At 44.8% G+C, this 125,000-nt stretch overlaps 4 protein-coding genes across 10 annotated transcripts in view; 3 read left to right on the top strand and 1 right to left on the bottom strand.

Moving 5' to 3' along the window:
* Positions 1–17,423: 17,423 nt before the first annotated feature.
* On the bottom strand, positions 17,424–49,197 carry shisa9a (shisa family member 9a). Of its 2 annotated transcripts, none has more exons than XM_042082603.1 (4): positions 48,217–49,197; positions 46,586–46,692; positions 25,735–25,860; positions 17,424–22,048 (listed from the first exon to the last, which is right to left on the bottom strand). In XM_042082603.1, exons 1-4 carry the CDS (start codon positions 48,735–48,737, stop codon positions 21,072–21,074), a joined length of 1,731 nt encoding a protein of 576 aa, XP_041938537.1. In that variant the 5' UTR covers positions 48,738–49,197; the 3' UTR covers positions 17,424–21,071. The 2 variants fall into 2 exon arrangements, with proteins under 2 accessions (XP_041938537.1, XP_041938536.1); XM_042082602.1 differs by having other exon boundaries at positions 25,735–25,863.
* A 1,751-nt stretch (positions 49,198–50,948) lies between these two features.
* Positions 50,949–80,019, top strand: cpped1 (calcineurin-like phosphoesterase domain containing 1). 2 transcript variants are annotated; one of them, XM_042082605.1, is made up of 4 exons: positions 50,949–51,080; positions 53,586–53,804; positions 68,043–68,465; positions 78,854–80,019. In XM_042082605.1, exons 2-4 carry the CDS (start codon positions 53,651–53,653, stop codon positions 79,084–79,086), a joined length of 810 nt encoding a protein of 269 aa, XP_041938539.1. In that variant the 5' UTR covers positions 50,949–51,080; positions 53,586–53,650; the 3' UTR covers positions 79,087–80,019. The 2 variants fall into 2 exon arrangements, with proteins under 2 accessions (XP_041938539.1, XP_041938538.1); XM_042082604.1 differs by lacking the exon at positions 50,949–51,080 and adding an exon at positions 51,218–51,444.
* Positions 80,020–93,115: 13,096 nt separating this feature from the next.
* On the top strand, positions 93,116–103,552 carry ercc4 (excision repair cross-complementation group 4). Of its 2 annotated transcripts, XM_042082601.1 has the most exons (12): positions 93,116–93,610; positions 93,822–94,002; positions 95,820–96,015; positions 96,331–96,538; positions 97,974–98,154; positions 99,449–99,574; positions 100,012–100,119; positions 100,393–100,978; positions 101,450–101,542; positions 101,761–101,873; positions 102,460–102,623; positions 103,161–103,552. In XM_042082601.1, exons 1-12 carry the CDS (start codon positions 93,434–93,436, stop codon positions 103,191–103,193), a joined length of 2,166 nt encoding a protein of 721 aa, XP_041938535.1. In that variant the 5' UTR covers positions 93,116–93,433; the 3' UTR covers positions 103,194–103,552. The 2 variants fall into 2 exon arrangements, with proteins under 2 accessions (XP_041938535.1, XP_041938533.1); XM_042082599.1 differs by having other exon boundaries at positions 102,460–103,552.
* A 163-nt stretch (positions 103,553–103,715) lies between these two features.
* Positions 103,716–125,000, top strand: part of mrtfba (myocardin related transcription factor Ba) — a 41,381-nt gene continuing 20,096 nt past the window's right edge. For 2 of the 4 annotated variants that reach the window (XM_042082508.1, XM_042082509.1), the window contains exons 1-5: positions 103,719–103,914; positions 110,783–110,858; positions 115,345–115,552; positions 123,555–123,620; positions 124,762–124,817. In XM_042082508.1, coding sequence (XP_041938442.1) covers positions 115,417–115,552; positions 123,555–123,620; positions 124,762–124,817 — 258 coding nt within the window. In that variant the 5' untranslated portion in view covers positions 103,719–103,914; positions 110,783–110,858; positions 115,345–115,416. Of the gene's footprint in view, positions 103,915–110,782; positions 110,859–115,344; positions 115,553–120,728; positions 121,143–123,554; positions 123,621–124,761; positions 124,818–125,000 lie in introns of those variants that run through there. The other 2 variants (XM_042082511.1, XM_042082510.1) reach the window with 2 other exon arrangements.

Genomic DNA, 125,000 nt, shown 5'->3' on the forward strand with positions numbered 1-125,000 from the left:
ATGTCACTTGATAGCTGGCTATCGCATGTGTGCCATTGTGCTGCCAGAGAACAGAGACCGAATCCAAAAAAGCCTGCAATGCAAAAAGCTGAGTACATCTTCACCCTCTATCCCCACTCCACCACTGGAGCGCCAAACTGTTTTTTTTATTATGTTGGATGCATTTGTTGTCCTGGCAACCAAAACCTCTCAAACAGTAACATGAATCCTCATTTCTTTATTCCTTTGTGTGGTTGTTTTTTCTCTCTCTCCGTTTCTCTCTCCAAATGCATCTCTGAACTGCTGATTGCCGTCACAACATGCAGTTACTACAGAATAGAAGAGCGAATGAGAAGAATTTTGATCAAGGATCTCATCCTTGTGGATATAAGAACAACAAACTGCTCTGTTGCTGTAACTGTTTGTGTAATGGTAAAGTGGTGGTGGTGGTGGGGGGGGGCTGAACTCCCCTATGGGAAAGAATTTCAAACCACTGCACCTCTTCCAGAGCAGAAAACATATTGACAAAAGGGAGGGATTTGCAGTTAAGCTGAACTATCAAAGATGGCACACTCCTGTTCAGGGACGAGGCGCCTTCAAACGATCCATTTCACTGAGTGTGTTTGTGCAAAATGTATTATTTTCACACCAGCAGCCTCAGCACAACAACAACCTCTCTTAGAACAAACAAGAGAGAGAGAGAAAAGAAGTTTATAATGGATGTATTAGCAAGCCCATGGTCTGACAGGGTGCTAGTTGTTTTATTATGGGGATTTGTACCCCATCATTTGCTTGACTTTAATGATAACATATGATGTCAATAACAAGTAGAGAGTCGATCGGGTTCGTGCCAGTAGCTTCCCTGTGTGAGTAAATATCAGGAGGGCGAACAATGGGCTCTGTGCCTTAAATGTCAGCTGAATCGAATCCAACTGGGTAAACACACTCACGCTCCATGAATCATCAGGAGACCGTTAGCTGGAATCCGTCGAAATGACTACACGGGAACCCGGGTGACTAATATGGACATGACGCTGATTAAAGGACACTGCGCAACACTTCGCCAGTCACATGGTTCTGTTGACACTGCTTCACCTCCAGCCAGGTCATGGAACGTTCCTGAATCTTCACGTCATCTCTGAAGGTCTTGGTGCTGTATGCTGCCGCATGCCTTTCTAATGTAGAGGGGTCATTTAAAAGTTGTTGGATGGCTTCAATAAAAACATGGGAGCCTCTTTATTAAGCATGTGAATATGCTGCTGGTGTAACATTGATTTCATGAGGAGGAAAATCTAATCTTCTCATTAATGCAGGGCGCTTCAATAAGACACATTAGATTCATCGATTATCTCGACTGTCTCAGACTAAGCACAGAGCAATTTCATTTACAAGTCGGGCGAAGCTCCTGACTACTCCTGTCCCTCGTACACTCCCTCCTCCAGCCGCAGATTTGTTTTTATTCATGTCCAATTCGCCGCCTTCTCCCGAGAGCCTGGCTTTGTGTTCTATCGGCACCTATCTATGTGTTCTTCCCCTGTCAATGACTTATGCTCCAGATCAAAGCCCAGCACATGTCAGCCCCTGTAGAGACCGCGTCCCATCTGTCTCTGTCACCCATAACTCTGCCGGCTGAGGGCTGTCAACAGACCCTGCTCCTCCGCATGGCTCTGAGCGCGCTCCATCCACCCCCATGGTACCACCGCAGCCAGATACTCTTTGGAACCTTCCATTTCCTCGGCGCCCCCCTTCCACCCCCCCCTTTCTGCTGGTTCAACCTGCCGGAGGACAGAGTACCATCTGCATCGCCACAGCCCCCAAAATCTGATATCAGCCACAATCCTGCGTCTTCATTAGCACGTATCATATTAGTCAGACGATGCACATTAAAAATGCAACAGAGGGCAGATAATTAGTAGTCGCGCTAGGTTTATTTGTGACATCATTTAAAGACATAACAACAATATATTTGGGTCTAAAAGGGAGAGTGTTCTGATAGAGCATGTTCAGCATAAGCTTCCCAGTAATTGGTACTTGGATTGGGGGCAGAGAGAAGGAGATGTGGGGAGACGTTCGGAGGATGCCAGACGTGGCAAATATGCCCAATGGAGCAGAAGGAGTGACCTGGCATCGCCGCGAAGGCCATGCCCGTGAGGGGAGATGGGCCCTCAGCCTCAGGCAGATGCCTCACATTGCCAGGGCTCTCTGGGTCTGCCTGTTGGGGCCCCTCCGTGCGATATTTCCAATTGGCCTGTCTTCTCCTTGGAGACCAGCAGATCACGTTGGTGCAATTGGATGAGTCTTTCTAAGAAAGAATTTTCTTGGTTTTTTTTTAGGAAATATTGTTCATTCCATGAACGCTTGCTCAAGAGTTCTTTCAGCATAATATGCTCGCCACATGTCAAGTGCATATGGTTGGTTCTAGTAATGGGCTGTGTTGTTCACACCTGGTTGTTGATGTTGCTTTCTCTTAGGCTTTGCTTGTTGTGTATTTTACACCCTTAGATGTCTTGGGTGGTTTTAAGGTGGTTTATGTGGATACCTGTGCATTGTGTAGAACTGATAGTCCTTCAAGAACATTTGTATTTCATGCATTTATTCATAAAAACCAGAGACAGACTACAGGGAATAGTATATGGAAAAAGAATATGTAGCCAGCCAAACACTGGGTCCAGTAAGAGAAAGCTGTTCGATTCTCATATTGAAAAGCTTTCACTACTTGTCTTTCATGTCAGTTAACCACACAAAGTACTCTTTGAAAAGTTTTCTATAGAAAAAAAAAAAGTAATTTCTCGACCCATACAAGTTAGGGGGTTTATTACGATCAGTGGTGTTGAAATGGCTCATGCACAAAGACATAATTTCTCAAACTTTTCCAGTGTCCCTCTTTTTTGCTCTCTCTCGCCCTCTCTCTCCCTTTCTATCCCTTTCTCTCTCTCTCTCTCTCCTCTCTCTCTCTCTCTCTCTCTCTCTCTCTTTGGCCCTCCCTCTGCCGTCCTGAGTTGTTCTATTCTGGCTGGGGTTCCATTGTCCTCATCTTGATGCGGGTAGAATGAACCAGCAGGGGAGAGAGTGAGAGAGAGAGAGAGTGAGCGTGAGAGAGAGAGAGAGAGAGAGAGAGAGAGCTGTGATTCGCATAGACCTCCAGCCGCCAACCTTCTCCACAATCCATGGAGGCATTTCCCCCGAACAATATCCAGCTTCCTGCTTTCCCCCATCTAACAGCGGCCTCACAATGGCAGAGCCCCGCCAGCCAATCAGTGCCAGCTGCAGCTGGGAAGGGAAAATCTATTCTCCCTGTTAAACTCGTCTCCGGCTTCCCAGCGACCGCCTGAAAGCGTCCCAACCCACCCCCCTCCCTCCCTCCCTCCCCCCTGTCCACTCCATTCAGACATGCGGCCTTAATTCAATCATTTCTGTCCTGCTGGCTCCGTACATGTTGTTCTTGTGCGGCGTGCGGCCAGGGGAGGGACTGCGAGTCGTCACTTGTGAAATAACGCTCACTTCCACGGCAATGTGTGGCGAGTCAAAAGTTAATGACCGCTGTCATTTATGTACGGTTCAAGTGGCTGCCGGGGGAGTGCGCAAGGAGTTTGGTTTCTATTTTTCGATTGTGATATTTTCGATTTCCTCTGCTCTGAAAGATGCATTAGGTACACATACAGTACAGCAGGAGTAACATAATTTAATTCCACAGTTCTATTTATGTATTACATATTCCTATTTTCCATAAGGTAGCCTACAAAATAAGGAAATTGAATTTACTTGAGTGCCCTTGATTGTGTATGTTAATTAACGACTAAATTCTCCATTGTTTCTGGCAATGTTTGCAGGGACAGGAAATGCTCGAGAGTGAAAAGGCACTAGCGGAGGACAGGGGAAATATCTTGCAAATAGGAAATCACTTCTGTTGTTATCTGCATCCACAAACTAGGCTAGTCTAATGAATTCCATTAGCATTCAGGTTCATTAATGAGCAAGAGCAAGCCATTAGGAGCATAAAGGCGATAACTTCATTCATTAGACCAGGGGGCAGTTACTGTAAAGATAATTGTTTTTGCAAGCGACAAGAGCCAAAACATAATGGCTGCAATAACAACCGATCACTTGTTTATCCGTCATTTACAAATAGTGCTTGATAAGAAGTTAAGAGTTCATCTGTCTCTCTTGACTGATAACATACTCAATGCAATAGAGTCAATATGTTAGGCCTTACATTTACTTAATATTTGCATAACCTATATCATGGGTTTGGTAACAGGTCCCTTTAATAAAAGGTTATAATAGGTTAAAAATGAATTAAGGTCTACATTACTTGGACAGAAATTATTTAAGATGTTGAATATCCTTTTTATGGTATTTTCCTTGACACATTTTTAGTTAATAGTTCTGATACATTTGACCTTTTTTTTTTACCTTTGTGGCTTTGTGTTGGCTTGACGATATTATTTAGTAAAAGTCATCACTGACCAAATGTTTTCATATAACAGATTATTTTTTATTAGACATTTGGCAGCTACCCCATATCATGGCCTCGATAAAAGAAGCCCCATAAGGTTATAAATCCCGCCTGATGTAATGCTTTATTGCATGCTGGGTGTCGTGAAATTCTTGGCCTCTAAATCAAATCTATAATTTCATAATAAGGCATCCATTATGTAGTTCAATATTACATGTAGGGGTATATTATATTCAGTGTCATTTGAAGCAGCTCATTGGAAACCATGTCTTCCTAGGAAACAGTAATCGGTAATATCTTCCCTGTGCGTTTGTCTGTGTAATTTCAGTGGAGTGTCAATGTTATTATCAGTGCTTTTGCCACTGCAGTCAGCGGCCAGTAGGGCTGTCTTGTCATGACATCATCTGAGGAGAGAAACAGAGAGATTCGAAGAGTGGGTTGAGAATTCAAAATTCCTGTCTTGTCTAAATCTCTTACATGAACACCTAATGTGGCGCGATAAAGAAGCCTCTTAGATCTCCGGGATTATTGTGAATGTGTGAAGCGCACACTGTCTGACACCTCTCGTGAAGTCTTTTTAAACCTCTTTCTCTTTCATGGGCCTTGTGGAGAGACTGATCAAAGTTAAAGAGAGCGAATGTCAATCTAAAGATAAATATGAAAAGCAAGCATTGATGGGACTAATGAGGAGCACACGTTTCAGCACCATGGACAGCGCTGGCCTATGTGAGCTCTGTTTCTGTTGATAGTTCTTGAATGGAGTGCCTATGCAAACATTTACATACTGTGTATGCAATTTTGTGTAGGCCTATTGTACAATTTCCCTTTAGGGATGAATACAGCATATCTATCTATCTATATCTATTTAAACATATAGATCCAGAGCGAGAGAGAGAGAATTACATTAGGAATGGATTTTTGTTTTTAAATTTGGATGCCACAGAAGAACCGGATACTCAGTGACGTTTACATCATTTGACTCTCAGCGAATCTCCAAGACATTATGGGGTTTGACAGGGATTTCATTATATGATCACCTGAGGCGACGTTCCAACCCATTAAGTACAGCTGAAGTAGGCTACAACAGTGGTCTAGTACCAGTTCTTTGCTGTACGCCAACTGATAGGTCCATGTGGAATATTTGCGCCCATACTATTTATGAATACTATTTAAGTAAACTGTCGAATATTGTTGACAGGAAAGAGCCTTTGTGTGTGATGAGTTTGAGAAATGTTGTATTGACATATGTTTGTAGTGTAGGCTACACTTTAAAATCGACACTTCAAAGCAAATTCTTACACACACTAACACAGTAGAGAATGATCAAAGATCAAAATAACAAAGAAATAAGTAGCAGAGAATTATACATAGACAGCTTTCATAATGTACAGATTTTACTTTACAGATTGTACTAATGCTTTACTCTCTGTCATTAGTGGGTCTTCCATGCAGAAAGAACACTTTAGTTCAGCCCCTTGGTCACTTAGCACGACATCTCTTGGTGTTTATGAATGGAAAATGAACAAAAACAAATCAGATCTAAGCAATGGCACCGCAATACTCTTGAGTATTCTACAAATCTAGGCTTATTAAAAATCAACACGGGTCTACAATTCAGTCAAGCAAATTCATTGACTTTTAATGCCAATTTAATTGCTTAGCCTATTGAACGTCTACTTTGTAGATAACTCAAATGCGTTTTCAATTTGTGTCGAGTATTACCTTGCCTGAGCCCAATTAGAAACACCCCACGAGGCTTTGCGTAAACAATGCCCCTCAGTATATGCAACACAGATAAACACACCTCCTTACTCCACTACTATGCGACTGAAACAACCTTAGAACATATTGAAGCCAATTCAATCACATGTTTTCCAAGGCCGCGGAAGAGTCGAGACGAAATGTAACGCAATATGCCCCGGCAGGTGCATAAACCTCAGTTAAATTAAGAGGAACTCCGTTTACCAGCAGAATGGTGGCTGCAGACTGTTTACACAAGCTCAATGTGCAGGCAACACCCAAACCTCCTGATGCTAACACATATCAGTTCCAGCTGTTTTCCTTTGGCACCAGATGTGCAGAGGCGGCACCCCATAAACACATCTGCAGTTGGCTGTTTCCGAGACAAACATTTTGGCTGTTTATGGACTTGGTATGCTCTCAGTACACATTACCATACCACTCTGATATCTCCTTCTTACACCGAAAGGGTCGATGTCATTTTGCAACTAATAATATTTTTTTAATTTTTCAACTAATTAAACAACTAAAATTAAGCAACTAAAAATACCTCTTGTATAAAGACTTGGCCTTAATAGGCTTTGTACACTTAACATCACACTTAAGATGAATTGTCATCAGGACTAATGGGGCACTGGCACCCCAGGCTCTGGACAACACATGATGTTTACAGATTATGCTTTATTTCACTTGATCTGGGGAAAGTATACAATCTAAAGTAAATGTAGTTTGAAAGTAAACAAAGTATGTACACTAGTAGAATTAGTTGTCTGGTTTTGTTTTGGTCTGTTTCCATCCACAACATGTTCTGCCAGGCTATATGGCAGTAATTCACAGCTAGAGCTACACAGACTTCTCGAAAGGAACTTATTACAGATAATTGCATCATGCAGACTATGCTGACTTCACCGAGAGACAATATGGCGAACATGCTAAAACATGTGAGAAGGGACTGGTTTGAACAGGAAATAATCAATAATGCGATACATACTTTGCTCTTGATGTTTTTCTCAACTAGAAATACTTTTTGCCTTTGCTACGACATGCTGTGCGGCGTTAACAACCCACTCTGAGGCTGCTCCGTTTCAGTCTTCTGCAACATTTATCAGCTGATGGTGTGTGACTGTGCAACTGACAGCTGCATGCAAAAGGAGTGACTTCATGCATTTTGCCACAACAGTGCTCTGCTCACTCGGGAATAATTTTCATCTGCTTGACATGACAAGCACTGCCTGGTCAATTCACACATATTGTAGGAGGTATGTGCAACTCCTCATCCTGCCAGATTGACATGAGGGGGCCGTACCATATGAGCAGACCCTTAGACAATTGGTTGACAAAAGGTGGGTAATTGGCAGTTGGAAACTCAGGGAAGAAAGGGGGAAAGAAATAAAATAAGATGAAATGTCACCCTTTGTCATTTCTCACCCACTGATTGATGCACCCTTTCATTTCCCACCCGGTGCGATTTCACTTTGGGCGAGCACAATAAATAAGATAAACCCTCAAGTATCAGCGTGTGTCGTCTGAAATGAGAGATAAAATGGTCAGTTATCTCTGTCGGCTATCTGTCTCCGCTCGCGTTATGGCCACTGATCTCACGGAGAGATGAAATCCCTCTGTTCCCATCCGCTGCGTCTTTAGAGGGGCCCAGCCTGAGTGGACACGACCTGGACTGGTAAATGCAGATAAGGTGTTCGGGAGAGAGGTGACACCTGTGCCACCTGGACACTCCATTTTCAGTGTCCTCCACGTGTTAAAGTGTATCCGCTAGAAATCAGCGCACCTGTTCATGGGAGGCCTGGGCCTGCTCATCACAAGTCCCCCTCTGGCAAGGTTTAGCTTGTTTCAACTGGAGTGGAGTTTGGTTAGAATTAATTGGATTTCATGTAATTTAATACAGCCTTAATGAAAGCTTCCATCCATCAGATAGAGCCTGCTGCAACCCTGGCTATTACTATTACCGTCTTCATTTACAGTCTTCTTCATTCTACATTTATACATGGCTTTCTTGTAAACTACATGTCAGTATAGTGTTGGCAGAACGTGAAAACTTGTAATGGTGATTCATTGTTTGTTTTTTCCTAGCTGGTTTCGATTAGCCTATTTTGTATTCTGTACACAGTAATTTAACAGTGTTAGTTGGCATTGTATATCATTTTGAATTCTTATCCTCATGGTCAGATAACCCCTATCCTACAAGGAATGTTATGGAAACAGTATAGTCTCCCAAGAGGCCAAGGCATGTTAAGGATCCTCTACATCTGAGTAATAGTATGAGCTCATTGTTTATTCTGCTGGCTCCTAAAAACTTTCCCTAAAAACTTTCCCTTATCGAAGAGAAGAATTGAGCCCTTATTCAAGGAACCCCTTTGGGATGTGATGTGTATAATGCTAGAGGATGAACCATGGCTGAATTTCTTCCCCTGCCTAAATATTATAATAAACTGTCCAAAGGTTTTCCTATTAGTCTGCATGATGCATTCTAATGATTTTACATTATGGAATGGAGATGCATATTAATGGAAAATGGATCCATAGCCCAATGTCTTCTGAAATTGTGGGCTTTTATGAACACAGGCTTTCCCCTTCTACTCTTTCACACACACACAAAGCTTTTTCAAAGAAATCACATTATACAGTCGGCCACACATCTACATCTGGCAACACATCGTGTCTTTATCATTCTGATGCCAGCTCGCCGCGCTCGCTAATAAACGAGTTAATACAAAAATCAGTAAGGATGCTGAGGCTTCGCCAACTCCATTTAATACATGACACAAATTAGAAAATAAAGTGGCACAAAAGCATTAGCATTTATTCGCTAATGTTGTTTCTACCCTCCGCTTGTAATTCATTTGTAACTGTGGTCTGAAAATAATCACTGTTGATTTGAATAGCAGACCTGCCAAATTTACATTTTTAATGTTTTTAAAGATTTGTTGCCATATTTAGTGTTACATGGGGAAAGATGGAGCGCTGACTTCAATTATGCTCCGAAATCCCCCCTTTATTAAAAAGCATCTACAGAAATCGTTTTTGAAAGGGTCTGATAATCCGATGTTTTGAGATTTTGTTTCTCTCAAGTCTTATAAGATTCTGAAGACTGACTCAATTTGGTTGTTTCTGTGAGCTACACAAATACTCACGCGCTCACTGCTGGGCTCATGGTGGGATCACATCCAACGCAGCCTCGTTTCCTTTCTCTTATTAGGCTTCATATCTCCGTCCTAGTTCTTGAAAAGGCGGAAACGGAGGAAACCATGGACACCTTGGGAAACATGAAACAACCTAATACTCCATTTCCCCACCACAAAGTGTGCTTAAAGCTGATCTGATTTTTTTTGTAGGGGTGGGGGAGGATTATAAAGGATTTGGTATAGTTATTGTATAAACCCATGGGGGGTGTAATGACGAGAAGCTTTGTAAATCTTCATAGACACAGTTTACCTGTGACAAGACATAATGAAACAAGACCTATGGAAGAGGAAAACCTATGCACACATACACACACACACACACACACACACAATACATGCACATTTTCACGCAGGCATACTGTCATGCACACACACATACACACACATACACACACACACACACACACACACACTAAGAGCCCTTGGGTGTAAACTGCATCTGCAGTGCTGTAGCCAGTCTGTTGGTGTGTCGTCATGTCACTGTGACATGTGGAATTGTGACAGTGCAGTTTCAGATCAGGACCACTGAAATCAACCACCACATCAATTAAAGTGATAACTGGACATCATTAACATCAATCATTTGCATGGAGAACCTTCACAATGTTAAATGCAAATGTGTAACTGTTCCATTGGTCATTTTTGCCATAGTAAAGACCATCCGCTTCTGGTCTCAGAAAAATGGTCATATAGATCCCGGGCATTTTTATGAGACATTGGGAATCCATAAGCACAATACACTCGGAGAATTCTTTTCAGCAGAGGGAATCATAATTAGTGTCTCGAGGCATACACACATACAAGCCAGTGCAAAGTTATTTGGACTTCACCGATATCAGCAAACAGCCCTCCTGCACTAGTCAATACCTCATCATTCTGAATCACTCACAACAAAATGCACAACAAACAATCAGCAGCGAGCAGATAGGTGTAATCAAGGAGCCGATCACTTCAGCAAACACTTTATAGAACAAACTCTGCCTCACCCTTGCACAGTCTCCTTCATACCTGTCTGTCATATCTCACTGTGTACTGTAGACTACTCACTATACTAGCACAAAAAACCTGGCCGTAAGTTTTCCCCAGTGGAACAGAAAGAGACATACATTGACAGGTGCACAGGTAAAGCGAGAGAGAGAGAGAGCACGATGACCTAGTTCAATGTTAATATGACCTAAATCACATTCCCATTGCATTGAACATGGTGACAGCGGCTTTGTCACCCAGTCAGCCATCTGCTTCCACTGGCCCCAGGCCCGGCATTAGGGGTTAGTGCTGCCCCGCACAGGTTGGCCGGGGATGGAAGTGCGAACGAACGCCACAGTGGAGAGACTGGGACCTCGGCACACAGCACCAAACGGCTAGCCTCGCTTGTGTACTGTGCACCCTTATGTAATGGCCGCCATATGGATTTCAGCTCATTAACGGCTCTCAATAAGACAAAAAATACTGAAAAAAAACAACTTCCTCGCCACACCTGTTCTTGGAGATACTGTTTCTAGGGAAAATGTTTTTCAAAAGTTTGTCTGTAGAGCAGAGGTACAGTAGCACTCCTGTTGTTGTTGTTGTTTTGTAACACCCAAGCATTTTAAAATTTATAATTAGCCAGCCTTCCTCTTATTCAATTTCCTACATGTTTTTGTCAGCATACTGCAGCAGTGATTTGAATAACAATTTCACAGCCACATCAATGCCTTGGCATGAATAATACCTCTAATGTGATTTCCACATAGTCTTATAGTCATTTCACATACTTTAACAAAATGGATTTCTCTTAACACAGGTGTATAGCTTGAGTCTTAATGGCCACAATCGAGTCTTGTTATCTCAGGTAATATTAGAGGTACGCTGAGGCAATGGAGGAGACTGAGCTCTTCTCTTATGAAGCAATGATACGCTTGCATGACTTCACTGGCATTGACTGATGCATGCGTGCTGTGGTTAAGACCAGTGCTGAACACACATTGAGCAATTAATGTGTGAAAAAGTGTGAAATAGAGGGAGTGAGTTGTGTGAGAGAGAGAGAGAGAGTGCTGGAAAGGATTCCCCAGTTTAATTATGCAACTGTAGTGTTTAGTGACCGGTAACAGTTATTAAGCACAAAGAAATGATTCAAGAAGACATTAGAGTAAGTGCGATGGCTGTGCAGTGACTAATTGTTGTGAGTGGAGGAACAACGGCTGATCTTTGCGTTTGGGGCGAGGCGGCCTTTATTGCCTGTGTGTTTCCTAAGACTGATTCAAATTAATCTCTAAAATTAGCTTCGTAAATGCCAGTAAAGTGCAGCGGCGTGCCACTCTTGAGTCCCAGCTGAACTCTGCGGTGCCCTACTGCTTGGAGAACCCGACAGTGAAAAATACAGAGTGTATGGGGTAAAATGTGCATGTTTGGCACCCCGCGCACGTAACACATTCATATTCCATTTTACCACACACATTACACCCCAAATGCAGAGCTGCATCAAGGTTGAACACATGCTATTCCACCACTGCGTCACAGCAAGCATTCCACTCCGTAAAAATGACAGATGCAGTTTAGTTGCAAATGGTCTCTGGTTCTTCCAAGGCAAAGGAGAAATCAGAAGGAAAACATATGCGGGTTTAATGTAACAAAAGTATTTCCATTTATATGGCATGTGTATGATAACAGCTGGGTTTATCACCCGTGGAGTTTTTTCCTAATTATTCGCCTGGGGACAGAAGTCTGCGACTCCCATTTTATGATACAGGCCGCAGAATGGGATTGGAAAGTGAGGAGGATGCTTTGACTGTCACAAGCACTGAAAGAAGCCGTCAAGTCATGGCTTTCCACCCACCACTGTGCCTCTGTAAATGAATTCATTATACTTCCGCTTGCATATACAGCGTTGCCATGAAATTCCATTAACACTCAATGGCAAAGTTTATCAGGGAAATTAATTAAGGGAATTCTGATTGCAGAGTGTGTATGGATGAGCAACATCCACTCTGGAAGGAGAAGCAGGCATGCCTCTCTAATGGATTCCCAAACAACGCACAGCGTTTCTATGGGATTAAGAGCTGTAATTGTTGGTCATCACTGTTGAGTGGCACTTAGCAAGCCTCTACATGGGCTTGTATATGTGCTCAAAACTTCACAGGTCAATGTGCAGTTCCTGGCTGCATTGATTCCACACATTTCTTCCCTCCATTTCCTTCTCACAAAGAAGAAAGCTTTTGGTAAACAATAAACAAAGAAAAACACATTTGGTAAAACTAAATAAATGACTGGAATTCATGCTAAACAATGAAGGTGATTGACTGAGTGAAAAGTGGGTCCCACTGTGCAGAAGTGACTCTGATTAAAATAAAATAAAAAATAAATAAAAGTTTGTTTGTTCATGAACCTGATCCCAGAAGGATTGTGTGTTGGAATTTTTATTTTGGTCTCGAGGCAGACGGATCTGGGGAATCTCACAAAATCTCCTTGGCAGGGAGTTTTTTTTACCTGACATTTGCATCTCACAGGCACCGCGCTTGGAGCAGGAGTTTATATCGTGACACAGCTTTAGCAGGATTTCACTGAAGATACGGAGACAGTCCTGTTCTGGAGGCCACCGGAGAATTACTGGGAACGGAGGAAGAATTCCTTATCGGAGAGAGAATAAAAAGAGAGGATAGAGAGAATTGGGGGGGGGGGGGGGTGGAAGAGATTTATGCTCAAATGGGACTCAAAACAACACATTCTCCTCAGACCATCACTACAATACCACAGAAAACTGCCTCAAAGAGATCAAAATATCGAAAGTTGGAAAGTTTGCTCAGTCTGTGTTGAGTGATGCACTAATAATGGCTGTCAGCGTGGAGTATTTAAATAAGGCTGAAAAAGGAGCTCGCTGCTGAGTAACCGCCGCGGCGTTTGGATTGATTTCAGATGACTGTGCCTACACAGTGGATTCCGGCGCATCAACAATGCAGACATGGAAGAGAGGGATAGCATGTAGCACTTCCCACACCACCCCCCAAGCCTCCCCCTCGCCATCTAACTACAGTGGTTGCCGTGGAAACATACAAAGAGATTGCTAAGCATGCGGCATAAGTTCTGTCACCGTGGCAACAGCTGGCTCTCATTCAGGCTGGCTTCTTGGGGGGGGGGGGTTCTACCACAATTCTCTTTGTTTTGTTGTTGTTTTTTTGTTTTTTTCCCTTTCTTGTTTCATTTTCTCCCCCTTGTGGACAGTGAAGCACACTTAAAGAGATGGAAGAAGTATGTGTCCAGTGTTGCGTGAAACTGCGCTTGGGCGACACGGCACCAGTTAGCCATGGAAGACAGCCATCATGTAGAGTTTGTGTTGGTCTATCAGTCTTGCTTCCTGATCTTAATTAGCCACCGAGCTCAAACAGCTCGCGGAGCCAGAGTCGAGTTCTCACAGGTTGTTAACCTGGGGCAGAGATAACGCAGAGTGCTGTTTAACTGGTACAGCTATTATCAACACTGAATGGCTCCGTGATCCGGTGGGGAAACACATAAAAAAGTGCTACATAGCGTGCCTTTTCATGCTCTACATAATCAGAATTATCTTTCACATTGTGTAGCTCAAATAGAATACTGAAATGACTAAGGCTATGCTGAGAATTTTTGTACAGCGGTGGTAGGTGGTTCTCAAAAAATCATCACAGTGATATGCGAGACATGTTGCACAGCTTACAAATAATCTGAATCTTGTTGGTTAGAAAATGTGTTTCTGATCCTGTGTGGGTTTCATTTTGTAGGAAGCTGTTCCTCCAGGGAGTGATTTTTGAACCTCGAGGCCCTTGTCTACTGCCTTACCACCCTTATTCCTAACCTCAACGTACTATTCCTCTCTTGTCAACATTTGTCAAGGAGAAAATTTCTCTTGTGTAAAAGCAAACATTTGTCCTTTGATGTGAATGCACTGTATGGTGTTATTCCGTGCCACGGATGACAAAAAAGATGAATGAGTTGAGTTGAAATTTATTTATTTGTAGTATAGTTAATGTGCAGTATGGCAGAGCAGGTTGACAGGTGACATATCTCTCATCTCAAAGATTTCTCCATGCTGGCAGAAAGGTTTTCAGACAAATCTCAAGTAAGCTCACAAACAAACAGATAAATAAACAAGCAAAACCATAAAAGTGAAACACTCCCTTTGATTAAAGTCCCTCATAGCTGGCACCACAAACAAAGTTTGAAAGACACTTTAACAAATCCAAATGGCTTCCCACACACTAATTACTGATTGTGACTGGTTGTCTTTTTTTTTATAAGTTCGGTCCTCTTGTGAATATGGGTGTTCACAGAGAATCTCCAACCCACCGAGTCTGGTGCGCACACTAGGAATCTGGCCAAAAGCAGTTTATATGCTCTTTCTTGGGCACGCAGGCCTACTTATGGACTTATGTGGACAGACTGATGCATGCCGCGGATGGACTGCTCCTCTCAGCACCAGAGTGAGTGGCCAAAGAATCGAGATGGAGCACAAACAGACAGCAGGTGGCCCTGTCGCTGGGCTGCTCTCCCACAGGACCTGAGCTGCCCATAGGCTGGATGGACCCATCGTCGCCCACGGCCTCTTGTTCTCTCTCTCTCTCTCTCTCGTTCTCTCTCTTTCTCTGTCTTGACGAGGAACGGTTAGTAGTCACGAATTCTCAACTACCGCTTCTGACATTTTGGACCATTGCAAATGGACCTCATGAATCCCAAATTAATCATCAGACGATTGCAGTTTGCCTCCCAACACACACATACAGTACACACATAACCACACACAAACACACACACACACACACAGACACACACAAACACACACACTCTTTTGTTCCTCAGTCTGTTCCCCTTCTTTCCCTCTATCTGTACTCTGTGTGTACTCTATGTGTACTCTGTATCATACTCAGGCTGTATTTCAGTTTATTCAGAGCTGGTGCAGTAATCCTGGTCTAGACTACTCTATCCCTGGGATGTGACACTCCATGAACTGAGGATGGTTTCTCATTCCCCTCAGCTCACGCTGAAAAAGCATGCAGGGTGAAGCGCAAAGTGTGTGTGATGATCAGTGATGCAGAGTAGGTCTGGTGGTGGTGGTGTGTGTGTGTGTGGGGGTGGGGGTGGGGGTGGGGGGGGGGGGGGATCAGAGTGTGTAGTGCGTTGGACATTGTTTTTGTGTGGTTAATAAGCTTCTTTGAAGAAGGGCAAACTGGGAGGCATGGCTTTAATTACACCCAGGGAAACCTCTCCTCCGTTGCATTTGTGATTCATCGTGGTAGCCCTCTCGTCGCCGCCATATCATTTGAAGCAGAAACACAATAATGGTTCCTTCTCTCTCGTGCTCACAGAGGTGCTGGATGTGGTGTGGGTTTTTTTTTCATGATGTGCCCATGGCTCTTGAGTTAACAATGACAACACAACACAACAGATAGTTTGATCATGATTGTCACCTTTGAATAGGTTTAATTCCAAGGACATACCTACTCACCAAGACAGTAACAAAGAGACGTGGGAAAGGAATGACAAAAAGCATGAATAAGCCATGGAAGGACACTGTTTTACAGAAGATGTGCATTGCTTTTATTGCCACGTAAGAAAATGGATTATAGAACAATGACCATAGATATAGATTAAAAATATTCAATAAACAACAGCAAAAACAGAAAAGGTAAATAAAACCGGAACAAACAAAACAAAAGAAAAACAATCAAAAATAACAAAAAATAAGAAGGTCAAAGGATAGACAGTTATATCAACACAATGGTATCATATTAATGGACAAAAACATTGATTTCTCTTTGCTATCCATACTTAAATTAGTTCCCAAATATACAGCTATTCTATTACTGAATCTCACAAATCATAAGTGAGTCTACCGCAGGGCTAGCAACAGTGACTTTCCACTGTGTGTGTGTCAATTCATGTGCAAACATAGGAAATAGAGATTACAATTAATATTCTTATCACTTGCTCAGATGCAGTGTTAAGTCATATATATGTATATAAATACCACATATTATGTATATATAAATACCACAAACTGCATGAAAAGTCCAACATCAACTTGTGTTATAGTAGTCAAATATGTATGGTTCTCCTGTACTGTATGGCTAACATTCAGAGAGTATACGCTGATGTGTAGGGGTATGGTGGAACTGCATTGATTATATGTTTGTAACGTTATCTGCCTTGGCCTTTGAGAGAAATTAATAAATCAATAAAGATACATATTTGAAAACGCCAAGTGAAAAGAGCGTGCTTGGCAGAAAAATGAAGGAGTGTCATTTTGACATATTATGCTGCTAATGCACAATATTAAAAAATCTCCAAACTTGTCTACAGCATAATGTTCTCTCTTGTCAGATCATCTGTCATAGTTGTGTGGGTGGCAGGACTTCCTTGTTTTTTTTTTTATGAATTGACTAACTTATAGCCTACTTACAGTCCATGACATAGAATAAGCGATAACATATTCAAAAATATATTTTGGTCAACGTCATATTTACTTCAGTGTTGTATCTTTACATTCTGGACAACAAATATGCGGTCAGGCCATGTTGGTGACATATGCGAGATACAAATTAGAAAATGACTTAATAGAATTACGACTTTGTTGTGGAGAAAAAAAAACAGTAGCAAATATTAATATATGCTGTAGGTAAGCCCTTATTTCACACAGATTTAATTGTCCAGCTGAGCGTTATTCCTAGCCTTCACAATATCATGCACCGTAAATAAAGTCCTTTAACCTATAGTTTGATTGCTACCAACACAGTTTTTTTTTAAAATCCTGGACAAATTGCTGTCCAGTCAAGGACATAACAGCACTTAATTATCCTTAAGATGTATAACTGTACATTTAACTATATATCAGCAATGAAGTCTGCCAAGCTGATGACTTACGGGAGGCCATCATCTCAGTTGACTGTGGATCCTGTCTGAATGGCTGTCTGCAGTCTAAGCTGTACTGGCAGTACAGTTCTCTGTGGTCATTAGTGTTTTTGTACTACAGTTGTGTTACTTCAGACATAACCTCGTTCAATCCATCGCATACTACAGTTGTGTTACTTCAGACATAACCTCGTTCAATCCATCGCATACTACAGTTGTGTTACTTCAGACATAACCTCGTTCAATCCATCGCATACTACAGTTGTGTTACTTCAGACATAATCTCGTTCAATCCATCCATTGCATGTTGTGATGGAAACAAAAAAAATCACCGGAGTGATCACCTATATGCGTCACAGGCAAGCAGGACTTTAAAAGCTGATGGTTTGACATGACATTTACCTGACAGAAAAGAGATGGTGATATAGACTCACTACATTCAACTTCAGAAGGACCAGAGATGCCATGAGGTATAGTTTTATCTAAACACCCACAAAATTCACTGCTGTGGGATTTGGGATGTGCTGTACGGAACCCTAAAAGGGACAGATTGTGTTTTTGCTTTCTCTGCTGTGAGTCAAATTATGATTTTTGTCTGTGGGCTTCGCCCCACTCTGAGGATCAGAACAAGGGAGCTTGATTTCGCCCCGGTGGAGATCTCTTGCCATCAGTGGACCATTTGTCCTGCTTCTCTGTGCCATGTCTTGGCGAGGGGGAGCTGAATGACTAACGAGCACCTCATCTGATCACTCATTGCTCTCTGTATTCACTTTCAGCTGAGTGACCAAATGCCGAGATACTTCACGATACAATAACATAATCGAAACGATGGATTTAGACACATTAAATGTATTCTGCAGCCTTTCAGTATATAAAAGAATAATCAACCCATCAGAGTCTCTAACATTTGCACTCATACCACAACCCTGCATCACTGTGTTCCATGTCACTAGAAAAATGTCACCATGCCCAGGGTGAGTCCACAAGGTGCTAAACTGTTGCCCTTAACATGTTCTTTTGTAAAAAAAAATTTCTTTAGTTTTAATTATTTTATTATTATGTTAGACACATTTTCTTCAATGTACAGTGCCTCAAAGTCTCATGCCTATCCATACAGAGTAACAATTCAATACAATAATAATTTGGGGTTTTGTGTTTTTAGGCCAGAGAGATTTGATACAGGCTAAAACAAAGAAAATACCAAAAGCAGATACCATAAGCCACTACTCTCAACACATGTTTAGTCAGTAAGACTTGAGACTTGAGTAAGGTTGAGCTGAACAACCCCAGTTGGAAATGAGCCCACTCTTTAACAGAGCACACGACAGAGGGAGCGAGAGCAAAAAAGAATGAGCCTGATTCAGCTAATTAGGTCACTTGCACCTTCACTTGCACCATTTGCCTGCCTCTAGCTGAGAAGAAACTTTGATTTCTGGCGCCGCTCGAAGGCCTCTCCAGAAGTGGGGCCCACTCAAGCACCACCCATGCCTGGCACCTGGGCTGAGGTGAATGGGAGCCAGATGGGGGGCTGGCGTAGCCAACTTCCATTTGCTTCTGAAAAAGCCTGGGCCTTAATCAGTCAACCGCTCGTTCCTTACTCGCCTTTTTTCAGCCAGAACTTCTGCACAGTGTGAAATAATGGAGCTTCCATTTTCATTTTTTTTTCTTCTCAGCAAAAACTCTAAATCAGATCCAAATTGGAAGGCTTAATTTGATTGGCACAATGCCGTTCTAAACAAAACAATTAAACTAAACCCAGGATTAATTATTTTAATCAATGAATTCTGTGATTATGACTAAAAAAAATTAACACTAACCCTTAATTATGTTTGGGAGGGTAAAATCAGAATCTCTTTGGCAATTTCCATCCAGGTGTACTCCATTTAAGTATTTCATTTTCTACTGGCGCCTCTCAGCTACATGCGGCAGCAATCTAACAAACAAACAAACAAAAAAAAAACATGCCACAGTAGACAGGTATGACAAGTATAGAGTTGTGCTATGCTGTGCTAGAATTCAATCAGAGCTGAATTTGACAAAGTGACAAAATGGCAAATGGCAGTTACAGCGTTAAAATGGCACCTCCTCTGCGCTTTTTGAAGGCTGCCCGTTTTGGAATGCACCACAGACTGGGGATTGTGGTCAGTCACAGCCCTGTCAGAAGGGTGGGGGTTTCTGGGAGCACACCATGAATTCTCATCCCAGACGCATGTAATTCCACACTTCCCTCTAGTCTCAGGGCGGCACAGACAGGTCAAGCATCCCAGATATGCACATTGTTGGGTCTAGATTGGCCATCATTGAACTTAATTACGCAGTCTGTGGATTAAGCCTATTGGTGAAGATCACAGACACCGTGACCTGTGTGTGAGTGTTTTTTTTAGCTATCACAGTGAGAATTAGCATGTGGGACAGCACTGAATGCTATTCAAAACAACCACACACATTATGCAGACAGAAGTTCAACGCTTAATTGTGACTGGTCAACTTCTAGAATGTACACTTATAGACAGTCACTTGCATCTTAGCAGCCTCAAAGACAGCGTCAGAGAGGCAGCGTCATCACATTCTCTCTCTCATTTGAATGAGGCTAACAGGCTAAACAGTATTAAAAGGATATCAAAACAAAACACACTACTATAACACAACTCTTCGCCAGACATTTTTCTGTGTTGTGTGCAATTCATGGACCTGCTTGATGTAAATTGAAAAATATCTGGGCATGGGAGCTGCAAGTTTTTCTGGGAAAGAAGATAATTTTCTGGCTTCACTCTCTCGCTTCACCTCAGTGTCTCCGGAATAGCGGGTTCCTCTTTGCCTAAATGAGGTTTTTCACAACCCGGGTTGAAAATGCTAAACCGAATGAAAAATATCCTCTTGCACTGACATTAATCAGCTCTCTGTTGGGTGGGTCTAACAAAATGAATCAGAAAGAGGTCTGTCAGGGCAAGCAGTAGGAGATGGGGGGGGTTCGGAGAGAGAGAGAGATAGAAAGAGAGAGAGAAAACAATGAATGGCAAGGCATGTTTGTAAGCAAGCCCACAGTTTGGCCATAGATAACCATTGATTGACCAAGCTTCTGCAGTCTTGGTCTGTGATCGTCTGTTGGACAGCAACACGGTAGCTACGAGAAGACGGACAGCCCAAACGTCCAGGGAGTGGAGCCCACTGTCGAGTTGTTTTTACGCAGACCAGGGGTCACTGGCACATCCCGCGGGCCAGAAACCGGCCTCGGCTGCCGTCCACCCACCGCACTGGGCTCCCACCAGCATTTCAGTGCGTCTAGAGGCAGTGAACACCGTTTGTCCATGCAGAGATTTCAGAGAATTTGTGTCTCTGTTTAAAGGATTACACACACAGGGCATAATATGAATACATGGCCCCTTAAAACTGGTGAGAGAGGGTTGCTATTGGTTAAGTGGAGTTCCATGATTGTTCCTTACAGTCGGGCATGATGTTACAGTCCTTTGAGTCTTGCCATTTTTGCCATTGCTTTGACACGGTCCTATGAATTTTTATGTATTGCTTGTGTAAATTATTTCCATACAGTCAATGGCAATCCCACTGAATCCTCTAATAATTCCTTATCCGTGTTGATAATTCACTGACACTGTGGAATTGGATTCTAGTCAAGGTTCTCACAGACAGTTAACTCTTTATTCTCCACAACCTGGACGCCGTTGACTGACAACCATGAAAAAAACATGTTCGCCTCCCACCGCCACCCCCTCCCATCCACTGGAAGGCGCTGCTGTGCACATATATGCCCTGGACAGAGACAGACGGCCCATTGGGGAACACTGCTGTACTTCTCTGCAGAGAACCACATGGGTGCCCTCTTCTCATACGGTTACTTCCGTCTTACTGTTGGTGACGAAGTAGGGCTGGGTCGGTAGGTAGTGGTGGCTGCGGGCAGTGTGGAGCTCGTTCGGCTGGTCCACCGGATGCGACTTGCGGGGACCGTAGATCTTGCGCCGGCCCACCGTCTCTGTCCCGTCCCAGCCCTTGAGCATGCCAGGGGTGGCTATGGTGTTGGAGCTGTAGGTCAGCGTGTGCATACCTGACGCCCCGCCAGACCGCCCTCCTGACCTCATTCCCGTTCCCATGCCTCCTCCCATTCCCGAACCCATTCCTGGTCCTAATGTCCCTCCCATTGCTGCTCCGATCCCTGCACCTGCTGCCATTGCTGCTCCCATCCCGGTCCCCATTCCTGGTCCTAATGTTCCACTCATCCCTGGCCCCATCCTCTGACTCATCCCCTGACCCATCCCCTGACCCATCCCCTGACCCATTCCAGACCCCATTCCAGACCCCATTCCTGGTCCCAAAGTTCCTCCCATCCCAGACCCCATTCCCGGTCCATATGTTCCTCCCATCCCATGACCCATTCCTGACCCCATTCCCGGCCCTAATGTTCCTCCCATTCCAGAACCCATTCCAGAACCCATTCCAGAACCCATCCCTGGCCCTAACGTTCCTCCCATTCCAGATCCCATTCCTGACCCCATTCTTGGTCCTAACGTTCCTCCCATTCCTTGGCCCATCCCTGACCCCATTCCTTGTCCTCCTCCACCCAAACCTACTCCCATTCCCATTCCCATTCCAGGTCCTTGTCCTGTTCCCGGTCCAGCTCCAGATCCATGTACTTTGCTGCTCTTGGGCTTCTGTCCATTCTGCTTGGAGCAGGGGATCTCGGTGATGTACTTGGCTGTAGGTTCATGGAGCTCCATCCGCATGGGATGAAGGGGCAGGCTTCCCTTTGATGCTGTTTCGGACATATGGCGGCGTTTGTTGTAGAAGTCACCATTGGCTCTATCCGCTAGCAAAAGGAAAAGGAAAAACTATAGTGAGAAAGAGCAAGAAATAGTGTATCATACAATGACAGATCAGAACTGTATACTAGCAGAAACATATTTGAAATATACATGAAATATCACTATCCATCTCATTTCACGAGCAGGACTGACAGGGTGTCAGAACACACTGTGTTTTTTCCTCCCTCGTGTTGCGGTTAGACTGTGACTGTTGGCTGTCTGCTCTAGAATACTTCAGCTGTGTAGCCAATGGCTACTAATCTCTCATGCTCAGTGATCTGGCAGTTTACATTCCACACCGCGTTAACCAACACAGTGTGCAGACCTACTGACCCAACGTTTCCAGTGACATTTGTTTACGAAAATGTCTTTCCCTGACCTTTACTCTGTCAAGCTGCCAGGCTGCGGCGGTGTACAGGTCTGGTCACCCCGTGAGAAACAACGGGACACCCAGCTCTTGTTTAGATATTTGGGAGCCACTGCCATTTTTTTTTAGTTTTTAATATCACATAACTCTGTTTGACAAACTGGTGCTTTCACCTCAAGTCACACGAGAGACGTAGTGTTTACATGTGTGTCCCCTGTCTCCCTCTCTCCTTCTTTCTCTCTCCTTCTCTCCCTCTCTCAATCTGTGTTATCGAGGCCGTTCATCTCCTCGTTTAACTGTTCATTCATCTCTGCGCAGAGAGAGGAGGGGGCCTGGCTGTCGCCGTGGCGGCTGGCCTGCGGAACGTGTCGTTTTACCAGGTGATTCATGTTCGCAGTGGAGTCATCACTCCTCCGCCTGCAGCCCCCCCCCCCCCCCCCCCCCCCAGCATCCCCCTGGCGTGACTTTGATGAGGCCGTGTTTGATGGTCTGTTGCTTTTTTAGCCTGTCCTTGAAGATAAACTTTACACGCTCGCAAACTTTGCGCCACTGCATGGTGCTAAATCTTATTTATCACGGGTGGAGGGGGGGCTGACGTGAAGGTGAGCGAGTTGTGTTGGGGTGGGGTGGGGGTAGGGGGGGGGTTGTGTGTGTATAAGGGGAAGGGGGAGTGACTAAGAGGTGATGTTATGCAGACGTGTCTCCGTCAGCAAAGGATTCACTTGGCCGACAGGTGAATCAATCCCTGAGCCTAATGGCGCGTCGGCACACGCCGCGATCAAACCGGAACTCTTGCTTTTTCCGACCGACAGAATTCAAATATAAATCAGCCATGCGGCGCACCACTGAGCAAATAACTTCACACTGGGTCAAAGTCAGCCGTGTCCACAACTAATCAACTCAATCACAGCTACTTGTTAGGTCTTTTTCCCCTCTATCCAGGTCGATGACTCCAGAAATAATTGGCTGGGGATTTGGCTTCTAAGGAGTGGTATCCAAATATCTTGTGGATGGGGGGGGGACGTTTCTACAGCACCCTTTTATTAGAGTTCCAGTTCTTCATGGTGGAAGAAAATCCAATAGTGTGACCTTAGAGATGCATTTGGGGATGGGGAAGATAAGTATTGATCGGCAGAAGTGTGGCTTATCTGCACCCGGGCTGCAGATCCTATACCTTTGGGGATCTCAGGGAAAAGGCAATTACATCAAAAGGACGCGAAATAAAACCTAAAGCAGCAAAGAACTGGAGTGGGTTTCCTCCTAGTGATCTTTTGCAGCGCCTCACAAGATGACAAGAAATTACAGTAGTATTTCTTCACTTCTTAAACTCTAAGCTGTGTGTGTGTGTGCCTGTGTGTGTGCCTGTGTGTGTGTGAAGTATGAGAACCAGTTTCTGTGTGTGATGTTTCTGTGTGTTTATGAGTGCGTCCAGTTTGCATGCGGGTGGGGGGATGGCGGGGGAGTTCTTATGCCAACATTAAAGAAAGAAACTGGTCACACTTTGCTTAAAGCCTCTATGCATAATGCATAGCATGTACTTTTAAAAAGCATTCATTATGGATTACAACCCTGGCAATGACAATTTACAACTATTCATGACTTCTGAAACAGTAAATAATGAATTACTCATTCATACAATAAACACACACTTTCTATTCAGTTCCCCCATACTTTCATTTCTGTTCCTTGATAAATAATAAATCACAATGGCCCTACATCTGTGTAATTCATTCCTGGAATATATCAGTAATAATCTAAAGTGGAATTTCCATATTAAAAAATATATAAAACATAAATGAAATGAGTGATGATTGTTCCTTTAGTTTCCTTGTCAGTCCTTTGAGAAAGTTTTGTCTAAAATCTTGCGAAGGTGATTAAAAATGATGAGGTGGTGTTTTGAAAACACCCGCAGGTGCTGCAGCAGATTTCCTTCTTTCCCGCATGAAGTTGTCAAGAGGCATGCATATTTAATGAGGATGCGCCCGGTGCGTTAGCTGTTCAAATCCAGAGAAGGCCACGGCCAAACAAACGCTACGGCACTCAGCTGCAGATTACAGGTTTGCTAAAAAGCAAAATATGCTTTCTGTGAAGTTTAATGAAATCCAAGGTCTCTTGACTAGGCTGCCAAGTTCGTGGTGTGCTTTTTGAAAAACACAATGTATTCCTTTTTAATGACAGTAAGATGGCCAGCTACATTCAAACTAAATAAATAAAAAATAATAATTGAGAGCCTCTGAAAGTGTCAACTCACAGAAACTTCAGTTTCTAACAGCCGCCATCTCCAGACAGACAGATCCGCAATCTCCGAGTCCGTATGCTATCAGCCTCACAAAATGGGCTCGGCAAAAAGTTGTGAAGGTGCCAGACTGCTACATGCATAATGGAGTGTCGCTATCTTTAAAAAGCGCATTGTCTGTCCGTCAGAATCGGAACATTAACCGGCAGTGGCTGTGATGCTGGTTTAAGCAGTAAAGAAACACATTTCTAAAAGCCGGATGGAGTAGAAGAGAAAAGAGAGAGAGAGAGAGAGAGAGAGAAAGAGAGAAAAACTCTTCTAATGGGGGTTGGCAGATGAATAGGGTTTCTCCCGGCAAAGAGAATCGCTCCCTGCATGCGCTCACAGAGGCCACTGGCTCCACGCCTGCCTGTGCCCAAACTCCAGTCAAAGGGAGAATAATGAGTGATTATGGCGGGAGATTGCAGGAAATTGCAGGGGATTGTGTTAAGTCATTCCATCTCTGCTGACACGGTGACTGTGGCTACAGTTTCTTGGCAATAGACAAACAGATTGATGTAAAACATAAATGAGCACGTATAGCTTAACTTGTATTCCCATGAGAATCACCATAAGACCAGGAGCAGAAATCTTATTAAGAAAGACTATACATATAGAAAAAGTATGCTTATATACATATTTGTGGGTGGGTGTGTGTGCATATGTGTGTGTTTTGTAGCTACTGTAGGTGTGCAGATGTGTGTGAGTGTTCAACAGTTAGAGGTGTGCAACAAACTATGGCAGTGAATCTGGGGTGTGACTATCAAACTTGGTCTACAGAACACTGAAGCGCAAAATAACCATTTTCAGTTGTCCTGGTTCACAGCGTGCGTCGCTTTTTTGCCTCAAAAATAGAAAAATCTGGACCGGGGAGGGTGGCCGTCTAAATGCAGAGCATGTCCCACCGTGAGCCGACCCGCTACTGGACGCTTGCTGGGCCTGTTGTTGTTTACTGTTGTTTTTTATGCGTGTGCACACACGCACGCACACACACATACACGCACACACACACCGCAACCGTGGAACTCGCGAAGATGCGTGGTCCTTACCGACAGCTTTAAGGGAGGCGTATTTGTTGAGCTCCTTGCCAGGCTGCTGCTGCTCATACATGGGTGCTATCTGGCTTAGCACAGGATACGGGTGCTGCTGGGGCACGCTGTTGTTGATCTGCCCGCCTTCTGGAACACACACAAAGCCAAGAGAGAAGCCGTTAGCACACCGATATACACACACACCTTTTTTTTAAGCAGGCTTTTTAACTTTGTTTTTGTGTTTGGATGTACAGTATGCATGTGATATATGTGAGAAGAATGCATTGCAGATGGGTCCTGTCACAAATTCCCAATGTTCCCCTGCAATAGCCAGGCAGGTCTCTTTCCCCCTTGAGACAGATTGCCTTTATTACAAGAAGAAAGAAATAAAAAATAATTTAAAAAAAACCCAAACCCAATGAAACAGTGTTGTCATGAGCGCCCGCGTCTCCTCCGCAAACTACTTGATCATTTTCAAAGTGTAAATTAACTTTGAGTGATTTGAATGGGCTTTGTGTCTCTGTGGCAGGATTTGCTGGAAAACTTCCCTCTGACACGCAGAGCCGGGTGCAAAAAACGCGATGCCTTTGTTGCGCCGAGACAGGCTTGTCTCATTTATTCACAGCTGGGGTAAATGTCACTCAGAAAAAAGCCTCCTGTTTCCTCGGTTTCGTCTTGGAAGAGGGACAGGTGCAATGCACGGCATACGCTTGCGTGTGTGTGTGTGTGTGTGTGTGTGTGTGTGTGTGTTTGTAGGTGTGGACATGTGTGTTTGTCTGTCAGCCTGTACAGTATAAGCAGGTGCATGTGTGTGTGTGTGTGTGTGTGTGTATCTGTCTGTCTGTCTTTGTATGTGTGTGTGTGTGTGTGTGTGAGAGAGAGAGAGAGAGAGAGAGAGAGAGAAAGAAAGATATAGAGATATGAAGACATTGGAGTGATGTCAATGTGTGCAATGTGCAAGTATGAATGAGATGGTGCTATCTTATATTAGTCTGTGTGTCTGTGAGAGAGACTGTAAGAATGTACATGGATGACAGTGCCTATCTCTGTGTGTGTGTGTGTGTGTGTGTGTGTGTGTGTGTGTGTGTGTGTGTGTGTGTGTGTGTGTGTGTGTGTGTGTGTGTGTGCGTGTGTGTGTGTGTGTGTGTGTGTGTGTGTGTGTGTGGGAATGTGTGTGTGTGTGTACAGTGCCCCTGTGGATCCCTCGACCTCGTCTCATGATGATGGCTTGTCAGCGCAGAGTGACGATGAAAGCCTCCTAACCTGTGTGGCATGGCTGCTGGCGTGCCACCGCTGTTGAGACTAATTAATTGCTCCACGCTGATGCAAAGGGGGTCACTGACACGCATTTGACTACAGAGAGAGAGAGACTGGAATCAGCCCGCGCTACACACACACACACACACACACACACACACACACACACATTCACACCTATCAGACGTGCAGACATCTGCTTGGCTGGGGTGTATTCAGACATACATAAACTAGGCTGCACAATTTCAAAGAACACCTGAGACTTTAATAGCAGTTTATGCGACCAGTCATTTAATTTTAGCTTTAGCTTCAGTATCTTCCAAATGTCATTACACAAGGACTTAGCAGAAGGCTTCCTTTGAACCAGGCAATGTCAGATAAAGACTATTCAGTGACATGGCAGTCTATAGTTACAGGCACTAGCAGTCTGCCTTATCCTCAGAGGCCACTGGCCTTTAAATAGACTGAAGGTGATTGAATTGTGCTCAGACATTCATCATACTGTCCTGGTGGCTGGTGTGTGCTGTGAACTGACAAGGGGAAATGATGGAAAAAAATCTTTCCGATCCGAAACCGGTACGGCTGAATGCAGAACGGACCTCACCAGGAGAGACTAGGCTTTGGTGGACGCATGTCGTGGCCTACTAGTTAGGGGTGCGGACTTGTAACCGAAGGGTTGCCGGTTCGATCCCCGACCCAGTAGGAAAAATGTGGGCGGGGGAAGTGGTTGAGCACTGCTCTCCCATGCTCATATCCACGGCTGAAGTGCCCTTGAGCAAGGCACCTAACCCCTCACTGCTCCCCGAGCGCGGTTAGTGTGTACTGTAAATCCAAATTGCGTCATAATTTGGAACACAGTGTACTTCACTTCACTGTGTGCTCTGTGTGTTCACTAATTCACGGATGGGATAAAGGCAGAGACCAAATCCTTGTATACGCAAGTATACTTGGCCTATAAACCTGATTTACATTTACATTTACATGTCCTTGGATCAAACCCTTTTGTCCTGTTTGCGTGCATGCTGTTCACTTTGCACACCATCCTACTCGCTTCAGAAAAAAAATCCCAAAAATGTAGCATGCAAGTGGGCGGGAGCTCACGGCTTGCCTCTACTCATCAGGGTATTTTCGTGTTTGTTTTTGTTTTGTTCCGAGTCGCTGACTCATCGCCGGTGGGAAAAAAAAAAACCTCCTCCCAAAGTGTTCAGTTGGAAAAGGTCTTAAGACGCTCTAGTGACAGCGCGCTTATCGCTTTCCTCCATCGCCGCCATGCTCCCGTTTCGGTGTTTGTTTCACAGGCAGAGCAATGCACGCCACAAAGCCTTCGAGTGCCGCGCGGGCGGTCTCCCACGTGAGCGAGCGAATGAGTGCAGATCGAGATCGATGAGCTCCAATTCCAGCCTTCCTGCACGCACTGATGAAAGACAACACCACCTCAGCTCCTCATTTCAACAGACTGTTCAGTTTGATCTCCACTTTGGAAGTGTATGCCACCTTTCCCTTAGTTTCAAACACAGCTCCAGATATGTCTTGCTTTGCCATGTTTTTTTTACATTAGCTGCAGTAGGTCAACTGTTCACTAGTCCAGTACAAGAATTTAGTTGAACATATGACTTGGTGATCAGTGACATAATTGGTTCCCTTTGGATAGATCACATCCTCAAGATTGTTACATGAATGTTATAACATTGTTATAATAGTGTATAACACTGAACCCATTTGGAAATATTCACATCTATACTCTAGAATAGAATATAATAGAATATATAGAACTTTAAAAAAACTTAGATAACTTTGAGAATGTAAGAGAAACATTTTCACTCTGGTCATGCTTTTTTATATAACTCCCAGTTTTGATTTGACCTTGACACAAATGCTCACAGTGTTTGTGTTTGTGTTTGTGTGTGTGTGTGTGTGTGTGTGTGTGTGTGTGTGTGTGTGTGTGTGTGTGTGTGTGTGTGTTTAAGTGTGTGTGTTTGTGTGCGTGAATGGCAGACTATTTTTGCAGAATACTGAGGCGTAAGGGTCAAGGTGCCTGGTCCCCGTGTCTGCCCCCACTGTCTAGCCTCCCGCACCCAGTAGCACCTCAGCTCAGCCCCCACGCCTCCACGCTGGGGTCACCTTTCACAGCTCACCACACCCCCAGCCTCCTCTAATTATGAAATCCCCGCAGCTTGGCCTCCGGCTCACCAAAGAGCCCCCTGCATCACTGGCCCGGCCCTCGCTCGGTCAACTCACGCCGGCAGAGCACCGTGGAAGCGCTCAAATGGACAGAGGACACGGCGGCAACCGTGCAGTCGGGTGGGTGGGAGCTGGAGGAGGGGGCAAAAATAATAACGCATTCTCCGGGAAAGGGACGCCGACGCTAGCCAATCAACCGAGGCAGACACAGGAGGGAGCACCTCCATGGCTGCTTCACACGAGATGGATCGCTGAGAGCACTGCCTGCAGGCATGGCTGACAACAGGAAGCTTTGTGACTTCCCAGAACTAGACGAAGAAAAAGAAAAACCTTGAAAAAGAAAAAGAAATCTAAAACATCAAAAACAAGTTGGTGGGAATGGTGGGGTGTGCCAGAGGAAGAAGAAAGTAGAGAAGAAACAAACAATGACAGACGAACATAGACAACAATCACCGCTGAAGACTGTGGACATTTGGCACATGGACGTTCAGAGGACATTCTAAAGAGGGCCTCTCCCTCCTCTCCCCTGGCCCTCGGAACACTTGCGAGAGCGCGAGACTGCGCGCTGCAAACACGGTTGTCCTCATTATCCACGCCATATGCTCATCAGTTCATTGTCTCTCATTAGCCGTCGCCCGAGCAGCTCTCTTCTCAGGAGCCACCAGAGAGAGTGAGACTCAGAGACTCAGAGAGGGGGGTCCCACAACAATATTCCAGTGAGAGTGAGACTCAGAGAGGGGGGGGTCCCACAACAATATTCCAGTTAGAGTGAGACTCAGAGGGGGGTCCCACAACAATATTCCAGTGAGAGTGAGACTCAGAGAGGGGAGGGGGGTCCCACAACAATATTCCAGTGAGAGTGAGACTCAGAGAGGGGGGGGGGGGGGTCCCACAACAATATTCCCATTTAAACCGAATGCCTCCACACACTCGCAAGCGCAAAAAAAAAGGGAGACGATATATTAAAAGGCTTGAGACATGAAGATTTCGTAGCATCTCATTTAAGTCTAATTGTTCCGTGGCACCGGAGCCTCCATACAGACAAATATGTTTTCTGAGTCTCAGACGTATCCCATAATATGCACAAGGGTACAACCGGAGTTCTACAGGTCGTCAAACAATAGTGGAACCTCTTTTTTATTTGCCTGATGTGTCTTCGTGTAAATTGCACAAAGAGGTTCATCTGCGGTTGGCAGGGGATGTGCGAGGAGAGAGAGGGAGACACCCGCACACCAGTCTCGGCTGAACAGCTGCTTAATTCCCGGGTGAATGAGTGGGGACATTAATCTTTATCTCAAATCCCACGGCCAAACATCAGCCTGTTTGGCCGTCAATATGGCTGCAGCCCGAGTGAAGAGCTGAAGGGGGATTGATAAAAACCTGCCCATCAGTCTTCAGAAGAAAAGAAAGCCCATGAGATCAAGGCAAGCCACTATCTGTAAGTGAATCAAAGTCCATTTTCTATTGCCTTGTGTAAAGTGCTTCATTTGATAATTGGCTGATATTGGGCAGCTACTGGCTGTTGGTTATATAGACCTTTCAGAAAATCCAGTCTAGAGCATTGATCCCAAAGCCAACAATGAAGTAGCCTCGTCCAGCATTGTTTTAAGGGTGTTTTCATCACTACTGAATTGAATTAATGACTTCCGTCTGTCCATTTCCCAGGTCCATTTAGCAGTGAGTGCCCTTGTTTCGCTGGATGAAAGTGAGTGTTCTCCAGCTCTGCTAAGAGTAATGGTCGAGTCATGATAGCACCAGCTGGCCCCAGGATTTGTGTCAGCGGTCTTCGTTCCCTGAGCCTGCCTTCCTTAGGCTGTCTGAAGGTGTATGTCATGCAACAGGTGTGTGTATGGGTGTCAGAGGGGCGATGGGTGTGTGTGTGTGGAGGGGGGGGGGAGGGGGTTGTGGGGGAACCCAGTTGGAGACGAGCCGCTGCTCATATCCACTCAGCGGGCTTCGCATCACTCTGCTGACAACCTCATCATTCAGTGGGACGAATGAATATACGTGCCTCAGTAAACACTGGAATGGACCACAAAGCGGACCATCCATCACGCCGGACGGACTGAGAGTCCAGCTGCGCCCGCGCGACTCCCACTCCTGTGTCAGTAGGTACAAGCAAAGTGGCTGCCCGTGGTTTTGTCTCAGGGCGTCGACCCGCCCGTCAAGCTCTAGCCACGAAGATGACTCAGGGAGCAATCGCTAAACGACACAGGCCGCAGGAAGAAGGGATTCACCCCTCTTCCGTTTCCCCCAAGTTGCTCGCGGAACCGACCTAGAACACGATGTTTTATTAGGTGAGTAATGCGAGTTCTTATATAAGACCCTCTTTAGACATCCAAGGCTGCTTCTCCTGTGAAGCACAAACTCAAGTTCAGGACCGAGGAGCAGTAAGGAGCTACAAACGAGCAGAAAGCCTCATTCAAAATGTACATGAAATATTCCTCGTTGGGGAAGTCACCCTGAAATTTCAGTATCTAGTGCTTCCAAAAAAATGTGGTGTTTCAATCGGATTTACAACAAAACATGACTTGCTATTTCATCAGCATGTCATTTGAGCAAAACATTACACAAATTTAATTGCCTTGGATTTAAGACTTTAATCATTTCCAACCAAAGAGAGAGGAAAACAGTCAAAATCAGATTGTTTATTTTCCCCTGTAATTGTTCAGGAATGGAATAGAGAAATTTCGGTGGATTACCAGAGTACAATTACCCTGGAATGGGCTCATTGGGGCAGATTATTGCTATGTCTGACAGCAGAGGAGCCACAGCGCCAGGACTCCGAATCACTCGGAATGAAGGAGGCTGCACAGTTGAGTGAAGTCACTGTTGGCCCTGTCACAAACAAAAGAATTATGTGTCAACAACTTAACACGATCCGCACCATTGCAGTAAGTCACTCCAGCGCGCACCAAGCACCCTTTTTTTGGCGAAAGGAGAAGGGGGAGGGGGGGGGGGGGGGCGCTGATTTGGGAGTGGGGAGGAGATGGAGGGTGAAGCTCTCTTTTTCTCCACGAGCGCTTTACAAAGCCGTCGTCGTGCTTATCGGCGACATCCATCACGCGTACCGTGACAGAACAATGACGGACGGGGGCCTGGCGAGGAGTCTTCTTCATCCTCCATCCGTTCCTGCGTCGTGCCAAAACGGCAGGCAAGGCTTGAGCAACGGCAACAAAACAACAGGCAGACAAAAACAAGATTGCAGCCTCCTCTCAATTTCAATAAACACATTAATAAATAAGTAAGTCGCATAGAGATTATATGAGGAAGGCTTATCAACGTTCATACATACAAACACACAAACAAAAAAAGAACATATGCATCTGCTCATTCCATTTGCCTGTCAATCAAACACAGTCCCATCTATCTGTCTGCTATCTGTTACCCATTCTTGGTTTTGCGATAATTTCCCCTGTGCCACAAAATTGCTCCAATTTTGTCTTTTTTCCCCCCTCCCTTTCCCCCCTTCTTGTTTCTCACCAAGCAATTTCTTGTCATCCCTTGCTCCTATTTGTCCAGTTTGGGCAGCTGCCGGTGCGGATCATGGGGTTAGATAAAGCAAGGTTAGCCCAAAGCACACAGACGGCCGCGCGGGCCAACACAAAGCCATGAGATACCTCTCTGTGGCACATTAAAAATGCATGAATGTATTTGGGCAGCGGCACACCCCAGAGGACGGGGGGCTATGAGAAGGGCACGCGGGCGCACCGGTGATTTCCACTTGAAATAGGCTGGAGAGGGAGGGGGGCATGGGGGGGCATTGCCCACCCCTCTCCTCCGACTCACTTAGCTCTCTGTCTCACTGTCTCAGCTTCTTACTCTGGCTCTTTATGTTGGGAAAGAAAGGATTGTTATATACAGTCACTATAACCCTTCCCAGCCCCAACAGACACACACACACACACACACACACACACACACACACACACACACACACACACACACACATTCTCTCACACAAACAGCCTCAAACAGCCTCAAAGCACAACCACTTTTATCACCACTATCATCAGTACCATTGAAAAGATGCAAAGACACACACACACACACACACACACACACACACACACACTGTCAAAGGTCATTCTGTCCTCTCTCTATTCCTTTGTTTTTTCTTCACCTGTGTATTCTCTCAAGGCTTGTTTGTTTCAGCCTCAATGCAGTAGCACTGTAGAGTATGTGACCTCACTCATGTGCCCACACTGGACATAGCAAAGCTGCAGAAAACAGTAACTGTCATGGATGTGGTTTATTATCAACTTTCTGAAGAAGAGATTTTTTAACACACAATTTGTACTGTAAGAGTGACACAAGCATGGCAGTAAACCACTGAGAAGCTGACTTCTTCACATTCGGTAACATCTCTGACAAACGCCCCCACAGTCAACACTACGACAGGACTTGCTACACACAGTACCTGTGCTCAAGCACCAGGGAGGAGTGCAGAAGAGAGGAGAGAGAGAGATAAAGAGAGAGAGAGAGAGAGAGAGAGAGAGAGAGAGAGAGAGAGAGAGAGAGAGATAAAGAGAGAGAATACTGTTGCAATAGACCTCAAATATTTCCATGAAATCCCTGCCAATTTAATCCTGAAGGACATTCATTTGTTTTGACACAAATGCACCCCTATGGATGAGTTTTGTGGCTCCTACAGTAGGTCAATAAGAGCAAAAGACAATCCTCTGATCATTAAGACTCAAAAAGCTACTTAAGATATGGTGGTGGCCACCTCTTTTTATATATGAACTTTAAAACCTGCAATCCACCAGCACCTTTTTAAGTTGGCTGTGCAAAGGGATCTCTTCTATTTTTCTACTTAAGATATGTTGTGTTGCTGCAGCTCATCAAATATATAAATGACAAAAAAATTGAAGACAGAAAGGAGTTCTGCAAATTGCTCAGAGGGAGGGTGCCATTCAATAGGAAAATGTTGCGAAACACCGCAAAGTGCTTTTTTGTAGAAACCATAGCCACCACAGTCAGCATATTGAATCCTCGACGTCAAAGCGTAGGCTTTGGGAAATAGATTTCCATTTCACAATTGAATGAAAAGAGAGAGCTCTGCATACCGGCTAAAATGGGTGGCAAAAATAATTGCCGGATCTATTGATATTCCATGAGTTGTTTCAAAAATAAAAAGGAACTGGTGATTACAACGTCTAATTACATCAGACTGGTAGGTGGATTTCCCAGCCCTCTCTCCATGTTTACTCAAAACATGTTTATGGCACACGTGAAACTCCTACAGACCACTATAATGATATGGATGACATTTGTGGACTACAGTACAAGGCTGCGATCTCTTTTTTTTAGGCGGCTGTGAGGTCTGAGAGTTTATGCAGTGTCTTAGCAACCGTAACTCTGAGTAACGGCACTCCGAAGCGAAGGACGCCCTTCTGCTTAGCTGAAAATGCTGATGCCAAGTAAGGCCTGAGTCTCAACAGGAGGAGAGGAGCTGCATGGGGAGGGAGAGAAGGAAGGGAGGGAGGGAGAGAAGGAAGGGAGGGAGGGAGAGAAGGAGGGAGAGAGGAAAAGGACAGAGAGAGAGAGAGAGAGTGAGGGAAGAAAAGGAGGAAATCCCATATGGAACTTCTTATCCCCTTAAGCAAAAGTGCCTATAGGGGAGCCTTAGAGCTGGGCAGCTCTCTCTCTTCTCTCTTCTCTCTCTCTCTCTCTCTCTTTCTCTCTCTCTCCTCGCTCATCAAGCCCAACGGCGGTGGGATGAACCAACAGAAGGCATGCTGAGATGCCGTCAATGCAGGAGAGAGAGACAGAGAGAGAGAGAGAGAGAGAGAGAGAGAGAGAGAGAGGAGAGAGAGATAGATGAAGAGGGAGAGAGAGAAAGAGAGAGAGATATTGAAATGGAAGGAGAGAAAGACTAAGAGAGTGCAGGATGCAAGGAAATTATGCTCTAATATCAGTGCAATCACAGCTTTCAGTGGCCATGCTGTTTTGGAGGTGGGAAGACCATTTTCCAGATGTAATCACAAAAATATGCCTGCCTTCTGGGTTGGTGTGTGAGAACATCAATTGTGAATGCCATTGTGTGTTTAAAGATACAGGTCTGTTTGTGAGTGCCATTGTGTGTTTAAAGATACAGGTCTGTTTGTGATGCTGATACATGACAGATTTCTTTCAAGCGTCCACATTAGCATATGGAAATCAAGACCAATGAATCAAGTCCAAAATGCTCCAACTCATAGTTACTCATGGAAGAGTAACCTCACCACACACGTAACCTTCTGAGCGTGCACACACCACACACACACACACACAGACAAACACACACACACACACACACATTTACTGAAGCATTTAGAATGGTTAATTATGAAATCCATCCCTGTTAACACCTGTTATGCAATTAATGCCAATCACTGCCTCCAGAGAAAATTTCCCATCGCGGCAAAACCCAATTTACGTGGCAAGTCTCCCACCACAACTCATTATCATTTGCGACCCCATGCCCTCTCCCTGCTGCTCAAAATTAGTTTCAAGTGTGAACAGGAAAGCTCACACAAAACAAACACACAAACTTGTCGTCAAGTCCTCATGCGAGACACTCATTCCCTTATCATGCAGGAGGGGTTCTCGGTGTTTGCGTATGTGTATCGCTCTCTGCGGCTTCGGGTTTGTTTGGCTACCTGACGCCGTCGTTAATATTAATGTCATGTAAATGTTTGAGTTGTTCTGTGCCCTCGGGCTTGGACGTCTTTTTTTTTCAAGCCCCTACAGTGTTGGGGTGGATCTGTTCAGTTACAGTTACATGTCAAGGGGGATTCTGTATGTTCATATGAACCTAGAAGAAGCCATTATTGACTGCATTGGAGAAAAAAAAACTTTCAATCAATCACTATCCGCTGAGAAATGTCACTTGTAATTGTGGAATCAGATGGATCGATGAGAGGTGAAGTGTCCATCAGGAAATTCACTTGGGGGAGAATTAATATTCCTGCGGACCCTTTCCTTCAACATGATTATGTTCATCCTTCACTAATAATTACGGGAAATTTTGTTGTCCACATGTAGCAAGGAGGCAAGAAGCCAGGAGACGGGAATCATTTGCAATCGCTGTTGTGCCAAATGATAAACGGTCCGAGGCGCTAAAGTGTGTGTCTGGAAATACATTAATCTGTCATTTCCTTCATTGCAGAGGGCTACACGCCATGAATTATGCAGCCGCTTCCAGCGAGAGGAGTGTTGATCTGAGAATTGGGCTATTTGTGTCCACGGTGATGACTATGCCCATAACCAGACAGCAGGGGAAACGGATTGGGGGGGGCGGGGTTGAGGGACAATAAGGAGGATGCAGGCAATAGCACTGATTAAAATCAATACATACATAAACAAAGTCAATAAGCAAGCTGGGTGGAAGGGGGGTTGTGAAATCAAATGCATGACTCAAATAGCAGCACACACAAGACATATTCCCCCTGCTGGTTTGGCGCCCATATCAAAGAGATCTCTTGTTTTTAAAACCGACCGCTCTCGCTCACCCCCGTCCCCCATCGCTTTCATTTGGCCGGCAATTTCGCCCACACCCAAAAATTTCATGTGGATGTGTGGTCGATGCGGCCTCTCCCTGGCGTATTGTCGCTGTTGATTCATAATGAGTGGCAGGCATACAAAGCACTCCGCAGAAATTAGCACATTTGTATTTGACATAAAACAAGCACAGAGTTATCACCGTAGGGTGTCTCTTCGATTTTCAGAGGCAACAGAAATATATTTTTTCGGAGAGAGAGAGAGAGAGAGAGAGAGAGAGAGAGAGAGAGAGAGAGAGTGAGAGTGTGAGGGGGGTGGCGGGTGGCAGGGAGGAGGGAGCTGAAGAAAACTTTCTGAGATCCTTCCCCCTGGCAGCCTGACAAGCTGAGGGATCAATACGTTTTTTGGACAGGCACTCACTAGCCACCCCCACCAACCCCCCTCCCCAGCTCAGGAATAGGCACCCCCTACACCACGTACACACACACACACACACACCTCCTTACACACAAACCTCCACACACACACACACACACACCTCCTTACACATAAACCTCTACACGCACACACACACACACAAACCTCCACACACACACACACACACACACGCACACACACACACACACACACACACACCTCCTCCTCCCGATCTCCGACAGAAAGGACACTTCCTGAGGGCTTCAGCTTGTGCCTTGCTCTCACCAGAGGCCCTCCAGACAGACAAAAGCCGCTCCAATAAATCAAGATGCTTCCTGTTCAGGAAATCCACCAGCCCCACTAAAAAGGACTCCATGCACCGCACATTTTTCATGTTAAGTATTTTATCATTTTCTCCAGGGGGAATTTTGAAGACTTGTGCATGTTTTGCCTCTGAACGGTCCTAAGGGACAAGAGCTCTGTTTTCTACCTTCCTTATCATGGCCGTATTTTCCACAGTGATTCTGAATCTGGAATCTACAGACTGTATGTACGATTCTGATGGGTGCACTTATATGTTTTTTTCAGATGCTATCAGATAGCTTTTAATGTCTTGCAAAGTGACAGCCATCCTTATGTAATTTAAACAAAATTCATGAGGCAAGGCAGCAGGACCAATGCTCACTGTCCAGGAGGATTTTCAGACTGAACATTTGCATACTGCATATGCATCAACCAACACTGTACCAGTCTCTGGACAACAGGGAAAAACAACAACTGTCATACCCCCCCCCCCCCCCCCCCCCTCCACACACACCCCCACACACACACACCCACACACACACACACCCACACACACACCCACACCCACACACACCCCTCCCATCACTGAGAATTTCACACAGGCCAGCAGAACAGATCACACAGATAGAGCTGCCAACCCATTGGAGCCTGTTGCATCAAAAGGTTGAGTGGGTGGGCAACACAAATTAGTTTCTCACTGTCTAGACTTTTGGCAGTGTTTTCGTTCAGTCAAAGACATGGCTGGGGTCCTGACTCATAGGTAAATACATAAATACAAGTGCTTTTGTTGTGCTGATTGTTGTGATCGTTTTTTTTTTTTTTTTTTCAAACCTGCACAGCAGCCGAATGTGAATGTTTAATCTCGACCTGCTTTCGCGATGTCTCTCTCGTTTCGGCGAGATCTCTCGGGCGATTGCGGGGTTGTGTGTGTCGAAAATAGCCCTGGAGCTGGCAAGCGAGGCGGCAGGCCGCTCGGTGCCCACAAGCCTGTGACGCACTTCACATGGCCACAATGTCCCTTTATCCAAGATGGCCGCCGCCCAGGAGGCAGAGCCGCGCCAAGCTGTCCCTCTGGGCGCGAAAGGCAGAGCCAGTTCCTCCTCGATGTCCCCCCCAACCTGGGAGCAGGGTGGCCATGCTAGCCCCGTGGGGGGTGGGGGGGTGGTCTTTATCAGCACACCATGACAACCAGTGAGCCAACCAAAGAGCCTGTCTGCCCGCTTGAAGGGGCATGAGCCATGGCCCAATAGTCAGGATGGGACTCCTGCCTGGGGAAAGTGGGGGTTGCACAACACAAGCTTGGAGCGCACAGATCTATACAGTAGCTCCATGTGTAGACGAGAGTGTGTGTGGATGTGTGTGTTTCTGTGTGACAGAAAGAGAGAGTGAGAGAGGAGAAGGAGAGAAGGAAAGGAAGAGAGGGAGGGAGGAGAAAGGGAGGGAGAGAGAGCAAATGCATGGGAGCGAGCAAACTACAAAGGGAGAGGGAGCAAGGCTCAATAAATTAACTTATAATGCTATCATCGAGGAGTACGAGTATAACAGGGGATTTTCTTTCTTTCTTAAAAAGGAAAAATATTGAAAATAAAACTCTTGAAGATGTGAGGGATTAAGAGGGATTTCTAAGAATCAGGATTTTCATACAAAGCTTAATGGACCCCTAATCCCTCTTTCACTTGTCTCCCCCATTGCTGGAATTTGACTTTTATTTGATTGCATGGAGGTCAAGTCCTCCCGTGGAGTTAACAGTGTTGTTCAAGTCAAGCATTTCTGTCAACAAACCTGAACTGAATCACTCAGTATGGCAGAATTTTCTTTCAAGTTCTTAAACTTACTTGTACAAACAGGGAAGCAATTTCCGGGGAGAATAAGCTTAAGTATGCAAAAGGACACGGAGTTGCTGGAGGGGTTAGTGTAACTCTACTGAGTTTACTCGGCAACAAAGTATTCCAATTTTAGTTTACGAAAGCGGAAAACAATGTTGAGATCATTTAAACTGAGTTCTGATGTCTGTCAGAAACAGACAGGAACAGTAAAACAACGAAGCTCCAGCCTCGCAGAACCGCAGCAACAGCTAGCCTGAGATCCTGAGAGTGAATCAATGTGAGAAGTGAAATGTCATTTTGTAGAGGCCTCTCTGAAGAGGTTCTCACAAGAACAGAGGCAGCCCATACACTGCCTAAACTAAGAAATGGAACAATAAAATAAAGAACCAGCTTGAAGTAAATCAATGTGTGACTCAGAAATCAAAGATTTAGTCTGAGAATTCGAAGTAAATGGCAGATCTGTGAAGAAATTCAATAGGTGTACTTATGTAGCCATCTCTGGGCACTGCTCCTGTTCATCAGCAAGGCAATACAAAATAAAAACACAAAAACCTACAGCTTGAGACAGACTTAGTGTACAATTTAGGCATCCATCAAAAAGTCAGAGTACTGAAGTAAGTGGCAGGTACCAACACAAAAACATAACAAAATGTTGAAATAACGTTGCTACAATAAAAAAAAAATCAGAGCACAGACTGAAGTAAATGGCAGGTCTGTATGGAAATTGTGGTGCTTGCAGAGCCAGATTCAGAAATGCAGACACTCCTCACATTTCTGGTGTGAATGCAACTTCAAGAAGATCTGTGTATAATAACATAGGAATCAATCAGCTAGTCCAGTGCCTGTTACTCTGATCAATCAGTCTACTCTGGTCAAGACAGACACTGCTTATGATCATCAACAAGGAAATGTATATATCAGTATATCACCAGTCAGAGTTTGGAAGTACATGGCAAATCTGATAGAAATTCATTTCAATTGAAATTCTAAAGGTGCTTGCAGACCCATTTCAGAGGTCTGATGTCAGATGTACAGCTATTGCTGTTACCAAGGAAATACAACAACTTAAACAGAGAACCTTCATCTTCAAAGAGATCAGTGACGTCCTGTAGGAATCATTCAGCAGACCTGGGCAGACCTTCGTGGAATTTGAAGTTGTGCATGCAAAGGCATTTCTGATCAGAATCCAGCTCAGGGCAGAGAGGAAATGGCTTGTATATAGGGAAAACTAACCTAAGTCAACAGGAACAGTCACAGCTGGCCATTTGTAAAACACTGCTTCTTTAAGAGGACCTGATTTATGTGAAAAATTACACTGCTCAGACAGACAGACACACACACACACACGCACACACGCACACGCGCACACGCACACGCACACGCACGCGCACACACACACACACACACTCTGTCGGCAACGGTGTTCACCGGCATAATAACCTGTCAGAAACGAGATTTGATTCCTTGCCTGTAAATTAAGTGATTAATATTCTAGTGGAAGACAGGAGGGGAAAGGAGAGTCTTGGATAAGAAATGAGGAGACATTTCTCTACAACAGGTCCTCCTGGTCTTATTACAAAAGACTATCAGACATAATGGAGGTGACACACTGTCTTAGTTGTGGAATACCACATAATCGGGGGGGGGAAGAGAGACTCCAACAAGGCAGCCGCCCTGATCAAGTCGTTACTGTAGCTTTGCAGGTACTTGAGAATGCAAGGAAAAGATGTTTTGTGACATTTCCGAACAGAGATGGCACTGCCATAAAGCCCTGTCAATTCCAGGGAAGCTGCGAGGCCACACTGGTGTTCTAAACAAGCGCTAATGGATTTCTTGGGCTTCTGTGGGGAACCACATTAAGGCAATTAGCCCTGGCAATGATAGCGGCCTGGAGTAGACGCCGCTGACGGAGAGACAGACGTGCCGAGTGGCGAGACGGGCGCGTTTGAAACAGGATGTGACACACACACGCCGTGTAATGATAGTCAAGGTCACGCCGCCGAGGTGGAGGGGGACAGTAGGCCCGCCAATGTTCATTTGTCACGTCAAAAGAACGGGGGGGGTGGGGGCTGGAGTGGGAGGTGTGTGTGTGTGTGTGTGTGTGTGTGTGTGCATGGGGTGATGATAGGGACAAAGTGGAAACAGCGAAGTTCAGATAAACAGAAGACAATGGCAAACTTTATCTAGGTATTACTGTCACCCCAATCTGGGTGGCCTGGAAAAACACACGCACGCGCACACATTGCGCCCTGGTTACGCCATTTTGTGGCGGCAATCTCTCTTCTCTTCCTGCTCCCCATATCCCTCCGGCGTGACTAGATTCTATAGTCATGAATGTGCACTTAATTCAAAGTAATGAGACACATTTGACGCCATCATTCCACACAATGAGGCCTCAGACTCCGATCTATTGTCTGCACGCCTCACATGTCGCTGAATCGGGTTTAGCAGACACAAGGGAGATACTCATGCCAAGGTTTTTCTGTCTCCCCATACCCCCCCCCCCCTCCCCTCCCCTCCGTCAGTGCTTCTCTGGGATACAGGCAATTAGTTATTAAGACCTTCCATGCTTCAAATCACCAGATATGTTAAGAAAGATTATAACCTCAAGGAAGGTAATTACTTTAGTGAGGCTAAGTTTTGAATACAGATAGGCCGGCTCATAACGCTCCAGGAGCTCACAGTGGATCTAGGTAATTAAACAGGCAGAGAGACAGAGATGGAGCGTTATCGCCCATGTGCCTTCCCTCGTGGACAAACGCGAGAGGGACCAACGCGTTCGGTGTGGGAAATAACACTCGTGTATTTATAAATGCATGTCACAGACATGCAGACATCATTGTTGCATTGTAATTTTGTTTAGTTTTAAAAATTAGTTTTTAATTGGTAATGTCAAACTCTGAAGCTGCATTGGTTGCAACAGCAGTTGAGTGTTATTTTCATTGACAGGTGACAGATAATTGAGCACAAGAAAGTTTACCATTGCTGAATATGATAGTTTACTAGTTTGTGCTACTTTGATACCAAATGGTTTAATCTCTTATAAAGACAGGTTATGCCTACCTGTTGCATCTGATGGCTTTGACACCTTTTTCTGATGCTGACAACACAATCCATATATTAAATTATTATATATCATATGAATATATGAATTCCCTTTCAGAAGCAGGCTATTTATCCAGTGGCCAAAAGAACAAGACCGAAAGCATGTCTTACAATGCTGCTGACTGAGCTAGCCTACCATTTCTGTCAGCAACAAGCCCCCTGCCACCAAAAAAAAAAAATGGCCTGTCACATATAGCTATTACTGCCCCGAAAAACTTAAGACATGACAGGAAAGCTAACAGCCTCTAAGGAAGGATAATCCCCTTAGTACAATGTTCTCTCTTTCTGATGGTACACACCGAGCCCTGCTCAGTCCCTTTCCTACACAGGCCTTATGCTCAATCCTGCGCTGTTTTACATACAATCATATTCAACACCAAATCTATAAGGCTCTATCTTCGTGGTATATTTAGACATGCAAGGCTGCTGTTGTTGTTGAGCTCTCTCTCTCTCTCTCTCTCTCTCTCTCTCTCTCTCTCTCTTCCATCTTTCTCCCCCCCTCTCTCTCTCCCTCTCTCTCTTCCATCTCTCTCTCTTTCTCTCCCCCCCTCTCTCTTCCATCGTTCTCCCCCCTCTCTCTTCCATCCCCCCCCTCTCTCTCTTCCATCGTTCTCCCCCCCTCTCCCTCTCTCTCTTCCATCTCTCTTTCTCTCTCTCTCTCTCGCTATTGTGGCTAATCTGGCTATAGACCCTGAATGATGAGCAGCTGAGGCGGTTTTGTGATTCATGAACAATTCCTCCAGAATTACACCAAGCTGGTGCTCCATGGTATTATTTGTGGGGTGTGTTATTAGACGAGAGCGACAAGCTGACATATCGAGGAGGCTGCTCCTCAGGCCCCCTCGCCCTCCTCTCTCTGCCTTGTGCCGTGGCTGTGGAAGCCCTGGGAGCCGAAGCCCCTGCAGGCTCACAGTAACAACCGAGCAGCCGAGCGGTGGGCTGAATCTCACCGAAAACAATCATATTATGCCGAGCACACAGGTTATCCTCGAACGCTCCGCAACACTCCGCCTCCACACCCAACACACACACACACACACACACACACACACACACACACACACACACACACACACACACACACACACACACACACATCCACCCCCACTGCCACCCCTCACCCCTCACTCTGGCCAACCCCCACCACCCTGCTCTCTGAGCCTCGGAGGGATTTCATTGGACGCCTCCGCGCTACTATGCATTCTCCATTCCACTTCACTTTTGGCTCAGTGTGACACCGTAATGGAGTCTCTTGCTCCAGTGAACTGTGACTCCACAGCCCCCCCACCCCCCTCCTACCCTACCCTACCCTACCCTTCCCTACTCCCACCCCTACCCCACGCCATGGTCTCTGTGCCCCTGCTCCAGTTGATCACAACCTGGAAGTCCCATGACCACTGGAGCAGTATTACTTTTCCTTGTGTTCAGCTGGTTGTTTTGAGAACACTCTCCCCAAAGCTATGGAGCACAACAGGGGGAGCGGTGTCGACTCGGCATCCACCATGTAGCTCCGATTCTGCCACTTATCTTCTATTTACGGTGGTGCCTCTTTGCCCTGCATGCTTTTTTAAATATATTTTGTGCTGTTTTTTTTTTTAAAAGCACCATCTCTATGTCAGTCACTCAAGGGCTGTTTGAGTATGCTGGCATTTTATGTGTGTCATCAAACACTTGGCCCGTCTTGGCATGATGTCTCTCACCACTCATCCTCCTCTCTTGCTTTGAAGCGCCGGGCTTTTTTTTTCACAAGAGGGATTTTTCGAGCTCTTTAAGAATTCAGAACGGCGTGCCTATCGCCGGGGTGACATGAAAGGTGGCATCTGATCGCCTCCCCCTCTCAGGAGGGGCCCTACAGGTACGGGGCCCCCAGGCAACGGGGGGGGGGTCGGCGCTAACGCGCTGTTTTTTTAAAATGCGCGTCGCTAAAGAGGGCAGCTCGAACACGGAGACGCCGTGAGTACTCTCTTTCACACACACACACACACACACACACACACACACACACACACACACACACACACACACACAGAGCCAGTGAAACCCAGCCTTTCGACACCCATCTCATTTTCAGGTGAAGGTGAGAGAGTGGATTAAATAAACACCGACGTGTGTTTTGAAGCTGATAGGTGCTCTGATTTTATTTGAAGTTGTCTGTTTTCCTGCCGTGGTATATACACTGCATTATGCAAGCCTACACCAGAGGGACATCATTTGATTTGCTACCTCTAAAGGACATTATTGTGCCTGAACAAGCCTGGCAGGCTCTTCTGTGTCTCATTACAGGTCCAATGGAATAAGTTCAAGTCAAAAAAGGACTATTTTCAGCCATCTCTTTTCTGTTCATGCCCATAGTCCATTATGAATCCACTAAATACTGCCCAAATTAGAAAGAACACTTCCAGCCCAATTCCTTCTATATTTTCTATATTTCATCACCCTTTACATTATTCATTGTTCCTTCACTGCGATACATTGTTGAAAGAACAGCTCGATCAATAACTGACTTTTCTGTTCATTGATCTTAAGACAGCTCCACAGAGGTAACCACACAAATGAAAATGTTGCGCTTCAGCATGCAAATCAGCTTGGCAGGGCATTAAGACGAGCCTTCAGAGCAGAAGCAAACGGCCCCTGTCTGAACATTCTACCTGCCGCCTGCCGCACAGTCCAGGGAAATCATTATCCCCGATGCCTGGCACCAAGACACTGCTGGAGCCGATCTTTAGGGGGGATCAGGTTAGGGAGGTTAATAACATTCGGGATGATTACACCCGAGCCACCAGAAGAATAAGACCTGAAAGAGAGCAGACACCATGACGCTAATAATCATAATTCTGATGTGGGGGCGACTGGAGGAAATATATATCGCCGCCTATTCATTTCAACCGCCAGAGAAATTGCCAGCGCCGCGCTGGTGTTGGCTGGGGGAGAAAAGGTTGAGTCCACGGGGATATTTGCTTGTTTTATGTGCTACATGATGCACCGCTGTGGTAGCAAACGCTTCGTTGGATAGATTCACACTCAAAACAGTGCTGAATAGTCCTCTGCACTGTAAGCCCTACTGTGGGATGGTGAGGGAACAAGCCAATAGAAAAATGTAACTGCCATTGTCATTTCACTTGGCTTTTGGAACGAGACACACAGTGCCGTCCTTTGTCCTCGTGTGAGAGATTAAATAATCAAAGGCTGTCTTTTTTTTTGCAAAGAAACAGGCACTTCTTCCAACACTGAGTGATTTGCCAAGTCCACAATGACCACGTCGGTGGAAAGACATAATCTTTCTATTTGATACAGCCATGAAAGGAGAAGGGGGGGGGGGGGGGGGGGGGGACTCCTCCACTCGTGGTTTCTCAGCAATGCCCAAAATGGATCCCTCAAAGCAAAATGGGCCTGTGATTTTCATTTTGTGTAAGTCCCTTCACAAACACACACAGGCGATTGTTCTCACATAGGACTTGGTTTATTTACTCAGGGCTCTGTGAACGAGGGGCGGAATTTGAACAGAGCCACAACTCCCAATCCTCTCCCCGAGGTTCTCAAGCACTAGTGTCAAAGCAGCTCCACGGAGGGGCCCGGCGATTACTGTACGCAGGTTTCATCTCAACTATGCATTACTCAAGCCGCTTCCACTATATATAGTGTCTCTTTAACCAATGAGGGGGAGCTAATTGGTGATTTCAGCTGGTGCAGAGCTTGGCTGAGACACCCTCACTGCTCTTGGCTCTAGATAGCACTGACATCAATGGCTTAAACAGCCACTATGAACATGGCTATAGTTGCAGCCCACTGCAGTCACGCCAAAAATAGACAGCTTTCATGGATCGGTGTTTCCTGTTTCTTAAGCACGGCGTGAGTCATGTGAGGAGGTCCTGCTTTGAGATGCTATTTTCAGATTATATCACGAGAGGCAAAAGCAACGCACTCTATCAAGCCAACCTCTGTGGGCCATTTAGATGGGTGATGGAAGGTGTGTTTTTACAGGAAATCTCATTGGTTTCCTTTCCCTGGGCTTGTCTGTCTGGTCAGTCGGTCCCAAAAATAACTAAATGTACGGTTTCATAAACTGTAGCTTTTGTGATGTGTATGAAGGAGCTTATCCATTCAGACTGAGGTCAAAAGGTTCCAGATAGGATTGATATGAATGGAGCATGATGTTTACCTCTTGACAGGGCTTTGACCCATGTCTGCCCTCCACATGAAATGGCTTTCAGTTTGTGGTCCTTGAAGAAAATGGTCAAAGGGATGTTATACACAGTGATTCACAAGCTTCAAAATGACAGAGAAAGTAAACTTACGTAAGTTGCTAGCCCTTGCTTGCATGGTGTCATAGTGCTGGGCGTGCATTGCAATGGCCCCTTCATGTTCTGCTGAACAGGCACTCTGCATGACGCTTGCTACGGCTCTGTGGGAGAAAAAGAGACATGTCAGGTGATTCAGAATTCTGTTGAATGCTTCTGAATGACTTAGAATCCTATAAGTTGTCTGATTAGTACACTTTCAGATTTTGATGTTGACATGTAAGTAAAATACCGAAGTGTAAACTGGAAGTGAAAAAAATATGGTTTGCCTATGTTCTCAAAACCAAAGACCTTAAAGCTGGTATTCGACTGGGTCGCTGTCCATGGTACTACTTTCTCCTCTGGCCGGTGTGTGTCAGGTAGTATCAATAATACAAAAGACTATCAGCAAAACACTCACCAGTTCACCGTTTGAGGGTGAGGATATTACTGATCTTTATTTAAAAGAATTAGTTGCTTAACCAGTGGTCACGGTGTGTTAGCTACTACAATAACACCAAAGTGCTTGCTGTGCTGGATGAGAGACCTACGCCCCCGCACGGCGAGTGAAGTGCGTAGTGGAGGCAGAGATTTGTGTGATGTGTGGAGAGGTGTACATAGATATTACGCAATTGCTGAGGCTAAGTCAACCGCCGCTGTAGGTCAAAACAAAAATGTTGACACTAATGTCAAGACTTGCATCGACAGGTCCGTTCTCAATAATCAGTCTCAGGAAGAGTTTCTCGCTTCACTTAAGTGTAAACAGTCTGAACTCTGAAGTTCATGTGAATATTTTTCAAATAATCAAATATTTTGAATGTAATGATTTAACAAAACTGCATATTATTTGCTGTGTTTGTTTTTATGTATCTGTAATGGCGACCACTGGCAGTGATGCTAGTTTTCAACTAATTTGTTTGTTGTGATTATAAATAACACGAAATGACTACATGAGAAGGGTGATTTCATTATTTTACCCCCAATCTTTATCTAGGTTAATGCTGCTTCCCCAAACGGTTATGTGCGTGTGAAGGACCATAACATGAATAGGCCTACATCGAATTAACAGTTACATCGTTTCAGGTTCAGTTATAGCTTTCAGCGAGCTCTTATCTCCTGATATATTTTACCTAAACCAAATATCCCTTATCCTTTCCGTCGCATGTTTGGAATTATAAAAGAATAGATAGATACAAGTTATTGCCTAACTCTTTAAGCTATCCAAAGTGTTTCGGTTGTTCACCATTTAGGGACTATTTGGGATTTAACATAAAATAAACTCAACGCTCATTAATAAACCACTGGAATGCAATGTCCACAATCGATGTGGCAGATTCTGAGCTTCCTTGCAGCATGTCACCGCTCTGAATTCGCTCTGATTTTCAATATTAGCATTTCTCTTCCTGTGCCGCAGGTAGACTACGTATTACCACTGGGGTTCAACACATTCCCTGACAGTGTCTGTATTCTATCATTATGCTGTCAGATAATCAATCTGACTTTCAATGGCTTTGGAACACACATAAACTGTCAATTTCATTCGCCTCTTCGAGCACTCGCTCTGTGCATGAAGTGGACACATGCTTAGTCCACACTTCCCTTACAGAAAGCACATTTACGCATGACACATTTCTTGGACTGAGACCTACCTAGACATATTTTCTCTTTGGGGTCGATGTGCCTTTTCAAGTCCAAGTTTTGTAAATATCCCGACAAGTGCCATGATTGCAACCACTCCACATATGATATACACAATAAAGTTTGTACTGTCCTTGGTCCGATCCTGACTTGGAATTGCCTTCTTATATGGAGTTTGACCAGATGACATCCACTTTGGAGTGTCATAATTTGTGCAGGTGCTTTGATCCAAACGGGATTCTTTGAGCCCGCAGCAAAATCGGAAGCCACAGGTGCCACAGCAGTACAAATAGTCGTTCGTTTCGCAAACGAACGGCGGGTCCCACTGACCCATCACGTCGTAGTATCCGCGGCATTTATCCTCTGAATGCGGGGCTTCTGTAACGACGTTCTCCTCATCTCTAGAGCCGTTAGACCCCGTTATCATTATAAAGCCCTCCATCTCCTGTCCTTGTGCACCGTCCGCGGAGCACAGCAGTGCCATAACTTTGACCAACAAGTAGCCTAACAGAAAGACTGTCCATCTCATCATGTAGCTTCCCCGGAAATCTTCGATAGCAAAGCAAACAGGAAAAAATAAGAAAATGGAGATCCGATATTGCTACAGGTCAAGACACATAAATCCAAAAAGAAGACCACAGCCATGCGTTTCACTGTTGGTTTTCAACTAGTCCCCCTTGACAGGATTCTGTTGGAGGACTATTTATCTTCTCCCTGCTCGCAGTGCCATATCCTGGCGCGCGCATCCTTTGTGTGCGTAAAGAAGTATTCTTGGAGAAGTCTGTCTTCCAGTCCGTTCGCTGCGCCACAACTACTTCATCCAACGCATTCTTTCATCGACTGCTGTTCGGGTGTGTGGGCACAGATACACTGTAAGCTACCAAATGGTTGATGAGAAAACTGTGCAGCTGAGTCTAGGCGAATGATTTTACTGGGAGGGAGAAGCGAGAACTGGGAAAGTCCGCTAGAAGAAGGATGAGGGAGGGATTAGAGAGAGAGACGGTGTGTGTGTGTGTGTGTGTGTGTGTGTGTGTGTGTGTGTTTGTAAGTGTGTGTGTGTGTGTGTGTGTGTGTCTAAGACACACATACAGAGAGAGGGAGGGAGAGAGACAGAGACTGAGATAGAGAGAGAGCGCGCATCGCGTAACATTCGTTTTTTTTTAATTTGGAGACCAATTCAGGCACCACCCTCTCTTTGTTCAAAATGATGGCATGCTTTACCACAATAATAAAGACTTATATAAATCGACAATCTATTGGACGAACATGGTATACTTTTCTCTATCTTTTCTAGTATCATGCTAATTTGATGTTTTTGTTTTCATAGAGGCGCAACAGAGTTTTTTCAGCATTATTATTATCGGTACTGTGCGTGATTTCTACTTTAAGAATCGACATTATTGTCCATGCTTTCGTTTGTCAGGTCTGAAAAACGTTCAATCGGCAGGATTGTTATCCTTTTCGACAGCACCCCTATGAGCCATTGTGATGATGGACATATCAACGCAGTTTCCCACCGAATGAACGTGCCTTATATTTTCACATTTGTCATAGCCTAGCTGAAACTTAATATAACTTGTGCATATGATTAGCGGGAGTCCTTGAGCTATAGTCTAAATGGTTGTCATAAAGAAATGTTCATTTGTCTCACTTCAGTCTTCTTGTAAAACAAATAAACTAAACTGCTTTTGTTTTATCTGTTCTTGGGGTACACACGTTTTAGCCTGGATGACCTCAACACTGCCTTTACTTACTTTCACAATGATTAATAAAGGAGCTGCTCGCCCATTCTTCACTGGTGTCTACTGCACATGTCATGTGTCATTTCTTCTCCACAGATCTCCTAATGTTGTCCAACAGAGGCTATAAACTGGCATGCATGCCAACTGCTCTCTGGCTCCTCACATTGTCTAAAATATCCTGTAAACAGATCCCCAAAAGACCTACATCAAAACCAGAATGTCTACTGGTCATTCGTTTTAAACTCTTGTCTCTTTTAAACTTTGTATTTTCTCTTCTAAAAAAGAAAGGGGGGGAAACCTTAGTGACATTGTCCACTTCATACCCTACTGATGTGTTCCACACCTCCTCTGACTGCTACCAACTCCAGCAGCAACTTATTTTTTTGTGAATCCATCTTCAACCAACACAAACAGGCATATTCCATTATTTCCTGCATGTTTTATGCATAGGCTATGACAGAATTGTCATCACACATAATTTATCATTATGCTATTTTGCAACTTAAGTGCATGGTTTGGCCTATATTGAGCAAACTTTCTGAACACATGTGCTTCAAACACTGCAGCTATGTAAGCTACAGATATGGGTGCATTCCTCAACTGTAACCCATTCAAAGCACCTGCAATACCGCCCATTTGAACTTATGGCTACAACCATCAAGCACAGGTTTTTTCCCTTTGGTGTCAATCAAAAATGGATACATCCTAACACGATCAGCTGTGACAAAATGGTCTATAACCCTACAGAAAAGCATCTTTCGCTACTGGTTCAGCCAGAACTTTAGCCCCTAATCCACATTCCTCTAACATATTCACAGGTTGCAATGCAGGGCAATGAAGTGTCAAAGTGTATACTTTCTTTATGTGAAGAAATCAAGTGAAGTTTACTAGCCCTGGAAGCAAATGTAATTTGCTGCCGCTAGGGTGCGTCTAGATTTCTAGGCTAAAAGTTTACTGGACTGTAAGGAAATGTCTTGAAGTCATTTTTCAGTAGGCTACAAGGCTACCTAACAAAGCATCAGTTTGAAAACTACAGAATCTAACAAACATACCATTCCCTACCAGACTAGAGTTCCTAACTACCAAGTCTGAATCCCGTTTTTGTAAGCTACCAAAGAAGGACAATGCTAAAAGTGAGTGGACAGCCTGTCTGGACAGTGAGTGAGTAGGGTCACTGCGAGATTGGCAGGGGAAGCGCTTGGTTTACTGGCTTGACAAACTTGCTACAGGACATTTAATCGCAAATAGAGCGATGGATTAGCGCGGTTCAGGAGTAACTAGTTCATCGCCGATATAATCTATTCAAAATAGCGTTAGGTTAAAGTTCGCCTTTGACATGGAATGCCTGTAGTGGTGAGATAAGACCACACACGGTTTCATTAACATTTATCTTAATCAACTTTTGTAATAGCAATAGCCTATAACCTGACAGAATGGCTGCGGGCGAAGAAATATTCTTGAGAGCCAAAGGACGGACGTTTGTGGGACTGACAGAAGGTAGCCTAGTAGTTAGCTTTACACAAGTCACTGCACTAGGCTGCTATCTAACATCAACATAGCCGAAGTCAACCACGTTAATATGTTAGCTGACAACTACAGGATTTCGGTGTACCGTAGCCTACATGCCGAACACAAATGGCGAGTTGTCACCGTGGACTGTCAAACGTAAAAAGACATTCTGACCTGTGTGGCAATTTTTGTGTAGTTACTAGGCTACTCTGTAACAACTGCATGTGACTGTTGTATTTTGGGCGTCATATAGCCCAGGGACAGTCGCGACACCACCGATGTAGCCTGCCGTTCATCTTTGACAACAATTACTTTTAATGTTTAAATCATGCAGTAGCCTAAATTATCCTGATCAGCACAGTCCGTCAACATTGACATTCGATGACATAACCCTGTTACATATTAGATTAATTACATGTTTCTTGCCAGGTGACATTTTGGAAACGCAAAACTTCAGTTCATACAGTAGGCTACTGGAAGTTTCGGATCAAGGTCACGTAAACGTAAACAGCTCAGCTCTTTTATTTGGATTTGTGATTAGTTTTGTTTGAATACCTCTACCACCTGAGATATGGTCTGATGTCGAAGCAGCTCGGGCTTCGGCCTCGGATAACGCGTGCGTGAGCGCGTACTTATCGGCTGTCACGGGAGCTTTGTCTGCTCTTTTCAATTCATGTTTTCAAAGCTGGCTGAAAATAGTTTGCGCCGTCTCCATGGACCGTACAGTAAAGTTGCTCTTCAGTAGGAAACAAACACATAAACACTCTCTTTCTCAAAAGCTTTAAAGCTTTACATTTTGAAGCATTTTTGATAGCTCTGACAAATATAAAGTCTGATTGTCAGCTTGGGAGTTGTAGACTAGTATGTGGTAATACTAAAATCTTTGCATGTTCTCTGTGCTCATGTCTATCCAAAAAAGGGCAAGGCAATTTGTTGGTCTTTAAAATATCCTGCTATGTAGGAACATGAAGCTACATGACTATGTAGACTGTAGAGATTGGGACTCTAGCCACTGACATTGGGAAGGGTTATCATATAGGTTGTTGTTTTCTCAGTGATTTATGATAAAACACACATGTACTCTACAAGTGTCAAAGACTCTCTTACTCTAAAGGGTCAAAACATGGAGGGACCATATGTTAATTCCATAGACAGTAAAATAAATGTATTTAATCAAATTAATTTTCAATTCTTTCATCAGGCTAGAGAAGTATCTCTTCCTGTTTTTAATTGGTAAATGAGGACATTCCCTCTTCAGTATAGTGTGTAATATAACGAGAGATTTGCAAGTTACTTGTGCAGAATCTGTTCTTTCATTTGTCTACAACATTCTGATGGGTGCAGACCAAAAGAGGAGAATCCTGCTGAATCTCACTGAACCACAGACAGAATGTCTGATACAGCAGAGCACACTGGAAAAGGCTTCTCTTTCATCCAGTCCGCTGCTGTGTGCGAAATACGCTTCCTAAATGATGATGGCGAGGAGCAAAGTCGAGAACTTGTAATGGCATTCCCAGTAGGAGGATTCTCTCCTCTTTTCTTCTCTTCCTGCAGTTTTGATGTGTGCGAAGGGGGGAAAATTACCATGAATCCTGCAGGGAAAAAGCTACATAAAGATGCATGGGTAATGCCTTGTATAGTGAAGGAAGAAAGAGAAGAGAAACAATAGCAGCGTGGCAAAGCGACTGGGTCATGGCGCGTTTGCCCAGTCCTCTGTGGCCTGTTGTTTGTGTATGCAGCACGGCCAGTGGAACCGGAGGAACGTACGGAACGGGTACCATGTGAACTCTGAGGGACTGTCAGCGGAGCGTGCTTGCTTTACATTTGCGTACAGCAAAGGGGGGAACACATACATGCCAACACGTCGTCGCAGTCCCCCTCATATCCCTCTTGTCACGCGCTTGTCTGACAGATCACACGGGGCTGGCTTGTCCTCAATCAGGCTGCCGAGTGTGATGAATTATTGAGAGTTGTGTGATTAAGAAAGGGGAGTTACGTAAGAGTGACAAGATTGTGCTCAAAACACTTTGTTATGCACGTGTTGACTGAAGCAGGGGAAAGCTAAGACTTGCCAAGGAAACGACTGAGAAGGATTTCCCCCCTATGTTTTTTTTCCCCCCCATCCACAGATGCTGAGAAAGAGTGGCGCGGTCCTTTCTGTTTCATTCAGGCGGCTGACCCCCAGCTAGGCCTCATGAAGGCCTGGAGGATCGGGGACAACGATGGGGGAGGGGACGAGTGGGCCGAAGAGGTCCAGCTCACCAGACAGGCTGTCCAGGCCGTCAACAAATTGAGCCCCAGGCCTCGCTTCATGATCCTGTGTGGGGACCTCGTCCATGCCATGCCAGGTGAGATTGCACAATAGCACTCACTCCTTTGGAGGATGCTGATTGGTAATGGTTCACAGATTCTGATGTATTTAAAGCCAGTAAAGACCATTGTGAGTACTGCACTGGAGATACTGCATTCATGTCTCACCATGCTTTTGAGCTATAGGTTTTTTTTCAAGCTTTGATTAATCAGAGGAATATTTGATGTTAGGGAATCTTTAAGCTACCCTTGTGTTTTTAATATATTATTAGTGTCTTTTCTGTTCTAGCATTGCATGTAAAATGTAGTAGGCTAAATCCTGTTAGGAATGGAATGAATTTTACTATGTTTTAGTGACTTATTCATTTTGATTACATTAAAAAGAGTGTACTTTCTCATTTAGCTTGTATTAAGGGAATTCTGTGGTAAAAACTGAAGTAGACTAGACTTTGATCTGTATGGATCTCACATGGTTGTATTTTTGGATGGTTAGAGATTCATTCTAAAGTATGTGAAGACGCACAAGTGATAAGTTCCTCTATTTTTGTGAACTCACTTCCTTAAATTAAGAGGCTTGCTTGGTCGTAGGTTCCCTAAAATAGGGTTTGAACTGTGTTAGTTCCTGCTCTCAGAGTAACTGAATCCAGTTTAGGCTATGCTAGTGTCTACTGTTATCTGGAGAGATTGTATGCTGGAAATGCCTGCATTACATTTGTTCCTCATACCCAGTGACATTTTGAGGTATTCACTGAGCTGCATGTGGCATAAGGACACACAAAGGCACACCCTGTCATTCTAAGCAACCTCTGTGAGATGGGAACATAGTGTCTCTGAGCCCACATCGAGTTTTGGGCATCATAATCATTTAGGCAACCCCATTGCCAAAAAAGACATCTGCCGAATGATTTTCAAGGCTTTGCAAAAGAGACAGAGTAGGTGACGGAATCCCTGGGTCCACACACTTTGCCGGCCTGTCATCCTTCATTTCGGCTCGTGTCTGTGTTTCTCGCTGTCGGCTCCGTGCCGCTTAAAGCGGTATAACAAGCGGGAGCTGGCAGGTGCACTGGGGCACCGTGTAGTCGCTGGGCTGGAGTGACAGGCGAATGTTTGCACCCCTCCGACCGATCTGATAAGGAGGTCAGGAGGCGCCTGCACCTGTGGACTCGACAAACACGTGTGACAACAACGAGATGCCGAGAGCTTCGGATGGAGGAAGGCAACGGACCTGCTGCTGGGAGGTAGCGGAGGTCAGACTCCAGAGGGGCGATGCAATTGTTATTTTTCGGCAGGCGGTGAGCTCCTGCTTGAATCGAATCCCAGTTGCAGGATGGGCCCTACGATTACAGGCATTATGCCAAGTGACTGATAAAACTCTCTCTACCTTTCAGCTTAAAGTTGCTCCATGTCAGTGCTGCGCTTGTAATCGAGCTTGTTTTCTCCCACAAATTCTCCTTTTTTTCTCCATTGGCCCATGTAATTCAGGGGATATCAATTGAGCAGACCGCTTCATATGTGGCCCACGACGCATGTCTGTTCACTCTATAAACTCCATGTGGACACATGCGTCCTAGACCGCCTACAAATGTGCTCAGATGTATTGGATCTCGCATGAGGATTGATTGCCTTCACACCTGGCATTAGATATGTGAAATAGCGAACATCGGATCTTGCATACCAAGTGTAAATGGCCACTGTATATTGTATCGCAGAGGTTGGTGTCAGAAGTCCAGATTCATTTGGTAAACATCAACAAATACGTCTACGTATACATTCTTTTTTCCCTATGTGTTAATGATACAGCAGGTTGGGCGCTAGGAAATCCACAGAGACCAACAAAGTGTCATTTCTCCTTTGATTGAGCGCTTTGCCTTGTGTGCCGCACGCCGCTGATGGGTGTAATTTATATGTTGCCGCGGTGACAAAGCGTCCTGTAAAAGCACAGCGCAGCTCCTTTTTTTTTTCCCGGAGAGATTCTGAGACCTTTACGGTCCAGTGTCAGCTCTCATTACTGTCAGGCCAGAGTGGCTGGCACAGGGTGCCAAATGCATTACACGCCAGGTCTGTCACACTCCAACACACACATACACACACACACACACACACTCACATACTAACACAGAGATTCACTCATCCATTCACACACATGCTGTCCCACACATACAGTATCTGCTTGGACGTCTCCCTTATTTGACATACACACACACACACACAGACATAAAGAGCTCAGGGCTCCCTGCACCCAAACACCCATATCATTAGCCCTTCCCTTGACATTTCCCCTAAACTGTTTGTTTTGGGGAAGCGTGAATCTTGGCCCTGAGGATGTTGTTTGTCATCTGTTTGGCACAGAGCTGAGACAGTCTGCGTCTCAAGTGCTTGGATGTCTGTCTGTGTGTGTCACTCTTTGTCACTGTCCCTACCTCTCTCTCTGTCTGTCTGTGTGTGTGTGTGTGTGTGTGTGTGGCTGCGTGTGTGGCTGCTTTTCTCTCTTTTACATTTCTCTGACTTTTCTTGGAGTGCATCTCTCACTCTCTTTTCTCTCTTGCACTCTCTGTCTCTCTGTTTCTTTCTCTTTCTGTCTTTCTCTCAGCCACCTACTTATCTCTCCTTCCTCTGTCAAGCCTGCACACACAGTATACAACTCCTCTGTTTCTGTTGGGACTTCCTGAGCTTGTCGATACACCCTCCCCAATCATGAAAGATGCATATGGATTTTTTTTGTCTGTACACAATTCATTTTGTGCGAAACAAACCAGGCATCTCCGATGACAAAGCCGGAACCTAATATTCGTATTCCACAGCTGTGGCTGACCGCCACAGGAGTCCTGTCATAGCCCTCGTCCCCTGGTCATCATCGGCTTGAGTGGCGCAGGGGCGCGTGGGTGGGGGTTTTGGAGAAAGTAGCTGTCGGTGTGAAATGGCGGCTCGTAATTGGGTCACGGGGGACATGGTGTGAGGGCATCCCACCACTGAGCCCTGAGCCGTGGGGTCGCTCATCGCAGCGCCCACGACGTGGAAGACCCAACGGCACTGTGTCAGGGTGATCGGCGTGGTGTGTGTGTGTGTGTGTGTGTGTGTGTGTGTGTGTGTGTGTGTGTGTGTGTGTGTGTGTGTGTGTGTGTGTGTGTTCCCTTCCCCTTACCCACCCACCACCACCGCCACACACATGATCAACCCTACTCTCGCAAGCGTTAATTGACTGCGCGTTGGTGACAAGGAGGGGGAGAGAATCCCCCAGAGACGGCTAAGAACTGAGGGACACTTTCATGACGAAGAAGTAGTGGCTACAAGAGGTGTTTGTGTGTGTGTGTGCGTGTGTGTAGTGTGGGTGTGTGGGTGTGTAGTGTGTGTGTGTGTGTAGTGGGTGTGTGTGTGTGGGTAGTGTGTGTGTGTGTGTGGGGGTGTGTGTGTGTAGTGGGTGTGTGTGTGTGTGTGTGTAGTGTGTGTGGGTATGTGGGTGTGTGTGTGTGTGTGTGTGTGTGTAGTGGGTGGGTGTGTATTGGGTGTGTGTGTGTAGTGGGTGTGTGTGTGTGTGTGTGTGTAGTGTGTGTGTGTGTGTGTGTGGGTGTGTGTGTAGTGGGTGGGTAAAGGAAGGAGGAGGAGAAGGAGAGGGTGATTACATTAAGAACACAGTGGACCTGATGCTCTACCAATGAGGCTCTACAAAGGGATTGCCTTAGATGCTGATGGGACTTTAGTGTGAGTGTGTGTGTGTGTGTGGGCGTAGGTGTGTGATTGCCTTGAATGCTTGTGTTTGTGAAGACAAGGATTTGTGTAGTAGCTTGAAGATGTGGATGAAGTGGTGTGCGTGTATGTCTGTGTGTGCCTCTGTGTGCGTGGTGTTTTCCTGAGTAAGTGTGTGTGTGTGTGTGTGTGTGTGTGTGTGTGTGTGTGTGTGTGTGTGTGTGTGTGTGTGTGTGTGTGTGTGTGTGTGTAAATGTGTGTGTGAATGTGTGTGCATAATATGTGTCTCTTGTCACACAAAGGAGATGAGAGGGTTCTCTACCGACTTCCCATCCCTGGCGCCAGATATGTTTGCGCTTGAGCGCTCGTGGAGAGGCTATGAAAGGGAAAAAGCGCTCAGCGGAGCATTGGTGGAGAGGGCCGCAGGGAAATCAGCTGGGGGAGAGGCACCCCCTCTGTGTGCTTAGCTGATAGGGATGTGGATCGGCCCAGTTTTTTAATGGGCTGCTTTGGGCTTTTGGTGCCGCCAACGAGACCTGTTGTTGCTGCCGCTGCTGCTGATACTGCAGTTGTTGTTGTTGTTTTGAGGAAACAAGTGCTACCCGATCCCAGTCTAACAGGATGGGCTCTCCCGCCACTGGTTGGTGACCAGAGTCAGGTTAAGAGGTGAGGCTTCAGCCTTTTGGTTCAGATGAATCACATACTGAATCATCTGAGCTATATAGTCATGGGGTGTCATCCAGTGTTGATCCCTTGTCAGCCCTCAGAGTTGGTTGGTTTCTTCTTTTGATCGTTCAGGCTTGACTTCTATAAATGGCTGCAGATTGAGATTCTGCTCCATTCTAATATTTGCTGGTGTAGCTAATGGCGAAACAGCAAGCATGTCAGATACAGTAACTTGGAACAATTTTTTCTTCAAGCCTTTTATGCCTAATAAAGTTGAGATCTCCTATATGTAACTTTCTTAAACTATCAGCCCACAGTGTTTTATCAGTATAAAACTGCCCTCCCCACCTAATTAACTACTGGGTAGGCAAAATTGACGTGGAGGTAATGTTAGGAGGCCCAGCCTCGAGAGATTCCTCAGATTTCCTGAGAGCAAAAGCTCACTGCTTTGAAGTCCAGGTTCGGTGTTTTCACGTGTAGCCCACAGTCTAATTAGGACTGACTGAAACACACAAGGATGACAAAAACAGTGTGGAAAGGCTGCTTTTTCACAGGTCGTTAACCCTAATTGTTGTATGAGTGTCTTGAGCTCTAGCTTATACTGTAATAAGCAATATTTGCTGCATCTGATAGACACAACCTTGCCTGCTGATTCCAGAGTGTGTGTTTGTGTGTGTGTGTGTGCGTGTGCATGTGTATGTGCACATGCAATTGCATGTGTGTGTGTGTGTGTGTGTGTGTGTGTGTGAGATTCTGTGTGTGTGTGTGTGTGCATCTTCGACTATGATTTCCAGGAAGCCTCTGCAGGGTGTGTTCTCTTCTCTATATGATCACCCGCATCCTCAAGTTCTTTTATCGTTCTCTCTCTCTCTCTCTCTCTCTCTCTCTCTCTCTCTCTCTCTCTCTCTCTCTCTCTCTCTCTCTCTCTCTCTCTCTCTCTCTCTCTCTCTCTCTCTCTCTGCGCGCGCGCGCGCGCGCGCGCTCTGGTCTCCTCCTTAAATCTATCCAGGCAAGACGCTCAGCCTGTCACATCACAGGCCAAACTGAGGCTGCCTTCTTCCCCACTGCGCACTCCAAAATGCCACAAGCTGTGGTTCACACAGGCCCGAGAGAGATGCGCAGAGATTGTGTTTACTCGCTGTTGTGATATATTACATGAATAGAATAGGTTTTTCTTTAAACGTGGCACCTCTGCTGTCTCCAGCTTTGTCTTTGATGCTGGAGTTGACCTGTGGTAAATATAGTATATTTATGCACGCAATGTATGAGACCCAAAAATAAATAAATAAACAGATAGATTATAAAAGGCTCTGTACACTTCTGGCTGACAGCAGGAAGCAAATTGATTGTTGTGATGTTTAATTCACTTGTCCTCCGTGTCGTAATTTGATAGTTATTCCATTTAATTTGATTCCTTTCTTGTTGGTGTTTATTTATAAAAATGCTCTCTGTCAAACGGACCGAGTCCCTTGCGACGTCTCACTAAAAATGGATGCGACTTGTCCCAGCAGGAGCAGGTAGAGTGCACGACGAGTGCAAATGGCAGATGTTCTGTCGCCGCGAATTTATAAATCATCCTCCCACGGGCGTCCCGCCGGGCCTCGAACCTGACGATAAAATTTAGGCGAGTGATGTTTTCGCATCGGCCCAGACCCAAAGGGGTGTGTGTGTGTGTGTGTCTGTGTCCGTGTGTGTGAATGTGCACGCTTGACAACCTACAGTCACAATGCGCTCGGCATGGGCCCTGATTGCAGCCCTCATTAAGTGGGCATCTGACAGCATCGGTGTGTGTGTGTGTGTTTTGCACTGCCTCAGGTGAAATGGCTGAAATAAGAATGCTTTCTTGAGGAGGTCCATGCCCTCCCACTTACTGGACCGGCCTCGCCGTGTGAGAGCTGTAGTAGATGAGCTGACTCCTCACTGCACATGAGTTTGGTGTCCATCAATGCTGTCCAGCTTGCATTTTTACCCTTCGTAATGACTGCTCATTATTTACAATATTGTGTGTGATACAAATGGCAGGTATAGAACAACTGGAATATGTTGGCAGTATGGCAGCACCAATCAATAATCCTACAAAAAATCTACACCATTTCATGAATCAAAGAAGACACACATGCCAGCAACACTCTATTTGAAACCTGCTGAGATTATGCTGGCATATGTGTGCTTAACCCCTTGCTCCACCAGGCTTTGCATGTGTCTGTCACTATTGCATCAAAGATGAGGCCATGCATCTCTGTGAAGGTGGGAGGAGGGAGGTATGGTCCACTGCTGACCCCTGTATCAAAGGATGGAATCAAGTCTTTGAGTGCAAAGTTCATGTACGCTGTTAAACAGTGAGAGACATCAGACGTTAAGCCAGGTGGGAAAGTTAAACACGTCCTTCCTCCACAGAGGTACAGAACTGCCCTCGGGCAACTAGAACCATCCAGAGCTTTCTCCCTGCTGTCACTCACATGTCTTTGATTTCTGGGCTGTGTGTCCAAGCCCATGTGGCCCATTAAAGGTGCAGCCTTTGAATCTGGCTCAAGGTTGTGGTTGTTTTGGACACATTTTATCTTTGTTATGTAGTGTCTGATACTTTAAATCCAGTTTTTTTGCTGAATATCATTTTTGATATAGATCAGAGATTATTCTAATACCCTTGTCCACCCATATCTTAAAACCTAAGTCAGTAGTGCTTGGTGTATTTTGTTTGTAGTTTTTATTTACCCAAATTGGTGAAAATTAGGATAGAGGAGCATTTTCCCCTAGATAATTTAACACCTCATGCCATATTATCAGTGTGTTTTCTTGTAATGTGGATATATTTGCTGAATACAGATAACAATTTAAAGGCATTTTGGAGGTTGTGGCCTTATCCAGAACAGTGCAATATGAGGCTACCCAATAGTATACATGTAGCGTTGAGGGACTCCTGACCCACCTTTGTCATATGTTAGGTGAAGCCTTGACCACCTACTGTTTCAAATATAGTTACGAAAAAGCTGTTTTAATCTAGTGAACAATTTAAAATCAAACAAATCCAAACAACAAAAGAACAAAACACAGGCAATAATAAAACGTTTAAAAAGATTATTATCCGGCTCTTCACAATGCTAGTAGAACGCTCCATTGACTAGAATTGGATTTCTCAACGTTCTACCGGTCAGTTATATTCATATAATTACCGCTGAAAACATAATGACCACTGTCAGTGGCAACGGGTTTTGTGCATCTGATTCACATCTTTCATATCACTCCGCAAGTAGTCTAGTCACTTCTCAACAAAAGCCACAACGAAACAGTAACAAATAAATGTAAAGAGACATATCATGTGAAGTTTATTTTTCTTGTGTTGACAAGTAGCCAGATAATAAGTGGGATACTGTATAGAACACCGGTCATTATCGGGAAAATAAGTCCCTTCAGGGTGAAGCAAGTCTGGTTCGCCCTGACGGGACTGGCGTTCTATACATTATCCCTTACATAATAATTACGTAAAGACTAATGCTTGTGAGGGAGCTCCGCCAGCTCAAATTTTCTCAGGGCTAATGGCAATAGATGCTGTGTAATCTAAAAAAGGTGCCCAGTTTTTATGGAAGGTGTTTAGGGCACCTCTTAAGGAGAAATGCATTTTATCCAGTTTCACACCTTGTAATATCTCCCGTATCCATCCGTCCTGAGCGGGTGGTGATGCGTGCTTCCAATTTAAAAAAACGCGTTGTCAATAAAGTTGTAAAGGCCACCACACATTGAACCAGAGCAGGTGTTTCAGGCCTGTAGGGTATTCCAAATATTGCAGTCAAGGGATTGGGGTCTATAACTGAGTTAAGGGCACTCACAAGAGTTTGGAATATCTCTGACCAAAATTCTGTTAGTCTCGGGAAGACTAACCGGCTGGTGACGTCTTGCACCTATTACAAACATCACTCACCTACTATCAGGGTATGTCCTAGCTAGCTTAGCATTAGTAAAGTGTGCTCTATACAAGATCTTGCATTATAACAGGCCATGCCTAGCACATATGGAAGAAGAGTGAACCAGGTCAAGTACAGTATATGCCCCACTGTGTCTCTGTGTGAAATGGCCAGGTCCTGTTGCCACATGTTTTCCAGGGCTTTTGTAGGGTCTGTGTGTAAAGTATCCAGGTAGATATAAATAGTAGAGATAAGGTGTCTTTGACTGGAGGTGAGGGATAGGAGAGAGTCCATTTTTGACTCAGAGGGATGCTCAGGGAAGTTGGAAAATATATTCTAGAGGTCTAATATTCTAGAGGTTATTGACAGTGACAAGACCATTAGTGGACCAGAGACTAAACGAAGGGTCGGAACAGGATGGAGGAAATAAGTGGTTGTTGAAAACGGGCAACGGTGAGGGGTCTATTCAAGCTGAATTGCTTTTGAAACTGGGACCATATTTTGATGGTATTCAAGACAATTGGATTTGTAGTGAGAGGAAATCACTGAGTGAAGTAAGTAATTTGAGGAGGAAAGTTTTGTGAGGACCCAGGGAGGTTGACTTATATTGCAGGGCTAGTAGTACTGACAGAGATTGGGCAGACCTAGACCTCCCTTGGTTTCAGGCAGCTGTAGCACAGATCTCCTAATACAGTTAGGAACAAAATGATTCATACCCCAGGCATGAATATTGATTTGATGCTGATTTTCTCTTGACTAATATGTTTGTTCTGACTGAAAATTATACTGCCATATGCTAAAGGGTTGTAAGACAATGTGGTAGAAACATGGAATTGGAAAAAGAAGTGTTTCCATCTTTTTAAAACATTTTTATGAAAATTGGCGTGTCCAAAATTATTCATACCCTTTTTAAATAATCAATGGAAACATCTTTATTTGCCATCACAGCTCTCAAAATGGTTCTTATAATACTGCACCTTTTTAGCAGTAATCCAGGTTTTGAGGCAGGAACTATTCTTTGCCATCACTCTGGTCTTGTGCTCTTTTTTTATGGATTGAGGTCTGGACTCTGGCTGGGCCACTCTAAAATATTGATATTGTTCTCTGTTAGCTAGCCAGCCAGTACCTTAGCTAAGATTTTAACATCAACATTTAGAAGCGAGATCGGCCTAAAACTGCTGCAAACAAGGGGGTTCTTTTTGAGGAGTAGAGATATGGATGCTTCAGACATGGATAGCGGCCCTTCAGAAATGCATCATTGAGTACCTTAGTTAATACTGGGGCCAGGATGGTGGAAAATGTCTTCTAGAACTCCACAGTATATCAATCAGGCCCATGGCATTTCCCAGATTGTAGAGATTTACTGTAATGGCCTTCATCACCTCCAGCTCAGAAATAGTTCCCCCTGAAGTGCTGACAAGTTCCTCATCAAGTTTGGGATACAGTAGATGATCAAGTGGATTGGAACTACTGCACAGTTTTTGGGAGTATTCTTATGTATAAAGTTTGGCAAAAAAATTGGGAAAAATATGGTTTATTTAATGTGGAGCTGTGACAATTTCACCACTTGATGATTTTATTCTGGGGATCAGTCTGGAAGTGCTTATGGCTCATGCGTGTTGTGCCAGGAGTTTACCAGCTTTATCCCCTCATTTAAAGTAATGCTGCTTTGTAACCAACATCTGTTTTTCAGCTTTACTGCTAGACAGCAGCTTGTACTCTGAGTTGAGCTGTAGGCGTTTTTTATATATTGCTGGAGAGGGTGTGGTTGAAAACTCTTTATCTGTTTTAAGAAGTTCACTAAATATTTCATTTAATCTGGATCGTCCTGCCTTATTAACCTGGGATATAATCTGTCCACGTACTGTAGACAGGCTTTGAAGGCTTCCCACAAAACATCCCTACAAATGTCTGGTGTGTTGTTAATTTGGAAGAAAAAAATCAGTAAAACATTTTGTGAAACTAGATGTACCGCATAGCGGTACAAAATATGACCGCCGCTCAGTCCTGTACATCCGTTCCGCGAAAATAAATCACACTTCAATTTGTCTCCATATTTTACTCCATCCCCCACTCTTGAAACTTTTGTGTATGCTTGTTTGGCATGCCTGAGTGTGTGTGTGCGGCTGCACAGAAAGTAGGTGAATAGATTGTAGAATAGCCAAAGAAGATGTAGCATTGTTATAAAACCTTTAAAATCTCTAAACAATCACAAGTAGGGCAGTTCATCACAGTTCATCCATTGCAACTGGATTGATGAAAGGTCACTTACACCTGTAGGCTACATTGTATTTGGGAAAAACAAAAGGTATCAGCATAATGTTATTTATTTATTTATTTATTTATTTTTATGTATTTATAAACAAAAACATCTCTGTCAGTTCCATGCCGTTTTCAACAGCTATCAAAAACAAAGGTCATTTGTTGGATGGATGGATTTTTTGTGAATGTTTCTTCTTCTACATAAGATTTTAGTCATCTTTAGTTCATGTAATACTTTATTGTCAATGCACAAATTAAGTAACAGTAGTCTGAAACGTTATTGTTAATGCACAAATTAAGTAACAGTAGCCTAGTCTGAAACGAAATGCTGTTTTACATCTAACCAGTGGTGCAAATAACTGACATGTCCAAATGGGCCTTGATGAAATGCGTCGCTAGACTGTTCATACACATTTTAACGGGCCAAAGTTGAAGAGCTTTTGTCTGTTATTGTTCGTGCAAATATAGGCTGATTCATGTTCCCTTGCATTGTGTAACTGAGGTCCATGGCTAGTCTGGCTTTCATCAGACCAAGCTCAATCTTTTAAGAAATCAAAAAATAAATAGCGGGCAGATCAGGCTGGGTTCACCCAGCCTAGTCCATAGGCACCCGATATTGTTTAATTTTCCAATTGAGATATACACGCTCTGGCTATTCTAAATGCAAAAATGCATCAGGGAGTTATGACAAATCGGTAACTAACAAACTAGATCCTAATAGAAAGCTGTTAGCTTCCCTAAGCTACAGGTAGGATTATAAGGTAGGCCTATTTACAACATAAATTGTCAATAGGCTATGCTGGCGACACAAATAAAATCTCCTTTGGAAACCAATGGTTTACGCCTTACAGTATCAAGCGGACTTAAACTGTCATATCGTGGCGAAAAGTTGTAATGACATTCACGCAGCTCCATGAGTCAAGGAAAGCGCGAATGAAGTAGCCACTTCTAAATGGGACCCACTACACAGTAGCTTAAGGTGTGTTGCTAAAGCAGCCATAATGAAATGAAGGTGTCATTGTTTGGATACTTCACACACACGTGCTTTTTAATTTCACAGACTACAACTACCAAGCTGTAATCAAAGCACATCGATTCCCCTCTCACACCCTGCACGCACTTAAAACAAAATAAACAGGCGTCTCAGTCTCACGCATGTATAGGCAAAACTGTATCAGACCGGTGTAACGTTGGTAAATCTTCCATTGCACAGAATGATTTTGTAGCACATGCAATAAATGACAGTCGAAAGATACAAACAGTGCTGCTATCAATTTTCTTGGTATAACCGCATTTATAGTTTTCTACAAATGCAATCAATCAAATGCCTCCATCACTCAACCAACGCTAACGGTAACATTACCTAGGTCCTTATTGATATTACAAGATTAACGTACCTGCAGTAAAAACCAAGCATGTCCGATAAACATCCTCAGATTTATTTCGGCTTCAAGAAGAAATGGGAATTACACTTCATGTGAACATCGTCCTATCCTTATTAGATGTTCGCTGCGGTAAATTACAGTCCTTGTAGGAAGCGTCCATTGTTTTTTTCCATCCCACTTTTAACTTCCAACAAAATTACGTCTCACTGCAACGATGCGCCATCTAGTGGACAAACGACTACTTATCGCCAATACTGAAAATGCAGCCATGATGATGATGATGAATATTTATTTTGGCTTTCTTTTAATCCTACTGAATTTGTAATTATGTATCGGCCGTTCTAATACCGATAGTATGTGGGTGCCTGTGTGTGTGCATGTGTATATGTGTGCATCGCCATTTACAGGCCAATGAGTGTACAGTCACTAAATGTACACATAACCTAATTTTTTAGACCCCCCCATGGATGAAATTCTACGAAACTTGGCATACCCCCAGAGAATGCCAGGTCAATCATACACATAAAATTTGGTGCAGTTCTGAACATCTTAACTGAAGATAGGGGCGATTAAAGCAGAATAATATTGCATTTTCATTTTTTACCGGGGGGGGTGGGGGTGCAAATCACAAATGAGTGATTATGAGCCAGGTTGATGTGGGCCCTTGAGACCAACATACCATAAAAGATTCTTCATCCTCAGTGCCACGGTTCAGGTAGTTATTTAGGAAAAACTGTTTTTTTTTTTTTTTGCGGTTCTGGGGGCCCAGCACGGGGGGCGGGGGGATGGGTGGTGGTGGTCCCCGGGGACGAAATGAAATTTTTCCGTAAAAGTCTAGTGGGGCTACATACCCACCAAATTTCATGTACCCCGGTGGTTCGGTGTCCCGGGTATCAATGACCAAAAATTCAGGGAGTAGATGACGGGAAAAATTCTTGAATTGTGTGCATGTGTGCGTGTACAAATTTATGTTTATGTGTGTGTGTGTGTGTGTATGTGCGTGCTTGTGTGTTTGCCTGCGTATGTGTGTTTGTGCATGTGCATGCATGCGTACATATGTCTACTGTGTGAGTATGTGTCATACGTATGATTACTGTAAATGTATGTGTGTGCGTGTGTATCTGTTTATGCACATGTGTGCACATGGAATGGGTTAACATGACCCCTGGAGGCAAACATACAGAAAAAATTGGTCATCCTAGGCCCTACAGTTCTCAAGATATTCACAGAGAACTGTGTCTGCCCTACCCTCCTTTCGGGGGGTCCAGTCCAGCGGGGGGGGGGGGCTACAGATCAAAACGAAGAATGACGGTTCCATGCTATCCATGTGGGGGTCCATGCCCACCAAGTTTTGTGCACCCCGGTCTTTCAGTGTCCCGGGAATCCTTGTTGGTGTACGTCACTAAATGTACACATACATTATTTTATTGTAAGGCCCCCCATGAACGAAAGTACACAAAAATTGGCATGCATTCGGAGGGTGTCATAATGATCCTACACTTTTAATTTCGTGCAGTTTTGACCTTTGCTTTTTAATTTTTAACTAGGTGGCGCTATACATGAAATAAGTGGTAATGGGATGGGTTGACATGCCCCCTTAAGACCAACATACATAAAAAAGGTGGACCTCCTAGGCCCTACGGTTCTCGAGATATTCACAGAAAACTGTCTCCGGCCACCTACAGGCCAGTTGGTGTATAGGAACATAAATTAATTTATTGTGTGGCCCCCCATGAACGGAATTCCACAAAACTTGGCGTGCATACAGAGGGTGTCATAATGATCCTACACTTCCAATTTTGTGCAGTTTTGACTATGTTAGGTCACAGATACCTTCAATTACAACACCTCATTTTTACTTTTTTGTGTTTAACTAGGTGGCGCTATACATGAAATGAGTGGTTATGGAATGGGTTGACATGGCCCCTTGAGATCAACATACAAAAAAAAAATGGTCCTCCTAAACCCTACGGTTTTCGAGATATTCACAGAAAACTGTGTCTGCCCTACCCTCCTTTCGGGGGATCCAGTCCAGCGGGGGGGCTACAGATCAAAACGAAAAACGATGGTTCCATGCTATCCATGTGGGGTTACATGCCCACCAAGTTTCGTGTACCCCGGTCTTTCAGTGTCCCGGGAATCATTGACAGAAATTTGGGCATGCGAAAAAGAAAAAAAAAAAAAAATCTGACTAAACCTATATGACCGCTGCTTCGCTGCGCGGCGGTCATAATAAGGGGAGAACATACAAGCATTACAAAAACAGCGGAATTGGAGAAAGATGAAAAAAGAGAAACTAAAAAATGAAATAAATAAAAGGTGATGAAAAACCAAAAGTGGTTGACACGTGATTTTCCACTGCATTCTGTTACCCTAGGTACGCCGTATCGAGAGGGACAAGAGCGGGACCTCAAGGACGCCCTGCGTGGCACTGACCCTGGCATCCCGCTGGTGTTCGTCAGTGGCAACCACGATCTGGGCAACACGCCTACGCCGGCGACGGTGTCCGACTACTGCAGTGCCTGGGGCGATGACTACTTCTCCTTCTGGGTGGGCGGCGTGCGCTGCCTGGTCCTCAACTCGCAGCTCTTCTTCGACGCATCGGCCTGTCCGGCCCTCCGCGACGCCCAGGACGCCTGGCTGGAGGAGCAGCTGCAGTCCGAAACCCTCCGGCCCTCGCGCCACCTTCTGGTCTTCCAGCACATTCCTCTCTACCTGCGACGGCCCGACGAGGACGACGACTACTTCAACCTGCAGACGGCCATCAGGGAGAACCTCATCACGAGGTTCAAGAATGCAGGTAGGGCCACACAGCGACTTCCTCATCTTCTCCTCTCTTCTATATACATGTACAGTATGTAGTTCTGTTTCTGTACTTCTGAATGTCTTTGTATGTACTCTGACAGGAACATGGAGAGACACATGTGTATGAAATGCACTATATAAATAAACTTGACTTGACTTGACTTGACTTGACAGGCAACAACTGCAAAAAGAACGTTGGTATGAAATGGAGAAAGTAGTCTTGTGGAAAAGCTACACTTTAGCCTGATAGCATGCCTGTTCTGCCCTGAATGCAACCGTTTCAGAGACTTGTCCATGATGTAAAGTATAAATATTGTCTTTCAGACTACTATTGTCAAAACACTTATGGTGTGTGAGTTCCATGCATAAGTTCTCCACCATAAAAAAAGGAGAAAATGGTAGATGGGGAAAAAAAGCTTTTTAACCTCGTAAATTCACTCAAAAGAAATTCCCACAAAATGTTGTCAGTGACATTGTTTGGGTCTCAGCTCTCCACCTTTCTTGCAGAATCAGTAGCGCTCCGTTCGTCTCGGCACACGTGGACCTGTCCCAAATGGAACCCTTTTGATCATTGCCACACTTTCATAAGCCTGTTCCAGTGTGCTCACGCGTGCGCATCTTCAAAGCCTCACTCGCACCCTTCCTCTTTCAGGGAGTGAGTGAGTGAGTGAGCGAGCGAGCGAGCCAGGAGACTGCAGAAGAGAGGTTAGCCTCCCACCACACTCTCTCTCTCTCTGCTTGGGAATCTTCACCAAAGTTGTATAGGAGGGTCCCGTGGGGATGAGGCTCACAGCTTAATCCCACACTCACGCGTTTACCCGTCCCAGGAAGCCTGATTTAGAGCGCTAATAATAAGCATGTTTGGCTGGGCAGCTGGCCATGGGATGCTTATAGTGGAGATCGATGAGATCTTACGTCCACCTATGGATAAGGCCTGATGCAATCTTTACAGCTACAGTACTACTGAAATAAAGGGGAGGAGGGGTGATGCTTAGCTAAGCTGGAGTATGTGATGTATGGTGAGGTAAGGCAGGTGTAAATCTCCTGCATTGCAGAAGTGAGTTGAGTGACAGCTGTCAGTCATTCCCGAGCGCTCCTCCCGAACAGAAAGCATACCTTTGTGGAAGCCCTTGCGTATATGTGACAGTCCTATGAGTGTCTCCAAAACACCGATGCACCATGGAGCTTTGTTTTCGGCACAATCATAACATTGTCTCTGCACATATTTCTGCCTATTCTACCTCCAGCCCAGGCTTTAGTATATCAGCACCTCTGCATAGACAGTTGAGAAATATTGCTGCAGAACATGGCCATATTTAACCTGACCCTAGCCAGATGAATTTCGTTCCGCTTAGCTCCGCCTAGCTTCACTCACATCCATCTGGGACCTCTTCCATTGAGAGTGATTTCTGCAACCGACTTTATGGTTCAGCCAATCAGGACGCAGGGCGGGAGTTTCATAGATGTGACATAGCGTAGAAGCGACTGTGACACTGTTATTAGCGTCACGGGTTGGCTTCGATGTGAGTGGTTGAAGTAGCACGTCAATAGATGACGGACAAGTGGCTTATTCAATCATATGCAAGCATTTTTTGATTAGGCCCAGCCTTCTGAAGCAACACTTCAATGGATCGGTTCCAGATGGATGAGTGGAGCTAGGCGGAGCGAAATTCATCTGGCTAGGGTCAGGTTAGGCCATATTGCCTCGAAGTTATTTATCTACTAGTTATTTAAGCAATACGACACACATGGGAGTGGCGTTCTCACTTGATGCCTGGAAAGGAAAGGACAGTTAACATTGCACAATAAAAATGTTAAGTGTATCAACCCCAGTGTGGTCACTAGCATGGAAGAGGCCGGGTGGACTTATATAATGTAACAATAAACAAGTACAGAATGTATAGGCCCTGTGTCTTCATGTCATGTATGTAGCTTTTGAATAATGGCAACAGAACTTGAATAGTGATGTGATAATGAGATGCAATGGATAGCTCTCCATTACAGCACAGACCTCTCTCTTTCTCTTTCTATCTGTCTCTCTCTCTTTCTCTCTTTCTCTTGCTTTCTCTCTCTGTCTGTCTTTCTCTCACGCATCCATACCCATGTTCACATGCTCCGTTATCAATCACAGACCTATGCGATATGGGAAGTGCTCAGCATAACATCAATTATTGAACAAAAGCCGCATCCATGGGTGTTTAATTTAGCAAGACACAACCGAGACGTACATACATGTGCACACTCGTCATGAACGTACACACACACACACACACACACACACACACAGGCTCAATAGGCTCTTCAGGGCATGTACACAACTCACACACACACACTCACGCACATATACATTTACCCTGTTCTTAACCCCCACCATCTCTTAATTAGTTTTTTTTCCACCACTCCCCCGTTCTCTGAGCGGGGAGTGGTGGGCCTTTCCTGGCCCCTTGGCTCCAGTGGAGATGAAAGGTGTTGTGTGTGTGTGTTGCGTGTGTGTGTGTTTGTGTGTGTGAGAGTGCGTCTCTGACAGCAGAGCTCAGGACTTTCTGATCTGATTTGATCTGATCTGTCTGTCTCTCTCTTCTCAACCTCTTCTCATCCTGAGGGCCTTTAAACCTCTGCTGATAGCGCGGCTGCTCAGGCTCCACGGCACCTTTTCTTCTCCTCGGCCCCCCAAACTCATGTGATGAAGATCGTGGGTGAAGCCGGAATCTTTTTCTTTATATGTATTTTTTAAAAACCAAGTGTGTTTTCAGAGCGAACTTTAACCTGTGAAAATGAAAGTGTGCAATGTTCTAGTCCTTGAGGTTCTCTCTCTTTTTTCCTGTCGATATATATATGTGTGTGTGTGTGTGTGTGTGTGTGTGTGTGTGTGTGTGTGTGTGTGTGTGTGTGTGTGTGTTTTGAAACATTTCATACGCATGTGTGTATGTTTGTGTGACACCTCCAACTTTGCACTTTAGTTTTGGTTACAGCTTTACTGGTTCTAGCAGTTTCAATTTCATGGCAGATTTCATGATGGCCAGAGAAGCTGTCAAAATTGCACAAAGGCAAAAAGAGGGTGAGCAAGAGAATCAGTGAGGGGAGAGAGAGAGAGATAGGGAGAGATGGAGAGAGTCAGGGAGGGAGAGTGGGAGAGAGAAGAGACAGAAGACAAAAAAAGAGGGAATTTGTGGGACAAAATAAGCTCGTTTACTCATTCATCTCCAGAGGGCTTCAATAGAAACGGGAGAACACGGGCTCCCGCCGAGGCAGTGCCCGCAAACTCATTTCCCCCCAGTCGCCCAGAAAAGCCTCAGATCTAATATAATGCAGCAAATTTTATTCCTATGATTTAAACCATATTTCCTACAGAGAGACCCTGGCTGAGAGACTCATCTATTCCTGAGGTGCTGTGCCCCCCACCCCCAACCCTCACCCCTGGAGGGGGGGCATTGGTGCTGATGGCTAATGCTTTGTGGTAACATTGGGCACACCATAGTCATTCAGAACCATTAAGGTAATGCACTGCTGCTAATGGCTTTGTTAAAGTCTATCCTTTTCTAATCTTCTATCAAACCCCCATATCATAGCTTGATTAAATGAAATGGAAAAGGGATATATTTGATTTGGAAACACACACACACACACACAACATGCACAAGCTTGCATGCAGTGCTTTCAGTTATCCATACACACACTCATATGTACACATGCAATATACTATATAGACACTTACTCCTACTCGTTGTTTTTTTTTTCTCACCAATTTGTGTGTCCACCCAGATTCTGAAAAAACACATGAAGTCTTCAGGGCTCTTCGAGGCATGTACGCATGATAAAAATACCCACCAGAAAACAAAGCTGTTCTCAGAACAGAAAAAAGAGCAAACGCAAGGCAAAGAAAAAAAGGACAGTTCTGCGAAATAAACCTCATCTATCAAGTGTGATGTCATCCTCCATTCAATTCAGTTTTGAAAAGGGAAAAAGAAATCCACTATGAACAGTGTAAAGGTACATTCTGTTCTTCTTGTTCATTTCCTATATTCCTGCTTTTTCCATTGTAAGTTTGGTTGATTGGCTTTGTTAAAATAGCCTCACTCTGTGTTCTCTCACGCATGTTCCTGTGAGGCATAGTGAAGAGGCGACCACTTCATGAGCATTCAGACTCGTGAGTCACTGCTGTCTTACACCCTTCTTCTTCACCTAATCAGTCAGACCAAAATGCACTTTGATTAATTAGTTATCCTGGCAACGCTCTTAAACACGAATTTGATGTTGAAGTATTTTTTTGTTAAATCAGTAACTAGTGTGAGAGGATTGATATTGTTTTGCATGCACTGTTTGGGGTCAAATGTACCCTCTTGTAAATCCTTTAATGTAACCGTCCACCTATAATTCTTTCTGTATAAACTCAAGGGGCTATCTCTTCGCACCGGCCCTAAGATGCAGGAGATAGAGTTCAACTTTATCTCGTTATTTACTGCCCCTCCAAATATCTCCACCAACATTTAACAAATAACAGTATTATGGGATTATTCAACCGTGGTGTTTCCCTTTAATGATAAATTAACTTGTTTGCTTGTCAGTTGTTTTAATCTCCGACCAATCTCTGCGGTTAGAATTCCTCCGGAGCCGTCTTGAGAGAGGAATAATTTAACACCTGTACCTCAGTATGTAAGGCTATGCTCTTCAAAGGGCATTTCAGATTCCCACATTCCCTCTGGGGTAAACTTGTTCTTCGCTAATTAACGACGATAAGCTAAGTATACTCTCGCCACTATCTCAAGTGGCCTCAGGCTCTAACTCACAGCCAGCTCATGTAAATCGGCATAGGCCTTAGCCGACAAGGGGAGCATTTGTCATCTGCAGAGACGCGCAGATAAGCCGCCATGAGCCGCATTGTTTTACCAAGGGAATGACGAATGGTAGTGTGCTGTTAGACTGGCGATGGAGACGATAATGTGATTGAGTGCGTGGCGCGTCTCGGGTTTGTTGGGAACAGGCCGAATGTCCTTGAACGTTTATATTTTCACAGCCTTCCCGGGGTCGCTGGCCTTGTTAGATGTGTAGTCATTAATGCAGGTTCGTGTTACCTTGAAGTATGTGTGTATGTGCATTCATGTGTATATGTGTGTGTGTGTGTGTGCATTTGGAATGATTTGGCCTTCTGTGTATAATTTGGACAGACATCTACTGTAGATGTTTGCATGAACACACAGACATACTCCCACACATACATGCACCCTTTTTAAAGCATAAAGAATGGAGAGAGGGTAGTAAATGCTTGATATATGAGCTGCATAAGCAGTGTGCGTCGCTCAGAAGCTCATTCTCTCTCCTTCTGTCATGCAAATTATCTGAGGGCAGGGCACAATTTGTGATTAATTACTTGCCATGGTTTAATGACATCTTCACCACGTACACACACACACACACACTCTTTCTCTCTCGACACATACACACTTACTCTCTCTCACACACACACACAGACACACACTCGACATATCTACACACACACAACGGCATACACACAGGCACACACACTCTTAATATCCCAATAATGTAAGCCTCATGTTCAATTTTGAGTTGTTTTGAGAGAGAGGGAGTGAGAGAGAGCTGGGGGATTTGCGTCGCCCAAATCTGGCAGTGCTGCTGCTTGTTTGCATATCAGTGTCAGAAACACTAGAGCAGTTTCAGTGCTCCCTTCAACAGATCTATGACTAGAACCTGGCCTACCTCACACAGTTTGCCCATCCGTAATCCAGTTATCATCTCTTTGCCACCGCAATCATAAATATTTTCCGGATTTGATCACTTCTTCAGGCAAACTTTGCCTCGCTCGGCGGTAATGCTTTTTCTAATATTCTTATTTCACCGCAATAATGGATTCAGTCATCTAGCTGGCAGTTACAGTAAATTGTCTCCTCTCCCAAAGACGCATCCAAGTAGTATGAAATTATAAACGGGGAGACTGGCTTGCTGTTCTGCTCTGCATCTGTATCTGCGGTGCTCAGCAGATTGGGTAGGCCTACATAATGCAGATGAACAACAACAAAGAAATCACCAGCACTTAACAAGCTATGGAGGACCGAGAGAAAGAAAAAAGGCCAGGGATGAAACTGAATTCAGCCTTGTCATTGTCTCTTTGTTGCAGCAGAGTAGAGATTATGTGAATTCTGATTGGAGCTGGGCTCTTTCATTGCCATGGATACCAAATTGATGCCTGACCACCTGACCGCTGTATCAGAGGAAGAAAAGGCATATTGCGGCTGACTGTTGTTGTTGTTCTGCGTGTTTTTTAAGTTGTTTTGTTCAGATTAGTTTGCTTTGAACATGAGTCACTTTCATCTGCTTGTTCGAGTGCTTTTGTGGAGGCACACAAAAACCCAAATTTTTTAACAGTCTGTCCTAGTTACTCATTATTTGCTTTTTAAGCGTACTGTTTTGTGCATGGGAGTATGCTGTTTACTAAACCTTGGTTACCAAATCAAACAGTGAACCAGCAAAAACCAGATAATTAGTATTTATTCGCTTCACTGTCAACATTGAAAGGCTATTGAATATGAGGGAGACACTGCCAGTTCTTGTCAGATAACCAGACGTGTGTGCGTGTGTGCGTGTGTGCGTGTGTGTGTGTGTGTGTGCGTGTGTGTGTGTGTGTTTGGGTGTGGTCATTTGACCCTGTCTGAGGATCTGCAGGAATGTTGCCTAATTGCTGTGTGTACTCTGCTGGTTTATTCAAAGCATGCAGTCATTAGTGGCGTGCGGCACATCTAATTATCCTATGTGGTGGTGCCATGCAGAGGTAGTCCTCTGAGTAAACGACTTGTTTAAGAAGTACTTTGATTTTTCTCCCCCCGCTTCTGCAGTTACACATCTGACTTCTCTCAATAATTGGGCTGTCTCCCCCCCCCCCCCCACCCCACTTATGTCATGCTTCAGTTGTTGATTTTTTTGTATTTTTATTCATCTTTCCTAAGGGGTGGTAGAAAGGTTACGATACTTTGGAGTTGCTTAAAAATGTGCATAAAATCTCAGTGGTTCCCTTTGAAATAGTTGTTAATGCGATTATGATTCGTCCTCCTGTGATTTCAATAGTAATCCCCTGGCTGCCTCGCCTCTGTTTGTTTGTTTGTGTCTAATTGTGGAACGATTGTGTAATTCCTTGGGGGTCAAGGTAGTCATGGTTAAGTGCGACTACAAGGCTGAGTTGTGCGCTACCCCTTCTCCCCAAGTGCCGTTGGACAGGCAAAAACATCTCAGGACATCTGAGGACTCCCTGATGAACAATTTCAGAGATTTTTTGACATTTTTTTAATGACATAATATCTTGAATTGCAACCAATTGCAATGTAAAGTGGTCCTAAAATGGTGGGAGTAATGAACATTGCTGCTCCACTCTGGTCTGGCATCTACTCAAGGGGCCAGAGGGCCAACAGCGTCATCAAAACGGAAAATTGTTGGAGTGCGGATGCGCTGTCAATTTGCCTGTGAAAAATAAACAGGACCAGATTCGCCTGAGACGATGACATTTTAATTACTTTTGGATCCGCCGAGTGTGGAAGAGTTGTCTTATTTCAAGAATTAGCTGGATTCATAGAGGGGCTTCTAGCTAGGGTTGCAAAGGGGCGGAAAATTTCCGGAAACTTTCCGGAAACTTACCATGGGAAGTTAAGTTGGGGAATTCTGGAAATATTCCAAATTGGAAACTTTCATGAAATTATGGGAATTAATGGGAATTTACGGGAATTAACTGGGAATTATTTTGGGTAATTCATACAAACTGTTTTTCGTATAGACACATTAACATTTGTTTCGTAATAAGCAATATGATTTGTATGTTGGTATTTTCGCTTAGCTTAGCATACAAAGCTAGCTAGCATGCTAGCGGGAATCCCATTCTCTGCCTATGGTTTACTAGCGTGCTAAACTAGCAACACTGAACTGCCCAAGATACACCACACCACTCAACAACAAAATCCGATTGGTTGGAACATTTTTTCCCCATGCATATGAACGCACCATAGGTTTCCTTTATGTCTAGCAGCCTATGCCGATTGCTGTGTGCATGTGATTGACATATGCGCAGGGTAGAAATTTGACTGAAATTGTATTAAATCAGGTTGTTTTAACTAATATTAGACTGCAAGATGGGGTTTTGCACACATATTGCACACTGCCCTCTCCCCACATACACAGCACACTATCCTATCTCCCGTGTCATCCCCCCAACACACACACCAAGACCCCTGGCAGTTGGGTTAGCCCCTTGAGCCGTGGATCTGCCCAAGGTTTCTTCCTTGGTAAGGGAGTTTTTCCTTGCCCCTGTTGCTCTTGCTCTTGGGTGCTCCTTGTTGGTGCCCCCCACCCAATCCCAATCCTCCCCCACCTTTCTTATGCAGCCCTTGCCACTTAATCTACTAAACCCCTCTTCTACTGCACTCTTTACCCCCCCCCCCCATTAATGCACAAATAGGCTGACACCAGACATAATTTCACTGCATTTCTTACTTCCAGTAACTATATGCATGTGACAATAAACTTCCTTGTATCCTTGTATCCTTGCAAGATGGGGTTTTGTCCACTACATTTAAGTTCCCTGTTATAGACTAACTTGCCATATTAAAAATTCCCAGTTTATTCCCATTAATTCCCGTTTATTCCTGTTAATTCCCATATATTCCCGTTAATTCCCATGGACAGTTTCCAACTTTGAAAATTCCCGGAATTTTGCAACCCTACTTCTAGCTGTCTTCATAGAGGGGCTTCTATTTGGTCTCTCTTTCATAAGGCAGTCACTCTGAATCAGGTCCCCCCTCTTGGCTGGCCTTGGTCTGTGTGCTCTCTAGGTGGCATTAGAAGATGTGTGTGTGTGTGTGTGTGTGTGTGTGGGAAAACTTCAGGCGCCCTCCGGTCTATTTTAGTCAGGGCCCCTGTGCGCGTACAAGTGAGATAATGTAAGATATTTTCACATCTCCATGACAGCGTAATAGCTAAAATATGAATGCCTGTTGTTAGCGCCTCCTCAGCCTCCTCAGCCTCCCTTCTCTGCCCAGCTCCTGAAAGTGGGTGTTGTTGCACAGGGCTCGAGGCTGCCGTCGCCGGCTCTGTGAGTGGGCTGTGTGGAGGTGCACCGCCAGTAGCCTTGAATGAGCCACACCACACAATGGCGCTACCCCCGTGTCTTTGCTCAGGGACGGGGAGAACTCATTTTCAGTTCCCCGTTCCGTGCGACTTGCTTGGCCAGCCGCATTTGTGAAATCAGGTTTTGACCATCTTGGAGTCCTTAACAGGCAAGGCGGGGGGGGAGGGGGGGGAAGAAAGAACAAGAGAAAGTATAGCTCCAGGGGAAAGAGAGGGAGAGAAAGAAAGCGAGGGAGAGACCGAGTGGAAGCCATTTCAATAATTACATCCATCACAATGGAGAGTGAGAAAACAGACTCAAGTGAGACGTGACAAAAAGTCAGCTCTTCACTTTCTCTCTCTCTCTCTCACTCACTCACTCACTCACTCACACACTCACACACACACACACACACACACACACACACACACACACACACACACACACACACACACACACACAGAAAACAAAAATAAGATAACATGTAAATGAAGAAACAAGACCAAACCGCCTTTTCCCACTGTCACACATGGATCATGAGTGATCCCATTTATGGCCAAATGCACAAAGAAAACTAATTTGGATTAGTTGGTTACAGTTGGGATGCACCGAATGACTTACATAACCTCTCCTTGCCATCCATTATAGGAGGATTATTTACAGTGTAGAATTGTTGCCTTTTTTAGTGACACCCTATTTGGGGCTTGTGAATTGGAAATGGCTTGGCACATTTATCAGAATTCTGTACTATTGAACCGCTGCACTGCCTCAATACGTTCCCTATGATGGATGGTGACTTTGTGGAAGCACAACAGCCTCCAATATCAACGTGTTTTGATCGCATGTTTTCCATTGTGTGTTTTGACAGGGCTTTGATTCTGATAACCAAACCACCCACCCAGCCCTCATTGTCCACAGTGTTTTGGTCATATTCTACAAATTTCAATTAGAATGAGGGGTCATGTAAAATTGATGTCTACTGAAGATAGAATATGCTTAGGCCTCTCAACCGTACAGGACTGTTTAATATTGTAATGATATAAAAGTGTGTGTGTGTGTGTGTGTGTGTGTGTGTGTGTGTGTGTGTGTGGTCAGGCTGGCAGGCTGGCCCATTTCAATTGCTTGTCAGCGGGCACACACATATTCTTCCTGAAAAGAGCACTGGCTCCCTCGGCAGCACTGACCCACATGACAGTGTGAGGAACGAGGCGTGTCAGGCCTGATCTGCCTAATGACAGTGTTATCCCCCCCCCCCCCCCCCCCCCCTTCTGTGTCCAAAGGCGTGAAGGCCGTCTTCTCTGGCCACTACCACCGCAACGCCGGGGGGTGTTTCGACGGCCTGGACATGGTGGTGAGCTCGGCTATCGGTTGCCAGCTGGGGGAGGACACCCATGGCGTGAGGGTGGTGGTAGTGACCGCCGACCGCGTCGTCCATCGGTACATCAGCCTGGACCAACTGAAGGACAGGGGCATGGATGAGGACCTGAAGCAGCTACTGACCTCATCTACCTGAAGAAAATGACAGGACTGGAGAAAGTTCCATATTATAGAGCAGGGACAAAAAAAAACTAACCCCAGTTAGCCGAGTGTTCTTTTTATCTCAGGTTTGACAGAAGAAGGCTGTCAGGGCCTGAGAGTTTCTTTTTCGATTTTTATTTTCAGCTCTGTATCTCTAATTTTCTCTGACCATATTCTGACCATGACCATATTCTGTCTTTACCTCAAGTATGCTGTACTGCCATGGACGGTCATCAAACTATTTTGACGCTAGAGCAAAAGAAAAAATCTGTATGTAGCATACAACACTATAGCCCCAGAGTTTCAGTGAGGCTAGTTATTTACTGAAAACAAGCCTCTTTGTGTTTTTGTTTGATCTCTTTTTGTATAATAATTGGCAGTGTGTCATTTGGATGCACTGACTGCTTTTTCGAGTTGGACGAGTTCACCCCCAAGCATCTCTCTGCCCATTCCACTTATCAGACCAAAAGAGGCAGGAACAGGGATGGGGGGTGGGTTTCCATGGAAACCATTGAGAAACACAGCCGTGATGCGATGACCAGGACTGAGAGGCATGTTTGGTGGGTGGATTGTCAAAGACGCTAGCACTGATCTCATTTCACACGTTTAGTTTTGGCCTCCCTTTTCAGAGGCACTGTATTTTGACAGGTTGGGGGGGTTGTGATGAGATGGCTGCGATGTGGCGAGGAAGCATCCAAACATTCGTCAATCTCCCCTTATGTGACGTTTCAAGTCTTATTTTCCTCATGGCTCCATTTAGGTTGATATGACTCAGAGTTAACTTGTCACTCAACTGAGACAGAACAAATTTATCCTTTACATATGGGCCATTTCCTGCCCAATGGCACTCTGAGAAGCATCTTAATGTTTCATCTTAGATTAATGTATATTTTTGATTACTAATAAACCAAATGATGAAATTATCATATATTGTATTTTGATTGACATTGAATGACCAACCATCTATTGTGTGGATTTTATCTGAGCTTTGTAAAGAAGTAATAAATGTTATTTAAAAAATGTTGTGTTGCATTGTACTTAGTAGTGTACACTATTCACGTTTGCCTGGTAATGGGCATCGTAATGGACCATTTTGAAGCAGGTTAGAGCAGATAGCTTTTTGATCCTCCATCACCATCTTAATCTGCAGAGATGAGCATGAGCATCAACATGTGATTGCCAGGTCCTAGTCGATCTTTCACTCGTCCTCGTCCATCTGCGGCGCAGAAGAGTGTTAGCCTCTAGTGCTCTTTCAGGTTCGGCCGGCAGATCACACTCAAGTCATCCCCAGTGGCCCCCCGGATGAGCGCCAGCCGCTGGCGGATCAATGCGAGCTGCTCTTACTGCAGCTCCTCGCTACTAACGATGCCCTGTCAGCGGACGCCACTTGCGGGTATAACACTTGGAGGGCGCCGGGACTGACACTCTCTCGGCCCAGATCACCAGGAGAGAGGCGAGAGTGGTGTGTGCAGTGTGTGTGTGTGTGTGTGTGTGTGTGTGTGTGGGGGCGGGGGGGGAGTGCCTGCAAATGTTGAGAAGCTGATTCGGAGAACTGGCTGACCCTTCCATCACCACCGCTAGCACATCCCATCGTTTCCCCACAGTCGGCCTCAAGGGCGCCCTGTCCGACATCAGTGCCTTTCCTGGTCAAGAAGAGCAAGAGTAAGACATCAACGGAGGCGATTTGGCCAGTTTGTTCCTCGAGCACGGCTAGTCTGCTGGGTGCTCCGCGCCTCTTCTGAGCTTGCTGGGCTGACACAATTTGAACATTACCCATCATCCACTTGGCACGCCTCAGTAACCAGATGTCCTCCGAGGTTCGCTGTGCAAAAGGAAGTAAATGAGAGGGGGAACGTTGTCCGGGGCCTGTTGGGGGGGGGGGGGGGGGTGGAATTGGTTTACAGAAGGTTGGGCAGGAGAAAAATAAATAGAATTAGAAGATCTTCTGCATGACTGCACTCGTCTAGTTTACCCGATACCCTCGGCTCTATTGATGGGCTTTTTTTATGGCAGCCTTTGGGGAGAGAGTCTCGACTGAAAAATCTATCACCGGTATCTGGATCTCAGGGGTTGTGAACACAGATTGGCCCAATTAAATTATACGGTGTTCAGCTTCAATGAGAGAGGGTTTTCACTCAAAGCTTATGTCAAAGGCACCAACACAAAAGTTCTATTTTCCGAGTTCCACCACCCCCCGCCCCCAAACATATCTATTATTTATTTACAATGTGTACCACCTGCACAGAAACAGAACTGACTCACTTCCGTCATATCCATAGAACCGTATTCAGGAAACAACAAACATTTTAATTCTGTCACTAACACTAACACTAGTTTTTATCAACATAATGAAGATAAAGATTGGTCAGAACATAAAGCGCCATCTGAGGAATACATGAATGAATGGATACTTGGTAAATCTGAAAAACTGAGGCCTTCCTTTTGGACACCACTCACTAGCATCAGAGCAGGAGGGGTCTGGAATAGGTCCTTGGACTTACCAGTTATTCTTTTGTCCAAGACTGTAATGTGTCACAAGCAACCTTGTTCCATAGAGAATTATCAAACAACAATGGGCAAAAATGGTTGTCCTGGGAACCAGAGAAAGTGTCATGCTTGACTAGTCGACTGGTAGAAGAGAATGTGCCACCTAATGCATCACAGTCTCCCAATCCAATAAATGTAGAGCCTCCATAAGCACAATATGGCAACAAACAGCCAACAGTCTCCAAAAAACAATTCAAGGAAACGAAACAAACAAATCAAAGCAAAAACGTGTCAACGTGTCTTGGCAGGGACAGGTATCTAAGTCTCATGACCTCACCACAGGTGTGCCTCAGGGATCAGTATTAGGACCCTTGCTTTTCTCTACTTACACCACTTCCTTAGGTGATACCATTCGCTCCCATGGATTTGACTATCACTGTTATGCAGACGACACTCAACTTTACCTGTCTTTCCCACCTGATGACTAGTGTTTCCCACCGGATTTCTGCATGCCTTAAGGATATTTCAGCCTGGATGAAAGATCGGCACCTTCAGCTTAATCTCTCAAAAACAGAGTTTTTGGTGTTTCCAGCTAAAACAGCTATTCCCCACAGATTAACATCCAGCTTGACTCAACTTCACTGACCCCAACTAGATCGGCACGAAACTTGGGCGTTGTAATTGATGACCGACTTAACTTCTCTGAGCATATAGCTTCTATTGCAAAATCATGTCGGTTTATGCTTTACAACATTAGGAAGATCAGACCTTATCTGACACAAGATTCCACACAACTTCTTGTTCAGACCATGGTCATCTCTAAGCTGGACTATTGTAATTCACTATTAGCTGGCTTACCCGCTTGTGTAACAAGATCATTACAGCTGATTCAAAATGCTGGAGCACGCCTGGTCTTCAATCAGCCAAAGAGGACACATGTAACTCCTCTCCTAGTTATTCTCCATTGGCTCCCTATAGTAGCCAGAATTAAATTTAAATCTCTCACTTTGGCCTATAGGACACTAACTAGATCTGCTTCTAGTTATTTTAATTCAATAATCAAGCCTTACATCCCCAACCGCCCACTGCGGTCTTCTGGTGAGCGTATGTTGTGTCGACCAGTCATGAAAACTGGGTCTAATTCCAGACTCTTTTCTTCAGTGGTTCCATGTTGGTGGAATGAACTGCCCAGTGCTCTCCGTTCCTGTGGTAGTTTTGGGTCGTTTAAGAGGGGTCTAAAGACATTCCTATTCAACATATACTTAGTTGTTTAAGCGCTTATGTGTTATGGTTTATATAATGTTGTTTTATTTTAATTGGGCTGTTAATTAATTTGACATTATTGTTTATTATTGATATACTCCTTAATGTAGTCTTAGCATGTCATTGTTTTTATATTATTGATTGAATTGACATTATTGTTTTATTATTGCCTTTCCCCTTTTTTACATTGCTTTTTATTAGGCTATTGCTTGAATTGATATTATTGTGTACTACAACTATTCTCCTTACTATATTTGACCTACATTTTAATCTGTTCCCTGTTCAATTTTAAATATTATTATGTTGTTTTGTATTTATGTGTCGCTTTGGACAAAGGCGTCTGCTAAATCCATAACCATAACCATAACCATAAAAACACAGCTTCAGTTTTTTTTTCAATCCAAATTCGGGCTAGAACAACCTGCGGACATGATAGCAGTTCAAAGAGCAAAGATACAACCTAAGCCTCTCTGGCAAAATAAATAAAATGCATTACACTGGCACAAATAACCATTCCGGCAGAATAAGCAAGCAACTGTGTTGTAACTGAGTGCATGACTTAAAGGCACTCTTTGGACTGTGACCTCAATGGCTACTCTGGTGTCCCCTATGGATTGCATAGCCTTCCCCATTGTTAGCAGTGCTGTAATTAAGAAGTATATAATGACAAGTTTGGCACTCTGACTCACGATGGCTTGTGACGTCAGCAGTAGTTCTGGAGCAAGAGCCAGTGGTTGGTGGTGTGCAGTTCACACTTTCTCTCTCTCTCTCTCAAACACACACACAGTAGTTTGGATATGACTGGAGCCCCATATACGCCTCGGTCAGGGGTCTGAGGCATTGGCTGTGCAATTAAAGCACAGCCTCTCTACTATGCTCTTGGCACCGCAACACTATTACCACCAGAACCTTCCAGTCACCCCCCCCCCCCTTCCCCACCCCATCTGCCCACAGAGGGAGCACCATCTGGGGTCCAGGGTCCTTATCTCGGTCCCTTTAGCTCACTCTCCATGCCTGTGGCCAGCTATCGAAATGGCTGACAGGTGGTCTAATGTTTTCTTACAATCCCTCCGAGTGTGTGTGTGAGTGTGTGTGTGTGTGTAGCTAGCCTCCGTCATCTCCAAAACACGACTGCAAGCGAAGTGAGAATTAATGTTACCGACTGGTCATTCAGGCCCCTGTAAAGATAATTGCCATGTCGGAGACTAGCAACAGGTGGGTGAAAGTAATTTTGCGCCACAGGACTGTAACTTTGCACCACAGCAAATTTTTGTTTTTCACACAAGAGAGAGTGTGAATCCGAGTGTGTGTAATACACAACAGGACCTCGTTGGAAATGGTACATTTCCATGATTTTCTATCAATAGGTATAATGATGCGAAATCTTGTGAATGGGAACCACAGCTGCTACTAGCATGGCTATAAAAATGTCGACAGCCGTCCACACAGCCACTGGGTTGGTTAGCTGAGGCTGAGCCGTGCCTTGTGCAGCCTACTGGGCGGGTGGCTGATGGGCAGTGACAGAAGGACCGGTGACATTTACCAGGTTGCCATTCCTCACACCGCAGAGCTCCCAGACTCCCACACTCGCCCAGTCAGAGGCGCCGAGCGCCGAGTATCAACAGCTCAACTTTCGCTGGGCTCAGTCATCCCATCTGCCAGCCAATAATGGTCTTTGTCTCGCTCACACTGCCTTTGCCTTTTCTCTCACCTCACATTGTTTATCCCCCCCACCTCACCAATCACAAATCTCACTTTCCACCACTTTCGAGTTTATTTACGTGCTGGCTGCCATAACTTTGGAATTCCCAATGAGGCATCCTCTGTCAAAAAAGAAAATGTCAATTTGCCAGCCACCTTTTTGAGCTGTCAATCACAACCCTCCACCTCCAACTTTTGAACGATCGCCTGCTAGACAGCCCATCTGCATGCTATTATAGGGGGGGGAGGGGGTCTGACAGTAATGGAGCCATTTTCCAGAGAGCAGCGGAGAGATGTGGGGAACATGGAGGAAATGAAGAGCCGCTGACTTGCGCCATGTCATTAAGATGCCTCATTGGTACTCCAAATGACTCAACAAAAAGAATACCTGAAAGAGAGAGAGAGAGAGAGAGAGAGAGAGAGAGACAGAGACAAATCTCCCATAAATGTAATCTCATAAATAAATCATAAAAGCACCATTATTATGGTCCAGCAGCTCGCTGGCCAATGTATTCCACAAGCATTGTTTATGAATTTTATTATGCAATATGCAGCATTTGGATTTTGACTCAGTGCTTTCACAGAGATAACCTCTGCTAATATATCAACAAATTTCACACATTTAGAGAACAGTATGTTCTCAAATGTGTTTTGAACATCTACAAACCATTATAAGCCTTTACCCACTTGTTTCTGACTGATGTTTAGCTTCCAATAGTGTTTCGGCATTTTTACTGAGGTAGCATTACAAGCCTCTTACTTCATACTTTAGCCATTTAAGCTCAAGCCTGTGTAAGTTATATAGTGAAACACAGAGCTATGGAGAACATATGGTAACCTCTCATGGAGTCATTAAGCAACCAGTAACAACACTAATTAATCCAGCTATCATGCTCACACACACTGGGATGGCCTTGGTTTACACCCTACCCGTTCATAGATTTACATTTATAATGTTAGCGCTGGAATTTAATTGGAATTACACAAGAAAGGCTAATATTATAAATCCTCCTGGCTGCGAGTGCTTCATATCAGCAGCACTGCAGCCTCCCAAGGCTCAGCATGAAGCGCTCTTTATGTTGCACTGAACATATAAACAATTCTACAGATGGAGGCTCTTATAAGGAAATGGCTCTCGCTTTCTGCACTCTTTTGTTGCCGTTAAAGTAGCTAGAGAACAACAGAGGTGCCATCCTGTCCTCTCAAGCTGTGCTGTGTATCCTACCCCATATTCCAAGCTACGGAGGGGGGGGGGGGGGGGGGGGGGGTGGTAGCAGGAGTTGGAAGGAGGAGGAGGGGAAAAAAAGAGGACATCGGGTTAATAAATGCTCCATGAAGTCCAGGGCCTTTGTCAGGGTGGACATTTGGCTCCTTCTCTTTGAAATCTCAGCCAATGCGTGCATGGGCTAATCAAAAATGCATGGATTATTTTCAATATATTCATTTATTTAGTGAGTAAACCCAGAGCCATCTGCTCTGAGCTCACTATTGAAACTATTGAAACCTCAGTCAGACGACGGGCCATTGGAAATTGTAGTGGTGGAGGCAGCAAACTGGAAAGTGCCATCCATTCTGACATGAGTTACATTGTAATGTGACTCACATATCTGTCCCCTCATCTGTACACCTTTCAGAGTATGGGTGTCTAGAGAGCAAACACTCAGCCCTAATGAAAAGGCAGGCAGCACAACATGGAGGGGCCGGATGGGCTTGAGTGCACTTCTAAAACCCTTGTTTAGGTTCTTAAAGGTTGTTTACATTGCGTCAGAGCCCAGAGATTCTCTCGGTCTGAGTCACTGATATTAACTCGGTCAAACAGTGTGCACCTTGTCACCTCCCCAACAGAACCCTTGGAAATCCACTCTCTGACAACCGACGGGTTCTGGTAAATTATTAATGTGATATGTTTCCTGACAGAAGCTCTACCATTTTGTGCCGGAGATGACATTTGTTGTTTTTTTTCCCTTTTCATGTTTCTTTTTTTGGTATCCTTCGACGAGGAATATTCTCTCTACTCTCTTTTATCCATATCATCCATCCCCTGTCACAGTGATTTTCTAAAACGGATCTATCTGACAGTTCAAGAGCCTTGCTCATGCTGCCAAGAAGACCATGTGTGCAGCTAAATAAGATGCCCCCCCCCCTCTATTCACTGTCCTGCTCTTTGGCCACAAAAACATTCCCTCTGCGAAAAACCTCTCAGTTTGTCACATTTCAATAGCTGAAACTGAAGCTCCCCGGATAAGTAGGTCTCTTCTCTTCCAGCCCTCTGTTGCACAATATGTTCAGAGGAAAAAGGAAAAGATTGAAAAACGACAAAAAAAGCGACCTGCATTCTTGCTGAGGCTTTGCCAAAGATGCCAAGGTGCTCTCCCCTTCATTCATATTTTAGCAGAGAGCATGCAAAAAACTAAATAAATTTCTAATGGCGCTGAACGAGCAACAGAGGAACACACTTACTCACATCAGGGAGTCCAGTTTCTCTCCCCCTTTCTGTTGCCAGACTGAGCCCTTATCGCCACGCAAACGCACCAAGCCCACAGTCTTTCTCACTTCCCGTCGCTATCAGATGATGGGTCATATAATTAGTGTGGTATTATGTGATTTGTATCTTTACTTGTCCGTGCATTACTAATTAAAACCAATGTGTAATTAGGGAGATCCATAAAAGATGACCTACTTATTTTTCTAGTCACATCGCTGGTGATTACATGCAAATCGGCGTACAGTAGTTTTAGTGATGAGCATCATCTACTCTGTCAGATCAGGAACCGGAGTTTAATTTGCTAGTGAGCTTGTGTGTGTGTGTGTGTGTGTGTGTATTTGTATGTGTTTAGATGGTTGTTGTAGTGTGTGTGTGTCCCTGTATGCATGCGTACATGTGTGTGTATGTGTGCCTATGTCTACGTCTGTCTGTCTGTTATGGATGGGATTCTGCCTCATCTTCATCCTGACAAACTGACAAGCAGCTCGAAACCCTCAAGCAGTCTATCAATTTCAAGCTGTTCCCATCCCATTTAAAATCAAATGCAATCTCTAATGATGCTGGAGAATAGCTCTGGTATGGGTTTTGAAGTCTAAATTCTATCTGGTATCTGCAGAGCTACACAAAAATGCCATCTATGTGTTATTAAATTCCCTCAGGTATTGGGGTGCTATTAAATTTCACAGCATAATAGATCTTGATCACAATTTCATCCCCATCTCCTTTTCCATTAAGGCTTTTTTCTATGTAATGTTCAGAACATGAAAGCAGGAGAAGAGACATTTGCATACAGGTTGACAGATGCCAGTGTCAGTCCTAACTGCAAATCAACAATTATGTGTATACAGAATAGCTGGTGTCAGCATGAGCAATTCTAGAACACAGGAAACAAAACTAATTGCAAATAATAGACGCTCTATGTTTGCAGTGTGTCTTGATAGCTTGTATGTAAATAATGTAGAAAGATTGCTCATCCTAAAGTAGGCTTGTGCTGCCCCCTAGTGGAATCGATGAAGACATCCATCAACACCAAATCCAGTCTACCATTTGAAGGGACTGGTGGATGGTGATACAGTGAGACAAGTGATAAAGGCCCTTAAGATGTCAGCTTTTGATAACATTGACTGAATGATTTTAAATCTGATATTTTTCGTGATCAATCTGTCAGACAATATTGGACCCTGTAAGTAGCCTATATTACGGATTCCTGAGAGACCCTAATTGTTCTTAGCAAGATGTTCTTATTGCATGTGCTATGAATCATTTAAAACAGATTAGTCATAGGGTATGGACATGTTTGGCTTGGGGGAGGTGGAAACAGATAAACAAAACATGAAAGTATTAGGTGAGAATGGCACTTGCTAAAAGTCTTTCATTCAATACAAAACAGCCTTGTGCTAAATTTGCTCAATACAAAGAGCAGAAGTGGCGACAACAGAGAAGGCACATGGTGGGGGGTTAATCTCCTCCTCTGCTCTTCCACTTACACGTCTGTGCTATTCTGAGCTGTGGCTGCACTCCTCTGTATGTGACTGGTTCAGTGAAAGCACACACACCTAAATAGCCCAGCCAAACAGAATTAGCAGCACAAACAACACACTGTGTTACCCTGTCATCACAAAGTGGAATCCTTTTTTCTTACCCCTCTCACTTGGCCCTTTTATAAAGTTGTCTGAAGCATAGATGAATTAGTGGCTTCTGTGGTCATGCAACTTAAGTCTTGTTTTGTCGGGGATTCATGTAATGATCCATTCTTTTTGACAGAGTGCTGTGTGTTTAGAAGCTTACACCTATGGGCTCCACCGCATGGAACTATGATGCATCATTATAATGTTTCAGCTTTGTTTAGACCTGTTCAGATTATGGTTTTACATGACATCAGGCAGTTGCAATTAAATTCTTTGGTGAAAGCCACTGTGGCACAGATTTATTTCAAGTTCAAACTAAATTTAATGGTACTTAAAAGTAATGGTACTTAAATGGTATATTAATTAATGAATTAATGAATACATTATATCATCTGCATGTTAGTTCAGGTGAAGTAAGGTCTGACCCAAAACTAATTGCAACTGAATTACCCCCCACGCATTTTTATATTTCAATTGGTGTTCTAAACACCATAGTAAAAGTCCATGACAATCCAGTTAGTGGAAATATGTTAAAATTAGTGATTTTTTAATGCATTATCCTTCAGCAAAAACAGTAGGGCTCTGAACCTAACATGGATTTTTATAATCTTGCATTGTTCAGGAACATTCTTTTATTTTTAGTTCTGTCTTATGCTTGCTCTTGCTTTGACACTTCTCCACGCTCTCCTTAGTGAATTTCTTGGGTTTATTTCAGACTGGTTTGTTGCAAAATTGGTGTCTGTTTTTCATTTTGGCCCTTCAAATCAATGGAAATGGGTGTTGAGTCTTCACACTGTCTCTATTTAAGACTCAACACCCATTTTCTATTGATTTGAAGGGTGGTTTGCTACATGTCTGACAGTTGCACAAGCATACGGACAAGCACATTCAGGACTAAAGGTCAATGAACACTGGTAGTTCGCTGGCACTGGGTTTTAAACTTAGCCAACAATGTTGTGCAGGCTATAATACGCACATCTGATTGTGATTGTAGTCCTCAGTGAACAGCGGCAGCTTGCTGGCGCGGGAGAGTTCTCACATGCACAAAGCTATGGATCAACTGGTGACGTCCAGACTATAGGTCTGAGGTCTGTCCATGTTGGCAAGGTAACCTTTGAAAGGGGCAGCCTTAGTCAAGAACAAAATTATCATCACATGAGGGGTCATGTTCATGCATTACTGAATGGGCCCACCGGGACCAGGCCCAAGGCCCCTAGGACTCAGGGGGCCCTTAAGCTTCTATGTGAAGTCGCTACTATCACTGAAAGTTATGTTATTCACCCCTGATATCTGAATGGGGCCCCTCAGTCAAATAATAGGGTTATTCACCTCTACAGAATGGGTTCCCTCAGTCAAATAATAGGGTTATTCACCCCTACAGAATGGGTTCCCTCAGTCAAATAACATAGGTGAGGCTATGTGTGATATGTCATAAAAGGGTCCCTCAATCATATACCATGGGTTATGTTATTCACCCCTTATATCTGAAAGTGGCCCCTCAGTCAAATAACACAGGTTACGCTATGTGTGATATGTTATAATAGGGCCCCTATTTCACCCTGCACCGCCTTTTCATGTCTGTGCCCAGGGGTCCAGTGACTCATAATCTGTCCATGGATGTGGGCCAATACAATGCAATATAATGCAAACATAGGAGTAGACATCACTTTTTCAGTGTTTTCATGTTTGGTTCAAGAGATGTAATGTAAAAAGCATAATTTGGTTGTGGTGGTAAAGTAGGTTGCCATGGTGATTCTTGAGGTGTTTATGATGTTGTGTATGGTGTCATTGAAATCCTTGACCATCAAAACATAGGAGTAGGCCTAGACAGGGATGGGCAAAAATACATCAAAATGTACAAATAAAATATAAATACCCTAATTTTAAGTGTATGAAAATAAACTAATGTACAACTACAGTAGCCACACCATGTATGAAAATAAAAAACAGTATTTTGTATTTTGAAAATACTAAAAAATAGGCTACTCTTTAAAGGGAGCATGAAATCACTTGTAAACCTTCCACATCTGTCTATTTAATCTATTCCTTCATCACTGCACTGACTGTTTGAGTGCAAGAGCTTTTCTCTGCCTACGAGAAATGCCCTAAATCTGCAAACAGTCAACAGATCAACTATGCTGACCTGTCTGTAACATCTCATAGCCTACTTGTAGCAAAGGGAGAGAGCAATGACCCCACCCGGTCTTGAACCCAGGTCTCCAGGGCACTAACCCTGAAACTTGACCGCAACACCAAAAAGCCAGGCCCGTTGGTATGGCAGTCAGAGCGCATACTCAACTGTAGTGACGGTACTCCGTCACACTGCCCTCCCCTTCGGGAAGCTTGCCCATGCACTTCACGCACACTGGCGTCCCTCGTGCAAACATCAGCCGTACTTCTCCCATCCCAGGGTGCCACACACACAAGTGCTTCACCCATCTCTGGGGTCCCTCACACAGGGGTCAACCTATCCTGGCGGTCCCTCATACGGCTTACACACTGGGCAAGCTTCCGATGACCTCACGGCAAGCCATCCCACTTCTGACACCATACTGTATGTAGCGAAGGGAGAGAGCAGTGACCCCACCCGGTCTTGAACCAAGGTCTCCGGGGCACTAAACCTGATACTTGACCACAACACCAAAGAGCCAGGCCCTTTGGTATGGCAGTCAGAGCGCATACTCAACTGTAGTGACGGTACTCCGTCACACTACTGTATCAGAGATGAACTCAAGAAGTCGTAACTGAACTTGTCAAGTGATACAAACTAACCAGCGATTCTACTGAGAGCCACAGAATGTGAGCTTAAAGCAACCCAATGCAGTTCTATTACCTTAAAATAATAGCTTCAAACTCATGGTACACTGACATATAATATCAGTCAGTCAATACATGCCCAGAATGATATTGCACTGTAAAGCTGTGTAAAGCTGTTGATCAGGTAGGATCATGACCCTTTTAGTTGGTTTTAACTAGCTGGGTACTGTGTAAGCGCTAAATTATATTGACACCAATGGGCATATGGATGATTCATTTTTTAGCAATGTTGCAGGGAACCACGTAATGGTTTCATATTCTGCTGATTCAAGAAACTGATGGTTAAAATTCTAAAGAAACTTGAGGTGGGTGTGGGGGGTGGGGGTTATTGGGTGTGAGAGCAACCTACACATTGCTCATCTTGCACTAGCCTAAGTCAGGACCAGTCAAAGATAGATAGATAGATAGATAGATAGATACTTTATTGATCCCGAGGGGAAATTCTGTAGAAGGACTGTAGAAGATAAATATATACTAAATACTAAATATACTAAAATACAAATTATACTAAATAACACAATTCTAAAAAAAAAACAGTATCCACATAGTGGGTGATTAATCAAACAAGATGCGCTTGCAATGACTGAGGCAGGGACTGAGCCTGTGATTCTCTGTGCATAAGGTAAGGTAAGGCAAGGTGCTCTGTGTGAATGAGTTTCATGGTGATGGTGCAAATGAGTAAGTCAAACAATGCAACAGTGCAAGAATAAAGTGTATATTTATATATATATATATATATAACTATATTAAGGAAGGTAAGTGTGATCACAGTTCGGCTGTGGCATGGAGGGAGAGGTTGTGCATATGTGCTAATATAGCACGCAAACAGTGAGGCTACATTCATTTTGCACTTTTATGATAACCAAAAGTAGGTTTACCAAAAATATTTGGCAATATTTCTAAACTACAAAAAAACACATCTATAAAGTATTTTTGATACAAAATACAAAGACATTTTCTTCAACCCAATCAAATACAAATCACAAAATACTATTTTGTATTTGAAATACCTATTTTTCACATATCCCCTGTAGGCTACTAAAGTTCAGTAAAACTGCCAAAGGTACAGTTTTTGACCTATGCACCATCCATGGATTTTCATGGACTTTTGGTATGTGACATGGGAAGGTTTTATTTCATGAACTGAAGTTTTGAGTTGGGTGAATTTTTTCTCACAGATTGTTGTAGACCAGTGTTTCTCAAAGTGTGGTCCGGGGACCACGGGTGGTCTGCAAGCTATCCCAAGTGGTCGGCGGGCAGACATGGAAAAATCTAATATAGATGAGTTGTTTGCCATTTTGAACCAACTTGTATGTAAATCCAAACAGTTCTGCAACACTGCCTATGTAAGCTACGCCAGTTTAAATCATATGAGTCCTCTGATACAATAAGCAAGGTTGTTTACTGAGTAGCCTATGCCTATTGTGTAATATAGCCTACTGTTGAACTAGGTCTACTGTTTTTTTATAGCTACAGTATGTGGTCCATGAGGTTTGTATTTATTGGTTAAGTGGTCCTTGGTCTGAAAAAGTTTGAGAAACACTGTCCTACACTATTTTGAATGGTCCACGTCAATAGAGGGCGCTAATGGTATAAATCTTACTTTAGAAAGTAACTGTCAGTATCTGTGGTGAGTCTAACGACAACCTTACGCAACATCCTGCGAATTCAAAACAGATCAGAACAACAGTACATGTTGCTTTCACGCGCCGATATAGCCTGCATTTTGTATTTTAAAACAATGCAAAAGTAAGAGGGTCGATATTAAATATGGCCCATTTCAGGAAAGAATACAATTCGGGTCTTGATTGGATCAGAGATAGCAAATCTTGATTTTCAACAACATAACTTGCCTGTGCATTGTATTGAACTCTTGCTAGCTCGCCCTGTGAAAAGGGACAATTGTAGCCTTTGACAGTTGCATGTAGCCTAGCGTGTACAGCTCAAAGCCAAAAAATACGATGGCGGGTCCTCTCTTGGAGTATGAGACAGAGATGTTTTTGAGCCTCTTCACCACGGACGGATTATTGGTGACAGCAGAGGGACTAGGCATCGACCGAATTCTCCTACAGTTCTTGAGAGTGTATTCCGAGGAGGGAAGTCTGGTCCTCCTCCTCAACACAACTGAACCTGAACAGGTAACGCAAACGTTATATTTCACGAAAGGCCATCTGTGTTTATGTGTTGCATGCTCTGTTCAGTAGACCTGCACGAGCCGGTAGATCTGTTCTGGTGAGCAGTGCACTGGCTTGTCAGTCAAGTAGTTGTGGTTTGTGCAGCCTTTACAAGTTGCAGACTCATGCGAAATATGTAAAGTGTTTTTGTAATCATACATACCAATTATTACAGGAATACTTCACGGAACAACTCCGCGCTGAGGGGGTGAGCCACCTTCCGAGAACCGTGACCAGCGAGGTACAGGGCAGCGAACGCTATGATGTTTACACGCAGGGTGGGGTTCTCTTCGTCACCAGCCGTATCTTGGTCGTGGATTTCCTCACAGAGAGAATACCTGCCCACCTTATCTCAGGTTTGCAGTTCTTTGTTAATATATTTGCCATCATGATTCAGTGGACAATATTTGAGAAATATTTTATAACATATGAAGGGTTATGAGCCAGCAGTGTTCACATTAAGGCGCCTACAAGTCTCCTGCGCAGTTTAATCACAACTTCTATGTGGAAGGCCATTAGAGCCAAAACACATGAAAGGGAGAGAGAGTCGCTCTCTTCTTGTCACTCTACACTGTCCTATCTATATAAAGGAAACTACAAAACTGAAATACCTCCCTCTGCTACATCATGGCAAAGATTGATTATTGACCCTTAGACACAATGGATGCATTTGTGATGTTAATGATACATTCACATGAGCTCAGTGAGACCTACATGGTTCAAAAAGTCTTGATCTGATTGATTATGGGTGCATCTCAATTCTCTATTTGTCCACCCTCCCTTCCTTCCTTCCTTCCTTCCTCCTGTCCTAACCCCTTCTAATTCATTTTGTGAAGGAAACGAGGAATTAACGATAGGAGGATGGAGGAATGAAGGAGAGACAGATACATATGAGAAATGAGATGTCTTGCTCACTCCCGCATCACTTTTACTGATGATGCGGCAAAGCATCACCTCCTAGGTTAGAATAAACAGACCATTGTTACACACAAATTGCAGAGAATATGAGCTTATACCAAAGCTTAAAAATATCTTATGAACATGGTGTATCCCCACTTGTAGACCCTGATAATGAGGTAATGTTTGATAGTTCTCGAGACATGAATGAATAGTTATTATGACCGCCGCGCTAGCGAAGTGGCAGTCATGTAGGTTTAGTCAGTGTTTTTTTTTTTTTTCAGTAATTTTGTCTCAACGATTCCCAGGACACTGAATGACTGGGCCGCTCCGTCGCCCACCCACCGCACCGGACCCTCCAAAAGGAGGGTAGGGCGGAGACAGTTTCCTGTGAATATCTCGAGAACTGTAGGGCCTAAGATGACCAAAGTTTTTTTGTATGTTGGTCTCAAGGGGCCATCTCAATCCATTCCACAACCATATAGTGGTATAGCGCCACCTAGTTAAAAATAAAAAATGAAAAAGCAAAAATGAGGTGTAAAAATAATCGCAGATATCTTTGGCTTGCATGTTCAAAACTGCACGAAATTTGAAGTGTATGATTATTATGACATCCTCTGAATGCATGCCAATTTTCATGTAACTCTGTTCTTGGGGGGCCATACAATAAATTAATTTATGTGTACATTTAGGGGCATAAGGGTGCGTAAGTAAAAAAAAAAAACGCGCAACTAAGCTCTTTCCAGCCTGCACGCATTCTGCCCTTCACTTAAGTCTGTCATTTACATGCCATGAAGCCAGTTATGCGCTTTTGGAGGAGCTACTCTACTGTATGCTCTTGCACGCATTCTGCCACTGACTTATGTACCTTTCCAGCTTCACACACACACGCACGCATGCACATAAACACACGCACACATACACACACATACACACACAGGCATGCACACACACAGAAGCACATGCACGCACCGTTTCACCTTGACAGCTTGGACCAGTGAGTGCACAATTCCGACTAAAAAAAAGCTTCCGCGTAGGATGCTCTTGTGTTTCCTCGTGTATCGGCCCTTCCACTTCTCTCCTCTTCGTTCTCACCTCCTCTGGTTGCAATTAGAGAAATGAGACATCCTCAATGACGTCAAGCTTTGAACGATTTTCGGGACACAGCTAGAGGACCGAGGAAAGAGGCCTCATATAGATGTTTGAGATCCAGCCATTATGTCTCCACTACATATTCCAATATGCCTGATGTAGACTGACTTGTGCTTACACTCAGGGATCTTGGTTTATCGGGCCCACAAGATCATTGAATCATGTCAGGAGGCCTTTATCCTGCGGCTGTTCAGGCAGAAGAATAAGACTGGTTTCATCAAGGCTTTCACAGACAAGGCCACGTCCTTCTCCTCGGGCTTCTGTCAGGTGGAACGTGTCATGAGGAACCTCTTTGTCAAGAAGCTCTTCCTGTGGCCCAGGTAAACGAGCAGTTGTGCCAAGCTTCTGTGTGTTCACCATATTGTCCTCAACTTTTGTCCTTTATAGTGTTCATGTCCGTCTATGGCAGCTAAGGTTCAGATTTCGTTTGAAAGGGACAGTATTTAATCAAGCATGCTAACTCTTCTCCTTCTACAAATACAATTCACAGTTTTGATTTCAAAATAGGTCACATTATGCAGACCATTTCACCCTGTACCTGTTCACATTCTAAATATGTATGATTGTGTGTAAGCATGTGGATATATACATTGAAAGTCTGAATGTAAGTGAGTGTGTGTCTGTGTGTGTATTAGATTCCAGGCATCTGTGAAGTGCGTGCTGGACCGCCACAAGCCAGATGTGGTGGAGCTCCATGTGGCGCAGACGCTGGCCATGCGGGCCATCCAGAGCTCTGTGCTGGACATTTTGAACGCCTGCCTGAAGGAGCTGAAACGCTACAACCCCAGCTTGGAGGCCGAAGACCTCTCCCTGGAGAACTCGCTTGGCACTGCGTTTGAGAAGGTGGATGGGTGTATGGGGGTGTATGAATGGACATGGTTGAAGAGAATGGTTGATTCTAACAGAAAAAGGCTATCAGAAATTATGCAGAACTTGTGTTGAAATGCAGTGCTGTGCAAGTTACCTATATCATGAATAGATCTCTTTGTTGTCATGGCCTTAGCTGCATTTCAAATTGAAGGGGTTTAAGGGTAAGGTACTAGAGGAAGACCGATTAATTGGTTGGCCGATTAATCGGGCCGTTTTTTGGCATTTTTTAAATAATCTGCCTATATGTAAGGGATAATGGATGACACGCCATTCGACTATACAAAGTTAATACATGTTATAGATGGTAAAACGGCCCAACATCTAGAAAAGTGTATTAACTTTGTATAGTCGAATGGCGTGAAGTCCATTATCCCGCTTATTCCACTGTTGCCACTTGCATCTTGTTCATTTCCTGGAAACGTTTTAATCTCTAAAACTGTATTGTTTGTGGAACTACTTCTTTCCGGCACATATCAACAAATTTCTCAACTTGCAGCACAAACTGCCGTTACTAGTTCTAAAAGGATGGTTGCTATGGCTAAAGTTAGTTCCATCTCTACTGTTGTCAAGCAGGCATATATCAGGATTCTGATGAACCTTAGCTTTGAAACATCGCTATTTTACTTCGCCTACATGTCATTTAACTAGCTAAAATCCACGTCCGTCATATGCTACAATGTTACTATGTTCTGAACGTCCTTATTTTACAGCTTGGATGCAACGTGACAGTTCATTTAAACTTAACAAGTTCGGCGAATTAATATACAAGTGTGATGCGGCCAACAAATTGGATCTACTTCATAGGTGTGCAGATAACATACGGTTAATACACATTCTAAATTACGCAGGACAATGGGGAAGTATATTAAGCCACCCAGTGGTGTTGTTGCTGTGGAACATGTGTGACACATGGGTACCAGCAGACTTCAGTCAGAACTTTTGGAAGAGTAAATCGGAAAAGCATAAATCATTGAAAGGCTTATCATTCGTTAACATGCAAATAGAGAGAGGGCGGTGGTAGCGTAGTGGTTAAGGAGCTGGGCTAACATGCAGTAGCCAGAAAAGGTTGTCAGTTAACCTCTAAACTGTACATGTAACTGATCCAGCCTAAATATGGTAATTGTATAAAGATAAATGCCTTGTTTTGAAGTGTATAGAGAAATTGTTCTGTAACAGACCGGTACCATTTTAGCAGCAGAAACACATTGACTGAACCTCACTAGTTAAATGTTGCACTCTATAGTCAGATAAGATGGTGGATGGGTATAAGATACTTGACAGTGGTTTATTTTGACAGAGTTGAAGTAACCTTCTTATCTTGTGGTGCTCTGTGGTACATTCTACATTACTGATTTTATGGACATTTTTGTGTCTCACACTGAGCTTGGGAGTTCTTTTTTCCCCCCAGACTGTTCGTCATTATCTGGATCCCTTATGGCACCAGCTGGGAGCCAAGACCAAGTCTCTGGTGCATGATCTGAAAATCCTGAGAACCCTCCTCCTCTACCTTACCCAGTACGACTGTGTGACCTTCCTCAACCTGCTGGAGTCCCTTCGTTCGAGCCAGAAGAACTTTGGAAGCAACTCAGGTGAAGCTTTGTCATAAGAGGTTTAACGTGTAGTTAAAAGGACAATATCGGCCAAAGACTGATATTAGGGATGCGGAATATGGCCTACACTAAAGATATAATGATTTCACATATTATAAATGATTATAAATTCATTATAATTTATCTTAAAGACCCATTCCAGCCAATAATTAACTCACAAAGCTCATCTTTGTTCTTTTTTGTTTTTATTTATTTAATGGAAAAAATCCTGACATGGCCTTGAAATGGCTTGCATCTCTACACTCTCAGCCTGGTTTCTGCTGTGAAGGGCTAATTGACCCTGCCCACTGGTCACAACTTCACCTGTTTGCATTATGGAGCTCCCATATGCATCTCTAACCTTAAGTAGACTTAGATTTACACAATGCTATACAATGGCAGATTCTAATGTTGGAGTAATTCAGCCAAGGTCGCTTGCAAGTTGATGCATCAAAATGGTAATGTATTCATTTTCTATTGCTTTGTACAACATAAGAAACTCATCATACCATAATAGATAGGCTCTGAACTCGGTTTGACAATGTTTTCAAACAGCAAACAATATTATGCAAATGTCAGACAGCTAACTCTGACACATTACAAAAGGAAAGGGCCATTAGACTGCTTATCTTGTAAAGCTAACTGTGCAGATGCATCTCTCACAAAAGCTTTTTTCCGAAATGATTCGGAAATCTCCACCCCATGAGTCAGTCAGGGTTGAGTCTCATTGTTACGTAACGTAAGCCAGGGTGTTTTACTGTTTATTTCGCTCATGATATGTGTCACACAAAAATAGCATATAACAGACACATTTAAAAGGTTAGAAAATTGAATTTGCTGGAGGGGGTCTTTAAAAAAAATTACTTTTGAGAGAGCTGCAGTGCATTCGTATCCAAGTGCTCACGGTGACCTGGGTTTGGATCCAGTCTTTTCTTGATCCCATCCCCATCTCTCTCTCCCACTTGCTTCCTGTTGCTCTTCACTGTCCTATCTGGATAAAAGCAAAAAGCCCAAAAATATATTAAAAAAAATACATATCACCTTAATTTATGCCTTTGGAACATATGTATGTCTGTGGCAAATATGATTGACTTAGACAATATCAGTTTTAATGTTGGTATGAATGCAGATATTTGTATATTCTGTGTTCTTCATAATATAGTGACACAGTGTGACATACTTGATATGCTATGATAAAATTATTTCTGATTGGTAAGAGATTTGAGATGTGTGTATCAGTAGATTTTCGGCTAATTGTGCGGCCTCAAAAGATAGCAGTCTTTCATCTCGACAGGATGGCTCTTTTTGGACTCCAGCAACTCCATGTTTGTGAACGCTCGTCACCGTGTCTACAGCATCCCCGAGGCCAAGAAGAGGCAGAAGGTGGGGGAGGAGAAGGAGCAGAAGAAGCCCACTCCCGGTACAGCACTTCCCAGACCCTTTTATCCATCACTCTTTATCTGGTTTTCAGAGAACTCCCAACGAAAGCTCAAGGCGACTGTAAAAGTGATTTGGTTAGCACTTCAGGGTTCTGCTCCCGGCAAAGCTGCTTTGATATGAGGTATTTTGTCAAAAGTGATGCAAATGAGTCTAACTGCTTTTAAAAGTAGCTTACTGGGAGCTATTGGGGAGAGGGAAAGGGCACTCTGAATGAAATAAGTGCTCTCTGAAGGCGCAGGCACGGTTTCATGCACTCCTGAAAGTCATTTCTATTTTTGGTCTCATAGTCTCAGCGTTACCATTGTGTCTGTGTTCTCAGATACTGCTGACTGTCGGTTTGGGACGCACTGTGTCACCTTTGAGTGATTTGCGTGTGTGTGTGTGTTTGTGTTTGTGTTTGTGTGTGTTTGTTTGTAGTGGAAGTTAAAAGAGTTCTGGTGCTGGAGAGGAACCCTAAGTGGGAGGCTCTGTCAGAGGTGATGCGGGAGATTGAGAAGGAGAACAGCAGCCGGGAGGATACTCCAGGTCAGACACACATCTGCAATTTATTTATTTGTGTGTGTGTGTGTGAGGTGATTGTTTGCATAGACTTACTGTACGTGTGTGTGTGTGTGTGTGTGAATGCACATATTTCAAATACATGAAATGCATGACATTCATGTATGCGTCTGACTGTGTGTTGTATATAGACATGACTGCATTCATGTGTTCTGTAGATGTGTGTGGTATTGTGTGTGTGTATATATGTGTGTGTGTGTGTGTGTGTGTAATCTGTGTACATTCACTCTCATGCTGCAGGTCGGGTTCTAATATGTGCTAGCGATGACCGCACCTGTGCTCAGCTGAGGGAGTACGTTCAGCGTGGGGCCGAGGCCCTGCTGACCCGTCTGTACCACCGCACCATCGGGAAAGGGGAGGCCTTCACCGTCTCCACCTCGGAGCTGGCCAAACAAACCAAACGACCGGGCAACAAGGAGGGCCCCAGCAAGAACTCGAAGGGCAAACGGCCCAAAGCCAAGCAGGGAAAAGCCGGCGCCAAGAGCCCCCGACCCTCTCTCACCCTCACCCAGATGATGGGGAGGGAGGGAGAGGAGGATGCCATGCGCAGCGGAGGAGAGGAAGAACGAGGCAAATCGGTGGAGGGGGAGGAAGAGGAGCTGGAGGAAGAGGAGCTGGATTTGAATCTGTCCTCGGACTCCTACTACGGCATTCTCAAAGAGCCGCTGACAGTCATTCACCCGCTGCGGGGGTGCAGTGACCCCTACGGTCTGACACGGGTCCTGCACGAGGTGGAGCCCACCTATGTGGTGCTGTACGACGCCGAGCTCAGCTTTGTGCGTCAGCTGGAGATTTATAAAGCCAGCCGGCCAGGAAAGCCTCTGCGGTATGTGCACAGAAGTCGTCTGGTCTGAAGCTCAGTAGTCTCCTCTCAGCTGAATCTCAATCTCCTCATGGTTACTTGTTCTGCAATGAGTCACTGTGGGCTCTGAGGCCTCAATGCTTAGTGTCTGTGGAATCTGTATTTGTCCTTTGTTAAATTAGCTTGATGACTTCAGTTCTTTTTTCTCGACAGTCATATGTATATTTTCTTTCTCTCACCTGCAGGATACAGTATGTTATTAATTCAATGTTTTTAGTGGACTATATTTGATATTATTAAGGTTATGTTTTGATTATAATAAAAATATATTATTATTGTTAAGAGTATGTGTATAAATGTTTTATACATTTATATTTCATAAGTAGCCAGTTCATGTGCAGTATAATTTGTCTGGATGTCATGTCATTAGCATGCTGCTGGATAGCTCCATGTGATGATGGAACAGTGACTGCATTCATTCTGTCTGCATTCCAGGGTTTACTTCCTTATCTACACTGGCTCCACTGAGGAGCAGAGATACCTGACAGCCCTGCACAAAGAGAAGCAAGCATTTGAGCACCTCATCAGGTGAGCAGCTGTGCAAGCACTTCACTCATAATGTGTGGCAAATTGGAAAAAGCAAATTTGATCAAGTTGTCGCGCCTCAAAATTGCATTTTGTATTGCATTCTACATTACATTAACATAATCTGCAACATTTGGAAGCAAATTGAATATACATGGTCCTGAGGCTCAGATGTTTTTTTGTTTTTGTCACTAAATCATTTCTTGTGACGGCACAAACAGGGAGAAAGCTACCATGGTAGTACCCGAGGAGAGAGAGGGGAGAGGGGACACCAATTCTGATCTGGTGAGAAGTCAGGAGCCGGCCAACGCCACGACCAACACGCGCAAAGCAGGTATGCTCTTTTACTTCTTCATTTCGTTCTGATCCGCATTGTTCTGCTGCTATTTTGTTTTTTTTACTGTTCTTTGGGCTACAGTAGGGCAGGAGTTTGGCATAAGCCACGGTCACGGCCTTCACGCCAGACTACAACAGATATAGCTGAGCTCGTAAAACTTTCTTGCTATACTCATAAAACAAAACTGAGTGGAAAGTAGCTCTATTTTGCAGCACAGTTATTCTCCAAGCCAGTCTGCATGCCAGTGAAATGTGCTCAAAATAGCCATGGAGGTGTGCTGATGGTGATATTTTTAAGCTGACCATGTTTTAGCCCACACGGATGGACAGGTTTGCATCAGTTAAATAGGAATAACGTCGGCATAAACACTGAACTGTTGTACTCTTTATGAACGCTTCGACCCTCAGGTCATCAGGCAATACCACAGTCCACCCAGGTTTCTGTATCATGGTGACCTGTGTTCAGCACCTGAAATCAGTTTTTGATTGGATTTGCTGCTCCGTCCTTTCTTCACATCAGTTATGAATGTGTCCATCACTATTATGTATGTTAATAATGTATCTACTGTATTTGTTTCCTTCAGGGGGTCAGGAAGTGAAGGAGCCCACCCGCGTGATCGTGGACATGCGCGAGTTCCGCAGCGAGCTGCCGTCCCTGCTGCACCGGCGCGGGCTGGACATCGAGCCGGTCACACTGGAGGTGGGCGACTACATCCTGACGCCGGAGCTGTGCGTGGAGCGCAAGAGCGTGAGCGACCTGATCGGCTCACTGCAGAGCGGGCGCCTCTACTCGCAGTGCCTGTCCATGACGCGCTACTACCGCCGGCCCGTGCTGCTCATCGAGTTCGACCCTGCCAAGCCCTTCTCGCTGGTGGGGCGTGGTGACCTGCGGGCCGAGATCTCGGCCTCGGACATTACCTCGCGCCTCACACTCCTCACGCTGCATTTCCCGCGCCTGCGCCTCCTCTGGTGCCCCTCGCCCCACGCCACCGCCGAGCTCTTCCACGAGCTGAAGCGCGGCCGGCAGGAGCCGGACGCCGCCGCCGCACAAGCCGTCACCGCCGAGTCGGACACTGTCGCCGAGTCGGCTGACCTATACAACCCCGGGCCGTACGACATGCTGCTGCGAATGCCCGGCGTCAGCACCAAGAACTGCCGGGCACTTATCAAGCACGTGAACAGCCTGGCAGAGTTGGTCACTCTCAGTCAGGAGAGGCTGGCAGAGATCCTGGCCAGTGCCAACAATGCCAGGCAGTTGTACGAATTCCTGCACTTCACTTCAGAGGTCAGTGTAGGGCAGAAAGGGAAACGGTCTTAAACAGAACTATTGAGACCCTCAGAGAGGATGCTGCCATGAAGTGTTGAGGTTGCAGGTTGAGGGTAATTTAGAATCTGGCGGTATTTTATTACAGAATGATTTGGAAATTCAAAGCCATGTGGAATGTGGAATTAATGCCTTAATGTCTTCAGGCTCTCTAAGGACTTTAACTTAAAAGTTTTTCTATGTAAGATGGCAAAATGTTTCACACTGTGGTGTACATGCACTCGTTTAAAAATGTGTAGTAATTTTGTAATTTTGCTAAATTATTTTGTGAAAGTGCAGGACAAAATGAAATATGAAAGTGTTTTTTTTTATATTTTATTGTAGAATAAAATGTGGAAGCAGTATGAAAAGCATTTGGTACCAGATAATATTTTTACCTGCATCACTGCATCTTTGGCTCAATCATTTGGTTTGTAGAAAACAAATTGTAGAGCTACAAATTGCAATCAACTTAACTCCATAAACTCAAACTCCCATTTGTTCGTAAATGCATTGACCCACACTTGCTTGGCGCCCTCCTCAGGTAATCTTGAAAATCAAAAGCTCCCGATTGCGTCACTGTAGGCAGACGAGCAGCAGCGGCCATTTTATTCCGCGTAAAACTTCAGCACTAAACAAAAAAAGGAAATTGAGTCCTGTTTATGTAATAGTCTTAAGTGGACCATTGAGCCAACGACTACGCTGAGGTGGGCATTTTCAACCATAAAGACTAAAGGTAAGGCTGCTTATAGGTGAAAGAAATATAGCTATTGTCTCAGATAGCTATGCTGTCTAGCAGCTTGGTGACATTAGTATGAGACATCCGTCGCTCATGCAGTACTATAGATCTAACGTAGTGCTTGTAGAATATGTGGGCTGGCCAGCTAGCAGCCCAGCTAACAACAGGGCAGACCATTGTGCCAGCCTCATTAAGTTCAACAGTTTCTTCGAAAAATATTGTCAGTCATGTAGACTTTTTTTGGTTAGCAGCGAACAAATGCTCATTTTCTAACAGTAATGATAACACATGCGACATTCATTTTGGACAATTACTTAGCCATAGAGATAAAGCGTTTACTTGGCTAGCAAGCTAGCCATGTTAGTTGTTGGCTGGAATGGTTGTTGATGTTTTCAGACTCGCTTGACAGTCGTTCACATCGTAATACGATTGTCACACGACAAGGTGTCCCAAATTATATTCAGAAGGGCTGACGTTAGCACAAGCCCTAAGGTTGTGATAGCCTAGGTACATTCATTATTTCCATTACTAAATCCCTGAACTGTGCACTGTCAGTAACAATGTAAAGGCAATGTCAACCATTGCGACGCAGAGATCTAGACACAAAGGGGAAATATTTTAAATACATGTCTTTATTAGTGGCCACAAATTATACCGTGTACTGTATACCGATAAGGTTACTTATTTATGGTGCACCCCATCCAGCCGTAAGTTCAGGACAGTAAGCTCAGCACTGTATGCAGTTGTGGTAGGTCTCCCTCTGAAGTTGATGTATGTCACTAGTGTTATTAGGTTTTTCCTGTGACACCACATCGGAAATCAGGTGTGTGAATAGGCTCATTTGACTTCATGCAGCACAAATCCAGCATGCGTTACGTTCAGCGAGATCTGCACAGTGCTGCATGAAGTCGAATAAACCTGTTGCCATCAAATGAGCAAGGCATCAAAACGGTACCATTGGAGCAGGGACTGATGAAAGTAATGGTGGAAGGGTCGCTTTTGCCACTCTTTTGATGACACAACCCATGAGTCATTCACAGGTGCGCTGAGTTCATGTTACATCCCAGACACAAACTCGGCTGCTGTCTCCAGCTAGGTGTTTGTATAAACAAGCACCTTATTATGTCATGGCAACAGATCTGATTGATGCTGTCTAATCCTAAAAACGAGTTTGTGTTTCAAGTGTAAATTAATTACAGAGCTGCGCCCTATTGTGCCGCAGATTGCAAATGAGAGCTGTGGTGCCTTTCAATAAAACATGTTTTTCAACATGCTTTTGTTCCCAAGCAGTGATTCAGGGAGGCATCACATTCCAGGGCTATGTCCCATGAGATTCAGTGACACATTTCTCAGAACTGACATCAGCACATCATGTGGTCGAGACTGGACTTACTCTCTCAGCTCCTGAGTCGAACTTGAGATAGAGAATCTAGGACCCAATGATTTTAAGATTTTATTATTTAGGCACATCTTATCAGTGTATAGCCTACACACACCACGCCTCTGTTTGTTTATTCTGTAATAAGCTGACGTCATGCAGTGGTATGTCGCCCTCAGTAGTGATGTAGTACTCGAGTCCGGTCTCGGACTCGAGTCCGGTCTCGAGACCAATTTCTGCTTTCTCGGTCTCGTCTCGGACTCGTTCCTTCAAAGACTCGGTCTTGACTCGGTCTCGGACCACAGTGGGAGGAGAAGGACTCGTAATTTCAGACCGAGTCCTCGAGACCAACGCATTTTTTATGTTCATATAAAAAAACAGACAACACATAACAACAATAATAATAAAATGCAATGTTGGACCGGCATTATTTGAATATGACATCCCATGGTGCAATGCAAAGATACTGCCGTCAGAGCCGTTTATTTATCTCTATGGCTCTGCTGCCGGTGAGTGTCTGTAGGTCAGCATAGTCCATATTAAGACGTTAAGACTGCTCCTCTAAACAATTCCCAATCTAGCTTAGTCTGTAGGCCTAACTGTTGATTATTAACTGGGGTGATATTAAATTATGAATATAAAAATAACTGAAATTCTTTTATGGTCTTGGTCTCGACTCGGTCTCGACTCCTAAAGGACTCGGTCTCGACTCGGACTTGCTTCCTCAAAGACTCGGTCTTGACTCGGACTCGACTGTATTTGAAAACCAACAGACTCGGTCTCGACTCGGTCTCGACCCTTCAAAGACTCGGTCTTGACTCGGACTCGGCATAGGCGGTCTCGTCCCCATCACTAGCCCTCAGTGGAAATGTTTTCAGTGAGGCTTAGTCATGCTGCTGTGCGTTGCAATTGCTTGGTAATGTATGTCATGTTTTTGCTTGCTTTATTTTGTGTGCCTCCATCTGTGCCATGTCCTGCGATTTAAAATGCCTGCCAGATAATGGTCTGTTTGGTGCAGCAATTTTAAACACATCACCATTAATGGCATGTTGCACACTCATTTTTTCTCCAGGAACAATCTGTGGAAAGATTTCCTCCGGTTACACTGCGTTGTAAGATCGAGTGGATTTCTCCGCATTTGCCAGATCTTGATTTTGGCTTAACGAGCTAGTTTTGCTTTGATGAGATCATCCCCAAGTTCTCTCAAAGCGCTCACGGGAACCAAAACAGAGAGCTTGAGGTCAGCAATGTGGAGCCTCCTGCCAGAGCCTTGACTCTTTGTGGCCACTCTTTCGCATTTTCTGTCGAACAGGCTCTCATTAACTTGTTACAAGTGCTTCTTATTTTGGTCGACAGCCTTGGCTTTAGCGTGGCGCAGTCTTGAAGCAGGCAGAGACTGCGTCGAGTTGGCCAGGAAATGCAGTCAGCCTGATAGGCCTGGTCTCAGTGGGGGGATGTCGTTGCAGCCCAGGGAGAGGGCTGCACTTCTCGACACTGACCAGGATGTGGGTTCAAAAGGGCCTTATCTCCGGAAGGAACCGTAGTTTTGTTGGACATTTTGTTCACGTTAGTCGGACAGGAGTCAGCTGGGGCTGGTGGAATTGAAATTCATTTGTCCACTAGACTTCTCTTTAAAGCTGACCTTGGATGTCCTTATATTAGATGCAACACTGGAATTCCACTTTGTCAGGGTACATGCAGTCTATGGATTATGTTATAAAAATATACTTATAACTGTTATATGTTCTAACATACACAATTTATGTTGTGCATCGTCAGTTTATGTATACTGCAACGCCTTTCTTGAGTTTCTGACTTGCTTGATTGTGTATTCATTTCAGTTTACAAATCCCTTGAGTATGAAAACAAACTGCAGCAGCAGCAACAGCAGCAGCAGCCAGTCCTGCTCTGTGTTCCATACAAAGCCTGTGTGTTGTGTTGTGGTGTAGTAGGCTAGTCTCTGGGTTACTAGAGGCCCATTCTGTCTGTGATAAAGGTGGGTGGAGGTGTGACTGATTGAGTGTGTGTGTGTGCGTGCGTATGTGTGTTTATAGTCCTTCTTGTTATTCTAGCACACTCACTTGAGCCAGCAGGCTATTTTAAGATCACCACCACTGACCCCTCTCTGCTTTGTAGTGTCGAGGAAAAGGAGGACCGGGCATTCGTGTGGGTTTATTTGTTTGCTCCGGCTTGATATGATCCATTTGGAGTGGATCATCTTGTTGATTGAGGATGCAGAGATGCGACTCCCCCAGGTCTTTGCACATGTGTTTCCTGCCTTTAAGCTGCACCGTGGCTTCCTCCTAAAGGTTAAGCCGACCATCGCTCCACTTAACTTGAGCTATCGCACAGCATGACACAGAGCACACCATATGCCTCCTTTCTGAAGGCAGTGCTGTGTGTGTGTGTGTGTGTGTGTGTGTGTGTGTCTGTGCTGGGGCTGGACTGATAACATTGTCCAGACAAAAAATAGCTCATTTATTCAACTCTTGAGCTGACAGCTTTCTATTGCCCTCAGTATAAAACTGTTTGGCCTGCAATCATAAGCAACACGGCCACCGGTTAATATATAACAGCCACCTTCCTTGGAAAGAAAACACATCCATAAAAGGTTAACTTTCAAATCCCGACCTGAGTCGTGCTATCTGTCCACACAGGTTTTATTTTTTCTATTCCACCCACGCCGGTCCCACCTATGGCCAGTCGCGTCCTGTTTGATACACACATGGCAGTGATTGACCCCTGTGTTTGTGGCAGAACGGGCCCGGAGAGCTGGCAGGCGGCCCCGCTGATAGCTTGCAGTGGCCTTGATGTTTACCAGCGAGTGTTTAGTCACGGTTCAGGTGTAGCCGCGCGCCATTGTGTCCTCGGGAGATGGCGCACAAGCGTGGTGGGGCCCCCGCTGTTTTAAGTGCGGCGCGCTGTGATGTCGGTCGAGGAGGTGAAAGGGGCCGTTGTGTTTTGTCGGTGAATAGAAACAGCTGGGGTCCCTGGGCCGCGGCCATCGTTAACCCGTCATATCAGCCTCATCGGCTCCTCAGGTCTTTCCAGGAACGAAAGATTCGTGGAGGGCCTGGAGACCAGCTCACTTGTGTTTAATTTGGGATGTCAAACACACTAGTTTTATAGTTTTGTTATTGTTTCACTTATGACAAAACAATCAAGGGATAGACTAAACCCAGTTTAATGCTAACGACTCCTTAATGCTTTTTGGGCTTGAGATGTAGGAGTTTATAAGCTTAGATGTATCGGTTTTCTTGTCAGATGCCTATTTGACATAGCAGTTGCATGTGTTTTGCGACCTACAGACACCTGACATCATTGTGCCTGCCCTGTTAGCCTAAATATCTTTAGAATAATGGTGAAAATGGTTTAAGCCTTGGCCATTGTGTTGGCCAATGCAGACCAACAAGACTAGACTATCACAGTATTCTACTTCATCCTTCATTAAAAGGAAGAGTTTGTGTGGGAGGTATGGTGTAATGGTGTATGTGTGTTGGGGGGGAAGGGGGTACCCGTGGGTGTGTGTGTGTGTGTCGTAGTGTAATGGGTAATGGTGTGTGTGTGTATGGGGGGGGGTGTACCTGTGTGTGTGTGTGTCTGGGGGGGTGTAGCGAAGGGAGAGAGCAGTGACCCCACCCGGTCTTGAACCCTGGTCTCCGGGGCACTAAACCTGAAACTTGACTGCAACACCAAAAAGCCAGGCCCGTTGGTATGGCAGTCAGAGTGCATACTCAACTGTAGTGACGGTACTCCGCAATTCAAAAATGATATTTGAATGACTAAATATGATAAATACAAAAAGGACGTTTCGTCACAAGACTTAAGACTAAATTAAAAATAGGTGACAAAATTAACACTAGATGGGGGGCAGAATGATGAAGGTGGAGGTGGAGCGCAGGGGGATAAAAGAAAGGACAAGACAGAAAAGACTGCGCGAAGAAATCAAAAGTAGCCTAGGCCTAGGCTTCACGTGGATTGGGAGACAGATTGCCCAAAGACACAGTGTGTGGTTTGCAGTGAGGTGCTATCTAACCAGTCTAATGTTGTTCTCCACACTGCGTGAGAGTTCATAGACCAGTTGCACGTCAATAGAATGTGTTTCTTTTCGGATGGTGGGGGTACGCGAGCCGAGTCAGGATGCAGAAGGTGGTCCGAGGGAAAAAACCTTGAACCTGTTTTGTAAACTTTAAGTGATTGGTAATCATACCAGATGTTTTTTTTGTAGAGATGTTTAAAGTTTTATTTTTTACCCTAGATGTTAACATGCACACAATCTTCCCCATAAGAATGCGCACAAAAGTAAATGAATAAAATATTGAGTCATTTCAGTTGTGTGGGGTCATTGGAGATATCAAGGAGATTAAAGTTTATGAAACAATACAATGTGACTGAGATCTGTGCAGTCTCAAAAACTCAGAAATTCTATCGTTGATAGTGGCAGTGGAAAAGAGAGGATGGAAAAAAAATAGCCTGCCAATCTGAAATCACACAGGATATTGAAATTATCACCTAGGTTAGGTTATCACTTTCCATTACAACATCGTGGAGGAATGTTGGACAGTTATGCAATGTTTGCCATCACTCTTCATTGTTGTCAGAGCCGTCCTGACATGTTTGTCACTTTGCTCTTCCACATGACTGACATGTTGATTGGCAGATATGCTTTCACTCCTCCCCCATGCATTGACCTCTGCCCACTCATTGGGATAGTTTGACTTCAAGATAACCAAAAGCAGTGTCATTTTTAGCCAACATGACACATCACCACCAGGCAATGTCCCAGGTTAGTGAACCCAGCAGAGGCAGTTAAAACTCTGCCAGGAGAATGTGAACCCCCCCTCAACAGGAGCGCATTCTAAAACTGGCTAAGTTAATTAAAAGGTTGCCCATGAATATTTAATTGCCTATTCAGAAGGACGGCCCTGAGCTGTCCGCGGCTCTCGCCATTACCGCTGCGGGTTGTGCTCAGAAAAGCTTGCCAGCCTCTGAGTGAGCAGAGATAATATCGGCCCCCGGATCCCCTTTGAGGAGCGTGGTTCTTCTTTACGCACATCTGTAGCCTCTGTCGCTAGAGAAACCGTGCTCCGTTGCCATAGCAACCACTTAAGCCTTTCATGACACACACACTCAGACACACACACACAAGTAGTGCTTGGAGGTCTGCTGTGGAGAGCTGTACCGTTTTAAAAAAGCCACACATCGCTGCTGCTGCTGCACAGGTTCACGGCTGCCAAAACTTTATCTGAGTTCATCCTCTTCTTGCTGTCTTGGGCGAATGCTGTACTGCAGTGTGAACTGTGAATGAACAGGCTCGTTTTCATTTTCATCCTAATTGAAATTCCTTTCTCTCCCTCTCTCCCTCTCTCTCTCTCTCTCTCTCTCTCTCTCTCTCTCTCTCTCTCTCTCTCTCTCTCTCTCTCTCTCTCTCTCTCTCTCTCTCTCTCTCTCTCTCTCTCTCTCCCTCCCCCTACCCCTACCTCACAGGTCGGTCTCCATGGCTTAGAGAGTGAACACAAAGTCTGGTCACCCTCTGTTTCGTCCCTCTCTTACCAGCATTAAGGTAAGCAAGTGTTTGCCGATGAGTCAGTGGGAAAGCATTTCAGATCACATACTGAAAGTACAACAGGGCCTACTTTCACTCGAGATGTAGGTAGTAGTTTGAATGAAAAGTCTGTTTTGTGTTTAAGTAAGCTGACAAGCTCAACAAAATTAAGTTGAATTCTGCCTTTGCCTGTACCCCTGTTGTTGTAACATTGATTTACCGAGGAGTACCTAAGGGTCACTGAAGGTCATTGAGGAAGGGAGTGGAAACTTTGATGTCTGTAGCTTATGAGTGAGTCAGTGGAATTCAGGATGTTCAATTAAAGGTGAACATCTAAGAGATGCCTTCCGGAAAATGTCTTTATAGTTAAATAGTTCATTCATCTTCCCTCTCTATTTAGCCGAGTATCATGCCAGGTCGAGCTTGATACTCTGCTCCCTGTGCGGCTTTACTACAGAGTCTTAATTTAGACGAGCGTCACTGCCAATTCATTCGCAACTCAACTGAAGTTGGATCCAGTTGGGTGCTGGGATAGAATGGGATGGCATCAGCTGTCCGGACACATGGGAGGAAGCAGTTCTGAGGCGGCGCTGCACCCTGTGAAGTTTCCCTGACGTGTTGTCACACTAGTGGCCACATCCTTTCGCCCGTACCGCGAGTCTTTAATAGCTCACCACCAGTTGGTGGTTTGTCAGCTGGTTGTGGTGTACGTTTTGCAGAATTGTTCTGGCAAAAACCAGGGAAGATAAGCTTACCAAAGAGATTGTCACAGTAATATGTTTATACTCAGTCACTTAAAGACTTCTAGACTTTGAAGGACCGTTAAACCTTCCAATGACTACAAATTAACTTGGAACGCATGAATGAGATCCAAAAAATGAAACCAAAATTGACTATTTGGTTTAAGAGCTCCACTGCGCTCTTTGGCCTAGTCTCGAGACTCTGATAAACCAGCGAGGTACCCCAGCTGAAGAGCAGGCTGCTTTGGTATTGGTTTGCGTTTGTGCGTAGATCGCCGTAAGAGTGGCTGTATTATTTTAACTTTCGGGCTCTTTTTGAAGAGTGCGGTGTGTGTGAGCGGCCCTTGGAACAGCGGCAGCCTGGAGATGAAGTGGGCTTTAATTTGATTTCTGCCGTGTTTTGACTGGCCCTTCATGTCCTCTACTCCTTATGGCGCTGAGCACCGCTGGATTGATAGCAGTTAGCCTTTGGCTGCATCCTAAGAGTTTTTTCCCCCCTTTTCACGAGGGCAGGAGTTCCTCATAATAAAAATATTATGCCCGTCAGGGTCTGGAGGTGTTGTACTTCTCAGCGGTTGTCACTTTGCTGGCCGTCCTGATGTAAAGTGATTAAAAGTATAATTGTTTCGAGTTTGTTTTGTTATAGGCATGTAATCAGGACTATTATGGTTCGAGGCCACGGCTATCTATTGGCGTGTTAAATTTAGTTAGAGGCCTGGATTCCTGAGACTTTATTAAATTAGTGCACCGTGCTCTGGAATATCAGTGTTTTACCTCAGCCCAGTGCTGACAGTTGGAGATAAGCTGTGTGTCATTACAGCCCTTTTAGATGATTAATATTTGACCACTTTTTCGGTCAGGAGGGATCCTGCTGTACATTTTGGAGAAAGAAAATAATAGCAGTGAGCGTTGGTGTGTTGGTGCAGTGGCTCCCCTTTTGGGATGGATATGGAGATGATACCGAAGCAACAGACCGCGTTTTTTGAAGTGAGCCCAGGCCGGTGCACACAGACACACATACACACACACACACACACACACAGGATTCGGCCTCAGGAGTGCTCCGCTCACACAAGTTTATTTGTGGAGGTGGCAGCTGCGTCTCTTAGCAACTGCAGCTTCCAAGGACAAGTAATGGAGTCGCATTCTATGTAACGTGTGTGTGTGTGTGTGTGTGTGTGTCTGTGTGTGTGTGTGTGTTTGCGATAGCTGGGCATGCAGCCCTACAAATATAAACAAACAGGAAGGCAGCACAGAGGCCAGGAGCTGTGCTGGCAACAGCAGTGAGAGACAGTCGTGTGCCCCTCAGCTCTGCAGAACAAACGTTTCAAAAATAGCACTTTATCTAAACACATGGAATTAGCCCGACGCTAGAGGAACCCACACACACACACACACACACACAAGCACATCGAACATCAGTCGGTTAGAGACACGGATGAACCCAAGCGACGTCGAAGAAGACGACCGCTGTTATTTTCATGCAGTGGCGGCGCCTGGCGTTTCTGTTTTCACCACCTCTCTCCCGCGCCGGTCGGCACAACGGCAGCTCATAATTATTGTCGACGCAACGGGTTTCCGTCTGCCGACATATCCTTGTTTCACGTCCCCGATTACATCAGCGACCACAGGATTTTTTTGTAGCATAGGTCTGGTTCGTTTTCAACCTCAATGCATATTTCATGTGTGAGTCCCAGCACCCCCCCCCCACCCCCTTGCCTTCCCAGGCCCTGTAGTTTTCCTGGAAGCCCCAGCTGACTGTCGCAAGGGCCCGGTGGAGTGTGGGGTATGTCTGAGAACATCTGGAGTCCTCAGCGAGCACCACTGTGTTATTTTTATGGCCAAGGGAATTTATGATTAGAATTAAACGTGTGTGAGTCTGTGGGTGTGTGTGTGTATATTTGTGATGGAAAGGAAAGCGGTGTGTATTTGTGTGTAAGAGAGAGAGAGAAATGGAAAGAGAGGCTGTGTGTGTGTGTGTGTGTGTGTGTGTGTGTGTGTGTGTGTGTGTGTGTGTGTGTGTGTGTGTGTGTGTGTGTGTGTGTGTGTGTGAGAGCGATAGAAAGAGATAAATGGAAAAGGATGATGCTTACGCGCGTGTGCGTGTGTGCGTGTGTGTGTGTCTGCGCACGTGCACATGCTTAGGGGGGTGGGATCCAGATTTCCCTTTGAAAGCTGAACTGCATGCTGCCCCTGGAGATGGAGGAAATGGGCAGTGGTGCTGCCCATCCTCAGGGAGGCAGAAGCCCACTGAGCGCTGGACGCTGCAGGACAGGCAGGCAGGGTGGAGGAGGAGAACAGACGAGAAAAGAGGGAGCCTGGCAGTAGAGTTGGCCCAGAATTGGAGCCGTTTCTTCAAACACACACAAGCATACATGCGTGCACATAAGCACAAACTCCCACAGATACACACACACATACACACACACACAGATACATACACATACACACAGACACACAGACACATGCTTGGAGAGATGGCTAGACTTTCCTTCAGCACTGTGGACTTGCTCCACCCAAACAGAAACAAATCATGCTGCAGAGCATAATTAATGTCAGAAGTTAATTAGGCCCATGATTGTAGGCTGTCTCTTTCTCTCATTTCCAGTGAAAAGGGTCCCCTGGACACTAATCATATGGTGTTCATTATTGTTATTTGTGTTGTCATGTGGTCCGACATTCAGAGCAGATCATTATTACGACTGTACCGGAACCCAAGTTGACTCAATCCAAATACCTCTTGCTGTCTTGATCCATGTGCTTGTGTGTCTGTTTCTCCAGCTCTCTTTGTTTTTGCCTGTGCTTCTCTCTCTCACTATCCAACAGTGACTGTCATTGTGTTCCAATTTGAACCTTCAAGGTTTAACTAGATTGACCATTTTGGTCATATCCATGGAATTCATTTTCAAATTTTTTAAAAACATTTTTTTTAAGAAATTGACTTGATTTTGTGAAAAAGCATAACAGGTCTTCTAAGCCCACAGAATAGGCTACATGGGGAAATTAGGCAAAAAAAAACTGACTTCATATGATCAATACTCAGTGTCCGGATTAAGAGCTTCTCAATTTGAAGTGCTCCATCATGGTGAGAAATGTATGTGGTTCAATGGAATTCAATCAAGGCAATCCATCATTTCACCATTCCGAGTGTTGTTTTGATTCCATGGTGAAAGCAGCATTTGCGCACCCACGTTTCCAAATGTTAAGCTTCACCGCAATGATGTAAACTCGAGATAATTATACGTTTGGAAAACACTGGGTCCGTTGTGCACGAGGTGGTTATGATTATTGGTTGACATTTCTTTGTAAGTGCATAACTGTGTCAATTGTGCTGTTGATGTCTCCTGGCTCTTTAAACTGCCTGTTGCACTGCATTGATAGAGCTATAACTGTACCGTCGCCCACAAAACCAGTAGCAGAAACATCTAATAAAAGAGTGTATGAGAATACCAGACATTTGACTTCCTGCTTGGCTGAGAGGCGTACAGTTTTCAGCAGTCTCGCCCACTTTACAGTAAATCTGGTTAGCCATTCTCTCAGTGTTAATATTAAGTTACCGCTCAGTGCTTGATTGACCATGCCTAATGCGCTGGAATCGGTGGAATTGAAGCTGAAAGTTTATCTCCAGTCTAGCCAAGACGTGAGGCCAAACGCACTCGGGGTCAGGTGCCTGAAAAAGTGTTTGAATGAAAGTGAATATCCAGGCGTCCCTCCGGTTGCCCCTGACCTCCCTCACCCCTCCTCTCCATCTCCCCCCCCCCCAGGACCGGCCCGCTGTTGCCCCTCTCCTGCCTGCTGGTCGCCAGGGCGGACGCCCCTGACCCCTCGGTGAGGAGATGGAGGCCCTGGGGGACTCTGCCATGCTGGGACTGCTGGCATCCAGCCCGCAGAGCGAGGCGGTGACCCACGAGCTGGAGGAGCTGACCCTGCAGCCCAACCACAGCCTGCCTCCCCTCAACGAGCGCAAGAACGGTAAGCACCACTTCCACTCTTCCCTCCTGGACTTTTTAAGCTGAAGTAACTTTTCAGGTTTTGCTTCCTCCTGCCTCACTTCATACACAAGAGTGTTTGGCAGCAACAGCCTCCTGGCATCAGTAGGGCTGGGAATTGGCACAAATGCCTTGATTTGATTCTATTCCAATTCACAAGCTAGTGGTTCAATGAAATTAAATTAGTTTCCGATTCAATATAGATTAGACTTAGTCGCAAAATACAGTGTTGCAGCTTTCCATAGTTACAGAGATGTTTAAAGATATCTAAAGTAGGTTTACCCCACCACCGCCCCCTCGCAAATTGAATGGATGTTATATATTTCTGGAAATTTGGTGCTATTGGGCGCTTGCCATTTGTAAAAATGAAAAGCTTGACAAATGCTTAGCAAACTCTAATAAGTCTACACCCATGTATAGCCTATAGCCCTTTGTTATTAAAGTTTAAGGAGAAAGGGAATATGAGACAAAACATTACTTTTTTATCAGAATATGTCATGACTCATGACCCTTAAAAAGTGCTGAAAATTAGGACTGAAAGTCAGGAGGTCTGTCCAAAAAAACCCCATTTGATCTGGTCACCCAAGAAAGGGAACACGAATTTCAGTAGAAATAAATTGCGAAACCTCTAACAAAAATGGCTATAGCCTGTATACCATTTTACCATTTTATATTTGAGGCACACATGGTAATAATTACTGGAAAATGGAGTTAAATGAAAGAGCGGTAATAACTAGTTTCAGACTATTTTGGAAATTAAACTTGAAAATGATGAAAAAATGCACAGTTGCCTGTGCATCAAATAAGACAAAATGTAAAAATCCATAATTTATAAAGCTATGTATGCGCCCCTCACAAGCACAGCATGTTATGCGTGCTAGGCAAGCACGAGTGGCTGTGTCCTGAGGTCCCGCGCCCCCTTTTCTCATGTTTTGTTCTCTTATCTGTAGCATCAAAGTTTTGGTGCTGTGTGACATGCCTCATTTGATCGGGTCATTTTGTAGTGAGGGACCATCATTTTTCTCTCAGATCGCTGTACCTGAGTTGGTGTACTCTGGCTGAGGTCCATTAAACACAAAAGCTGTGCGCATCGCATTGCCCTGCCCTGCACTGCCCTGCTCACTCACTCCCTCTCAGCTCTTGTGCTGACTCAGCAGTTCCTTTGTTGTGTTATGTCCTCCTTGCTTCCTCATGTGGCCAGTTGGGTGGATGATGTATGTGTCTCACCGAGTCTGTTGTAAGGCCAATATTGGTGTCTGCGTGTTGAGTGGATGAATGAGCCAGTAGGGGACACTCAGCGTTGGGTTACACCCATTGTCCGTGAGAGTCGTGACTTTTATCTGGAGATGACATCTGTAAAGGATTTGGGTTTCAGCGGAAAGTTGAGAAAGGCTTCTGCAGGTCTTTTTTCTTTACCCACTGCTGAAAGAGAACTGCATTGTCTCCCCAGATTGTGCTATGCACACTAAGCTTTCCCACCTGGAGCGTACTATTTCATGTTCTATTTGGGTTGCCTTCATATTTGCAGTGTTGTATAAGCAGAGGCTTCATTAGCCTGAGGTAGCAGTGTGCAGCTAGCGTGTGTGCTAACCATTAGTCAGGCACTGGCGATGTTTTTGGCAGTGAAGCTCGCTTCACTGTGACCGATGACTTTACCCACAGATGGGCCGAGATTTCGCTTTTAAAGACTGATTTGGAACGACCAGTCTTTGCCAGTTGTTAATCATCGACCCGAATGGTATTTTTTAAACGTTTAACTCTTTGGCCGCTTTTTCCTGTCGGAGCACAAGCAGTGGTTATTAGCCAGATGTGCCCGAGTTGTTGTTGCAACACTCCCATTGGTAAGGGGGGGGTGCCGGAGATGTGAAGTTTCCAATCACTGATATGCTAGTGAATGGGCGGAGGCAGAGGCTAGGGGCAGGGACCAGTGTGTCAGTGACTTTGGAGATCTCACAGATCTTGGCCTCAGATTGTTATCCATTCCTGTTTGGGCTCTTTTTCCCACTCTAATTTTCCCTCCTTCCTTTCACCCCCCCCCCCCAACACCCCCCTCCACCCAAACCCCCAAGCCGACCCGACCCGACCCCTCCACCTCCCACCGTTTCTCGGCAAGTCCGACATGTAGTCTTGGGGAGGAGCTCCACGTGAGCTTCTTAAGTTCCCACCACGGTGCCAGAGCTGGGCCTCTCTCCCCAGGGTTGCTGTCTGGAGCTCTGAGTGACATGTGAAGGGTCAAGGGTACCCGGGAGCCTGGGGAGCCCAGCTGAGGCTCCCAGCGGGGGGGGGGGGGGGGGGGGGGACGGACTTGGGGGTGGGAGATGTTTTTGGGGGGGCGGGGTGGACCGACAGACAGACGGACCGAGCCGAGTTGGCAATGGCCCACTATGCCCGGCACGCCGACATGCGAAATCCCACGGATCTGTGAAAGATCAACAGGCTTGCAGTCCCAGAGAGACAGCGACTCACTGAATGACTCAGAATACTTAGTTTCTAGCTGAGAGAGAGAGAGAGACGGGGGGGGTGGGGCCATGGCTTTGTTTTTAATCTCATAAATAATCCATGTTAAAAGTGCCATTACCATGGTCCAGAATGTCAGCCAAGACATTATACATGTGTCTTGAATACTTGACGGAGTCGAATGGCGAATTAATGTCTTATCTTTTTTTATTTTTTTTATCTGTTTTGATTTTGTCGTTTATGCTAAAAGGCATGCTTTCACAGACCATGTGATTCAATTTCTGTTTAATTTCAACAAACTCTGCGTATCAGGCGGCAGGTTTGTGAGGGCCTGAAAATGGTTGTGATTATACCGTAATATTTTCCTTCTAGTCAGCTTGTTTATTTGTATCGATTTCACAGTGTGTCTGCAGAATTCTTGTTTTGGTCTACTGTCTATTCCGGGAGTTTTTCGCTCTCTTTTTAGTCTATTGAGATAGCGAGAGAAAACATAACTGAGACAGTGAGAGAAAGTTTATTGGACAGAACGAAAGCCTAATGGAGATAGAAAGGGCTAAAGAAAGAGAGATGTAATTGGATCAACATATAGTGTAGATGTAGGATGATGACCTGTGGCTGGTTGTGCTAGCGTGGGGCTATCTGCTATATGATGTGGTCGCTCAGTCATAACCATCAGCTATGGTGAAGAAGACATCTTGTTCCTCAGCTACGGCACCTCAGTGATGTAACGTAGTGGTATCACAACGCCCCTCACTCACTATACAGCCTGGCTAAGCTTGGAATCGTGCTTCGGATCCAATCACCGCCGCTTGTCCGCCAAGAGAGCACAGTTTGAAACAACATAGCGCTGCTTCTCACGCTATTCAGGGACTATGAAGAGTATTTTTAGACCACTATACACCAGATGCTTGATGATGTCAGTCTCCACTGCAGCGTGCCTCTGGGCCCTCCAATGGCTGCTCTATACTCGGCTCCCCCAAAACTCCTCACAGCAGACAGGGTTTTATTAGGGCCCCACAGAGGAAGCGGGTGCCAAACATCACAATAGTTTTTGAGTGTCCATCGGATGGTATGAGAAAGGAAATATGGGTGCAGTGGAATTTCAGCTTGAGAAAACAACAACAACGGTTTTAATCAGAAGGTCCACATTTTAAATCTAATCCCGTTCAGTAAGTCAGGACCTTATTATTCATTTGTAAGTGGCCATTCATTCCTTACAGGCCCAGCCGTGATCCTGTAATTACTTAGACCCCACTGGGTGTTTCAAAGCAGCGTCAATCATGTTGTCACCTTACACCTCCGAAGCTGTGAAGGTCATGTGCGCTGGGATCCTTTGAAAACCATGATGATGACATCAAACGTACATTTATGAGAAACAGAACAGGGGAAAAAATATATTTTCACACAAACATTTACATACTTCACATTCTTCGCCTAGGTGGTCTCCAGATGTTACAAGTGCTTTGAACAAACACTGTTCAGATTCATCCAACAGTGGTAGGATATGTCCTAATCACTTAATTATGACCCTCTTTTAACGACTTAAACCTTCATTTGATGGTTATATATTAATTTCTTCACAATTGGAAATGCCACCACTTCCATAGCTTCTCTGCAGGCAGTTGGTGACGTTGACTTTTTAGTGACGTATCTGCTTTCTAGTGAATGGTGATAGCATTGCAAAATATTTGGTAGCTGGGGGGTCAGCGTTGGGAGGAAGTGTTGCGACAGCAGGGTGAGGTGAGGATGACGCACTGGGCTTGCAGTGTGGTTGCGTTGATTCCCCTGACCTCAGCGTGGGGTCACTGAGGCTGAGACTGATTCACCCAGGAGGTCAGCGCAACTTCCAGCAGACTGGCAGCTCACAGACCCCCACCTAGACATATGCGCACACACACACACACACACACACACATACACAGTCTCTCTCTCTCTCTCTCTCTCTCTCTCTCTCTCTCTCTCTCTCTCTCTCTCTCTCTCTCTCTCATGAACACACTCATGCACTCACACTTGCTTACTCATGCTCATGCGCACAGACATGCTTTCTATCTATCACAGGCCCACTCACACATTCACACACACACACTCACACACGGGTAAAGATACACAGACACACTTTAACCCATCCGACAGGGCAGCGTACGGCACGGGTCACCGGCTGGAAACTTTTCCACCCTCTTCCTCCCCAGTGGCACAGCCGCCCCCACATCACGCACGGCCCCCACTGCCAGTCTCGCGCTTCTCTACTACGCTGTGTGGCCGTCCTGTGGTCAGTTGTTGTTTTGAGTGGCGATTTCTTTGGAACTGGGTTAGATGTACATCGGACCAGATCAGTTATGAGAGGTTTACGTTCCGTCATGATGTATCTGTCCTCAGTAAAATGATAGTCTTTACTTTACATTTCCCAGACTTGGCTAAACCTAAACATGTGCTTTGCTGTTATGCTGTCATGCCACCAAGGCGGGTTCCATTATTTTTCAATTGTTTTGTGAGACCTCTTTTGAATGACCACAACCAAATGTAAAAAAAAGAATTTTGATAAAATCTTTAATTAAATTGAATCTCCCAGCAGTACGAATGTCTCTCAGGGAGAGGACATCTAAGATCACTTTTAAGATTACTGTTTTCATTTTGTGGAACTGGCTGTGTAAACTAGTCGTCATGAGCAAGGCTTGTTTTGCTTGTGGTGTAGTGTGGTATGTTCGCGCTGTGCATGGGGAGGTAAGGGTTAACACAGCCGTGCCGTGTCTGTGTGTGTGTGTGTGTGTGTGAATACTCCCTGCCTTCCTCTCCTCCTACTAGAGGGAAGTACTCACAACTTTGTTAGCAAGCTCTCCCAGAGAGAAACAGAGTGTGTGAGAGAGAGGGAGAGAGAGAAAGAAAAGGAGAGAAAGAGAAAAGACGAAGGAGCATGAAGGAGGCAGTGATTTAGTGAAGGCACACCAAGGAGTGAGCTCCGTCCAGGCCTTTTCCCCTGGCTCTTCTCCGTGCGGCTGTGTGGCAGTGTGTGGAAGCTGAGCAGTAGCATCCCGACCCATCAGCGCCCGGCCCAGGGACAAGCATGGCCTGTCTAGGACTGGAGACGCGTCCGATTTGCAGAGCCGCTTGCCCATCAGGTGCTGGTCACTCTCCTCTTTATTATGCCGTTATTGACCGCTGAATGCTGTAGTGGAGCTGGGATGCGGTTTTCAGTTTGTTCTTTTCATGATGTACTGATGTTGATGTCTAAATGGGAGAAAGTGTGGAGAGGATTTGTCAGGATTTGTCACACTATTTTGTCACAGATTTTATTTTGATTTGGTGAGGTTAACACTATAGGTTTACCTATCAGTGACTGCATCTGCTTTCAGTTCTCGGAAATGAATCAATTTGTGTGTAATGTGTATGTGTGTGTTTGTGTACGTGTGTGTGTGTGTGTGTGTGTGTGTGTGTGTGTGTGTGTGTTTGTGTGCACGTGTCTGTGTGTGTGTCTTTATGCATGTTGACATGCCAGTGGTATTCCGCTTTGATACCAGTAAATCCTCCTCAGCCTTCCTATTGTTTTGCATCTGCGCAGACGTTTTTGTTTGAAAAGCGTGCAGTTTTCAGTTTTTCTCACTCAATGATTAGCCTAACCGTAAGGAAACGTCGTCCACAGCAGACCAAACAGGAAGCGGCTGGTGATTGTTCCCATCCCTCTAAGTGTGTGTGTGTGTGTGTGTGTGTGTGTGTGTATGTATGGGGGGGGGGAGTCCAACCACAGCTTAGATGAGTCAACCCTGGCGGAGAATCAGCAGATTCACTCTGGAGGTGGGGGGACCACCCCAACGACATGATAATACAACCAGCCAGACAGTGTTATCTGAACTGAGTCATCTTTAGTTAAATATCAAATGTGGTGAGATGAGAGACTGTCTCGTGTCTTCTCCTCTTCAGCAAGCAAGAGGAAGGCTCTGGAAGGCCTTGGAGGTCTGTGTTTGTTTTCTGAAATATTTGAAGTATTCCGTATGAAATATCCCAAACTAGAGCGTAGTGTTGTGGTTGATCCATAGCATGTGGTTTTGAGAAGGAGGAGAAGTTGTGGAGTAAGTTCAGATGTACCTTTGACAACTTTCAGTCAAAATACTGCTACTCTTGGTTGGCTTGGATTCAGTGAAGTGATTTAGGTGCAAAGCCAGAGAAGGCACAACGCAGATGCCTGGCAGTCAGGTTATTTTTTTGGCAAACTAATCTCAAAGATATTTTTTTTTGTTGCCTTTTTTGCACTTAATAGGTCTGTCAGCAGCCGAACAAACCATAATTATCTTTGCAGAAGTTGGCAGAGTTTGGCAGTCTGTGTCTGGGTCCAAAAACATCACAGCAGACATGAATTCTCACTGCCACGCCACTCTCCGACAGCCAGCCTAATCTTGGCTCATCCATTTTGCGACCAACGAGATTGGACTTTCCCTCTGTGGGCTCTGTGTTGACAGAGACGGCTACCAGCGGCTCTTGAGGACACATCTTAACTGCAACCTTTTTCAACTTAAAAAGCGCGTCTTCCGGCACAAATGTGTAACATTTTAACCAGCTCTGGGTTACGAACGCCGTTTTTTTTGCGTCCAGCTGGAGTCGATTGAGTGGGCAGCTCTGTGACCTTCGAAAGTGCCCTTGCGCATTAAAACGGGAGTTCCTTATGGCTTCGTGGCCTTCTCTTGCTCCCCTGCCCATTTAATCCTCTGACCCTGGGCTGACGTCATTCGCTCCAGGCGGACCGAGAGACTTGAGAGGTGATGGACAGTGGTTTTGGCCGTTTCCAGCCACATTCACTGCTCTCACACGTGGAGGCTGTTTTAAACATTTTCAGTAGCAGTTACGCAGTCCATCAGGGTAAATGTTCCCAAGGAGACATTTTTACTCCGGCTGAGGGAGCTATTCGTGGAGCACTTATCTGCATTTTGGAAACCAACACACACAAAAAAAAAACATACTTTTTGATACATGCTGTCCAGTGCAGGCCATTAAATCTAATTAGACAGAAACATGGATTACCTCATACTGGTAAAACACTGGCAGTAACCTCCCATGGCCTGGCATTTCAAATGCTATATGGAATGGACCTTCTACTGTGATGCTAAGGTGGGGTAATGTTGAGTTAGTAACAATAAGTGAGTGTCAATCACTTCTATGGGCGACAGGAATAATTGTGTTTGTTCAATTGGGTGTTATGTAATGTGGCCTTGCCAGAAAGGAAGTGTGGGGGGGTTTCTCGAGTGAGTCCAGCCTGTGTGTGTGTGTGTGTGTGTGTGTGTGTGTGTGTGTGTGTGTGTGTGTGTGTGTGTGTGTGCACATTTGTCTGTTCACGAGATGACATCCTCCTGTGTGGAGATCATTGGGCAATTGTTTTTACACTGAGGAAGCTCATCCCAGTCTCTGTCTTCCTTCCTACCCTCCCTCTCTCTCTCTCTCTCTCTCTCTCTCCCTCTCTTTCTCTCTCTCTCTCTCTCTCTCTCTCCCTCTCTCTCTCTCTCTCCTCTCTCCCTCCCTCTCTCTCTCCCTCCCGTCTCCAGTGCTCCAGTTGAGGCTCCAGCAGAGACGCACGCGAGAGCAGCTCGTAGACCAGGGCATCATGCCACGTGAGTACCCGCCGGGCCCCTGTGCCAGCGCACGCAGTGCCGTGCAGCTCCAGCCTCACTCCATTTCATCCTAGTTATGCTTCATGCTAAAGACATTAGCCCTTATTTGGCCGCACTCTCTCTCTACGCTCTACACTAACACTGTTATTTTTCTATGAGGGAATATAAAATACCTCCTTCGTCTCATCCGCTGATGTAACTCCCGAGTTGAACCAACTGAGCGTTTTTGTTGTCCATTTGCCATTGTGATACTATTAGACTAATACATGGTCATTACAATACTATTAGACTGACTGTTTTGTTTTTGTCCCTGTGTATTTACAAATAGTGTTGGCTGGAATGCCTTTGACCCCCCACAGGTGGAGAATAAGTAGCCCCGAGTCATTACCTTGTGCTCGTAAAAAGGGTCTGTGGCATTATCACACCAAGGCCAAATCTAAATAAGCAGAGCTGGCCAAAATGGCATCGCAACAAGCCGAGTTTTCCAAAAGTATGCAACTAAAGCCACTCTGCAGTGTGACTGCCAGCCCAAGCTAGTGTGTGTGTGTGTGTGTGTGTGTGTGTGTGTGTGTGTGTGTGTGTGTGTGTGTGTGTGTGTGAGCGCGTACATGTGTGAGTGCATGTGCACTTGTGAGTATGCGTGCATGTGTCTGGGAGGGAAGTGTTTGCTTTTGAGTGCATGCACATGCTTGTGAGCATGTGTGTGTGTGTGTGTGTGTGTGTGTGTTGTGCTTGTGAAGGTGTGTATGCACTTCTGGCAGCGTTGTGAGTGTCTGGTGTGATGGATAGGTGCGGAGTGGGCAGGAGATTGCTCACATCTGTCTTCATTATGAAGTGGAAACTGAGCCCGTGGAGAGATTGCGCAGATAGAGCTTTAGTCACTCCGGGAGCAGCCGCACACACACGTCACCGTAGTAACAGTAGCCCCTCTCCAGTCCTTTTGGACTAATCCCAGAATTACCCTTTCTCCACGACGCCTCAGCCTGTCTGTGTGTGTGTGACGGCTTCGGTTTTTATGTGTGGAATGCATATCTGCGTGTATGTGTGTGTGTGTGCGCGTGTGTGTGTGTGTGTGTGTGTGGAGAAGCGGAGAGCGAGAGACTCTCTGTGTGTCAAACTCAAAATTTATCTCTCCTCGCAGCCCTGAAGAGCCCGGCAGCGTTCCACGAGCAGATCCGGAGCCTGGAGAGAGCCAGGGTAAGAGCCAGCCTCCCCCCCCATCCCCATCCCCATCCCCATCCCCATCCCCAGCACCTCTCCCTCCCACTGGGCCTCCATCAGCAGCACATCCCCCCTAAACCCCAGTAGATCACTGAGAGATCCAGGGCCTGGACCTGTAATGTGACACCTATGGATCATAGTGATGGAGAGTGGCGGCGT

This window comes from Alosa sapidissima, chromosome 24 (assembly GCF_018492685.1).
Source record: "Alosa sapidissima isolate fAloSap1 chromosome 24, fAloSap1.pri, whole genome shotgun sequence".
Taxonomy (NCBI): domain Eukaryota; kingdom Metazoa; phylum Chordata; class Actinopteri; order Clupeiformes; family Clupeidae; genus Alosa; species Alosa sapidissima.

Bases quoted from the DNA above. Each gene is read 5' to 3' on its own strand.
- ercc4 (XM_042082599.1), top strand. From the start codon at position 93,434: ATGGCGGGTCCTCTCTTGGAGTATGAGACAGAGATGTTTTTGAGCCTC. The intron at 94,003-95,819 runs GTTTGCAGTTCT...GCTTACACTCAG, and splicing joins ACCTGCCCACCTTATCTCAG to GGATCTTGGTTTATCGGGCC. The intron at 98,155-99,448 runs GTGAAGCTTTGT...TCATCTCGACAG, and splicing joins GAACTTTGGAAGCAACTCAG to GATGGCTCTTTTTGGACTCC.
- cpped1 (XM_042082604.1), top strand. From the start codon at position 51,381: ATGGCTGCGGGCGAAGAAATATTCTTGAGAGCCAAAGGACGGACGTTT. The intron at 53,805-68,042 runs GTGAGATTGCAC...CTGTTACCCTAG, and splicing joins CCTCGTCCATGCCATGCCAG to GTACGCCGTATCGAGAGGGA. The intron at 68,466-78,853 runs GTAGGGCCACAC...CTGTGTCCAAAG, and splicing joins CACGAGGTTCAAGAATGCAG to GCGTGAAGGCCGTCTTCTCT.
- shisa9a (XM_042082602.1), bottom strand. From the start codon at position 48,737: ATGATGAGATGGACAGTCTTTCTGTTAGGCTACTTGTTGGTCAAAGTT. The intron at 46,693-48,216 runs GTAGGTCTCAGT...TTTCTCCCACAG, and splicing joins CAAAGAGAAAATATGTCTAG to AGCCGTAGCAAGCGTCATGC. The intron at 25,864-46,585 runs GTAAGTTTACTT...TGTGTGTTCCAG, and splicing joins AGCAAGGGCTAGCAACTTAC to AAGGCGGGCAGATCAACAAC.